This window comes from Doryrhamphus excisus, linkage group LG12 (genome assembly GCF_037039965.1).
Source record: "Doryrhamphus excisus strain RoL-2023G ecotype Guam linkage group LG12, RoL_Dexc_Guam_v1.1, whole genome shotgun sequence".
NCBI classification, from domain to species: domain Eukaryota; kingdom Metazoa; phylum Chordata; class Actinopteri; order Syngnathiformes; family Syngnathidae; genus Doryrhamphus; species Doryrhamphus excisus.
Genome location: NC_136368.1, coordinates 17,416,093 through 17,526,581, shown reverse-complemented (window position 1 = coordinate 17,526,581; position 110,489 = coordinate 17,416,093). Strand labels below are relative to the sequence as shown.

Below are 110,489 nucleotides of genomic sequence, written 5' to 3'. Positions count from 1 at the left end.
CCCGGGAGAATAAGTCTTTCTTTCTTCTTCTAAAAACAAACTTCATGCATTTGTTTGATGTTCTTTATACTAAGAAAAGTAGTAGAACGATTTAAAGAAATAATAGAAATAAACTGATTTAAATATCCTTCTGCAAGGTTGCGAGGGTTATACTTACTTTGCCAGAGGACTTGAACTTTTGGTTTGAGTTGGAATTTTTAGTGCATAATTACAGCGCTGGGGTTGTGAACATACAAGCCTGCCCACAGCAGCTGTTCATATAGCAACATAAGCCTGTGGCCTGCACTACCAAGCATGTCTTAGCCATGGACATCCGTAGGCGGAGCTATTATAGGCTCTGGTCTCTTATTGGTGAATCTGTGGCGTGTTTCATAGCTCTGATCGCTTATATTTGGAGCGTAACCTGCGTCCGAGAAGGTTAGCCCCACTGTATAAGTTGCTGGTGGCCAGCCAATCACAGGGCACATGTAGGCAAACAACCATTCACACTCACACTCACATCCAACTTCAAACTCCCAAACAATATATTCATTCATTTATTCATTTTCTACCGCTTTTCCTCATGAGGGCCACGGGGGTGCTGGAGCCTATCCCAGCTGTCTTCGGGCGAGAGGCGGGGTACACCCTGGACTGGTTTTTGGAATGTGGGAGTAAACCGGAGTACCCGGAGAAAACCCGCGCATGCACGGAAAGAATATTGATGTCCGAGGGTGGAATTGAACCCTGGTCTCCTAGCTGTGAGGTCTGCATGCTAACCACTAGACCACCGTGCCGCCCCAAACAATACATATATTCATTAATTTATTCATTTTCGACTGCTAGTGGGGATGCTAGAGCCTATCCCAGCTGTCTTTGGGCGAGAGGCGAAGTACACTCTGGACTGGTGGCCAGCCAATCACAGGGCACATATAGACAAACAACCATTCACACTCACATTCATACCTATGGACAATTTGGAGTCGCTAATTAACCTAGCATGTTTTTGGAATGTGGGAGGAAACCGGAGTACCCGGAGAAAACCCACACATGCACACGGAGAACATGCAAACTCCACACAGAGATGACCGAGGGTGGAATTGAACCCTGGTCAACCACTAGACCGCCGTGCCGCCCCAAACAATATATTAATTCATTTATTCATTTTCTACCGCTTTTTCCCACGAGGGTAGCGCTCATGCTGGAGCCTATCCCAGCTGTCTTTGGGGCGAGAGGCGGGGTACACCCTGGACTGGTGGCCAGCCAATCACAAGGCACATACAGACAAACAACCATTCACACTCACATCCAACTTTAAACTCAATACAAACAATATATATTTTTAAAAATTCTTCATTGATTGCAGCCGTGAAATTCAAACCGTGAAATGGCGAGGGACTGTATTTCACTACCTTTATAATAATACCTTGTAAGAACCCGTGCTGTGGCTGGAACAGGATCAGTCAGTGTACATTCTTTGTGCCAGTTCTCATAAAAAAACCCATAAAAATCCTAAAAGAGGAGCTGACCAAGAACTGAGACAAGGTCGTCCACTCCCAGAACTCCCGGTTTAACAAATAAGCTTTTAATGAAAAGATCACCCTGACTTCAAGCAAATGGCAGCATTCCTCAACAGCCCCCTCACGATGAGGCGCTCTGATCAGCTGACCTCCACTTGGATGGCAAGAGAGGATATAATATGCGAGGTCATGATCCATCCCGGTTTCGGACTGATTGTGGACTCTGCCTCGAGGAGGGCCACAATGCTGGCCTTCATGGTTGAAATTCCGCAGGCACTTTGCAAGATGCTCATAACTCTTTGTCTCGTTTTTGGGGGCCATTTTGTGCCTTTGGGCGGCAGAAAGACGGGCGAAAACCTCAAGGAGGGATAGGTAGTTCTAACACAGACATGGGTCACATCTCAGTCGGAAAAGCAGGAAGTCTTTGATGGAAAAATGAGCCTTGGGATTCACTTTATTGGAATGACATTCTCTTCAAGGTCAAAGGTCCCATTCTGCCAACACTTGTGAAAATAAGAAAATAAACTATTTTAGCGTGCATGTTTGTAAAGACTTGATAATTACTGATGATGTAAAATGTACATGACTTGGCTATTATAGATATAATATATTTTACATATGTATTTTATGTATGATTTCAGTAGTTTTTAAAGATTTGCATAAGTAAATTTCCACATTTCCTGATCAAATACAGAAACCAAAGATGAGGCGTCTCTAATAATACGGTATGTGTCCTGTCATGTTAATAACACAACCCACAATCAGCTCCGTCACCTGTCTATGATGTCATCAGAGGTTGACGCTGTAGTTCTTTACTAATAACGAAACCCTTTTATTCATTCATTCATTTTCTACCGCTTATATTCACTTAGGTCGCGGGTATGCTGGAGCCTATCCCAGCTGTCTTTGTGCAAGAGGCGGGGTACACCCTGGACTGGTTGCCAGCCAATCACAGGGCACATATAGACAAACAACCATTCACACTCACATTCATACCTATGGACAATTTGGAGTCGCTAATTAACCTAGCATGTTTTTGGAATGTGGGAGGAAACCGGAGTACCCGGAGAAAACCCACGCAAGCAAGGGGGGAACATGCAAACTCCACACAGAGATGGCCTAGGGTGGAATTGAACCCTGGTCTCCTAGCTGTGAGGTCAAGGCGCTAACCACTAGAGTGCCGTGCAGCCCGAAAACCTTTTATATTTAATATAAATAATAAATGAATATTTAGCTTCACTGAAGACGGACGGACACCATCTTTGTGTTATTTCATAAATTCAGTACATCCAATTCCCTTTTCCTGGGATTGTCACATAACGGTCACATGACAACCACTCCAAAATATCTCCAATATGCCACTTTATGACTTTATGGGTTCAAGTCAGGCACTGGATAGGACACATTTTAGGACATTTAAAACGTTGGTCACCACGGCTTCTTATGGGTTCATAGAGTTTAAACTGGTAGCTGGTAAGAAGGCTGCAGCAAAGGGATCAGTTTTATGCTCTGAATTGACCTTGAACCTTCCCCCAGTGGTTATTTGGCAGATATCATTAAAAATGCATAAATGCATATGCAAATCAGGGTCCACATCCTTTGAAAAGCCTCATAACTGTATAGGATGTTCCGACAGTAAGATTCTTTCTCACTGGTTAAAACGAAGTGGCAATGAGATGCCGCTGACACCTCAAGGTTTTTGTGCAAGTATGCATTCATATTTTGAATAGTACATTGGAGCCTTGAAGCTTGGATCTTGGTCAGATTTTGAATTAATTTCCCCTGAAACATGTACTGTAATAGATGCAGAAACATGAACACATATTTCTTTCCCTTTCCAGTGGGTTCTACTGAGAAAAGACATTTGTTAATATGAGCTAGCTAACAAGGCACGTCATGGGAGGTACATATTTTGCTAGGTCAACAACCCTAACAACAAAAACTTGAAAAACTTCCCCCGGTTATAATATGATATATACTAACCAATGTTATTTGAACTTACCAGAGACGACGATTGTTAATATGAGCTAGCTAACAAGGACGTCATGGGAGGTACATATTTTGCCTTAACAATCCTAACAACAAAAACTTGAAAAACTTCCCCCGGTTATAATATAATACATAATAACCAATGTTATTTTAACTTACCAGAGACGATGATTGTTAATATGAGCTAGCTAACAAGGCACGTCATGGGAGGTACATATTTTGCCCTAACAACAAAAACTTGAAAAACTTCCCCCGGTTATAATATAATATATAATAACCAATGTTATTTGAACTTACCTGAGAGATTAGTTAATATGAGCTAGCTAACAAGGCACGTCATGGGAGGTACATATTTTGCCCTAACAACCCTAACAACAAAATCTTGAAAAACTTCCCCCGGTTATAATATAATATATAATAACCAATGTTATTTGAACTTGCCTGAGACATTAGTTAATATGAGCTAGCTAACAAGGCACGTCATGGGAGGTACATATTTTGCTAGGTCAACAACCCTAACAACCTAAAAACTTCCCCCGATTATAATATATAATAACATATTTGAACTTACCAGAGACGACATTTGTTAATATGAGCTAGCTAACAAGGCACGTCATGGGATGTACATATTTAAACTTCCCCCGGGTTATAATATAATATATAATAACCATTGTTATTTGAACATACCAGAGAGCATTTAACATGACATCACTCAGTACTTTAAAACCAAAAAAAGGACATATTTTATTTGAAATGTACAAAAGTTATATACACTGTCACACAAACCCAAACACACTTTGTAAAAGTTTATAAGAACATACACAAACAAAAGACATAAAAAAAAGTAGGGGTGTAACGGTACATGTATTCCTAGTCTGATTTTTCGGTACAAAACATTCAGTTTGGTACGGAACCGTACCAATTCCCACACGGTCCACATTAAACGAGAGACAAAAAAACGGTAAAGAAATACAGTGCATCCCAGGCATTGGCTGGCAGGCGTCCTGGCAATGATGCCAAAGAGAATCCAGACCTTTTATAGAATATCGGAGAGTGTACTACTCGGAGTTTGCAGTTTTTCGAATCCTTAAAGCTGTTTGCACTGGTTTGCATTTTGTTCCCTTACTGTACCCAAAATAAACCGAACCACGACCTTAAAAAACCGAGGTTCGTACTAAAGCGTGATCATGGCGTACCGTTACACCCCGATACAAAAGCTACTTAGAAATACACAGCACGTAATTAAACCGAGGAATTTGCCAAAACTGGATTTTGAATATCAAAGTCTGTCCCTTCCTGAATTCTACAGTTCATCCAAATCCCGAGGGACGTATGGTTGCAGCAAAAAAAAAAAAATGTTGGGGGTGATGTTATGAATGTGTTAATTAGACTTGGCTCCCATTAAGAACACACAGAGGTACTTGTAAATTCTTTAAGAGAATGTTCCCCCATCACACACAGGGGTCCGTGCGCCTTCATAGACCAAGGCATACCCTTGTCATTTTCAATTATTTACCCTTGAGGTTTGACACCCGGGAAAGTTCATGCCTCTCTGATCCAGAGGGGCATCCTCAAGAGGTCACACCATGATCAAAAAGAAAGTCTGTACAAAATAATGCCGGGCGACCAGGCCTCTGAACATTCTGCAGATCATGTCCTGTATGTCAATTGGTTGTCAAAGAAACTGGTTAGCATTTAACTTTATGACACAACAAACACATTTGGTAGCCCTAGTTTAGAGATCAAAAGCCTATAGCTTAATTTAAAGCGAGTACCGTACAGTATCATCCAAAAAAACATAGCCTGCTGCTTTCCTGCTGCAGTAGCGATAATTAATGCTTAACCTTGTTCTCTGTAAGGCACTATGTGACGTGTTCAGTGCACCGTGAGCTACAGTACAGTGTACAGTATATATACTTTATATACAATGGAAAAAAATATGTATTTGATCCCCTGTTGAGTTTCCGTTACGTTACAAAAGGTATGAGTATGAACAGTCCATTTTTTGGAGCTTTATTTTAACAGAAAGAACAATCAATACGTATTTAATCGCAATACAAAACATTGCTTAGTACTTGATAGAGCCTATCGCAGCTGTCTTCAGGCGACACTGGTCGCCAGCCAATCACAGGGCGCATATAGACAAACAACCATTCACACTCACATTCATACCTATGGACAATTTGGAGTCGCTAATTAACCTAGCATGTTTTTGGAATTCCCGGAGAAAACCCACGCATGCACGGGGAGAATGTGCAGACTCCACACAGAGATGGCCGAGGGTGGTATTGAACTCGGGTCTCATAGCTGTGAGGCATGTGTACTAACCACTCGATTACCGTACAAATTTTCATATTAATAATAAAACTATCACTTGTTCGGTTTCAGATAATGAAGAAAAACTTTCAAATATATCAAATTTTGGTATATTTTCTGTTTACTGAAATTGCAATTGTAAAATTTTTTTGATAAATACTTGATTTGCACTTTGTAAAAGTAAATTAATGCGTTTTAGGTCAAAGGTTTTTAAAAAAATTTGTGTTTCTTTAGTCATTTCGGGAATCACACATCCTCTTTTAATGACTAAGACGTAATATTTTCCAGTATTCTAGAACCTACGTTCCCTAGGTGGGCTACTCTACCCCTGGGGGTACAATAATTGTCATGGGGGTAGTGAATAAAAATTAAAAACAGGTGACAAGTTAGTGCATAACACTGGCAGAACATGCAAACTCCACACAAAGATGGCCGAGGGTGGAATTGAACTCGGGTCTCCAAGCTGTGTGGCCTGTGTGCTAACCACTCGATCACCGTGCAGCCTGATCATATACTCACTCATTCATTCATTCATTTTCTACCGCTTTTCCTCATGAGGGTCGCAGGGGGTACTGGAGCCTATCCCAGCTGTCTTTGGGCGAGAGGCGGGGTACACCCTGGACTGGTGGCCAGCCAATCACAGGGCACATATAGACAAACAACCATTCACACTCACATTCATACCTATGGACAATTTGGAGTCGCAAATTAACCTAGCATGTTAACCCGGAGAAAACCCATGCATGCAAACTCCACACAGAAATGGCCGAGAGTGGAATTGAACCCTGGTTTCCTTGCTGTGAGGTCTGCGCGCTAACAACTCGACCACTGTGCAGCCCTTATCCCACTCAATTAAGTACAAATATATAACATTTGTTTCACGTATTATTGATTATCTTGATATTCTATCCCTGTTAAAATAAACCTAAATGGACTGTATATGTTTTATATTTATAATAGGGAGTAATCTTCATATGAGCAGGGGATCAGTCCTTAGAACTATGGAGTGATTCTTAAAGTATCCTATACACTTTTATGTCTGATGCAAATATCACAATCCATCTGACAATGACAACAAAACAAGAGAAAATGGCCACTCTGTTACTGTCCAATCAGTGCTTTTTCATGTCCATATATTCCCGATATATAAATGGTTGAGGGTAAAAAGCTCCTAAGATGTTCTTGCTCAACTCATCATGTTGAGGAACTTACTTTCTTCAGCCAATGCTGTCAGCATGGAGCTCATATCACCAATGGCCATGTTACCGATCCCCGCCGGTACAGATGCAAGGGTAACAGAGTTACGAGGTGTGGTGAGACGAGATGAATTCTGGGAAAGGCTCTGCAAAAGACCAGGACTCAAAGTGCCTGACATCAGACTGGAATGATCCCCATCATCTAACATGGAGTCAAAATCTATTTGGGTGTGTTCTGCACAACCGATTCCACCTGTGGAAGAATCGGCGGTACTGCTGGAGACCTGATTGACCCCTGGTGACGCCATGTTGCTTGGTGTTAGATTGTGATTGGCAGGAGCCTGGTTTACACTGGGGGACACTGGAGCGTCCAAACTGGGAGGAGTTTGATCAAACATTTGAATCTGTCTTGTGTGGAAGTTCGGATTCACCGCAGAGTTGTTTTGTTGCGTTCCTGACCCGCTGGGCCTTTTTGGACTTGCCTCTGAGGTGTCATTCCGCAGGCTGGGGGTCACATCAACTAACCTGGGTACTCGGTTCAACTGAGTCATTCCAGACCCGGTGTGTCTTATATTATGTTTGGGGTCTACCGGAGGTCTTGGTTGTAATATTCCCCTGCCACCATTATGGATATTGTCCTGTTGAGACCCAGCATGGTGCTGCTGCTGCTGCTGAGCTCCGTGGTTCACGTGGGGATACACACCAGGTTGTGTTCTTCCTCTGTAACTTTGCAGTTCTTGAGCCATTGCGGCATTCCGAGTGGGTCTCACGTTATTGGTCGCAGAAATGGAATTTTGGATTGAATCCTGACAGAATCCTGGTACGGTCATTTCTTCATTTAAGTTGGAATTGTTGCACTGTCTTTGTTGTGGCGGATTATTCAACCTCCTGCTGCTATGGTTTGCATAGCCCTGCATAAACATATTCTGGTTCATTGATAGTACCTGCTGGTTGCTGCCAAGATTCAAACCTTGTGACTGGAAAGAACCAAAATTGTGCCTCTGAGGAACAAGGGCGAGGTTTCCCCTGAGAGAGTGTTGCTGTTGTTTCGAGAGCCTGGTTACGGTGTCCACCGTCCCTGAACTCACTTCATTCCACTGAACCGGCATATTATTCTTATTCGGATGTGATGACGCCGAAAGCTGTTGGGAGCCACTGTGATCCATATCCTGACCTGACTGCGGCATTGAGGGCTCAGCCATTGCCATCCTTCTCTGGGAATAAACTGACGCCGGTGGGGCAAGTCCTGTCTGATAGCCCTGAGACTGGTTATTAAGTTTATAGTTCCCTTGCCCAAAGTTGTGACCTTGACTTCCAGGGTTTTGGGACCTCAGGTATTGCACCATGTCGTCCGGAAGAACTATATCGTCCTCTGTACCTTGTTCGCTCCCAGTCAAGATCCCATCTACTGCCATGTTTTCCATAACGACATTTTCAGAAATGCTTGGGGGTCTGGGCGCAAACGGGTAGCGTTGCAGGTTGCCATCCGAGCGAGTGTAACCCTGCATAGACAATGCTTGGTGGCGTTCCGAGGAACTGTTCATGCTGTTCATGCTGTTATACCGCTGCACCGCCGGAAAGGCAAGCGGGTCAACGGTGGGACGGCACACCGGGTCACTGGCTCGACGTGGAATGTTAGCAGGCACCTCATGAGGCATCATGCTGTGGTTGCCATATGCAATATCGCTGCATCGCCGAGGCACATTTCCAGAGGCGGGTTGGTGGTATTGGTGCAATGAGCATTCCTGAGCGTCACCATAGAGCGTCATGCGGGTCCTAAGACTCATTCGTTCCATATTAGGCAGAGGCGTCGGCGGAGCGCCGCCGATGGCAGCGGCGTATTTTGCTTTTAGCCGATAATGCTGAGCTGGCGTTAGACTGAGAAGGCTCGGGAGAGTTCCACCTCCTACTCCACCGCCGCCGCCGCCGCCACCTCCACACTGGCTAGCCTCACTGGAGCGGCGGGACAAATCAGTTGAAATTGGATCGTAGGAATCAGCTGAACTGATATTGTTATGACGGTTAGCCCCAAATTGTGACGCTTCGCTGGAACGCCGGCTGGAATAGCATGGTGAAATGCCGGAGGAACGCCGACTCATGGTGTATGCTGAGCTGATGGTGCTGGTTGTGCTGTTACGCCGATCGTTCAGTTGGTTCAGCAAAGTGACTTCACACAAAGACTGATCTCCGGAGCGTTGACCAAGGTGTGAGATGCCCAGATTCGGTGTCAGGTTGGAGTGCTCCATCAGGGAACCTGTAGATGAAGAAGGACGGAGAAGCAGGATTTATACTACAAAGTTCTCCAGAAGATAATTTGGGTGTATAAACACGGTATCAAGGTGACTAAGCATCCGGTTTTCTCAGGCCAGGTCCTGGTTTAACCATGTGACCTTGAGGCTACAAATGAGCTGCAGGATTCCAATCATTCCGGTACTTACCAACCGCAGGTATGGGGGGCAGCTTTGTGCTGTTGCAATGTCCCTGCGGCAGCTGTGGTGCCGAGTTGACCCACGGACAGGGGTCCCTCAATGTCTTCAGTCTTTCTTTCTTGATCGTCTCCATTTTGATTCCACTGTGACCCACCGCTTTCCTTAACTGGAGCCCCAACCCAGCCTGTTGGCCCCCGGCGGGAACAGTGGAGTCGACCATGGGGCACTCGTCCTGCGCACTGAGGTCTCCGAAGCTGCCCCCGCTGTGCATTGCCATCTCTACCCCACTGTCGTTGTTGTTGGTGCTGCTGAGAGGTGACGGCTGACTGCTACATGATGAGTGACCACCAGGACTGGACTGATACATCTAGTGGATGACAGCATGGGAGAAATGAATGTAAGCAAACTAGACATAGAACTTCCATAGAAATGGGAATGGACTTAGATATGACACAGATGACAATGACCAGTGCTGACAAACATGCACAGTTATGACGTCTGATGCTAGCAGTATATCTCTGTGTGGCGGTTGCATGTTCTCCCCGTGCATGCGTGGGTTTTCTCCGGGTACTCCAGTTTCTTTCCAACATTCCAAAAACATGCTAGGTTAATTGGTGACTCCAAATTGTCCATAGGTATGAATGTGAGTGTGAATGGTTGTTTGTCTATATGTGCCCTGTGATTGGTTGGCCACCAGTCTAGAGTGTGCCCTGCCTCTCGCCCGAAGACAGCTGGGACAGGCTCCAGCACCCCCCGTGACCCTCGTGAGGAAAAGCGGTAGAAAATGAATGAATGAGTGAGATAAGTATATGATCAGGCTGCAAGGTGATCGAGTGGTTAGCACACAGGCCACACAGCTTGGAGACCTCGTGAGGAAAAAGCGGTAGAAAATGAATGAATGAATGTAATATATGAATTAATGATGCTAATAAAATCCCAAAACAGTACTTAATTCTAATCCCACAATTTTGCTTTTTTAAAATTAATTTCATTTTATTATCACATTCAAATAGTTTTTTTTTATTGCAGTCCATTTTTTTTTAAATTATATCACTAATTAGCAACATTTTGATTTTGTCATTTTTTTTGTGAAATTATATCAATATATTAAATACATATATTTTATTAAATGATTAAGAACCACTGCTTTAAAGGGAGCCTCACAGTCTAACAGGCTAAAGGTTAGACCCTGACTCTGATTCCATCTTCTGTCATCTTTTGTCATCTGTACTGTTAAATATCTTCAGTGCCAACTTTACTGTACTTTCTTACGTACTTGTAATCTCACTTGGCTCGGTTTTATGTTATAGGTTCATTTTATATTGTTAAAATATGTTTATCTGAGATTTTTTCATAGTAGATTGTTATCTTTCTTGTATACTTTTATTGTGTTTTTGTATCTTTCTTCTGCTGTCGCATCTAAATTTCCCAGTTGTGGGATAAATAAAGTACAATCTAGATTAAAATCCCTTGAATAAATAATGTGAGACATAATCTGGATTATGCTTCTATACCTGTAGCTTGTTTCAGGGGAACAATGGCAATTAAAGAGAGATAAGGAGAGTTATTGGAGCTGAATCGAATGTGATCTGGTGTTACATCAGAGACATGAACCCCCTCAGGAAACAGATGGAATGCTCACCTCAAAGAAGACTGTCCATTTGGAAGGTTATAAGGGAAAGAGAAAGGCATAAAACTAAACATAGGAATTAGGAGGGATGGAGGTTTAGCCATGTTAGTAAAGTCAGTGAAAGTCTCTTCATGCTGTACACAAGTCATGCAATGACATTATATGTTATCATAATAAAATGTTATTTCAAGTTGAATATCAGGACTCACGATAGAATTTTCAGTCTTGATTGATTTGACTTTGAGGCAGTCTTCCATGCCTCTCGAGGTGCCTTTGGCGTCGCTCGTGTCATCCATACTTCCTGTGCCATTCTTGGAATGGAAATCGTTCTCTCCGTTGTCTTTAGGCGGCGGAAGTCTCGGAGGAGCATCACTTCGCTGTTTCTTGGTGATGTGAGCTTCAGGTCCATGAACAGTCTTAACGTGTTTCCTGAGAGAGCTGGGGTCTGTGTAGCGTTTGGTGCAACCCGGGATTTTACATACGTATGGTTTCTGTCAAAAAAGATTTGACACTTGGATTGAGTAAGACCCTCAAACAATGCTATCAGTTACTATGGTACCCATTTGGTATGTGACAATAAAAATAAAAATAAAAATAAAAATAAAAATAAAAATAAAAATAAAAATAAAAATAAAAATAAAAATAAAAATAAAAATAAAAATAAAAATAAAAAAAAATAAAAATAAAAATAAAAATAATTTAAACATAAAAATAAAAATAATTTAAACATAAAAACCAAAATATAAAAAATAAAATAAAAAAAAAAACTATATTAGGAAAGCAGGAAGTGAACAAATGTAACAGTTACTGATTGTAAAAGTACCAGATGGAGGGATAGGATTTAATAAGCTTTGCTTCTTCCTACTCCTTTTGGACATGTGGAACTGTGAACTGATTATGTGATGCATTCAATTGTAATCTGATGCATATTCAAGTGAAATAAAACCATTACCATTACACTTTTTTTTTAAATAAAAGAACTGCAATTCAGCAATACAAGGACGTATAGCATGTGTATGTTAATCAAAGCATCGTGTACATGTACACCATGAAAGACATTGCGTCAAATACTACATGGAAGCTTTCCCCTAAAGCAGTTGACATACCTCATTAGAATGTGTGCGGTTCTGGTGCTTGGCTCGGTCTGAAGCATTGGAGAAGGCCTTATTGCAGCCTTCATGTTCACACACGTAGGGCTTCTCGCCAGTGTGGGACCGGAGGTGGGTCTTGAGGTTCTCAAGACGGGAGTATGCTTTTGAACAGCCCTCAAACTGCAAATAGACACCAATAGAAAGTGACACAGCGGGAATGAGCTGTGGTATTTATTTGTCTTTTTCTTGTGTTTGTTATTACGCAATTCTGCCACAGATTCAAACAGTTTGTTCATGTGACATGCATTGAGACAAAAATTAGAACACACATTCTGTAAAATGCCCCACAGTTGTGGGGTCTGTTTTTGGTATTTCATGCAAATTAGTGCTCCCGCCCCCCCCCCCTCTACCGGGCTCTGACAGACATAGAATGAAAGCAGTTTGGTGCATGTCACATGGTTTCACACAGGAAAATACTTCCAAAAAAACAAAAAGAATGATTAGGGTTATATAGCATTCCTGTTAATAAATTATGATATGTTATGTTATAAATTAATATATAAAAAACTGTTTATGACTTTCTAAATACTTTTTTGTAACATTATTAGAACTCCTATTATTCTTTGTTTACAACACATTGCTCAACTATTATGCTGCAGAGACTCTAGCTAGCGAGTTAGCACACTAACAAGCAAAGCCAAAAATGTACCACTTCCACACGGAATGGGAGGAGGATTTTTTTTTACTCATGTCAGACCTCCAAGACTTCATGCAGTGTTAAGGTAATTTAATATAAGGTAATGTCTCAATGTGTCATTATTACCAACTACTAGTAACCATGATATATCACTTATATTTCAGTATGTTTTGACTAATAATAGACTAGTAGTCTATCACAAAACAGAGATCATGTGTTAATTAATACATTTGTGATTAAACACGATATAGCGAGGGAGCGATAATCGAACCGCTAAGGGTGTGGCGTTTAAAAATATGATATAGAAAGTGCAGTACATCTTATGGAAGTATGTTACATGTATGTTACATAATTGCATCATTGCTTCCTAAGTATATACAGTCCGACAGTCGGTCCGTCTCACTTGTTTTAAACTATGCACCCCAGCTTTCCTTTGTACGTACTGTGCATTTATGTGGTTTCTCGCCCGTGTGTCTCCTCATGTGGACCACCAGCATGTACTGGGCCTTGAAAGGCTTCTGCTCCCGTGTACACTCCTCCCAGCGACACACAAACTCCTTCTTCTCGCCGTGGATGTGGTCATTGTTGATGTGCTGAGGAGACGATGATACAACGTTACAAGGATACAGATGCACAGCTTCACCGCAAGGCGAGGGTCAGCAAATTCTTGTCTATTTCCCACCAGATTATTTTCCCGTGTTATCCTGTGAGCGCACGAACAATAATGACAAACACACATTGTGAAAGACGGTGCCATAAATAAACCCTGACACTTACTGTCGCTTCTGTCAACAGGAGACAAAAACTATAAAAACTGTTTGTCTGTTTGTTCAGGATGTCTGCAAGAAATTGGGACTTCCTCAGTCAATAAATCACTTGTGACCAGCTTGTAGTCTCGCTTTTCCATTAAATCTTACTTGATTGGGATGCTTCAGTACAACTTGCATTGTGGAAGCTGTAGAACACATGAGTGAATGAGCTATCAAACATATGCACACAGAAAGGAACCACTTCATTTCCTCCACTTATCACCACCGTCACTTTTTCAGCAGCAAAAAAAAAGCTCAGTGATGTCTATTTTGGGTGAAGGAAGAGGAATGGAAACCAGTGTGGAGCTGCTATTTTCAGGTTCCACGCCTTTACACGGGGGCTCTCGAAGCAGTCACAGGTGCGCGTGTAACCCTAAGGGCTTTGGGAGTTGTTGTCAGGGCGTTTGGTAGAGGTAATTCAAAATTGCACCCCAGGGTGTTTAAGGTTGAGAGAAATTGGAGATCCCGTGGTCCCGTCAGGATTCAGGAATCCACTGGCCAAACATTGTCCATCTACACCCTCAATCACACCACACATTCTTTCCTGGGTGACTGTCTAACCCTCCCTAACTCCCCTGTGTCCTGGGATTCGGAGGTGGGCCAAAGTGCATACTCACACTAGACCAATCATACCGTGCCTGGGCCCACTGGGCCGGGGCGTGAATTCATAATTTACAAAATAAAATAATACAGTGGTACCTTGGTTAAGGTCTGCCCTGGTTAGTGTATTTTTTGGTTAAAAACCAAAAAAAATTTGCTTGAATTTTGCGTTTAGCGTCCAAAATAGATACATAGATACGCAGCATCCCTTGTGTGTGCAACTCCATGGTGACACTGTGTTTCTGTCTCATTTTTCCTGTTTATACAACGTTAATATTTAGCTTGATATTTTTTTTAGCTTGATATTTTTGCAAATTGTGGTTGCAGTAGAATAATGTTATCACTTTGTGTTATTTTGGTAATTGATGGTTTCCCCCAATAAAACTACGTTAAATGTTCAGTTGTCTATTCACTTGCCATTTGTAACTATTTGGACATCATTTTCTGCATGTAAAACTATTGTCTACAAAATTTTGGGACGGATTAATTCAATTGACATTATTGTCTAGAAGAAAATTTGTTTTGGTTAGAGTCCATTTTGGTTTGTTAACCAAGGCATCACTGGATAATAAAAATACAGAGACACAAAATGATCCAAAATTCAAACCCATGGAACTCTCACCCCATTCATAACTATATTTATTTGTGTGTGTGATAAAAACGTGTTATCTCAATAATGCGATCGCTCCCCTTGCAAGTATTTAACGACTTAAAATTAGACAACAGCGTACTAGAAGAAGAAACATAGTAGCACAAATACTCAGCGTGAGTGCAGGCCAAGTGACTTTTGGTCCTGACGTGGATGCTTAAGTCCACTCCCCTTGACAATCAATGTGGTCAAAAAATAGGCCCCAAAAACTGCAACGCTGCTGGCATGATAACGGATTTATGAACGGCCCTCTTGGTTTCAGTGCGGAGAGGGTATTGCTGAGTGAGAGATACGGGTCAGGGGTTAAGGGTCAGGGGCTGGAGGCCGAGGGTGCACAGCTGCAAGGCTTGGGATAGATTTGGCGAGGGAAGCCTCATCAATGTTGGGCGTCTGGATCAGTGACCAATCCACATGACTTAGGTTGGTGTAAACACATCAAGCACACTGATAGTGCTGATGAAATTGGTATAAAAAAAAAGAGAATAAGTGTGCTATTAAATAAATAAACACATGTGTTTTTGATCCTCACATGGACAAGTTGGTCCTGGGTGTCATACTCCTTGCTACAACCCTCCCAGTGGCAGTTGGTCTCATATATGGCCTCAGGTTCCTGCTTGCACTCGTCTTTATCCAGATCTTCACTCAAGTCCAACATCCCTCCACTCTGGTCCTAAAAGAAAAAAAAATATCCATGTCATGTCACTACGGTAGCAGCTCTAAGGAGATGAGACTTGATACAAAGCAGAGTGGGGGTTTGAAATTGTATGAAATTATTCTATTGGATTAGTTTCTTTATTTTAGTCAATTATTTTCAGTTAGTACTGTGGACGTCTGGGGGGGGGTTCCTAGCCCCCACGACCCAAACTCGGATAAGCGGATGAAGATGGACTGCTTGCAATACTTCACGTGTATGTTAAGATCTTTTTGTCCAATCAGATTTCAGCTTCTGTGTGTCGCCATGTTCATCTAATATGGCCCAGGGCCTTCAGAATCAGGAGTGCTGGCCCGTGTCAAATACACACTGTTAGCAATGGGCTGTTTCCGTAACCGATTTCAGATTTGCCGGACCAAGGCCAGCTCTACAGTAACACCAGCACTGTTCTGTCCTCTGATTGGTTGATTAGAGCAAAAATGCTGAACAAGCCAAGTTAAACCCACAATGGCTGACTGAGGAGGATTGTAGGTATAATTTACTGAAAAGGTTTTATATTGTTGTCATTTTTTTGATAAATATTGAAGAATGAACTGCTCTGGATGATGTTGTAGTGTACTGCTTGTTATTATTTTAGCATATATAACATAACTCGGGGTGGAATTGGGAGGTCGGGAGGTCAAAAACCTCAAAAGAAATACTTTTCTGGAGCATATTTTTTACTGTGTCAACAGAGGAACAAAGTTAGTCCTAACTGTCTTCTAGGGTAGCTTACATTTTTGAAACTGCAGTTCTAGATTTCCAGGATTCTTCAGGATGGTCCACAAAAGTGAACGGTGTTAAATAATATCAACTCATTGTTAAATTGTAAAAAAAAAAAAATAATCGGAGAATCTGAAACTTTTATGCACAGTTTCGAGGTGAGTTCCTTACCTGAGAAGTTGGTGAGATGGGCAGTGGGCCTTCTGCCTCCATCTTAACCTTGGTCCTCTTGGAGTTCAGTTGGTTGACCGTGCTGCTCACGGCTGGATCTCCACTAGCGTTCTGATAGACAGATAATGACAGATTTGCATAATTAAACAGTGAACCATTTAATGAATCTTATAGTCACCCAAGCATCCCATCCCTTGGCTCTATACACTATATCTGCAATTGAATCTCTGATTGAATGATATGAGAAACGTAAGAATACCACCTTAATACCCTTGTAACTATAAATTGGTAGAGGTACCTAGGCTAATCATACATAAATATAGAGGTAATAATTATCATTATTATTGTTATTAATTATTACTTTACAAAAAAATAGTAATAACGGACAGCAAGACATCATTGCTTCAAAAATTGAGTTCGCAAAAGTTGGTTGTTGATGATAAAACAAAGAAAGGTGGTGAAAACATTATCTACATACATGAAAATACAACAACCATTACAATACAATACAATACAATAAAATACAATGCAAACAAACAACCCAGATTAGGCACAGCAAGTGAAGATGGGGCTGAAGCTGGTCATCGATTTGAGCACAGACCTAGACACAGACCACAAGACTAGACACACACAAACTAAAAAGCACGTCTAAAAACCTCAAAGTAGGGCTTAACAAGAAGAAACTGATGTTTGGGTTGGTCACCTGTTCAGATACAGTCTCAAGTTCTTGTTTTTTAATGCACAAGATTAGACACATGCAATCCAGAAAATGTCCTTGGTCTTCCCTAAGGCCTCCTTAGGTGGTTTGCAGATACCCAAACCATCTTATCTGGCTCCACTCAATGCAACGTTTCTCCTCAGCGTTCCTTCCAGATGCCAGTGCTACCATTACCATTACCATTACCATTACCATTACCACGAGTGGGCTCTGAATCCCACCCATACGCCAGCAAAAGCACCAGCACCTTTTTGCACGTGTACTACTGATGATATACAGTATGTACCAGAAAATGATTCACTGAGTGGGAAGTTTACATAAGCAGCGAGTCTGGTGTTAACAGTGGCCCCCATAAAGACACAGAAGAGATGGGAGGAGGGTGGATGGAACAGAAAGGGAGTGCTGTGCATATTTTTAACCTGAGACACAACTGACTTGGAGTTTTTGGAGAGTTCACCGGACAGTTTATCGCATGGGGGATTTGAGTCACATTTGTACACTTTCAATTTCAAGCATTTTTGACATACATACTTCAAGTTAAGTATGATTATAATCATCTGTATTATAAATTTCTATGAATATCCATATCATTCATTTTCTACCGCTTTTTCCTCACGAGGGTCGCGGGGGTGCTGGAGCCTATCCCAGCTGTCTTCGGGCGAGAGGCGGGGTACATACTGGACTGGTTGCCAGCCAATCACAGGGCACATATAGACAAACAACCATTCACACTCACATTCATACCTATGGACAATTTGGAGTCGCTAATTAACCTAGCATGTTTTTGGAATGTGGGAGGAAACCGGAGTACCCGGAGAAAACCCACACATGCACGGGGAGAACATGCAAACTCCACACAGAGATGACCGAGGGTGGATTTGAACCCTGGTCTCCTAGCTGTGAGGTCTGCGTGCTAACCACTCGACCGCTGTGCCGCCCATATCCATATCAGAAATTGTGATTTCAGTACATCTATGTTAACGTTAATATACTGTATTAATATACTGAATTAAAAATGACCCCATATTCGATAATTGTTAAGGCGGCACGGCATGATGATGCAGTCACGCTCCCTTTTCAAATGGTTTTGAAAATGCAGACTTCAAACCACATACAAGTGTTTACATGTAAAACCAGATCAATAATATTTGCCATAATTTCATCTTTTTATCATCACATTTGTTCACTGTCCTCTTCCAAATGAATTCCATGTAAGTAGAGTTTTGGAAGTTATTTGACAAAACTTCAGGTTCATCCGCCCAACACCGATCATCCCATCATTATTATTCCCACCTGGTTAGCTTCTGAGTTGGTGCTGTTGTGAGCGGCGGGCATCGGGGGCGTGGCCAGGGGATGTTGGCGGGCAGAGAAAGAGGACGGGGACGGCTGAATGAGCGGAGGAGTGTGGCCGAAGGCATTCAGACCCCGCTGCTGAGACAACAACTGCTGATACGCCACCGGATTAATGGGATGAGGGAAGCTGAATGAGGGGCTGGGATGAAAGGAGAAGTAGAAGCTTTTAGATCATGGGAACATTTGTTTGGAAGAAACCACAGTAAAATGATGGGGTGTATCCCAAACACGTGAATGATATTTTTACTAAAATACTATATAATATTCTGCATGTGATACCTGATCCCTCCAACCGACAGGTGCCCATAAGAGCTGCTGGCAGCCGAGCTGGATCTGGAGTTGTTGATGTAAGCGACCAGGGAGTTAGGTGAGGTGCGGATCATCGTCTGGAGGTCGATGCTCGCATCTGACAACGGAGAGATGGACAGCGCCCTCTTCCTGCTCAGTCGGGGTGTCAGCCGTGGACTGGAGAAGCGTGAAACTGGACACAAAGTATTACAAAGTGATCCACGTGCGAGCGAATTGTTTTTACTTACTACATTCCTATCTTCGACTAACAGATGCTAACGTTTACCTTGACCACAATAAATCCCTGAACACTCAAGTGGAGGTCACGTCCATGCTAGGCTGCGCTATCTCTTGCATCTCTGCCTTGCACAAACAGCTCCTCTGTTTAACATTTGCATCCTCTTATGCATAATGAATACCCACCAATCATTGCCAGTAATTACCATGATATCAATCTCTACTCAAGCAAGTTAAATGGAGGCAATTTAAACAAATTGATCTAAGAACATTATAAAAAAAAAACACGCCAGACTCACATCAGGCATGGAGGCAGCTGATAGATATTCCGGTACTTGTACTAGGGAGTAGAATATGGAACATACTACTTCCCCATGGAAGAAGCAATACTACTTTCAAAACTCATGACATCCTGAAATGATGTAACGAACCCAGGATATGTCTTCCCCAAAAATGTCATGTAAACTAGATTATTTTGGATCATTATAGCTCACTTTAAAGGCATTTTATAATTGCAATGCTTTTATATGGTGTCAAATATCATAATTATTGGGGTTTTAGCCTGAAAATTGCTGCGGAAAGCCTGATGTATTTGTCACAATATTTGTCACAGTTACTATGGTACCCATTATGTCAATGTATGGTCATACATTATTAAAAAAACAAAAAAACCCCCAAAAAACCTGTATTATGGAAAGCAGGAAGTCAACATAATGTGCTATACATATCACTATACTGACACTTGGTACGGTACGGGACAAAGAAAAAAAAATAATAAATTAATAAAAATATTTAAATAATAAAAATATAAAAATAAAAATAATTAAAATATAAAACTAAAACTTAAAAATAAAAAAACTATATTAGGAAAGCAGGAAGTGAACAAATCTAACAGTTACTGATTGTAAAAGTACCAGATGGAGGGGTAGGATTTAATAAGCTTTGCTTCTTCCTACTCCTTTTGGACATGTGGAACTGTGAACTGATTATGTGATGCATTCAATTGTAATCTGATGCATGTTCAAATGAAATAAAACCATTACCATTACAATAGCAAAAAAAATGCTGTTAAAAATACTCCACTCAATCACCTTTTTAGCGCTTTTAACTCGTTCCTGAAAGTCTGACCAAGCGGAAGTGTGCCAAAGAAAAGGAAAGTCATCACCATGTAAGTGAAAATGAACATAATAAAAATCAAAATATGTCCGTTGTTTTGGTCCCAACCGCTTGACTGTTGATGATAGAGGGGTCATGGATTTTGTGCGCTGTTACAAAGAGATCAATGACAAATGGAGGTCAGCCTAAATAAGGGGATGATTTGCAATGTGCGGGGACAGAAAGCAGAAGTCATTTGCGCCTGTGTTTTTACATGTTAATTAGGTTTTACAACAGACATTAAAGGGGGTGCGAGTAGCAGGAAACTCTTAATGGGCACATGGCAACTCACTTAATTACACGCAGCAACCGGAGAGCTCCTGTGCCTCACCTGCACTGCCGTCAATACGTAGCCGATCTCCACCCGTCAAGGCAAATGAATCCTGGCACCACAACCACTGCGCCAGAGCCATAAACCAGGCTCCTACTTCTAAAACTAACATTTTGGAGGTGGTTTGACTTAAAATAAAGACATATGCACTGAATCAAAAGGCCCGTGGAACACGACAGACGTTACGGCAACTGTTGCAAAGTAGCTGTAAACCTACGGGAAAACACCGCTCTTTGTTAAGTCAAAGTATACAGTAAGTATGTTAACTTTTTATGTATTTCATATGCACATACAGAACGGGACAAGCTGCATCTTATTAGGGATCAAACTTAAGGAGCTCTTTCTTGCGTGGTGCTTGAAAAAGGCCAGCTGTGATGATTTGCCGTTTCTGCAATGAGCCAAGCTTGTTGCAACGCCAAGAGTTTTAATGGCATTTATGCGTATTAATGATGGCCTTTATAAAGCAGGAAACAGAGCTCACAGTCTGGCAGACTGGTAACCTGGCGCCTACCTCGCCCCTTTGGGCGCTCTGCCAAAATGAAATATTCGAAAAAAAACACCTCTTCAATCTTTACACACAAGTCAGAAAGTGTGCTGCGCATAAATGTGTAAAAATATGGAAAACAAGCAAACAGTTCGACACCAACATACAGTACGTCATGAATAATTTCATAAAACAAAACACAAATGTAACACCTCACCATAGCTTAGTATCATTCTTCTACAACTAGAACTCACTCAATAAGCAGCTTCAGTCACTGCTATGAAGTAGCATAGATACTTCACGTACAAGTTCAAATTTACAGTACCCGCATCTTTACACTACTTCAATACCAAAATACAAAACGCTTTAGTTTCATCGAATCTGGTGATGTTTCAAACTTATTTTACATGACTTGAAATTGTCAGAGCTTGGTGGAGAATGTTTTTTTGGTGCCACCTATAATTGAAAGGGTGTGTGGGTTCCGGCAAGGAGTGAGAAAACAGATGTGCGGGCCTCACAAGCTTGAACTAATATTATATGATGTTATGTGTGTGAGTATGCGTGTGACAATGAGGGCTGGTTCACATTGTGGGACCCCCTTTTTTTATAACTCATAATTATAGGCCATGACACACATATATTAAAAAGCATGGTATGAAGGTGTGTACAAGATGTTTGCAAGAGCAGATAATAGAGTTGATGGAGTACACTTGAGAAAAATAAGAACATTTGCTTGTGCAAAAATATAATATGCAGAATTTTTGTAGTGATGATCATTTAGGAATATGCAAACTTTGCAAAAATGTCCCAAACTACATTTAATACTTTAACTGCGGCTTGCTAAGACCTGGAATGGGTATTTTAATTCAGCCCACCCCATTTTACAAATTATTTTAATAAACTCCTTTAACACATTTTGAAACTTTTGCACATTTGAAAAGAAAATAAATAAATAAATACTAATATATCAATTCATTTTCTACCACTTATCCTCACAAGAGGTGCTGGAGCCTATCCCAGCTGTCTTTGGGCGAGAGGCAGCGTACACCCTGGACTGGTGGCCAGCCAATCACAGAGCACATATAGACAAACAACCATTCACACTCACATTCATACCTATGGACAATTTGGAGTCGCCAAGAAAACCCAAGCATGCACGGGGAGAACATGCAAACTCCGCACAGAGATGGCCGAGGGTGGGATTGAACTCAGGTGAGGTCTGTGCGCTGACCACTTGAGCACCGTGCAACCCCAAATAATAATATATAATAATAATAAATCATCTGTTTTGTAAACTAGAGACTTTTGAGCATTTATTACCTTTATTTTTCGTGTTTTGCTTTGTTGCTGGTCACATTTTTGCTGTGTTTTTGTTTGATTGCAGACATGTCGACTTCTGGCCTTGAGGCTCGCCGCACTCAAGGCCTACACAGCTACAGCTAGCCAACGCCACGTGCTACCAGATGGGAAATGTATTTACCCTGGTAAATCTCACGAATACACTGTGATTTTTATTAGCAAAGGAACTTGCATTGAGTCCTATATGAGCCCCCGGTGTCCAAACCAAACGCTGCTGTTGTGATTAGCAGTCTGTTTATGCAGACACTCACACTCATGTGCCCGTGAACCAACATATAGTTAAATGTTTGTGTATAACGTCCAAGATCAACAGTGAAATCTCTCTTCAGGATGGTAGACATTTAATTTGACCTTACTTAATGCCAACTCCTTACAACTCCTGCAGGCTTTTGAATAGCTCCCAGTGTTAAATAGAGTACATTGCACTGTAACTTTATTCAACGCTATTGTCCATTGCTATGTCCACATAAACACGAATATTCTAAAAAACGCACATTTCCCCGAATACAGTGTGAAACAAATCTCCATGAACACAAGTGGATTTAAAAAAAAAAAAATTTGTTCACATAAAAAAGTAATTCACTGACTGCCATGTGTGTTTTGGCCAATCAGAAGAGTGAAAAATCAAAAACACTTGTGACTTGTTGTGCATTGTAACGTATCTGTTCATCAAAACAGTGAAATGTATATTATCTTTAAAATCAGCTCACACTTAGACGGAGCCTCAAATATGTCTCCTCTACATGGTTCGAATCCAACACATCAATCAAAACATCGGAAAATGTGGCACGCAGGACACTATTTTGAGGCCCCCGCCTTGATATGAAAGTTTAATGTTAGTGCGGCCCGCGCAAGTTTGATATGGATGCTGTATGGTATCATGTACCCAGAAAAAATGATTACGTTTGATTAATGTTCATGTTAAAGGTTAAATAACTGTTAATAGTTATCCTCCCTATCCGTGTGGAAGTGGTAAGTTTTTGGCTATTTAAGTTTAAAGGAAATAACTTGAAGGCTACCGTTTAGGTCGCTAGCTCTCTAGTTTGCGAGTTAGCATGTGTCTCAAGACCCTGCAGTTGCGCAATATGTTGTAAATAAAAAGAGTATAAATGTGACTATAGTCGTGTTTTGTCATGTCTACAGGGCTCTAATAATGCTTTGTTCATTTTAATCTGAAAAAAATAATTTGTCTACCCACCAACTATATGTGGTTTCTTAAGTTTTTATTATTTGCCGTTTTATTATTATTATATTTATTTATTACTAATTGATTTTCTTTATTCTTCATTTGTTTATTTTTCATCTTATTTTGTGCAGAAAAATAAAAATTAAGATATTTGAGAACAGTGGAATGTTTTATCAGAGCTTTTATTGTAGAAAATCGGAACCATATTTTTCTGTTTTTAATAAATGTTTTTTTTTTTTTTTTGGAAAACCTGATGCGGCCCAGCCTCGCCCAGACCCTAGCTCCAGTGGCCCCCAGGTAAATTGAGTTTGAGACCCCTGGTTCACAGTAATGATATGAAAGCCTTTCATTTCAGATTGATTGGAGAAATGGTTAGACTGATGGTCGTTTAGAAATGGATTACCCATCCTGTTGGCGGCGACAGTTTAGGCGTTAAAAGAGTTTCGATGAAACCATTTCGAAAAATGTGTTAGATTTGCAGTTATGGGACAAACAAATAAGCCAACGCACGAATGATCAGTGGGAGCAAAGCGAGGGAGAAGGACCTGCGCCCATGTCGAGCATGGTACGAATGGTCTACTGTGAGTATGTACCCACTTTCCCTTAAGTAAACCAGCGGTAAAAACCAGGGGTGTCTGATGAGCCACACTGAAGGCTCCTATTTCTTGCGGTGGGTCTGCTGAATATGAGTGTACAAACAGATTTTTTGCGATGGTTTGATCTGTACTACCATCCAAAACAAACACCAAAGGATGAAGCACATGTTGACCACCTCAGTCACTACTCATCTTCTCTTATTCTGGCACGAAATAAGGTATTTGATTCGGGTTGAGGCTGCCAGTGTAGACCATTAGCCGCTGGCTGCCTGGGTCAATATGGGCTATGTCTTCTCAAGGTCGAAATGGAATGCAGGCACAGTGCCAAACTTGACCACATCATCACGACTCGTGTTGGAACACCAAAAAAAAAGTCACTGGGATGGTGGCAGTCAGTGGGAACACAACATGGGGATAGATGTGGGGGCAATGGGCTATTAGGGTAAACATCATGTCCAAACAAGTGTGGGTTAGCTGCACAGTGGCGTCACAGAGGTGGTTGGAGGACGAGAAGAACATCTCCATCTTTAACTAGCTGTGTCATGATCAATTACTGACACATTACCATGAATGCATTTTTTTCCTACAGTGACTTTAGCTTAGATTGTCACTGCACTGACTTGGTGGTTGGACAAAAATGAATGAGTGAAGATGGAATCATGGCCAAGGAGAGCATCTGAATATTAAGCATTGGAAGGATTGACTTTCCGGGGCTGGATTCCACTCTGTGTGCTTTCTTTCTATTACCCCATTCATGAGGCCGGAAGATTTCTTGGATGCTTGGCTGGCGCTGGTTGTCACTGAGCTTCTGTCCAAAAGCCAAGTTGAATCCTGTCTTTCTGCTGACTTTATTTTATTTGAACAATTGGATATAATAAAATGTAAAAAAATTATGATGCAGTTATTATCCTTACATTATTGTAGTTACCCTAATTTATTCTATTTTATCCAATATAACATTCTGACTCATGGTGTCATTTTACAAAGAATGCTAACATCATCACACAGTAACTTAACACCCAAAATACAGCTAAGGAATATACAAGTTAAAACCCGCCAACTATTTTAACATTTTCGCATAGTGCATTTTATCCCTGGTAATCATTTCATTGGTTTTAGTTGCTAATGCTGCCTGTGTCAACCAGAGGGAGCCAGAGGAGCCCAGAAGGAAGCTGACATCATTGCAGCGCCCCGGCAGCCATAACAAATGAAAATGCATTTTGGACAAATGTTAAAATAGTTGTTAGCATTTTAAAATAGTATATTACTTGTATATTTCTTAGCCACCTTTTGAGTGTTAACTTGCTGTGTGATGAGTTAAGTATTGTCAGCATGAGTCAGACTGTTAATTTGTACAATGATTCCCTGCAATTTCCAATAGGCTGACTTTTATTATGATAATAATGAACAACAAATTAAAAGTCACAAAATCACAAAAAAAAATGAACGATTTCCATCGATCTTGAATAATTTCGGTATCAGTATTGGCACCAGCAATACTGAGCCTAGATTTACTTGGTATAACACAAAAAATTTGCAGTATAGCCCACTCCAAGCTGGAAGAAAACCCATTTCATACAGAATTCCCAAAGAGATAAGTAATTCAAATATACTGTAATTATGAGGTCATATTCTCACCATCCACAGGACTGATGTAATCTGGTAGGTGTGCTGCCGCCGCCGCCGCTGCTGCAGCTGCAGCCGCTGCACCTGCTGCACCACTCTGCATCAAAAGGTCGCCATACGGACTGCGCTGCCCGGCACTGGCCATCAGATGATAGTATTCTGTGGGGTTGGCCCCAGGTGGTGGTGGAGGGAGACTGAACAGGGATCGGTCTTTTAAGTGTTCGTGGGTGACTGCTGGAGAAATGAGAAGAAAAAATCCAAAATGAAAACAATTCAGGCCTACGTGTAGATAAACTTAAACTGTGGATCCATCCATAAATCAATGATTTGATTTGTCAGACGTTTCTTGTACTTGGTCACCAGGGTTGCGTTCATCTCAGGAGGCATTTTTGGTCAAAGAAACAGCCCAAAACCGAATGTTTCCACCACTATGTTATTGGTCTCATAGTCACCATTTCACTGCCTCTAAATACGTCCAATGCACTTGATGCTAAAGAGCTTAATTCCGGTCTCATGTGACCACATCATATTCTCCCCAGCCTTGTCTGAGTCATTCAGGTGTGTTGCCAAAAAGACAGGCCTCTACATGTGCGTTCTTGAGCAGGGGGGCTTGTGACCACTGCAGGAGATCAATCCATTACAGCAAACTAATGCTTTTCTTGGTGATGTGCAGCCAATTCTGGGCTGGTCCCCCATCTTCCAGTTTTGTGCAGGTCTACAGTCTTGTCCCTGAGGTTCTTTGACAGCTCATTTTGAGAGGTTCGAATGGAATAACCTGTTTCTGTGTCAAAAAGTTGATATTGGAGTATTTTCCTAATATGACAGGATTCATTTCTGTACTTTACGTACACATGACCTGTGTGTGGGGGTCATAATGCTTACAATGTAATACATTTATTACATGCTGCGTGTCTCTGTAACACATCTTTGAAGTGAATGAGTACATCACAATGTGTTCCTTTTGTGGTGCATCCCTCATCAAATGGCTTTGGCTTGTTGTGGTTAATAATTGCTTTCTGTCTTTGATAATAGTGAAAATTTATGTCAGCAATAACGCTTTAATGCAATATTTTGTGTCGTAGTATCCCGTAGGCGTGTGGTGAGTCTCACCTTCGGCAGGGCTCAGTCCTCGTGCTGCAGAGATCATGGAGAGGGTGGGGCTGCCATGCACCGAGCGTAGGTAGTGCTCCATGTGGGGGCTGACGTAGGGATGTGGAGGGCTGAACGGTGACTCACCCGGCCCAGTCGGTGCATGAGGTGATAGACGAATCAAGGAGATATCGGAGATAACTGGACTGCCTGTCAGTCCTGTAGCTCTGTTGTGAAAAAACAGAGACCATTTTAGATAAACTCCTGACAAGGGGAGCCAGAGTGTATTGTTGTAAAAGTGGGTAGTAATTTTTACGGGAATAAAAACTAAATATTAGGAGAATAAAGTCACGATAATAAGCCAAAAAATAGCATAAAGTTGAACTAAAAAGTTGAAATAAAGTAATATGAGAAAGAAAAAACGCAATTCCAGGAAAATTAGATAGTGTGTAGTTATAATTTTAAAGATTAAAGATACAATACAGTATCACAAAAACAGAATAAAGTTGAAGTATTTGTAAAAATTTCCCCCAAACAAGAAAAAAGATAAATAAATAAATAATAATATAATTAAAAAAAAATAACTTTATATAAATATCTTCCCTACAAAAATACATTACAAAAATAGCAAAGTTGAAATATTAAAGTCCAAATATTATGAGCAACAAACTTTCAAAATTTTCAAAATTAAATAATATTGCAATTCTAGGAAAATTAAGGAGGGTAGAAGTTAGAATATTATGATAAGAAAGTCAAAATATGAGATAAAAAATTTCCCCCAAACAAGGAAAAAGATAAATAAATAATATAATAATATATATATATATATAACTTTATATAAATATCTTCCCTACAAAAATACATTACAAAAATACAATACAAAAATAGCAAAGTTAAAATATTAAAGAATAAAATGTGCATTTTTTTAAGTCCAAATATTATGAGCAACAAACTTTTGAAAATTTCTAAATTAAATAATATTGCAATTCTAGGAAAATTAAGGAGGATAGAAGTTAGAATATTATGATAATAAAGTCAAAATATGAGATTAAATATGTAATGCTGTACTGCAAAACAAGGTACAAGAATAAAGTTGAAATATGTGTAAAAATGTACAAAAAAACCTAGCAAAATGTGTAATGCATAGAGAAAAGTTCATTTTAATGACAATTAAAATCGGCCATGATAACACAAAGCTATGTGACCCTGACCTACAGTATGTTTGCATGTGAAAAAATACAAAAAAAGAGCCATTTTAAAATAGCCATGTTCTTGTGGACATAGCCTAAATCTGCTTACATGGTTTCCCTTCTTCAGTTCCTCAGCTAATACATAATAATCTCTTTTGTTCACCTTCTCCTGTGAAGCCCCGGAGGTGCAGACAAGTCAGGACTAAAGCCTTTCATCTGTGTGGCAACAAGTTTTGTTTGGGTTGGCAAAACTACTGGGTCTCTCACAGGCATTACAATGTGAATGGTATAATCCTTCTGAAGTTGCCTACAGCCGCCTTCTCATCTGAACTTCTCAGACAGACTGCCAATCACATCAGGCTATACATTAAACGTGTCATGTCTGGAAAGTGAGCGGAAGCTCTGTTTGTTGAAAACGACATGAGCGTGGTATACGACTTAGATCAAGAGTGTCCAAAGTGTGGCCTGGGGCACACAGCTTTTTTTTTTATTGGCCCGTAGCACATTCTGAAAATGCATTTGAACAAGAAAAGTAGAGTACGTGAATTTTAATAAAATCTAAATGTCCTCTTTGGACAATGTGACATTGTTCATACATATGACTAGTGTCAGCGCACTCATCCGCACACAGGCACAGCACACGTTCCCTAAATGGCACGATTAGAAGAGGTGGTCCAAGGCCCAGCACCGTTCCATGCACACACGCACACACACAGCCAACTCATAAAACGACTGTACGGGCAGGTCTCTTGTTTCAACGTTTCTAGACTGCCCTAAATTATCAACACTGTACAAAAACATTAAAGAACCAGTTGAGAACATTGCTGCAGTTTTGTTCTTTTTAGTTACCGGTAATGTTTTCCTTTTTATGATATCTCCCAAGCATAACTTCAGATTTGCAGTGCATCAAAGAAAAGTGAAATGAAAGTGAAATTAGTCACTGTAAAAGTGGCAAAATGCCAATCAACATTGGCTGCATGCCTGAGCCACGCTGCTCAAACTTTGTGACCATCATGAATGGTACCTTTGAACATGAGAATCAATCTGCTCCTATGAAATGGTCAGTGATAAGTAAGCACTATAGTGGTCTCGTTATTGGAAAAAAAAAATTCTCTCCCTCCTTTGCAACGCCCCTTCCAGAACGCTCTCAGACTTTTTGTTGCATAACTGCGTTCACTTATCTTGATGTTCTCAATATTTTAAACATTGCTTCATTGCAATTAAGCACTAATAGACCACAGTAAATAAAAAAACAACAACAATAGATCAGTCAGAGAGGAATGTATGTGACCAATCCAGCTTGTAATTATGAACTACGACTGAAAAAAAAAATCTATGCCAGGCAATGCCCTCCCCACTTCAGGCTGCGCCATCCAACTTCGAGCCTTTGGCTCTTGTTCCATTTCCAGTAAGCGTCTGCAGACTGCTGGTCTTGTCTAAGAGCCAACTTTCTGCCATCGGGACCCACTCTCCTACAAACAACCATAAAGGTTCTTCTGTCTCGAATGAGAGGGCAGAAGTGAGGAGAAACATTTGCCACATACACAAAAAAACGCTTCCTTCGGTCCAAATCAAAGATTCATAAGGCACACTACCTCCTCACATTAATGCTTGGTTGTTCCAATGAAGGTCCTTGGTAAAGTAAAACTTTAAATTAGGGGTGTAACGGCACACCATAGTTCTGTACATACCTCACGGTGCAATTCTTTTTTTTAATGAAACACAGAAACTGCAAAACGGTTGCATGTAAGTATTCAATAGATAAAATTCTCAAACAAAAGTTTCTTTAATTATTATTAATATTGTGTTTTTATTCATTCACACATGCAAAATGGGTTAGTGCCGCATGGTAAAGACAATATCCGCATCATATTGTAACATTGTTGTCTCGAAGGTGTATCTATCAACATGTATTATTTGTTTCTTGGTTGATACCAAGCAGAAACCAATACAAACAAACCGGAGTAAATCACACGGAAGACAATAAGCGGTTCTGAGGTCTTCATATTAAGGTGAGATTTACAAGTGTTGCCTGTCAGGAGGCCGTAAATAACATCCTTGCCTGGCAGGAACCATTATTGAAGCCTTCTTGATCCACCCTTTCTCTGACAAGATGCTACTTGAGGTCCGTGTAAATTCCACAAACTTCACTCCCAAAGGTCGAACAGGAGGATTTTTTAAGCTTCTGGAGGGAAAAAAAAAGTCAATGAGCAGGTCCGTTTATACTAACAACTAATTTTTTTTGGCTCAGCAAAAAAATAAAAATGCAAGAGAAGAAGGTGTGTGCACCTCCAGTACAGTGATTGCTATTTGTCTCTTGACTTCTTTCATTGTTGAAACTCTGCTGTAAGCAAAAAGTTATTTGGACATGGTGCAGCATGTTGAGCATATAGGTAAGCTATGAGTAAGGGCATACCAGCGTGCATGTGCATGACATTGCTGGCGGGGAAAGACTGCATCATTATGTCACTTGTTGCTTTGGGAAAATTTCGATAAGTGATACCATCTTTTGAAAGGTTTTTTTTTTACAATAAACCTTTGAAGAGCGCCAGAGTCCAGTACAGAATGCAGTTTGGTTGCAGTGGGTTTCTCTGGTATTATAACTTAGTAACACTTTGCCCTTCCAACTGTGCAAATATCATTATGTTACGGCTAAAAGTGAGCTTTAATTACTCTCATCCAATAGGGAAGAAGAAAGAACACAAGGTCCATCGTCTTCCACATGTCTGGCTTGTGTATAAGACCCAAAAATATTAGGAGTATGTCAACTGGGAGTCATGCCAGTCGACATATGCAAATATTGGCTTTTCAGCAGCAATACACAACTGCTCACTTCTGATCATGTGACGACAAGAAGGTGGTGACATCATTGTTTTCAGAAAGTATCGGTCTGCTTCTTCAAACTTCAATCAGAATTTCCCACTCTGGACGCAACCGTGATTCAGAAATGATCATTTGCAGGTATGCTGGAGCCTATCCCAGCAGTCTACAGGGGTGGACTGGTGGCCAGCCAATCACAGGGCACATATAGACAAACAACCATTCACACTCACATTCATACCTATTCGACAATTTGGAGTCGCCAATTAACCTGGCATGTTTTTGGAATGTGGGAGGAAACCGGAGTATCCGGAGAAAACCCACAGAGATGCCCAAGTGTAGATTCGAACCTTCCGGATCTCCTGACTGTGTGGCCTCCATGCTAACCACTCATCCACCGACCTAGTTCTCTTCTATGTGAAAGATTAAATTGTTTCTGTTATGATCAATTAAATAAACATGACCTTATATCCGGGCTGGTTAGCGCGCAGACCTCAGAGCTAGGAGACCAGGGTTCAATTCCACCCTGGGCCATCTCTGTGTGGAGTTTGCATGTTCTCCTTGTGCATGCGTGGGTTTTCTCCAGGTACTCCGGTTTCCTCCCACATTCCAAAAACATGCTAGGTTAATTAGCGACTCCAAATTGTCCATAGGTATGAATGTGAGTGTGAATGGTTGTTTGTCTATATGTGCCCTGTGATTGGCTGGCCACCAGTCCAGGGTGTACCCCGCCTCTCGCCCGAAGACAGCTGGGATAGGCTCCCTCGTGAGGAAAAGCGGTAGAAAATGAATGAATGAATGACCTAATATCCAGTTCATCCATAAATTAGATTGGATTTAACGTGTTTAATAAAGTGCCAAGAATATCAAAGTGGCCTCCATATGCTTTAATATTTCCATCTGCAGCCCTGTGGGGGAAAAAAAAAAGTTTGGACACCCCTACTGTAAGCCGTTAGTCAGTTCTATCTCTGAATTATTTCTGAATTATTTCAACATGAGAGGGAATATTCCAGGCGACAATGGACGGGACCCGTTTCAGCACATTCCTGGCAACAAAACTCCAACATAAACCAGCGTCCACCATAACACGTCCTGTCTGTGTTACAATGTTCACCAACCCAAAACAATGAGGCGGGATAACACACAACCCAAAGGCTCATCTGTACGCTGTATTTAATTCCATGTTGTGGGACGACTAGCCATGGGCAAACGGACTGCCTGGTGAGAAGGACCACATATATTTGTTTACAGGGGCGGTGTAGGCCACAGCCCTGCCACACATAAACTTTGGACATATTTAAGTTGTTCAGTGCTGTCATTTGCCCCTTGAGCGCTTCCCAAAAAGTATAAATGTTGACTGTGGAATGAACGGGGCGTCTGTTTATCTCATCTACTGCAATACTGTGCAATACTGAGGTTTTGGGAAGAGACGGCTGGAGTTTGGATGATATCTAAGCAGTCAAACGTGGTAGCGGGGTGGCGAGCGATGCTGGCTTGTTGGTTTAAACTAAAGATGCCTTACAAATGAGCCAGGGGGCGAATGGCACATGAATACTGTCTCTTCGTCTTCACTGTACCATCGATACATGAGAAGAACTTGCTGATGTAGTCTAAAGGTCCTCTCCCTCGACTTTGAGTTACAGTAAAGTCTCGTTATATCGATATTCTCGGGAGTCGGAAAAAATACCGATATAACCGGACTATCCATATATCCGATCCTGCGCCAAACTGCATTAAAAGTGGGCAATAATGCACTCGACATTGTTCTATACTATAGAACAATGTCGAGCAGCTTAAATCAATCTTTGCTTAAGGATTTCAATACCAAAAAAGAACACGGCGAACGGCTGCTTCCAGTCAACTTTATTTTTCACACTTCCACCACCAGAGCACAGCACACACACCGGCCAGCTATGTGGGGCGGGTTGAGCATGACCTGTGAACCAGGAAGTGCGGGAATCGGTGTGTGTGCTGTGCTCTGGTGGTGGAAGTGTGAAAAATAAAGTTGACTGGAAGCAGCCGTTCGCCGTGTTCTTTTTTGGTATTGAAATCCTTAAGCAAAGATTGATTTAAGCTGCTTTTGTATCGATATAAGCAGACCAAATTGGTTGGCGGGAGATGAAAAGGGCATCGTAGTAACCGGATTATCATAATAACCGGGTATCGTACTAACGGAACTAATTATATCATAAAAGACTAGAAATTTGCCGGGAAATGAAAATAGTATCATAATAAGTAGTAATTCGTTATAACCGATATCGATATAACGAGACTTTACTGTACATTGTTAAATGAATTTAAATTATTCCATTATATAAAAGCTATAAAAGCTGCTTAAGCAATATTGTGACCATTTACATTAGGGTTGCACAATCTGGGGAAAAATTCTTATATATACACCACAGAAAGAAAACAAAGATTGTGTCTTATGGAGACTTTGGGACACCGACATGAAAGTTGCTGCATCAGCGGAGATGTTGCAATGGTTAATCCCTACATGATGTTGCCAATCTACATTGTTAGCCGAGCAGCAAGCGAGGTAACAAAACAGCAGGTACCTCCTTGATGGCAAAAACAATGGCCTGGAGACTTCATCGCATTACATGCAAATAAACTGTTTGATGTCAAATAGCAACTACAAGCCATTAACATCAAAACAGGCAGCAGCTGGTTCCAGGATGGCATGGCATATATGTCTGATTTGTAAAAAAAAAAAAAAAAAAAAGTGTGATGAATAAAGTGTCATGTTTAGCTAAATGTTTTAGTGGTTAATCTTTTTTTTATTGAGCTCTGGCACAATTAACCCAAAGAAAAACACAGACTACTTCTGCGGCCGTTAGCCATGCAAGCTAAAACTCAACTCTGAACACAAATAATATAGTTCATAAACAGTTTTTCCATGCTCTAACATTAAAAATATCCCATTTTCTACTTTGTGGAAATTCACAGTTGGGTCTGGAACCAATTAACTGGAATAAACGAGGGATTACTGTACAAGAAGTCCTCAGTCTATGTACCGATTTAAGTCAAGTTGACTTTGCTCATCAAAGTATCCCAATAAAAATTCTTAACTTATGTAGCATAAACATAGTTTTGTCTACTCCTTTGTGTAGAGAGGGGGATTGTGATATCAACATTTCATCAAAGTAGCATATTTGCCATCCACATGAAGACATCCTGAAAACAGAATAAAAAAAAAAAAGCTGGATTCGACCTCAGATCACGGTGGCGCTGTGTGTACTTTGAAAATTTGCAAAAAATTCATTTGTTTCACCAAAGCCTTAGAACACTTACCCATGAATGGGGTGTAGTGGGTGGGGCTCGTAATGGTACCGCCCTTCATGGTGTCTCACGTCGATTGGGATAGGTGTGTGAAATGTAGGGAATATATGATGGACACCTGTAAATAAACACAACAGAAAAGGTTACAATGACAAAGCAATATATAAAATGAATAACGTAACAGAAGCAAATGTTGAAACAAATGGGCTGTCCTCACAGGATTTTAGCATTTCATCCACATGGAAATGATGTTCTGGTCGCCCTGAAAATGTAGTTATGTGAAAATGGCTTTCTGTTGTACTTTCTGCATTATATTGTTTTTTAGTTTTTTTCAACCCAAAAGATGAGCATTCCCGTGCAGGTCCTGGCTTGTGACTCCACCACAGCATGAGATGTATTTGTATAAAATGCATTTTATTGTTCCTGTAACCAATCATTAATTAATACCTTCAAGACTGTCTGTGGCTTTTACCTGAAGAGCTGCAGTTAATTAATGGTTCTTTGGGTCACATTTTACACAACAATGAATGTGTTTTTATGTGTGAGACAAAGACTGCACGGACACTATTTCCTGCCATAAAAAAAAGTCTGTAAGTTTATGGGAAGCCTCATTAGAACAACGCACAGCTGATCTTCATCATTACAGCTGTGGAGAAGAAGATGCTATTGTTTACAGTCCAGTTGTAGGAGAAGTGTAGTTAAAAACCTGATAAATATAAATGTAATTTCACATCAGTGCCCTCTCATCTCAGCGCATGGCCAGCAAGCACACATTTTGACCAATAGACACGCCCGTATGCTTCGCCGCTCTCCAGGCATGCACCCTTCCAGCGCCAACCCTAAGCTCAAAACCCCAAACCTGCCCAGAGGTGCCAGCGCACGCCACACCGGCTCGACCCGTCCCATAAGTAGCAAGTGTGGCGTGACGTGCACCTTCCAAAATAATCTTCAAGCTGTGGTGACGCGGATAATTAGGGCTGACTGTTGTAACGTCAGCCCACGACAGTAGGCCATCAAACCCAACGTAGTCGAGTTGCTCACAGGGAAGACGCCAAGCTTACAAAAAGAGCCACAAAATAAATGAAACCCCATGTCCACTTTCGGTGGCTCATTTGTCACAGGCCTGAGGCACACTGCAGAAACAACATTTCAAAAAACACTACGGTATTTACGTATATGGTAAAAATAAACAACTGAAAAGCAGCAATAACAGAATAATAAGACAAAGCTTGTGTCTTCAAATATTTATCACTTTTTAAAAACCTTGACCAGGACCTTAAAAATGTGGTTCATGTTCGAAAACCCTCCAATGTGGCTGAATTATGACAATTCTGCAAATGAGTGGACCATAATTCTTCCATTCATTGCAAGTTATCGCAAACGCTTGATTGCAGTTGTTGCTCTTATGGGTGAACCCAAACAGTTATTCATTTAAAACACACAGGGCCATGTAGGTTTTGATTTTTTTTCCGTTATAAATAAAAATGGCGGTCGAGTGGTTAGCACGCAGACCTAACAGCTAGGAGACCTGGGTTCAATTCCACCCTTGGACATCTCTGTGTTCTCCACGTGTATGCGTGGGTTTTCTCCGGGTACTCCGGTTTCCTCCCACATTCCAAAAACATGCTAGGTTAATTAGGCAAATTGTCCATAGGTATGAATGTGAGTGTGAATGGTTGTTTGTCTATATGTGCCCTGTGATTGGCTGGCGACCAGTCCAGGGTGTACCCCGCCTCTCGCCCGAAGACAGCTGGGATAGGCTCCAGCACCCCTGCGACCCTCGTGAGGAAAAGCGGTAGAAAATGAATGAATGAATGTTCGAAAACCCTCCAATGTGGCTGAATTATGACAATTCTGCAAAGATGAGTGGACCATAATTCTTCTATTCATTGCAAGTTATCACAAACGCTTGATTGCAGTTGTTGCTCTTATGGGTGAACCCAAACAGTTATTCATTTAAAACACACAGGGCCATGTAGGTTTTGATTTTTTTCTCCCTTAAAAATAAAAACTTTAATTTAAAAACTGCATTTTGTGTTCAGTTGTCTTCTCATGGACTAATATTTACATTTGTCTGATGATCGGAAAAATATTCGGATCTGAAACAATACTGGGAATATTCTGATTAACATGTAAACATGCCTTAACGACAAAATCAACGTTATGCGTCATTTTCAACACAACATTTTTTAAATAATCTCCTATTTGAGACGTGATTCGGGTTTACTGACACGCTTGAGTCACCACTGTAAAAACAAAGTGTAACAGGACTCCTGTGCCTGAAGGCGAGGACATCATTGTGGATGTTGTTTTAGTTGGTGCCTGTTAGAAAGACAGACATTACCGCTACTTAACACAGATCGGCCCCTTTGTTGTTGTGACTTTAGCCATTATCACGACGTTGCACCATCTTGTTTTGTGCATTTAATCCTTGTGAGATTACACGGGACGGGAACGAAGGGAGGCTTTACTTTAAGACACGAGTGTCCAAACCTTTTCCCTTGAGGGGAAATGAAGGATCTGGAGGCCACTTTGGATTATTTACTTTTCTTTACTTTGTTTTTAATGAAATATGCTGAAAACCACTACAGTGTTTTTTTTCTCCAGATATGTTAAACTGTTAATAATTATTATTGTTCAAACATTCACTATTTCAATGCGGTCCGAATAGTCCATAATAATCATAATGGTTCATCTTTCATTTATTTTGTACTTTTGTACAAATTGTATGAATGAACAAAATTTTGTTATTTATATTTATTCACGTAATTATTATCTAGTGTTATTTAATTGTATTATAATTTTCATTTAATTATTTATATCATTTTTATAAGCCATCTTGTCAATTGTTACATATTAAAAATTTTTATTTCCTCTCCTGATAAGAAAATTGCTTCTTTTTAAATGCATCATCGGTTAATTGCTGAGATATGAAGGAAGACAGGGTAGGATTTAAAAAGCCTGGCTTCTTCCTTCTCCTTTTTAAACATGCTGAATTGTGCAAGAGTAAATGTTAGATGTTCCTTTGTGTAACTTGTTAAGCATGACCACTAAATTTGAAAAATAAATAATATAATACAATAGAAATTGGGCTGCACTTTGGACACCCCTGACTTAGTACATCATCTTTAAACATTTGAATAGTGTGGGATCTCCGGACATTCCTGATATACCGCCATTATCCCATTAGCATCACATGCAACATTCTCAATTGTGCTCCACTCGTCTTTGAGTTAGTTTCCCTTTGTTTCAGTCATGATCTTCGCCACTGGAACTCAGCCAGAGGCCTTGCATTGCTTTCGTATAAAAGAGACAACCAGCCAATGCCGAGTCAACATGTGTGTTGCAAAGCCAAGCCGAGACAAAAAAGGGGTGTGAGTTTGGTTTTTTTTACAAGTAGGGCCAGACGTTCTGTGAAATATGCTGCACACTTTGCACTGCCAGGCACATCTCCGATGAAGAAGCGGGAAGGGCCCGAGACAAAAAGTGACACCATCAGAGAGCTGCTTAATGTCAGAGCGTTATTCCTCAACAGAGAAACAAAGTTTTCTCATTGAAAAAAAGTCTCCAGACAATAACTCGGGATAATGGGGAAGACAAAAAATAAAGTGCCACATTTGTATGGACATTGAAGACAATGCCAGGTGTTCTACGTTAACATCGGCCCCATTTGAGTCTCATGACTCCATGGAAGCGAACGGAAAAGCAGCAGAACAGGACCATGCTGAAGTGGTGTTTGGAGTGGGCTCATGTCTTTCAGGAAGTACTCAACAACAACAACAAGAATAATAATAATGCCCTCAGAGGCCGGGGCAGCGACCATTGTGAAAAAAAAAAGCCTTTGTTGTGCTTTGAGTGGAAGAGGCAGTGAGAAAAAACAAGAGTCCAACTTCCCCAGTGAAAAAGAGACATGAAGAGCAGTACTAGAGGCAGGGGGGTCGTAGGGGGGTGGTTTGGGGGTGCTCAATTCAGACAGGAAATTCCAGCAGAAAAAGTTGGCAGGGTTCCTAACTACACAGCGCAGTACCAACAGCTACACACAAATCCTCATGTGCGTGTATGTGCATTCACACACATATGAATCCACACTCATAATTGCAGATATACATTTGTTGTCTTCGCAAGTTATTCAGGGAAACATTGCGTAACTTTGATATTGAATAAGCTGCCTTACGAAGAGTAGACTGAGGATGTCCTCACACGACACCATCCATCCATCTAATACAATTATACAAGTATATAAAATAATATAAAGTACACACTATATCAGCATTTGTATTTGAAATATACAATATAATTTTGTTAATTTTACTGTATCCATCATCTGCTTATCTGAGGTTGGGTCGCAGAAGCAGCAGCCTAAACATGGAAGTCCAGACATCCCTCACTACATCATCCAGTTGAGAGACACAGTCTCGCCAACGTGTCCCGGGTCTTCCCCCGAAACTTCCTACAGGTTCTCCAAAAGAGAAATGGGAGACATTCTGACCAGATGCCCGAACCACCTTATCTAGCTCCACCTTTAAGATCAGCTCCCACTTTACCAAAACAAACCGATGCAGACCAATCCGCCTGTCAATCTTCCGTTCCATTCTTCCCTCCCTTGTGAACTCCTCAGACTCCTCCATAATTGTTTAAGACAGGGGTCTCAAACACGCAGCCCGCAGCCAAATGTGGCCCACAGGACACGAGTTTGAGGCCCCCGCCTTGATATGAAAGTATATAGTGCGGCCCTTATGGTATCATGTACCCAGAAAAAAATATTACGTTTGATTAATGTTCATTTTAAAGGTTAAATAACTGTTAAGAGTTATCCTCCCTATCCGTGTGGAAGTGGTACGTTTTTGGCTATTTAAGTTTAAAGGAAATAACTTGAAGGCTACCGTTTAGGTCGCTAGCTCTCTAGTTTGCGAGTTAGCATGTGTCTCAAGACCCTGCAGTTGTGCAATATGTTGTAAATTTAAAAAAAAGTATAAATGTGACTATAGTTGTGTTTTGTCATGTCTACAGGGCTCTAATAATGCTTTGTTCATTTTAATCTGAAAAAAATAATTTGTCTACCCACCAACTATATGTGATTTCTCAAGTTTTTATTATTTATTATTATATTTACAGTGAAGAAAATAAGTATTTGAACACCCTGCTATTTTGCTATTTCTCCCACTTAGAAATCATGGAGGGGTCTGAAATTTTCATCGTAGGTGCATGTCCACTGTGAGAGAGATAAACTAAAAAGAAAAATCCAGAAATCACAATGCATGATTTTTTAACAATTTATTTGTGTGATACAGCTGCAAATAAGTATTTGAACACCTGAGAAAATGAATGTTAATATTTGGTACAGTAGCCTTTGTTTGCTATTACAGAGGTCAGACGTTTCCTGTAGTTTTTCACCAGGTTTGCACACACTGCAGGAGGGATCTTGGCCCACTCCTCCACACAGATCTTCTCTAGATCAGTCAGGTTTCTGGGCTGTCGCTGAGAAACACGGAGTTTGAGCTCCCTCCAAAGATTTTCGATTGGGTTCAGGTCTGGAGACTGGCTGGGCCATGCTAGAACCTTGATATGCTTCTTACGGAGCCACTCCTTGGTTTTCCTGGCTGTGTGCTTCGGGTCGTTGTCGTGTTGGAAGACCCAGCCACGACCAATCTTCAATGCTCTGACAGAGGGAAGGAGGTTGTTCCCCAAAATCTCACAATACACGGCCCCAGTCATCCTCTCTTTAATGCAGTGCACTCGTCCTGTCCCATGTGCAGAAAAACACCCCCAAAGCATGATGCTACCACCCCCATGCTTCACAGTAGGGATGGTGTTCTTCGGATTGTACTCTTCATTCTTCTTCCTCCAAACACGCTTATTGGAATTATGACCAAAAAGTTCTATTTTGGTCTCATCTGACCATAAAACTTTCTCCCATGACTCCTCTGTATCATCCAAATGGTCATATGCAAACTTAAGACGGGCCTTGACATGTGCTGGTTTAAGCAGGGGAACCTTTCGTGCCATGCATGATTTCACATCATGACGTCTTAGTGTATTACCTACAGTAACCTTGGAAACGGTGGTCCCAGCTCTTTTCAGGTCATTGACCAAGTCCTGTCGTGTAGTTCTGGGCTGATTCCTCACCTTTCTTAGAATCATTGAGACCCCACGAGGTGATATCTTGCATGGGGCTCCACTCCGATTGAGATTGACCGTCATGTTTAGCTTCTTCCATTTTCTAATGATAGCTCCAACAGTGGACCTTTTTTCACCAAGCTGCTTGGTAATTGCTCCGTAGCCCTTTCCAGCCTTGTGGAGGTGTACAATTTTGTCTCTGGTGTCTTTGGACAGCTCTTTGGTCTTCGCCATGTTACAAGTTAAAGTCTTACTGATTGTATGGGGTGGACAGGTGTCTTTATGCAGCTAACGACCTCAAACAGGTGCATCTGATTCAGGATGATACATGGAGTGCAGGTGGACTTCTAATGGGCAGACTAACAGGTCTTTCAGGGTCAGAATTCTAGATGATACACAGGTGTTCAAATACTTATTTGCAGCTGTATCACACAAATAAATTGTTAAAAAATCATGCATTGTGATTTCTGGATTTTTCTTTTTAGTTTATCTCTCTCACAGTGGACATGCACCTACGATGAAAATTTCAGACCCCTCCATGATTTCTAAGTGGGAGAAATAGGAAAATAGCAGGGTGTTCAAATACTTATTTTCTTCACTGTATGTATTACTGATTGATTGATTTTCTTTATTCTTGATTTGTTTATTTATTTTTCATCTTATTTTGTGCAGAAAAATAAAAATTAAGATATTTAAGAACAGTGGAACGTTTTATCAGAGCTTTTATTGTAGAAAATCGGAACCAAAGCACTGAAAAAGTTTGTATATTTTTCTGTTTTTAATAAATGCCTTTTCTTGTTTTTTTTTTTGGAAAACCTGATACGGCCCAGCCTTGCCCGGACCCTAGCTCCAGTGGCCCCCAGGTAAATTGAGTTTGAGACCCCTGGTTTAAGACTTATGGACATTTAAAAATGCAAACATCTCGTGTTCGTGGTAACAAAGATCAAGGGTTTTAATACAGTTATTTGGAAAAGTTGTGTGACTTTAATGGGTCGTATATGGCCCACAGGCGAGAGTTTCCCCGTGCTTGTTTACAGTTTATTGTTATGAAGTCCTCCATCTTTGATTCCAGGTGTGTTCTGTTGCACATTCACTTTGGAGTCTGTGCTCCCACACCTGCCAATAAATGTTTACAGATCCTACTACTCAGGCCCAGCTGGTCTCTATCTTCTGTGATCAGTCTCTGTCCAAGCTATACATTTGCCGAAGACTACGATCTAAGCATCCGCATCAGCTCTGCAAACACGCTGCAAGTGTGATCCATCACATGGACTTCAAGGTGCTAGGTCACCCCTTAATTGTCCTACTAAGAACTCCTCTCACCTGGGTTACTAAGAACCATTGAAGATATTTCGATTTTATATTTTGTCGAGTTCTATTTGTACATTTATTAAAACAGGAACAGAAGCAATACTGCCTGATATCGCCTGAGAGTTTTGTATCTTGGAGCAATTTAGATGTGTCCAGGTAAATTCGATAGTGGCCGGTTGGAAGTTTGTGTGAGCGTCCCTCTAATTGTGATGGGAATTGGGTGTTCCTGTAAAGAATGATGAGGTATACTACGGATGGAACAATCCACCGTAGTCATGATTCAGTACAAACCTCGTTTTTAAGGTCAACGTTCAGTTCATTTTGGGTACAGTAAAGGGACAGAATGCAATTCGTACCTTTGTACCTAAGGTTCTGTACCAAAAACCCAACTGCACATACATACACATACCTTTACATGCCTACATAGTGTTGAGTACAATCACACGACGCCAGTTGACTTCTATGAGTTGTCAAAGGATTATGTTCCTCACGTAACATAAAAAGCTGAGATTTTGCATTATTTGATTTTTGCATGATTTGTTCATCATTCTAAAAAAGCGGTCAACTGCCAATTTCAGTGAAAAACTCCAGTCAAGCCAACTTACTTAATCTCAATCTAGCCGTGACCCTTGCAACCCCTTCGACACAGCTGACTGCGAAACTGCCAGTCCACACAACCAATGTCCTCATTGCCTTATGACAGCATTCTTAGCGCAAGCTTGCCACGCCCCCTCGTAAACTGGACCATTTTTTAAGGAAATAGGGGGGAAAAAGCAGAGGAAATACCCAAAACAGAATACAATGTGTGTGTGAAAAGGAGGCAGTGCACATCAATCTAGAGCGTCTCAACTAGGGGTCACACTGGGGTGAGGTGCCTCTGGGGAAAACTGTTCTCCGGGCTTGAGTGGGAGGCTGGTAAATATCTCCTGGCCAAACCTGCCCTGGTCTTCATCAAGCGTTTGTTAGGCGGCAACAGTTTCAACAATCACAGGGCCGTTCATTTGGATGACAACTGCATTGTGGTGGCCTGAAACGAGCAGACGTGATCCCTTGCTTCCTCCGTGTTGACTTTCGGGATGTAGGACTTTATGATGTTAAGATGTTCCCATCCATGTAGATTGCGAGCCGTTGATTATGAGGGCCTGTGACATGTTCCTGGAAGAAGGCTGACATCATGTCCAGTACAGACCAGGCTGCTTAAAATGGTTGGTTCTATGCATGTCGGAAATGCAAAAAATAAGCCTAAATAAGTACGAAGGAAATGTATGGCATTGAGATGTAACACTTTTGTAATCATTGGTGCCCTATGATTTACGTGTTAATACAATTACGGTTGATACTAGTCGAAAGTTTGAAACTCATGGCTTATGAGACCATGTAACCAAGGCAACCAATCGTCCTCTACAATGTAGACCCTTTGTTATTTATTATATAATATAATAATTTCTATATTTTGTACTGTCATACTGTCTTGCACTGAAAATAGAGCTGCTGCAATTTCATTCTACTCTATGTAAAAAGACAATAAAGGGCATTCTGATTCTGATTATCTCGTAAATGGAAGCTAGCTTGGTAAGCTTAGTTTATCAGAGCATGCCAGTGCGAGTCAACCTTTGTGAGTGTGTTTACATCATGTTGTCTTGTACCACTTGTACCACCAGTGTTTTTTTCAAAGGCTGCTGATATTCTTGCTCCCAGCTCGTCATTACAAATATTTTATGTTACTGTTGGAATTGCATTGGAAATTACGTCTTGCTTCATGCACGGGCATTACAACTTGTGGATTTTGTTGAAATGTTTGCAAAGGCCAACACCCAATTTGAAAAGGTAGCGTAGCGACATCCGCTTCTGAATAATAAAAAAAAAATTAAACAGAAAAATTTGTGCCTTAAATGAAGAGTTGTTGAGTTGTTGGAGGCATTTCTGTTTAAAAATATTTAAAAAAAAGCACCCACCCCTCCTTGGAAGACACACTCACATTGTGGATGTGTTGCACACCAAATGTTACAACGGGAAACACTGCACAGGAAATTGACTTAACAGCTGCCTCTCACAAGATGACTTTTTAAGACCAGCTCAGCTGACTGCTAGTGGTGGTTGGAACACATGGCAGGACATCTTAAGTGCAGAGCCCTGCCCATGGGCTCATCAATTCTGATAAGATAAAATGTTAAGACTGAGTTGTTTATATACAAGCACACAAAAAGACACACACACAGAACAGCAGGATCTTACAAATTCCCTTCCCTCCTCTCTTTCTTTGGGGCAGACTTAAATTTGGGAATTTGTTTTAAGGTGCTAACAAGAAACAGCTGCGATACAGGTCAGAGGACCTCAGAACAACTGCAGGGCGTCCTTAAAATGTGTACACAAAGTGCCTATACTATACTATACAAATGCCTATATACTATATACATATACAGTTATAAATAATAATGTGTTTTTACTATACATATATATAAATATGTATACACTATACAATATATGTATATACACACACAGAAATAAATTATGAGAATAGAAATAAATATGGGGCCATACAGTGGCCAAGTGGTTAGCATGTTGACCTCCCAGCAATCCACGTGTGTGTGGTTTTTTTTTCTGGCGATTCTGGTTTCCTCCCACATTGCAAATATATACATGTGCAGTTATTATGTGCATAATTTAAATTATCCATAGGTGTGAATGTAGTGTGAATAATTATTTGTTGATATGTGCCCTGCCCGACTCCAAATTGTCCATAGGTATGAATGTGAGTGTGAATGGTTGTTTGTCTATATGTGCCCTGTGATTGGCTGGCCACCAGTCCAGGGTGTACCCCGCCTCTCGCCCGAAGACAGCTGGGATAGGCTCCAGCACCCCCGCCACCCTCGTGAGGAAAAGCGGTAGAAAATGAATGAATGAATGAATGAATGAATGAATGAATGAATGAGCCCTGCCATTGGCTGGTGAGAGAGGTTGGCCAGTCCAGAGTTTACCTGACCTCTCGGCCGAAGTCAGCTGGGATAGGCTCCACCCTCCACCTGTGACCTGAATGCAAGTGCAATAGAAAATGGATGGATTGATGGATGTACAAATACGATTCCTCTAGTGCTAAAATACGCTGAACAAGCAGTTTAATTTACCCTGTACACTTTGTCACCAACTTTTACTGGGTCTCCGGAGAAGTTCATCTCAGCAACATGGTCCATCGCCTTTCGATCGATCAGCTTAAGACTCAAAATTTGGGCGGACCCAATTTGAAGATGTTGCAGACTGGGAGATCTTCAAGCTAGAGGTACACCAGCCATTGAAACTTCTCTATTGTGATTTTGGCGTACAAAAGTGGTGGTTAATTATGGAGGAACAATCGCCATACAGTCTGCTAACCCTGACCGCAAAGCTGTAAACCTCAGAGAAACACTGAATAATGAATGAAAAATGAGTAGTAGAAAACATTGTTCCTATTGTTAATCTTAGCATAGCCAAAAAAACAATGACATTGTGAAGCAATTACATTGTAGAATGCTGCATGACTGCTCATCTTGATTTGATTAAAAAAACAAAGCAGCAAAGAAAAATATTGTGCTAGGATACGTTCAGACCTGATTTCCATTCCTTAAAGCAGTAGTATTACTTGATATATTAATTAGTATTATTAGATTACTAAAGTATCTGTCTACCTATCTCTGTAGTAAAATAAATGTATGTATTCAAAAGTGGTTTCTACTTATACACATGCAACAAAAACATAATTACATCCTGAGTTACCATATACTTTTTCACCAGTGAGTCAGTTTGGACTTCAACATAGACAAATGAACCAAATCCATCTGGCTTCAGTTGGAGAAGATTTTAAAGAGTTTAGGCGTTGTGGCTTATGTTATTGCAGGGCCTTGATTAGAAAGCATTTTCCATTTGCCCCCCCCCCTTCAAAGCTCTAATCTAAGAGCTCATTGAAGTTTTAGGAATTCCTGCCTGGCTTTTGATAATGATCCACATGTGTTCCAGTTGTTATCTTCATCTAACTCTTGTTGGCTCTGTGGGGACAGGGTGCCACATGCCGCCACTGAATTATTCCTTGTGCTCTTTAAATGTACCACATAAGGAGCACCATGCTGAGTCGCATCATGTGCTGCGATTTAGGGAGGAGGGATCTCTCGTTCTATATTGTACCAGATTTGACAATATATACCCTCAAAGGTGCCCATATTACAATTACAATAATAATATTTGTATGAGATGCAATGTCACTTCCTCTAAAATCAATAACATGAATATGAAAAAGCACAATGAGCTCCACAGCTATACATAAGATATGTCGCCGCTGTACCAGAGTTAACGGTTCCTATTTCAGAATTTCCACGTGCACACATGAAGGCGTGCAGCGGCGACTTCTATACTACAATCACTTCTCCAGACCGCAAAATTGTACCCAAAGTCAAAGTCAGGACGTGCAATTGCTTCTCCACACACTATACATGTTTTAAAAAAAAAAAACAACCACAAACAAAATGACTTCAATTCCTTTCCAGACACCTTGACTTCCAGTGTGGGGTGGAACAATGAATCACACATGCAGCTGCTATGCAATTAGTTGTGCATTTACACACAGCGGCTGTGGCAGGAAAAAGCCGGAGTGGACTTTGTTGACTTTTTTTGAAGAACTTTTTTTGAAGAGCTGTTTTCCTTTTCTCATTGAAGTATACATTTTGCGCATTTTTTGTCACAAGTATGTTTCTGATAATTCAATGCTGATGTTCAAACCAGGGCAACGATGACAGTGAATGAACATGTTGTCCTTGTCCAAGTAAAATGCCTGTTCTGCTTTTTGATTTCAGTTTAAACTAAAGTTCTGTTGCTGAAAACAATAACTTTTTCTACTTTTTCTTGACATTAATATATATGGGTCAAAATTGACCCGAACACCATAGATGTTTCTTTCATGATTAATACTAAAATGAGAAAATAAATAAAACTAAATTTAAGAGATATGTTCTATAGCCCTCAGTAATAGCCAGGTAACAAAAGAACCTTAAATTTATTGATATAATTCTTTTGAGGTTCATTTTACCATTTTTGGAAATTGAAATGGAGGGGTATAGTGACAAAAAAAGACCTACATGCCCACACCAAAAGTATTAAAACCAACATTTCCATGGATGAGGAAGCCTAAGAAGATAACCAATAGATGAGAAGAAAATTTGATGGTAACTTATTGTTTTTAGTGTGGGTCAAAACCGACCCGTAACATAAAAGATGATACCAGAAAGCTAACACAAGAGGAAAGTTAATTGTATTTTAGGATCCAAATAAATGAGGAACATACGTATATCTGTGACTTCCAGAGTCGGGACAATTTAAAAAGCACTTTTACAACAGGGATCAGTTTCTGTAGTGATAACTAGCTCGGGATATTTGATTCTCACCTGTCAAGACCGCAACTTGTCAGTTTCTACTATTAGTACAAGTGAGTGCTTCTACTTCCACGTGGTACCCATCAACCCAGACCACAAGGTAGCGGTCCTGTTTGGCTGCAACAGACTCTTGCCTACAGGGACATTTGGCTCACTCAGTACTGGGATTATGTCATCTTACATGTGTTGGGTAATGACAGCCTAATGGTGTTAGTAACGATGTGGCGGTAGAGTGTGGGAAGGGATAGAAAAGCCATGTTTATGGTACATTGGACATGGGAAATATTGTTTTTGCAAAGTAGTTGTGTGACAGGTATAATGTGTGGGAATTCCATATGTCAACCAAATATTGTGTACTGAAAAACTACTGAAACAAAACAAAGAAAGGCACACATGTACACAAAAAGGCTGGTACTCTATACTATACTGCACATCTGCAAAAACGTACATTATTTGAGGTTCCCTTGAGTTTCTCCCATTTCAGAAAATACCACAAGATTATACAGTCAATGGTAAATGCAGTGTTCATGTAAATGTTTTTATCACCGTTTGGCAACCAAACAAGGACAATGTCCACTGAATGGCTTGATTCAAATAACATGCCAGGTTTCTTGGAAACGTTCAATGTTGTGGTAAAGTGGGAAACATCAAGCAGTGATCTAAATTCCGGACTGGAATGGACTGATATAGTATATTCATAAATAAACTTTAAGTTTGAGGGAAAGTGTTGTTGTTTGTCAACTAAAACGTGCTAAAGGAGAGGAACTTGCTCTCACATGAGTCAAACATGTCTGACTTTGTATCAGCCTGTGGTTCATTGCTATTTGTCTTCCTGTTGATGTCAAACGTGGTCATTCCTTAAATGTTACTGTTAAGGAATAATGGCCAGGAATTACCGCCATCTGAAATGAAACTATGTGTATGACTATTCTTCCTAGCATGATAATGAACAGGCCAAATGTCCACATTAAACAATCGAGGATCAATTTAGACCAATTGGAGTGGAAAAAAAGAGAGGGTTCCAAGTCTTAATGAGTGTCTGTGAGTCCTTGTCCTCTGTTTAGGAAACTTCCTCGTCTGTAATTAGCGGTTATCCCATGCACAATAGAGAAATTAAATAGTAAGACCTTGTAATATAAATGAATGCTTCTGCTGGGAATTTGTGCTGGTTTCTTTCTCACCAAGCTTCACTTGTGAATGGTGGTGTAGTGGGTTTGAATGCAGGAGACCGTTTTTGTGGCAGGTGTCTTTTATCCACATAATGAGTTGAGATTAGTTTGAGACTAATTTGTGTGTTTCATTTGTGGGAATATCAGAATGTTTGCTTGTTGCTCTGGGATCAAATACTTATACTGAATCCAATGCAAATTAGTGCATATATAATTTATTTAATGATTTTGTATGAAGGTGTTCTCTTCAAAATCAGCATATAATCAAATATTATTCCTATATGTTTTACTATTTCGCCCCACTGAATGAGCATGAATCTACTTTTTTTTCAGGGTGTATTTTGTTTTGTTTCCTCCTAAATGACGCCCGAGCAACAGCAGACATGCAATTCTCATGCGATTGGGCTCCCGTGCTCAGCGCAGTATTGTGGTTATTTCTTTTCCCCAGCGATGTTTATACAATAGCGGACCACAGCTGTGTCTTCAAGCGGGGGAGGTGGGGTGTGGGTGGCAGGGGTGAAGAGGCTGACCACAGGCTGTCCATCTCTCGACCAGCTCAGCGCTGCAGAATAGGGTCGGTTTACACAAGCGCCTCCTGCCTGTGTTTACAGTTAGTACAGATTTTTGTTTTACCATGTCTAAACTCTTCCGACGTTTATTTTGTCTCTCTGGTACTGTGAGGTTTACGGCTGTCTAAGTAAATTAAATTATCCCAGAGCGAAGGTTACGCTGGGTCGGATTGGAGCTCATGTCATACAAATTCACATGCAATAACTTTCACAGTTTCCCATTCGGTTTACAGTTTTAGTTGGGTGGGGATTTGACTACTATTGACACAAACATGCGCTCACATGCTCGGCGTAGCAGACTGCAGCGCAATCGTTCCTCTGCAGGACAATTACGGTACATCTGTGGCGTGCACGTGCACAGCGACTGCATATTGTGTGTGAGTGGGCCGGGGGGGAATGATCTAACGGACACTGAGACAAACACACGCACACTCAAACTGAAGTACACTACCCCCCTCCCGCCGCTACATCTGGGGTCCGCACATGCATTATTTCAGGATTAATACGTATGTGTCATGTAAATATTGTGTTTTTGTCAGGACAAAAAGAATTTCTGTTATCAATAACCTCATTTCTTTCCCGTGGACCTTTGTAAATTAAGCAATTCAATTTATAATACAGGGCGGCACGGCGGTCGAGTGGTTACCGCGCAGACCTCACAGCTAGGAGACCAGGGTTCAAATCCACCCTCGGCCATCTCTGTGTGGAGTTTGCATGTTCTCCGGGTACTCCGGTTTCCTCCCACATTCCAAAAACATGCTAGGTTAATTGGCGACTCCAAATTGTCCATAGGTATGAATGTGAGTGTGAATGGTTGTTTGTCTATATGTGCCCTGTGATTGGCTGGCGACCAGTCCAGGGTGTACCCTGCCTCTCGCCCGAAGACAGCTGGGATAGGCTCCAGCACCCCCACGACCCTCGTGAGGAAAAGCGGTAGCAAATGAATGAATGAATGAATTTATAATACAGTTCAATTGATAAATAGATATTTATTTTATGTTATCATTAGTTATCATGAGCGCTTTATATCATGTTTCACACGAATGGTTGGACTTTTGTTTTGCTTTTTTTTAGTTTTTGAAAAAAAAACTTTACACTGAATGCAAATTACATATTGATAATCCAAAGGCTAAATGTGGAAATAATTCCACACATAATTCCATACTTAATATAAATATATCATCACTCGAGTGCCACTATCATCACTGGCATAAAAACAATACTAATACTACTGGATATCCCTATTATTGTTATTGTTTAATAAAATAATAACACATAGACCTGTTCTATACGAAAGGTATAATTAAATGTGTGTAATGCCATTAAGGGGGTTCTCCCTAATATAACATAATTTAAGGGAAACACTGTTCCATAACATGTGGAGTCTTCCCATCAAATAAATTGTTGGCCAACGGGACACCTTAGAAGAGGAGAAAAAACAGGCACCTTATTGCGCTTCAGTTTTACAAACAAAACAGGCAGGAAGCGTCTTAGAAGCAAAGACATGGATTATCCAACACATACTCTGAAATAACATGAAAAAAGGAAGTACACACTAAAGTGAATTGTGAGACTCAAGGAATGGGGGGGGGGAGAAAGCTGTCCTATTGGGTGCTGGCTAATCCCCTCAAGCATCCATATATTGCTTCCACCTTCTCTCCCATTGCTTGGAACATGTTGTCTGTGTACACACATCTGGTACACAGATTTATTTGCTAAATTGTGCAAACATTGTCCAGAGTTGGCTTTTTTTAATGTCAATACAAAGAGTTCTACTGAAACAGTGGTAATATGAACAATTGTCTCAGCAAGGGCAGGGACACATGTAAATATTATTGTATGTTTGTATTCACATCAAAGGTGTCCAAACCTTTTCCAATGACGGCCACATGCCTTTATTTTGACTTTGCGGACTAGTGATGGGAAGATGGGAAACTGATTCTTGGTACAACATTATAATAAATTTAGGTTAAACTGTACAAAATTAGCTGGCAGAGGCGATTAAATGATTGAATTATCTGACACAAGTACCCATGCATCCAATCATCTGTCCATTTTCTTTACCGCTTATCCTCACGAGGGTCACGCGCATGCTGGAGCCTATCCCAGCTGACCCTGGACTGGTCGCCAGCCAATCACAGGGCACATATAGACAAACAACCATTCACACTCACATTCATACCTATGGACAATTTGGAGTCGCTAATTAACCTAGCATGTTTTTGGAATGTGGGAGTACCCGGAGAAAACCCACACATGCACAAAGTGAACATGCAAACGCCACACTGAGATACCCGAGGGGGGAATCGAACTCCCGATCCAGTAAATATCTTGGAAAGGTATTTATTCATTCATTCATTCATTTTCTACCACTTTTTCCTCACAAGGGTCGCAGGGGTGCTGGAGCCTATCCCAGCTGTCTTCGAGCGAGAGGCGGGGTACACCCTGCACTGGTCGCCAGCCAATCACAGGGCACATATAGACAAACAACCATTCACACTCACATTCATACCTATGGACAATTTGGAGTCACCAATTAACCTAGCATGTTTTTGGAATGTGGGAGGAAACCGGAGTACCCGGAGAAAACCCACGCATGCACGGGGAGAACAAGCAAACTCCACACAGAAATGGCTGAGGGTGGAATTGAACCCTGGTCTCCTAGCTGTGAGGTCTGCGTGCTAACCACTAGACCGCCGTGGGAAATGTATTTACTCCATCTCTAATTTGGACTCATTTTGAATCTTTCTAATGCTTTTGATTGGGAAGGTTTATGAAATTTATGAATTTGTGGAGGAACAATTGCAATGCATTCGCTTCCTTCTATGTTTATGCATCCCCAAGCCACACGCACATACTGTATGCACCCCAAATTTAGGTCTGTCTAAAATGACCAAAGCATAAAAACCCTCATATGGACTTTGCAGAATGGCTTAAGTATTTGTATTTTGTCATTGAGTTCTTCAGGACAGGAATTTGATGATTATTTCAACTAAGTCGGAGGGCCAAGAAGTTAAACCCAAAGAGGGCAAAAGCATCTGGCATGCATGCGGTCATCTCTGCATAACTCTGACCTCCAATCCCCCCACCCCATTCCTCTACCTCTTACCCAGTCTGTGAAAACCAGAGTAGTATAAGAGCCTCATTTAGAGCATAGAAAGAAAGGCAGAAATCTCTTTCTCAGGAAGATTAGTGGCTGTCCCTTTGGAGTAGGCCTTTGGTTAGAGCAAGGAGAGGGGAGGAGGGCCTTTTTTTTTTTTTTTCTTGGCCATTTTTCTCTGCCAACGGGGCCGTGACCTGCTCCAGAGCGCCCTCCTCTGAGAAACACCCTTAAGACTTGAACTGCATCTGAAATGCAGCGATGATAGCCGTGATTAACACACTGCTCTTTATCTCAAAGCCACACTCGACTCTGTGCAGAAGTAATTATAAAAGATTTCTCTTCTTCATCCATCTGTGCTATACTTAACCTTCAATTAGAGGTGTATGCGATCAATACTCATGTTGTGGACGTTACAGCAAGATGGAGCCCTGAGTACGCGTTTTTTTAAGTTACCCAGTCCACAATTATCTGTAAGAACAGATAATTAATGTTTTCGCATGTGTTATTATTATTAGAATTATTGCTTTTTTGCCTTGTGGAGGGCTCACATGCACAAAAAAAGTCATAAAACTTAAAAATTACATATTTACAGATTGGCCATAGGGGTTCCAAACACAACCCCAATAAAATCACTCAAGTCAAGTTAGAAGAAAACATAATACAAACTGTTCTGATTGTCAGGAAATTGACATCGCAAAAGTCTATGCCTGACAAAAAAATGAAAGTAGGTATTTTGGGCAAATTCTACTGAGAATATATTGATGAACTCCAAGTAATTTTGCCTAAATGAGCCCAACTTTAAATCAGGGGTACTAGACGGATGGCCAATGACACATGACGAAGGATTTTAGCCTACACCACAGAATGGTGACAAACCTTAATGGCCAGTCTGACAATTTGCCACAAAAACAAAATATAATAAATCGGTCAACAATCATAATTGGTGTATATGAAGAAGATGAACAACCCAAAGTAATCACTTGGTCAGTTCGTGAATTAGTCACAGCGTTATCCAGTAGCGACCGGAAATGAAACACAGACCATTTCAGTCGTAGAACTCCTGCATGGGGCTTTTTAAGGTACGCCACATACAAAAGACGTGTTAAGTTGTGACTAGTTAAGTTGCAAACCATATGCATGTAAAACACTTGTACTGGGGTTGTCATGGCGACAAAAGTTCAGGCAACCATCACAAGTGTCACAGACATCTATAATATAGCTTTTGCGCTCAAGTACGGAAGACTGCGGCATGTTTTCAACGGCCTTTTGAAATGGTGAGACACCGTACCATCCTGGAAACCGGCACCTTATCTGAACACATGTTAGACTGACACAGCTAAAGCTCAGGTCAATGCAGACTTGTAAATCCTTCGGCCTTGGAGTCAGGTTGCAAGTGACAAGCCTGTGGAAGCAGGCCCTGTAAGCTGTGAGAAAGCTGTAGGCTGTCACACCAAATGCGGGTGCCCATTTAGAACCATTAACAAGGCTTTAAGAAAGCAGCCTGATTCTTATCTTATGATTGAAGCTAACCTGCACTTTTATACTTATACAGCTCCGAGCTGTCTCCTTCCTTGGCAAAATGGTGGCTCCTGACACACATTGTTATTCATGTCTAAACACGGTTCAAAGGAAACAAAGCATGTATTCTTCAGACAAAAGCGATGCGAGTACTCATAAAACAAGTTCAGAGATTTAACGATGAAAATTCCTTAGTGGTTTTCTTTTATTTTGAAGGTAGTGCACTTTAACCCCTTAAAATTCGGAGATTTGAGAGCTAAAAAGTTGTTCCCAATGTAAAGATGACCGTTTGGAGTAGAAGCATGACCTTGGGTTTTTGGAAGTCCTACTGGCACTGACAAACAGGATTTTGAATACACTTAAAAAGAAGGATTTGGTGGTCTGGAAAAGACAATGGGGTTCATATCTTTAGTCCTAAACTAAGCCATTTCAAATCTGACAATATTACAAAAAGTGAGTATTTTACACATTTTTTCGTAAGTTAAAGTAAGATGATGCATTGCAAATGTGATCCATTTATTTTTTTTACGCACAGACGTTTGGCTATTGTACCCCAGCAGACAGAGTTGGGTTGAGTGAGGTGTCAGTCTAAGGTTTAGACCAGTGGTCCCCAAACTAAGGCCCGGGAGCCGGACACGGCCCACTTCCACATTTGTCCCGGCCCCCTGAACAATAAAGCATGGTCATTTTTCTGTCATAGAACTGGAAATGGTAACCTATTGTGACGTGACTACAACCACACTTTGCCCCAGTCACTCTGACCCTGGCCCCCTTCAGAGGGAAGAAAAGTCATGTGGCCCTCACTAGAAAAAGTTTGGGGACCCCTGGTTTAGACTAACGTACCCGGTCATTAGTATAAAGCAAATGTGCAATATTTCCATCACTGCCTCTGTTACTACCTCAATAATATTTATTTATTTAACAACCTAATACAATACACTCATATGTGACTTAACTCATCTGTATACACCAGTCATTATTTGCACTATGATCCATTTATCATTGCACTAAAATTAATATATCTGCAATATGTCTGCTCCCGCATATGCTCCTGTGCAATACTAAGTGTATATTTTGGATATCTTGTATATATCTTGTTAAATTGTCTTTTTTACTCTACTTTTATATACTTTTTTTTTTTTTAACTTGACTACTGCACTGAAAGGAGAAGCTCTCCAATCTTGTTGTACATCTTGTATAATGACAATAAAGGCCATTCCATTCCATTAATAGTTGTGCTTAGCTCTTCTTGGCTGACTGAAGTTACGATCAATGATATGTGGACATTTTACTGGACCACGACCAAAGTAAAAGCTTTTTATCTGCTGTTGGAATACCGTGAGGAATTATCCATGTTCCTTTTGCCACTGTTCTAACAATAGTGTTTACCAAGCTTACAAATCAGTCCAATCTCAACAAATTGTCAATGACGCCTCAAACAGTTGTGAAAACAGAACAGCGGTCTCTGTGGTTTGAAGCAAATATTCCCTAACTAACCTAAATAAATAGTACCACTTTAAGAAGAATGTGTGTGTCATCTTAAAAAAGGACTTGATTTATTTAAATTAGTGACATATTTTTCTTTGTGCATGTATGCTAATTTACAAACCGGCTTGTATAAAGGATAAACAAATAGAAAACAAAAGAGTATCTAAGTATCTAAGGACAATCGTTCTAGTTTTAGAAGTCATCTTTGTGGTGGCAGGCCACCAGGCCCTTCATGAAAGAGTAATACAAAATGAATGATATGTTCCTGCAGTGGCCCTCAGATGATGCCTGTGTGTCTTTCTGATGGGTTTCAAAGTCTACTAGCTTGGTCCACCAACAGCATTTAGTAATTCATGACACAAGTACCTCAGAGGCACGAAGAAGGTCCCACAGCCTCGTTAATCCTACTTTTCGTCATGCGTTCGCTAATGAAAACAAGACCTCTCATCTTGTTATTATGAGTCTCTTATTTAGTAACTTTAAGCCAGCGTCCGCATTCTGTTACCTCGCATCCCAAACAGCTGTTGAAATGTGAGGATGACTTTTTTTTGTCAGTGGTACAAGGTAATGACATGTCAATTCCCGTAGAACAACACCACACACAATGGTCATAATAATGAATAATTCATCCCTGTGCTAGTTCAACGTTTTCTTTGCTGGCTTGAAAATTCTAGTCGACTCTTTGTGGAGGTGCCAAGGAGGGTGCACAGAAATGTCCTAGTTTAAACCCAGCATCCCTAAACAATTAATGCTTATGGCTCATCTCGTGGCAGGCCACCAAGCCCCATCATTAAGAAAAACTGCTAATACCACAATATCATAGGACCTCTTGTTTGCATTTCAAAGACCCTTCCCTCTTTTGCAGCCTTTATCAGAGAGGCCTCTGAAACACCATGCCGTCCACTGCTATGCCAGACTGTTTTAGTAATTCATGAAATGTACACTCGGGAGGTAGAAGAAGGTCTTTCAATCTCATTATAGCATTTTTTCATCATCCTCTCTCTGACATCTCCAAAAGACGCCGCCCGCATCTCTTTTCATGTGTCACCAAATTACGATCATGTTTTATATGACGCTCACTGCACAGTGGAGCATGATCCGACAACTTATTTATACAGAACTGAAGAAGGTGTCTCAAAAGTCAGAACATATTGTATAATATGCAAACACTATAGTTCAATTTAATTAATACATTAAAAATATTATTATTATAAAATATTAAATTATATATAATAAATATGAATAATAATAAATAAATACAAACAATAAATATGTATATTATATATAAAGAAATATAATATATATATAAATAATAAATAAATTATTATTGTATATATTATAAATTATTATTATTCTAAATATATTATTATTATTATTATAAGTATATATTATAAATATAAAATTATAAAAAACACAATTAAAATTAAACAATTAAAAATGTGAAATAATAGAATAAATGTCAATACAATTAAATAATAAAAAATATATATCTACATAGATGTATATACACAGTATATACAATATATATTTTTTCTCTAAGAACCCATGTTAGGTTTATTGGAGAGTCTAAATTGTAACTTGTTGGTACAAAAAAAAAAAAACTTTGCAGAGTTTACCTGTGAATGCATCGCCTTTGAACAACAATAACTTTTAGACAAAGGACCTCTTAAAAATGGAGCTTATGTAAGTACCTCTGGAGGTGGGTGACGGCTTCTTTGGGAGTTCTGAGAAGCTGCTTCCATCTATACCAGGACCCTTGGACTCCTTTTTCTCAGTGGCAGTCGCAGTTGAAGTTTCCATGCTGCTCATTTAATCTTCAACAGCTATTAGAGAAGGAGAAAAATATAAATATAAATGTAAGTCTTGAACATGAAGGGACAATTTATTTTCCTGTCTACAGCAATTACATTGTGGCACTGAATATAATTAAACTTCTTCAAAACCTTACCTGACAATGAATGTAAATAAATAAATCAAAGAATGTCAGTTAAAAGTTTTTTTTTAACATCGATGTAACATTTTGTATGAGCAAAAAACAACATTTTATTTATAATTTATTTTACAGGGTTTGTATTCTTGTTATTATACAACTGGGCATAAATGGCCAGAACCTCTGATGTAAATTGATGTTTTCATGGTTATTTCATTGTGGTTTATTCTCTCAGTGTAAATAATGTCAGGTCAACCCCTGAACACACACAGGTTTCTCAGTTTGATGTAATGAGTTCACAATGGCCTCTCTGTTCCAATTGAAAATGTGAGTGGCTTTAAGTGCTGAGGTTTTAGCCACACACACTATGTCAATACCTCCTCGTGTGTGTGAATGGACTGGTGACGTGGCAACGTGCCACTTGTTTGACTTGGTAGGATCATCTGCTGCTAAGAACAAACACAAATCGGTGTAGTCCTACGAGGGGAACCACACTATCCACATCCACACTAGTATGCTAGATGGTTCTCATCATTCCTCAATCTGCTTTGAGACGTAGAAGAAACTGTCTGCACGTGTTGACACCGAGTTGTAAAGAGAGAAGACTGGCTTTTCCTTCTGTGGGGTTGGCCAAAACTAAAGATGAGGGAATTTTTCATTCTTGGTGTGCAGGGTTAGAAACTCATAAAGCCATCTCTCCACAGACTGGAAAATACTGGACCAAAAGCTGAGACCCCACTGTCACAGAAATCTGGAGAATGAAAATCTGAATCAGAAACATTTTTATTGCCAAGAATGTAACATAAAGGGAATTTGTCCTGGTGCATTGATGCACAAAGGGAACAGACATTTGGAATGTGGATTCCGGGAAAATCAGGAATTTTCGGGATGTGGGGAATTAATAGGCTTGATGTTTTGACTTGGGTATTCTTCTTTCTATTTTGACTTTTCTCTTCAGGGGTCGCCACAGCAAATCCAACCCTGTCTACCGCATCTGTCTCTCTACATCCATAAACCTCCTCTTTGGCCTTCTTCTACACCTCCTACCCGGCAGCTCCTCTGGACATGTCCCAACCATCTCAGTGTGGCCTCTCTGACTTTATCTCCAAGGTCTCTAACATGTAATGTCCCTCTGATTAATTGTTCCTGATCCTATCCATCCTGGTCACTCCCAATGAGAACCTCAGCATCCTCATCTCTGCTACCTCCTGTTCTGCTTCTTGTCTTTTCCTCAGTGGCACTGACTCTAGACCAAACAACATGGCTGTTAATTTAGATAAATGTTCCTATTTACACAAAAAAATGGACTTACATGAACATCAGAGAAAGCAAACTCATACATACGTAGACTGAGGGGCTCCTCATCATAAAAGGCATAAAACGTCTCTGTAAGAAAATGAATTCAAGCTGCAGAATGCGTGAAGTGTTGAAGTGGATCCATGCGGCTATACCGGATGTCATCTTGTATATTGGCGTGCGTGTGTGTGGGCACTAGCAATCATGTCTGTGACCCTTCAGAGGTGCCAGTCGCCTGTCACAGAGCCAATGTAAGCCGATTAGAGGTGAACGACTAACAGGTTTACGCTGCATCTGTTTCTTTCTTTTCTGCTGCCAAAATATCCTGGAACCTGCCAGCAAGCCATCTTGTCTCAAGGAACTCTCACGTTACCCTGGTGCTATTGGCTTTTTTGGGAGTGAGTAGATGCTCTTTATGAAGTGTTCTAGCAGTCTGTCAATGAAATTACAAAGTTCTCCTTATTCATCCATTTTTGACAATAGTTTAAAATAAATATACATGAAATATATAAAACCTCAAAACACTCAGATTCCTGGAAATTGTGTTCAATGTCTACTAAAAGTAAATGCCCTTACACTTATTACAAACAGATTTTTATTTTATCTATATATAGAAATTTTTGCAATTAATTGGTTTATTTCCACAAAGTAGGATTCCTTATTTATAAATGCAATATTTTCGTAGTTAGACCATACAAAACCTGCTTATGACCTTCTAAATACTGCATATTTAACATTATTAGAGGCCTCTAGTCATGAAATAACACCCCTATAGTAACATATAAACTGATATTACCCGATATAGTAGACATAATGCAAGTATATTTACTAACCGTTTAAGACCAAATAAGACTTGTGCTCATGTGTGTTGCTGTAAACGTGTTCTGGTACGAGGAGAGTACAGTGGCTGGTGGACAGGAAGTGACTTGAGTTTTCGCTTGGCGTGGGTTACAGCCACAACAGTAGACTGTGTTTTTATTATGGATAATTTTGCCTGTTCTTAGATAATTTAATAATAAAAAATAAATATAAAAAATAAAAATAAATGAAATAAAAATTAATTAAAAAAGCTACTCTGGCAATCTAGTCTGGCCCTAGTGTTTCTCACTGAACATTACAGTAACTTTACTGACACCTAGCGACCAGTGTGGAATACTACATTTCAGTCAACGCATCTTGAATGCATCTTTTGAGTGCCTTGTATTGGTGCTTTATATTTTTCATTCATTTTACTATTTCTATGCTAGAAAATGCTTAATATAGGCAAAAATTAAACTGCACCATTTTTTACAAATAATTATAAATTATAAAGTGTCATTGACTTATTTCATCTTCTGTTGCTGTAATGGATCTCCTTGTTGGTGTAAGCATTCTCTTGTGAATGGAATGTTAATGTTGCACCATCAGTCTTCCATGGAGGACTGGTGCATGCATAGAAAGAAAGCTGATGATTGATCAATGAAAGTGCACGCATTCAAAAGGAATCTGGTTTACAATCAAATAGTGTGCTCAGCCAACCTTCAAAAAGACAAACGTCATCTAATTACGGTGTTTGCATTCGTTTTAAAAGGCTGCTTTCAACCCAATTCATACAGTAATTAGGTTTTTTTATTAGTGCATGCATGTTGTGTGTAGCAAGGACTACATGTTAGAAGTTTATCCTATTCAAACCGACCAGTCCAGGGTGTACCCTGCCCCTCGCTCAAAGACAGCTGGGATAGGCTCCAGCATGCCAATCGGCATAGAAAAAGAATGGTTGGATCCTATTCAAAAATATTAAAGTCTTTGAAGCTGTATGATTAGTCCCCACATTGCCTCCGTGTCTCCACAATGTCGTCCCATGGTACAACAAATGACAGGGAAGCCCGGCTCTGAGGGTCTGGTACAGGTGTCAGGAACCAGTCGGACAGATGGCAGGGGCCAAAGGCGAATAAACAACAAGGGGGCACTTTTCTCACCCTCTGATTGGCTGGGCAGCCCCGCAGTGGCACGAACAAGATAAGACACCCCCCTTTTTTCTGCCGTGTGACTGCGGGATGTTTGCAAACCAAGAGTACACACAACATATATGATAATACCAATTCATCACTACAAAAAGTGTGAGGAAACAGATTTCTTTCCAACGCTAAATTGTGTCTGCCGTTTTTGTGAGTAAGAAGTACTGACCGCACTGAGGATGTTTTGTTCTTGTTGCTTCCTGTAACACAGCCACAAACTTGACAAACATCTTTGAAAACAAATAACATGCAATACAGCTCTTGATCCCAATGAAAGTTTAGGTTTTAAATATCTAACAAATACAAGACAAAGCCCCAAATTATCTGGCGTAATACTCATTACTCATACTTGGTCATTCCAACTGTGATGTACCTGGGCTCAATTCCCTTGTCTCTCTCCTGGTTCCCACTGGCCTGTGTTCAAACGTCTCATTCATGCTCCGACCAGTACATTATACTGTCCCATCACTTCTATTCTGATGTTTTACTGCATGATAACTCCATGATGTCTTTGTAACACATTGTGCCTTTGAGTCTATTTTTGAGTGTGTATGGACTCAAATGAGAGGAAATTTGTCGTACATGGGCACAAATTAGTGCACTCACACAAGCCAAGTACCATGCTTTCGGTTTGGAGTGGACCCAGACACGATATGACTGGCCACTTAGAGGCTTGATTTGTACTGCAACTGCTACACGCAGCCACTAAAGCCACTAAAGTTGGAACTTTATAACTTGGAATTCATCGCAGTGAAAAAAAAATTCCATGCCTAAAAAGTCAGGCTGAAATGTCCTCACGCATGACATTTATCCAGATTTCAGCAAATCTTGCAAGTCCTTTTAAACAACAATGATAACGATTACCGAGGCAGAATAATCCAGAATGCTGAATTATTTGTTTATTCTTGGATATTCAGATATTAGATATTGACTTATATATAAGTCAGGGGTCTCAAACTCAATTTACTTGGGGGCCACTGGAGCTCGGGTCTGGGTGAGACTGGGCCGCATCAGGTTTTCCAAAAAAAAAAAAACAACAACAAAAAATTTATTTATTAAAAACAAAAAAATTAAAAAACTTCGCTTTGGTTGCAATTTTCTACAAGAAAAGTTCTGATAAAACATTCCACAAACGCATTTATTAAAAACAAAAAAATTAAAAAACTTCGCTTTGGTTGCAATTTTCTACAAGAAAAGTTCTGATAAAACATTCCACTGTTCTCAAATATCTTACTTTTTATTTTTCTACACAAAATTAAAATGAACAAAGCATTATTAGAGCCCTGTAGACATGACAAAACACGACTATAGTCACATTTATACTCTTTTTATTTACAACATATTGCGCAACTGCAGGGTCTTGAGACACATGCTAACTCGCAAACTAGAGAGCTAGCGACCTAAACGGTAGCCTTCAAGTTATTTCCTTTAAACTTAAATAGCCAAAAACTTACCACTTCCACACGGATAGGGAGGATAACTATTAACAGTTATTTAACCTTTAACATGAACATTAATTAAACGTAATAATTTTTTCTGGGTACATGATACCATACGGCATCCATATCAAACTTGCGCGGGCCGCACTAACATTAAACTTTCATATCAAGGCGGGGGCCTCAAAATAGTATCCTGCGGGCCACATTTGGCCCGCGGGCCGCCTGTTTGAGACCCCTGTTTTAAGTGCATTTTATTATGACTGCATTCTGAGTGCATTGGAAATATCGGGGTTCATCTTTTGAGGTTGAAAAATATTGAACGACATTCAATGCATACCATTTTTGGTCACGAATATAATGCCAAAATGTAACTTTTACTTTTAGTGTGCCGAGGGGGGCTTGAATGAATCAAATATTTTTAAAACACAGATCAGTGTTTTCAGTTTCTGGACAGCTTCTCCACTTTGTGGACTAATATGGAGCAGTTCTATTGCTTTCTGTTGAAAGTTTGTGAAATGAGTCCGTGGAGGAGCGATTTCTTGCGTACACTTGGTCGATTTAATTTATTTACAGCTATAAATAACAGTGCGGTGTATATAAGACAAGCCAGGGACAAATGAATTTACTGTTGCTCAACAAAGCTTTTGCTTATTTAAAGAGGACAGCCCGTACGTCAGTGCTTTTCTCTCAACTCCTTGTCTCCTCTTCACCTTCTACCCCATTCGCCTCAGACTTGCAGGACTTTTGTTGAGACCTGGCGTGTGTTGTTCTTAGCGCCTCGTTCAGTTTCAAGTGTTTCTCTCCTCCACTACCGTTCAACAGCTCCCCTTTCACCAACATTGAAAGGAATGAAAACATACATCAAAAGAGGCCCTCTCATTTTGAAGATATCCAGGCTTCTTACTTTCTTCCTTCCTATCTTCCAGTCAATGTGATCCTCTTGCTGGTAGATTCTCTTTCCTGGCAGCACACATATACACAAACACACTCGCACGCACTTGCAGACCGCTACAGCTACACACTCTACTCTGCTGGCAAACGGAACGGAGGTGGTGGATAGCAAAGATCTACCACCTGCAGACCTCCACACTCAGGTTTCTGAAGGTGACAACCATGCAGGTTATCATAACAACCTCCAAAAGCCAAAATATCACATTGTTTTACATACTTGGAGTCTTTATCATATTGGCTTAGACTCAAGTTGAAAGAACGCTTTGTTGCAAAACAGTAAGCTTATTATTATTTATTTGGAAAGTTTACTTTTTCCACACTTTTTTTTTAATTAAATGAATGATGCAATAAAAAACCAACACATTCACCCAATGATATTCAGATGGTTCACTATTTCCATGACTGTTTTCAATCCATAAAGAAGTACAAATCATGGCGGTGTCGTCAATGATAATAAAAAGCCGGTCATCCAGCACCGTCATTTCCATTATGATATCACATAACTCCGGTGTAACTAGTTCAGCTTTGTTGTGATGACCTTTGTCAGCTTTTAAAATATACCTTTGAAGAAAATTGACTCCATTTACAGATGAGGTTTAATTACTTGGTTAAAGAGAAATGTAGTCAGGCCTGATAGAAACCTGCGTTGGTTGGTGAAAACGACAAATAGCGATAGACAGCTTTGAAATGGTTGCAGTGCATGCACCCAACTGGACATCGGTTCTTAACCATTTTCAAGTTACACAGATATCTGAAAAATGCTAAAAATGACAGAATGCACGGAAAAGGAATGGCTTGACCTATGCATTTAATACACAGGTGGAAGCAAAAAAAAAAAAGGCAGCGTTGACGGGACGCCATGCAGGCTTCATTTTACACTGTGCTCAGTTGTAGCTTGTGTTTATCTGAATCCACAGTGTTCCTTGTATAATTCAGGCAAAATACAGCTGTTATGCCCTAAAATGGCCCGGCCATTTGACCACCATGGATGCCTTTGCTCTAGACCAGAGGTAGGGAACCTATGGCTCGGGAGCCAGGTAGGGCTCTTTTGATGACTGTATCTGGCTCTCAAGCATTTCTTACCACAATAAAAATGTATTTTTGCTAACATTTTAAAGTAAACCATCACAGAAATGACTGTTAAAAATAATATTCAAAATCAACAACTTTCTTATGCATTTTAATTCGTCCATCTATATTCTGCTGCAATACGGCCAACCATATCTATCTTTCCTGATGATATTTTCCAGGTCAAACACCAAAACTTGATTATTACTGGGTAATGCTGTAGTCTACCTCGGTCATTGAGATGTCAAAAAAACATGTAAATGTAAACTTTCCTCCTTTAGTCAAATAGCTAAAGCTGCAGAAGCAAGCCTTCTGACGAAGATGGCCAAAAGAATGAAATACGTCTACAGAGTACGGTGCAAAACTATGCAGCAGCAGAAGTTGTATTAATGGCAACAAGTATTTGATTTATTATTAGACACTGCGCTGCTCACGAAAGTGTGCTGGCCACACCCCATTGGCGTGGGGTAGTGTGCCTGGTCTATGTAATTAGAGCCCATTATCTAAAACTGTTGGTCTTACATAAAAATGCACACATTTTATTGCATTCAATGTTTAAAAAAATGTATATGGCTCTCACAGATACACGTTTTAAAATATCTGGCCTTCATGGCTCTCTTCACCAAAAAGGTTCCCGACCCCTGATGTAGAGTTTCATTCAAGCCCTTTAATTTACCTTAGCATTTGTTCTCTCATTCAACCAAATACTTTCTTCTTCAGCTTATTCTGACTCCTTGTTGATACAGTAAAAAGCAGGCAACTCATTTTTGAAACCTCTTTTCTTTTTGGTTTAGCACATTTTAAAACTTTTTCCAACTCCTCCCCATGAATGTCATACATCCATCCATCTGTCAGTCTGTCTCAGCTCATCCGTCCATCCGTTAGGACTACATTCCCAATCAGCTGGTCATAGAAAATGCAGAGTAATGAGCAGATAACAAGTGATATCATGTAAAAGGCTCACACAAATCCTGCCTACCAGTACAGGGAGGACAGTTTCATGACGTATAAAATGTCATAAAGCAGGCTTTGCTACACATCTTAAAATAAAGCTTTGTTTGTCAGTCGGCTCTTGACATAGCCACGATACGTTTGACCATGTGGTCACACGACTGACAATAACAGAACTAAATAGTAATGCAATCGCTCCTCTCGCAAGTAATTAATGATGACCTTCACCTTTCACAATATAATGATCAGAATGACTCAAATTAAGACTAGAAATAATCCACCAAACCAGAGGGCGATATAGTACAATATTGGAGAACAGAAGTAATGGGACAAGCAAATGGGTCATAGCACAAATGTTTAGTGTGAGTGCAGTCCAGCAGGGTCCAGGAAAGGGAGAAGGAATTGAAAAGTCCATCACGGCACCAATAGCCTAGTGTAAGTACACCCTAAAACAGCATTTAAAAAAAGCCCATTGGATGAGTTCTTACCCCACCCCCGAGTCTACCCTTTCTTGCGATGCAATATCCTGTAGCTGATCTCTTTGTCTCCAGATACCAACTCAAAACAGATGTGAAGCTTATGAAGTGCACTGACTCACAAACAGGATGGAATCTACAGAGACACACTACGTTTTTTGTATTACAGACATGCATGCAAGGGTCGATAACAGAATGTATTTAACCCACAAAAAAAAACAGGCGTTTAAAGTAATGATGGGGGATATATCATAGAAGACATTTGTGATGTTTTTTTTTTTTCAAGCACAAAACTGTACACGACACGTTTGGTGACATGTCACCAGGCCTTCTTATGGATTAAGGAATGGCAGACAACATTGCTAACGCCTGGGTATTTAATTGATTGTTCAATTGACTTTTGGTAATGAATTATTAAGCTCTATAAGAAAAATTCATTAATTCATTTTCTATTGCTTATCCTCACGAGGGTCACGAGGGTGCTGGAGCCTATCCCAGCTGTCTTCGGGCAAGAGGCAAGGTACACCCTGGACTGGTCGCCAGCCAATCACAGGGCACATATAGACAAACAACCATTCACACTCACATTCATACCTATGGACAATTTGGAGTCGCCAATTAACCTAGCATGTTTTTGGAATGTGGGAGGAAACCGGAGTACCTGGAGTACTCATTCATTCATTCATTCATTTTCTACTGCTTAACCTCACAAGGGTTGCGGGGGTGCTGGAGCCTATCCCAGCTGTCTTCGAGCGAGAGGCGGGGTACACCCTGGACAGGTGGCCAGCCAATCACAGGGCACATATAGACAAACAACCATTCACACTCACATTCATACATTCAATTTGTAGTCGCCAGTTTTTTTGGAATGTACCCGGAGAAAACCCACACATGGAACCCCACGGGGAGAACATGCAAACTCCACACAGAGATGCCCGAGAGTGGAATCGAACTCGGGTCTCCTGGCTGTGTGCCCTGCGCGCCACGCACCACTCTGTCCAAGTGTCCACAAATATTGTGGTAAACAATGTAACAGCTGAACTAACACTCAAGTAACGCTTTGCTCGTGTGTTAAAAGTTACATCTGTCACTGGACTGACGAGTCAAGCCCACTAAAACATTTGGCCTGGGTCAGTTATCCTCAATGTGTTGTTCACACTCTACCTCAAACCCACTGAGCTGTTAAAAACAACAGCAAAACCCTCTTTGTGTGTTTGCGTGTGAGTTTGAGTGTGTGTGTGTGTGTGTGTGTTCCCGATGCCAGAAAGTTACGTTTCATATTGCAGGACACCAAAACGTTTCCCACAGGTTTGGCTTTAGTGCATCCCCCTCCTTGTTGTTCCACTGGGTTGACCACTCTATTAGGAATACTTGTGTGAGTTGTGGCCCAGCTGTTTGTACTTCCACGTCACAGCTCGGCATTTGCTGACAAGAGGGAGACCCCTTAAAGTCGTAGCTGTATTTATGTCGACCTGTGACATCAGTAGCAACTGTGAAGACGCCAGGTGAGACGGTCATTTATTCAGACAATGTTGATGCTCAGCTGGCTCTTGAAGATGTTTGGCTACATTTTATGATACTAAGTCTGTTTATCCCCAGTGCAGGTCATGACATAGTATATGTCAAAATAAAAAAAGGCTTAAATGAAACATTTCTTTTCATTTTTTCCCCCAATATTTTTGCTAATGGTAATGGTTTTATTTCATTTGCACATGCATCAGATTACAATTGAATGCATCACATAATCAGTTCACAGTTCCACATGTCCAAAAGGAGTAGGAAGAAGCAAAGCTTATTAAATCCTACCCCTCCATCTGGTACTTTTACAATCAGTAACTGTTACATTTGTTCACTTCCTGCTTTCCTAATATAGTTTAATTTTTTATTTTTTATTTTTGTCACGTACCGAAGTACAAGGTGATATGACCATCCAATGACATAATGTTTCTTGAATTGGCTCATCGTTGTGCATTGTTTGAGGGTCTTACTCAATCCATTCCATAGTTTGATTCCACATACTGAAATGCTATGGCTTTTTAACGTAGTCCTAGCATATAAGTGTTTCAAATGTACTTCTTCCCTGAGATCATATTTCTCCTCTCTTGTAGAGAAGTATTGGATGACATTTTTAGGTAATTGGTTATTTTTAGCCTTATGCATTATTTTAGCTGTTTGAAGATGAACTATATCAGCAAGTTTAAGTATTTGTGATTTTAGAAATAAGGAGTTAGTATGTTCTCTGTAGGCGGCATTATGAATTATCCTTACTGACCTTTTTTGCAGTACATTTAGCAAGTGTTGAGATTGCTTTTATAGTTACTACCCCATATTTCCACAAAATAAGTGAGAACAAATTTTGCTTTGTTCAATATTGAAATATTTCTGTCCGCCTTATGTTGTATATTCCTAATATAATAACTTAACAATGTGAAAATAAAACAAAAGAATACATGTTTACAGCCCAAAGTCAGAATGCTCGCATTTTGTTGCCTTAGTGGTTTTGTGTCACAGTCACAGTGAAAAAAATGCCGAATTCACGCGCCCAAAATACTGGTGCCATGTAGCTGCAAGGTTGGAAAGCCCAAGTGACATGTCATGTGTGTCTCCTGCTGTCTTCATTAACGTTTATCCAGGAATGTCTTTTAAGGCCACCTGTTGGCACTTGTGAAGTCACTCAGCTTTATGCTGACAAACAGAAACTGGCAGGCTCAGTATGCAGTGTGACGGCAAGCAGGGATGAGGGAAAAGCAAATTCAGCAATTTTTACTTAAGAAAATGTTACAACGATTATATGTGAAACAACTGACATATTCCTGCATGTTACAACTGTGTTTTGGATCCCACTGCCCAACAAATATAACATCTGACTTTGGACTGCAGCCAGTGAGATCAATTCAACAGATTTTGAGAATTAAAGAGAAAGTTTGAGCGCTAAGGAGGCTAAAGACAACCACATGTCTCGAGCATATCCAAGCTGAAGTCTGACTCATGTCTCCAGCTTCTATCTGGGCGGAGTTTGTGGCCTGGCACTTCATCAGTGCAATTTAGAATATATTGTAGCCTAACCAATCATATAGATGCACTGGGGGGAAAAAAAAATATCTGCCCAGCCTTAAAGGCTTCATCTTCGCTGCCGCAATGAAAGACTGCAGTATAAATCATATCTGATCCATTCTCATCCGTATGGCTGCATTTTGTTGTCAACAGCTTCTGCAAAGGCTCCAGTGTCTTTCTCTGCATCAGATTAAGGACTGTGCCAAACGCTGCTGTCAATTTGCCATTGTTGAAAACTCAGTTTCAGGCTATCTGAAGGGAGAACAGTCATCAAAATGTTTGTGTTGGATTGGCAAGTGATGAAGATGACAAAACAAAAGACATTTGTGCACTTTTCGTATAACAAAAATTTCCAATCGTATACAGCCAGACTTCAATTTTCATACAAACCAGTTTTCATATGATCAAAGGTTTTCACTAAAACTGGTCTGTTTGCCCAAACAAAGCACCATACGCTGTGCTGCTAAATAACCCGCTACGGGGCCCAAAAAAAAAAGTTGCAAGTGCCAACAGTTTGATAAAGAAGGTGAGTAACAGGATGTACTGTCTGCATCAAGTTCCAGACATTTGTATATTATTATTATTATGTTTTTTTTGCATGTAAAACTATAGTTATACCCAATAAAAAATGTTGTTAATATGTGTGGATGTCCGGAAAGCTTTCATTGGATTTATTTTATTTACTGCAGGAAAAACTGCCTAATTTTCCTTACATTGCTGTTTTCGTCTGACCTTTTAGAACAGATTACGAACAAAAACCAATGTTCCACTGCACTGAATGAGTATTGAGTATCCGCTGTTTTAGGACTACAGATGTCCAGAATTTTGCTCTTTTTTTTAAATTGACCAGGATCGATAATCAGTCGGTCGCCCAGCCAATTGGGGTGGGCTGGGGTGGACTGTGCATCCACAATGAGGTACAAATAGGTGACTTTGGAACTCGGGTTTATTCCTGTAGTGTGGTGGAACACAATGAATAGACAAGTGCATGAGGTCCTCAGCATCTACAGGCCTATCACAAGAGTAATACACATTTAGCACACCTAACGGCATCATGCATTAGGATGCACTGGCTCACACACAAGACATAGTCACATTTAGATTCATTCTAAACAAAGACATGCCTTTAGTCTGAGTGGTTCAAGGACAGCTTTGCATTTGCTCAGGACCCTTTTCTTTGGCATTTTGCCGCAGCAAAAATCCCACAATTATTATTTTTTTAAAGTCCTTATTCCATATTGTGTACACTAAACGTACAAACCTCTGTTTAAAAATGCAACAGTCAACTGTGAACTCTGAGATCATGTACTGTCTGGAAAGTGTCCAGAGCACCAAACCGGGGTTATCCTATAATTCATCCTCTATGTGGTTGCCTAAGGACCCCAAATTACATGATTAACTTTCAACGCTGTCACTGAAGGACTAACATTAGCCGAGTGGAGCCACAGTGAATAACAAGACTGTCTCACCAATACACGCTAAAAAAAATGATGCAACTGTAGTGTGGAATACGATAATTATTTACATTTACTGAAACAGTGAACACTTTAAAAGACAAGAAAAAAAAAAGAATCTGACACTTTCCATTGTCCATTGTCCGGAGGGTGAGTTAATCTTGTGTTGAGATAATGAAATGTGTCCCACCATCCCCCTTTCACAAACTACCTCACCTCTCATGACCTGGGCAGGGTTTCCCCAAAAGACCTTGGAGCTGCAGCCATCATTGTTCCTTTGTAAGCCAATAGACAACGATGGTGTTGCTGATGAAACGCTTTCTTATAATTCAAGAAGAAAGTTATGGAGAATGTGAATGGTTTGGTTGGGATGTAAGGTTCCGACCCCCGTGGTTTACAAGTGAAAACAGATTCTTCACCGAACACAAGCATGTAAACACAACTGTAAAGCAATATTTTCTCTATAGTTAGGTTTGGTTACCATTGATATATTGTCCAATGTCGGTACCAAATCGGTCATTTTGAAATGATGCCTGTGCTGCAAAGGTGTCGGAACTGGTACTTTTAAAAAAGAAAACATACAGAGTTTGTCCAAACTTCCCGGTCCCCAACCACCTTTTCCAGTTCCACCAGGAGGACCCCAAAGCGTTCCCAGGCCAGCTTTGAGACAACCTTCTCCCGGTTGGGCATGCCTGAAACACCTCACCACGGAGGTGTCTGTGAGGCATCTGGACCTGATACCCAAGAAACCTCGACTGGTTCCTCTCAATGTGAAGGAGCAGTGGCTCTCCTCTGATGATCGAGCTCCTCCCTTATGACTCGTTTGGTCAAAATTAGGTAATAAATTTGCCAAGATGAAATAAATAAACAACAAACAGTTATAATTAAAACCAGCACCAATACACAGCACAGAGAATATACAAAAAGAAACTACTTGCTAATGTTCAAAATTCCACTGTTTGTGAATGCACCACAAACAGTTGTGATTGTGATTGGTCATATCAAGTGTTATGTTGCTGTTGTGGAGCGCAACAGCATAGAACTGAGTGGTGCCTTGGTTAGTGGCAATCTGTTCCAGAAGTTCAGACTCAAACCAAAACATGCCCGAACCAAGGTATGTTGCTAACCAAGCAGGTGTATGCAAACCAAGGCCAAATTAATTAATTGGGACGTTTATCGAGGTACTACTGTATTTTAAAAAGACTGTCAGTCAGTGGTGATAGACACAAATCTTTTTACATCGGCACTATGATAACAAATGTAACAGTTACTGATTATTGGGTGATGGAGGGGTAGGATTTAATAAGCTTTGCTTCTTCCTACTCTTTTTTGGACATGTGGAACTGTGAACTGATTATGTGATGCATTCAATTGTAATCTGATGCATGTTCAAATGAAATAAAACCATTACCATGATACAAATTTTCGGAACACATCCCTCTTTGTTACATTTGAACACAAGTATGAACACAGTGTGTGTGTGACAAATTTTGCAATCCTCCGTAGTATTGTTTTCATGGAAAGCCGTAGAAAGACTCCAAATTCGTTTACAAAGAAAAAACTAATATTCAATGAATGTGACATGCAGTTATGATAAATAACAATATAAAGAGTAGAATTGGTTCTTTTGTGAAATAAAATAAAATTAACTTGACCTTCTTCGGGGGCGGAAACACTGAGATGGTGTATAAAGTGCATGAGCTGCCACTCAGACACAATGTATTTTAAGAACTGTCATTGTTTTTCACTTCTTTTGTCGGGAACGGTACAATACTGGGTGACCTTAGTTTTCTTTTCTGGGATTGGAGGGCACTCTCATTGCTGCTCTAGTGTAAAGAAGGGGGAAGAAGGAGAGGCTTCCTCACCCCTCCTCCCTCCACCTAATTCTCCCCATCCTGGATATGATGGTGTCTACTTAACTTCACATACTTGAAGCAGAATGAGCAGGGCTTCTTGAGGGGAGTGAAACAGCAAGCGGTTAAAACAAGCGAGGTCTGTCAGCATGCCAAAAAGCAAAAGGGACAGGATTCAGTGAAGTGCTCCACAGATGAATGTAAACAAGAAACCAGCTACGACTACCATTTCCTCATTAGGGTCACAGGTGAGTTGAAGCCAATCGCAGCCGACTTTGGGTGAGAGATGGGGTACACTCGGGACTGGTCACCAGTCAATCATTCATTCGCATACAAATATTATTATTGGGATTTGGGAGGAAGCCAGAGAAACCAGGAGATGTTCCAACGACCCTTGTTTAGGCCGCATGGTGGCCAAGGGGTTAGCGTGTTGGCCACACAGTCAGAAGGTTTGAATCTCTGTGTGGAGTTTGCATGTTGTGGATTTTCTCCGGGTACTCCGGTTTCCTCCCACATTCCAAAAACATGCTAGGTTAATTGGCGACTCCAAATTGTCCATAGGTATGAATGTGAGTGTGAATGGTTGTTTGTCTATATGTGCCCTGTGATTGGCTGGCCACCAGTCCAGGGCGGACCCCACCTATTGCTTGAAGACAGCTGGGATAGGTTCCAGCACGCCCGAGACCCTCGTGAGGATAAGCGTTAGATAATGAATGAATGAAAGAATGAAAACGTTCAAAACAATTTTTGGCTTGACTTAACTGACTTAACTGACTGTTTGAGGGAGTTACTTTAGAGTCTGTTGAGTTAATTTGAGTGAGTTAGTTCAATTATTTTGACAAAGTAAATACATTTAGTTTGCTAATGTATTTGTTTAGTCTGACTGGGAGATTTACTTTACTTAGTATGAGACAGCTGGGATAGGCTCCAGCACGCCCGCGACCCTCATGAGGATAAGCGGTAGATAATGAATGAATGAAAACGTTCAAAACAATTTTAATCATGTTTCATCACAACAGGCTCTGCCTTGACCTAACTCCCCTGACTGTTTGAGGGAGTTACTTTAGTTAGAGTCTGTTGAGTTAATTTGAGTTAGTTCAATTATTTTGACAAAGTAAATACATTTAGTTTGTTAATGTATTTGTTTAGTTTGACGGGGGGATTTACTTTACTTAGTTTGAGTGAGTTAGTTTAGTTAATGTCAGTGAGATAGTTTAGTTTAGCTATTTTAACTGAGTGAGTTACTTACTTAGTTTGAGTCACACAGTCAGGAGGTTTGAATCTCTGCGTGGAGTTTGCATGTTGTGGAGTTTCTCCATAAGATAATTTTTTTCTTATGTCATGTTGGGGGGCAGCACGGTGGTCGAGTGCTTAGCGAGCAGACCTCACAGCGAGGAGACCAGGGTTCAATTCCACTGTCGGGCATGTCCCTGTGCATGTGTGGGTTTTCTCCCACATTTCAAAAACATATATGACCATAAATTGTCCATAGGTATGAATGTGAGTGTGAATGGTTGTTTGTCTATATGTGCCCTGTGATTGGCTGGCCACCAGTCCAGGGTGTACCCAAGTCAGCTGGTATAGGCTCCAGCAGAGTTAAGCAATTTTATGTTTTGCAATTTATATTACTGTACCAAAAATGAAGTGAACCATGACCTTAAAACCGACGTCCGTACTGAACCAGGATTCTAGGGTACCATTATACTTTAATTCTAATTAAACATTTTCCAAGAAAATGTGACTGTGACTGACATTGATGTCAACACGGCATAATTGAAACGAATGCAACGAACCAAGACTTCCGCCCTTCAACTACAACTTTTTCCAACTTATTTGCTGACTCTCACTCCAACTCAGTGGCTCAAAAAAAAAAAAAGATGCTCTGAGCATTTCTGTGCACTGAAACGCCACAGCAAATAATTTTCAACAAAACCACAGAGGCCTCAATAACACCCCCGCAAGCTGTATTTTCTTACGGCGGCCATGAAGCCTCTGAATGGCTTCCTTGGTACAGCAAAGCGCCTCGACTTGGTCAAATAAGTATTGGGGAGGCATGGGTTGGGTTCGAACGCTTTCTCCTTCCCCTCTACTTTTGAGGTCACTCAGCAGGAGTGGGTGGTTGTCGTGGAAGAGGGTGCTCCTCCCCCACTTTAGAGTCACATAGTATTCACCCGCTCCTCTAACCCTCCTCTCTGTCCCTGTACGCTAGACTTCATCGGTATTTGCTTTCAAAAAAAAAAGCTGTGCCCCCTCCTTCTTGGGCTATAACCCTACAACACACACACACATATGACTCCTTTCTCTGTTTAGTGCATTTTTAAGCAAAAAAAAGGGCAAAAAAGATGTAGATCAAGATCGAAATCAGGGCCTGTGTCAAGTGTGTGAAAATAACATTTAAAAAAATAGCAAAGTTTCATCACATCCACACACAGAGATGAAAGTGACATGACTACTATAGGTCTCTGAACGCTGTAGAGCGGAGCCCCCGATTGAGGCTGAATGAGTTGAATAGGCTCATCCATTCTTTGCCCCCTTTCACTCCCGGTAGGCTTTAACTGTTGGAACTCTTCATTCTTCACAATAGGCCAATGCACTAAAACGCTTTCTTTTCTCACTCATGCAAATCACCTTGGCCCTGACTGGGCTTGTCATCACGTGAAGTGGAAAACACACATTGTCTTCACTCAAAAATGTGCACATCAAATCATGTTGTTGTTTTTTTTTTTCTTTTTTTAAAAAATATGCTATATTTCTTGGAACATGCTCATCTTGAATTTAAGACTCAGTGTTTTGTTTCAGTGCCCGGTCTACAAAACAGTACACAACAAAGATACCTTTCATGGTGGGAATGTCAAACTTTATGAGAAAAGGACTAATTAATGTCACTGGAATTAATCAGTATAAAAAAGTTAGACACAGAAACCCGTGGATGAGTTAACCATTTAAAACTGCTGCACTCCTGTTGCTATAGTAACTACAACACAATTTATTGCTGTACACATACTACACTAAAAACGTCAGCTAAAAGTTAAATGTAACCAATTTAAGGGAAAGAAAAGAAAATTCAAACAGCACTGGAATAAGGAAAATCCCAACAAGGATGTCATGAATAATTTCATAAAACATTTTAAAGTTAACACAATATAACTTCTCTACCACCGAAACTCACTCAACATCTTCATTTCCTCTTCATGACCATCACTTAAATAAACTGTACATGCATACGACTTATTTATTTTGTCTCTTTCTTGCAAAAGGAACCAGGGTAAAAGAGTTTAAAGATCATTAACGGTGTTAGTCAAAGCCAACGGCAGCAAATGTAGCGGCGAAAAAGACCCCACAAAGGCGTCAAGTGTTTGTTGACCACTCAGACCAAAGAGCCAACAGTAAACTTCCAATCTTTCAACAATAAGTACACACATCCCACAGCTATGTGAGGCGGTACGTGTCCATGCCGCTACCGCACACTTTTCAGGCCTCGTGTTTATTTCTTGGCTTTGAAGCATTAAGAGATTAGGGACTGTGATTTTTATCATTATGTTCAACAGTTTTCCGTCTAAGCAAAAAGTGTATATACTGTATTCAAATATGAGCTAATACACGGGGTGTCCAAACTGTGGCCCCTGGGGCCCATTTCTTGCACAGTTCATTTTTTATGGGCCTGCAGCATATTTCAAAATTAAAATGTACTAATTAAACAAATTAAAAGTACAACGATAATGGTTCAAATGCATAAAAAAATGTAATGATCATCATGTGTACCACTTTTCTGACTTCCTGGTAACCGTACACTGGTGGTGGGTATTGGTTACAGTCCGGCGAGGGCGCCACTGTGCAGGGTGTGGTTAAAATATGTACATTTTTTTCCAGAATGTATGCCGCAGGATTCTTTTTTTATGAAGTATTTTGAAGGGAGGTTTAGTTCCCGAAACAATAACAATAAGACAAATAAAACATGATTGATAGATTGGATATAATCAAAAACATGCGTGCAAAAGCACTGAAAAGTGTCATGATGAAATAATTATAATAATTGAATGTAAAAACTAAAAATATAAGTCACTTAAAAGATGCAATGAGTGCCTGTTTAAAAGTCCAAAACCACTAAGCTGAGGTGTAGTTTTTTTCTGGGCATTTATTTCATATCTGATATATTAATGAATTACAATGTAAAGTATTTTTTGGTCATTTTGGAAAAGAATTGTTCACTATACTTTTTTGCCAAGTTCAACAGACATGGAAGTAGCATTACTGCAGTTTCTGATCACATCTCTTCTTATATGGATCAAGTTGCAAGTTGGAACATTTTTTGGATTCCAATGTCAGATAAGTTGAAAGTGCAAATGAGATGAGAAGCTCATCTGCCGCTGACACAAAAGCACCAAAAAATAAAAATGAGACTGCACCAATTGGTGAAAAGAGAAAGTTTGTGGTCCAAGGTGCTGCTGTCAGCATCACTACAAAGTTGTACTTACCTCCACCGCAGGATCTTTTCACCTCGACGCTGAAGACGTCCCACTCTCTCTTTCTGAGTCAACTTTTGGCCGGGATTCCTTCAGGATTGGGTCGGTGCCGCCACAGCAAGCGAACGAGCGTCTCTCTGCTTGACGCCGACCTCCATGTACAAAAGTTGGGGAAAAGTTTGGACGACAAGTTTGCGGCTATCCTTAATGCAGAGTAGAAAAAGTGGCGTCCAACTCGTTTTTATCGTCCATCTTCTTCCAACACAAAGCTGCCGATCTTTGCTTGCTTGTTTTGGCGCCTCTTTTCCGCTGCCAGTCAGGGAAGTTTGATCAAAGCTTTCAGGTTGAAGGTTGAAGGTTGAAGTTGACTTAAAAAAGAGCTTCTTGTGCAGACATGCGGCCGTGCTGCGATCATCAGGGCTGCTGATCTGTTTTCAATCCGACCCCCCTTCTCTCCTTCCTCCTCCTCCTCCTCCCTCCTCCTCCTCTTCCTCCCTGGTGAGTTGGGCCATTTGCTGCACCAGATGGGCGGACTAACTCACTCAAACTAACTAAAGTAACTCACTCAGTCCAAATAGCTAAACTAGACTATCTCACTGACATTAACTAAACTAACTCACTCAGACTGAGTAAAGTAACTCACTCAGTCAACATAGCTAAACTAGACTATGTCACTGACATTAACCAAACTAACTCACTCAAACTAACTAAAGTAACTCACTCAGTCCAAATAGCTAAACTAGACTATCCTATTGACATTAACTAAACTAACTCACTCAAACTAACTAAAGTAACTCACTCAGTCAAAATAGCTACACTAAACTATCTCACTGACATTAACTAAACTAACTCACTCAAACTAAGTAAAGTAACTCACTCAGTCCAAATAGCTAAACTAGACTATCTCACTGACATTAACTGAACTAACTCACTCAAACTAAATAAAGTAACTCACTCAGTCCAAATAGCTAAACTAGACTACCTCACTGACATTAACCAAACTAACTCACTCAAACTAACTAAAGTAACTCACTCAGTCAAAATAGTTACACTAAACTATCTCACTGACATTAACTAAACTAACTCACTCAAACTAACTAAAGTAACTCACTCGGTCAAAATAGCTACACTAAACTATCTCACTGACATTCACTAAACTAACTCACTCAAACTAAGTAAAGTAACTCACTCAGTCCAAACAGCTAAACTAGACTATCTCACTGACATTAACTAAACTAACTCACTCAAACTAACTAAAGTAACTCACTCAGTCAAAATAGCTACACTAAACTATCTCACTGACATTAACTAAACTAACTCGAGTAACTCACTCAGTAAAAATAGCTACACTAAACTATCTCACTGACATTCACTCAACTAACTCACTCAAACTAAGTAAATTAACTCCCCCGGTCAAACTAAAGAAATACATTAGCAAACTAAATGTATTCACTTTGTCAAAATAACTGAACTAACTCACTCAAATCACCAAACCAAATCACTTTCTCAAATCAAGTAAACTAAAACGTACTTAAAGAGGAAACACTGATTGACTAACTCACTCAAATTAACTGAACAGACTCTAGCTAAAGTAACTCACTCAAACGGTCAGGGGAGTGAGGTCAACGCAGAGCCTGTCATGATGAAACATGATTAAAATTGTTTTGAACGTTTTCATTCATTCATTAATTCATTATCTACCGCTTATCCTCACAAGGGTCGCAGAGGTGCTGGAGCCTATCCCAGCTGTCTTCAAGCGAGAGGTGGGGTCTGCCCTGGATTGGTCGCCAGCCAATCACAGGGCACATATAGACAAACAACCATTCACACTCACATTCATACCTATGGACAATTTGGAGTCGCCAATTAACCTAGCATGTTTTTGGGATGTGGGAGGAAAACGGAGTACCCGGAGAAAACCCACGCATGCACGGGGAGAACATGCAAACTCCACACAGAGATGGCCGAGGGTGGAATTGAACTCGGGTCTCCTAGCTGTGAGGTATTATCTGTATTATTTACTTTAATATACAGTATATATTGTATTATTTGATGTTGATTATTTAGCTTTTTCCGATGTGACTGGTGTCAGGACTTGAGGTGCTGCCACCTATTGTTTCTCTGTGTGGTTGCGTCACGCTCGAATGCACATCTTCAGAACAAGCCTCTGCGCATGAATGGCCTCCACCCCTCCATGTGTCTCTGTCGCTGTGTGTATGTCCTCAGAAGAGGTTGAATGGCCGTGTCAGACCCACTAGCCCTCTCAGCCACGAGAAGGAATTTTAATTTGGATTTTGTTTGTTGGAGCATTCTGATTGGGAAAAGGAGAACGTTTCTGTAATGAATGACCAGGAAAACATAAGATAAGTAATCACATTACAGCATGCATTCTTTGCCATAACAAGCTGTGATGGAGGAATACAATGGTGTCCAAAGTGCGGTCCAGGGGCCGTTTCATCAAAGTGGCTCAGTGCTAGACATGTGATAAGCAGGATTTTTTTGCTAATTTTTCGACCCTTTGTATTGAGTTGTGGACTCCTATAGAGCAGCTACACACAATAACCAGCACAGAAAACATTTCCCGCGAAAACGGTCTGTTTTAATGTATTCCACCCACGGCCCCGCCTCCAGACACGCACACTTTGCTGTGGTTGGTCACACAGAGTTGAGTAGTGCTTGTGGGAAGGCAGGGGAAACAGAGCTTGGCTCAGCAGAGAGTTTATATATAAGGAAGTCCACCCCTCTGTGATGTCACAGAGAGGCAGTTTTACCACGCCTTTTGAAACCGAGCATTTTGAGCCATCCCAAACTTCTTTCAGGGCTCAATTTCAAATGTGCAAACCTCATTATGTCCAATTTTGGCATTGTTTAACACGAGAATACTACATTCTAACTACATTTATAGGTCAGAAAATTGGAAAAAGCATAAAAGGTCTCATTTAAAAGTTTAACTTAAGTACTTTGGAAACAACTTGCAGGCCGGATTCAAACGTCAGCCCGGTTGTGGCACCCAGGCCATAGTTTGCCCACCCCTTTTCAATATTCAATATTAATCAAACAGATTAAAATAAAATAAAATAAAATAAAATAAAATAAAATAAAATAAAATAAAATAAAATAAAATAAAATAAAATAAAATAAAATAAAATAAAATAAAATAAAATAAAATAAAATAAAATAAAATAAAAATTAAAAAGATTAAGTATTTAAGTGCTGCCTTGTGTTTTTCATATATCTTTTAGTCTAAACACTCGTGCGTAGAGTTATTTATAATAAATGACAAATGATATCCATCAATGTAAAATAAAACTTTCCACAAATGCAATGATGGATGAAGCTCTATTGGCTTCCATTGCATATTTATTATTTTTTACATATGATTTCCTGGCACCACTTAAATGTATGTCGCCCTTTGGCCACGTCTGTGTATTGCAAATTGTGTATGCCAACTACAAAGGTGGTATAACAATGTGCACATTCTCACAGTGTGTTGTTGTAGGTGTTTGACATACTTTGCATGGAAAATACCGTACGCTATTTTTCGGCCCCGTTTTGTGTGTACGCAAGCTTTATAGGTGAGGCTGTAAGTGTTTAGAAGAAGATGAAGAGGCCACTGAAGTTGAACCAGAGATAGAGGAGGATGTCTCGGAAGTGGAGGAGAACGCTGATTTTGATCTCGACATTGAGGAGGCTGACCAGTAAACAGATGGAGAGGAGAGGCAACTGAAGAACAAAAGGCACCTGAGGAAACATTCCAAGAGTTGCTCTGGTCTTCATCCACCCCTCTAGGACGTAGGAGGTAGAGCAAGAGTAAAAAAAAAAATGCTGTCAGGCCAGCACTGTATGAAACATAATGTGAATGAAAAATTAGGATTAGGACATAAAGGCCAAAATGCAATTTTGTAAATTATTAAAGATTATGTAAATTATTAAACTGGACCACAAGTAATATTCAGTCCATTCTGAGTCAACCAGAAGAGCTGCAACATTGTTATTATAGTTGTTTCTCTCATCACAGTAAAAAGTTTGTATATGTATGTATGCATAGTTGTCTTTTTCTTTACTGATCAAGTGACCAAGTCATGCTTGTGCATAAGAAACAAATGTCACAGTTTTGTCTTATTCTGACAAGCACAACAGCTTTGTGTGAAACATTCAATCAATGTTAGAAAAACATGAAAAACTGAAAAGATGACACACCATGCTGCTGGGAAACTACATATATGATGATGTAATTTCCTGCAGGTGATTCACTGTTTGCATCTTCCATGAAAGGTATTGGGGTGCCCAAACTTTGGATGAAGCTGGTTACTTTCATATGATACATTTTGATGCTAAAGATGCTAAAGGCAATCCAATGTAGGTCAATATATGCTATCTAAAGAGACATCCAAGCTTAGCTTTGTGCCCCTTTTTTGTAGAAAAGGGCCTGTTTTATTTTGTCTTCATTGCTTCATTCACGTTGATGGAAACTTCACAGCACAACTATGCTGACTGCTGACTGAGGGGATGTCGCCCTCTGCTGGTGGAAGAATAGTATTGCTATTTCCCTGTCTGAATTGTGCACTGTCCCAAATTATACTCAACTTGTTTATAAACATGTAGATGACTCCAGTGTGATATAATAAAACATACATTTTAAAAACGAACAGAAACATTGTATGACGTATTCATAAATGAAGAATATAAATTAATACTGATTAATAATAATCAATCAGGTAAACATAATGCATTTTGTCCGTTTCAATGAGTATGGAATAAAATGGAGAATGCTGCCCTCTAGGCACTAGACGTTGTAATAACTATATTTTCTTAAGGAAATATAGTTATATAGTTTATATAGTTCAGCCAAAAAAACTGAAAAAATGAAGAATAAAGAGAAAATTTTAATTGAATAAAGCAAAAAAAATAAATAAAAAAAACCCATGCCATAAACATATGTTTCATGAATGAATATAGAGCCAGGTCCGTGTCAGGAAAGCTATGAATTTAAATATATTCTACTAATTCTACCATGAAGAGTGTTCAAAATATCCAGCCAGAAGTAAATTTGAATAATTTGAATAATATATTTAAATATTAGTGGTGGATGTATATTTTTAAACCTGTATGCATAATTTTAACCCTGTGTAAATTAGAAAAATAAATAAGTCAATATAAATTCAAATTTGTGCACCTAATTCTTTCCACCCCGCATAAAGAATGGTTAGAATAAATCTACCAGTGCCGTGAAATTGCTATGACACTGCAATTTCATCTTACCCGCGACACTAATGAGGACAAGCGGTATAGAAAATGGATGGAAATCGCTATGACATTCATTCCCATGATGAGTCTTTGCAAACTACACAAGTGTAGCTTGTAGGTTGACAATATATCAGCTAAACACATTCCTGTAGTGGCTAATCACACTGCAGAGTATGATGCAATTCAAGAATATACCAGGTTCAGGCCAAAAATGATCCCGGGGCCACACTTTGTACACCCTGTTTTAAAGGGAACAAGTCAATGATTGATAATTAAAATTCTGGTGACCTCGTAAAATGAACCCGTAAAAGTGAATTGGATTTAAAGTTCTTGTTGTTTTTTTCTGTGTCAAACTGGTTCTTAGCTCGTAAGAAGATTCTGTGTCTGGCTCAGCATTTGTTCTGGGAATCCTGCTTTCCAGCCTTCTCAAAGTTGCTTCCACAAAAGAGTGACCAGCCGGAGGTACGAAAGCTACAAAACAACCCTATAAAATGAATAGAAGCGCCTTAGTGGCCATTTCCTGGCCTGGGGTGATAAATCACAGAGTTTGTCACAGGGAGGTTTATGTTGTTTGTGCACAATCTGCCACCACTTCAAAGCCATGGGAGGGGACCACTGGAGCAGGAGGGAGGGAGATGTCCTCATTCAGTGACTCGTGGTCCACCACAAAGAACCCTGCTTCCAACATCCGCTTGAAGCATTTGGCAGAAGTCATTTGGAAATACTCATATTCTGGACCTTTGAGGATTCAACATGTGGGGACATCCATTTATTTTCAATAGTCATTGTCCAAATTAGAGACACCAGCCAGAGCACCTGAAGAACAACTCTGCACACAGAGATGTTCCAAAGGAGAGTCACACCCGGATCTCCTGATTGTGAGGGTGATGTACGAACCACTACACCAACGTGTCGCCTTGAACCCACAAGGAACCGCATTGACCCACGTGTCATCAACACCTAACAAAGATTAAAATATGTCCTATATACTGTATGTGTCCTAAAATGTGACATTTTGGAAATATTTTGGAGTGGTTGTCATGTGACAGTCCCAGGATATGGCTTTCCATTTTTTCCAAATCGTTATTTTTTTTTTGCCATTAATGTTCATGTACTGCAAAAAAGGTCAGTAAGGATAATTCATAATGCCGCCTACAGAGAACATACTAACTCCTTATTTTAAAAATCACAAATAGAGGTCATATCACCTCGTACTTCGGTATGTGACAAAAATTACAAAAAAAATAATTAAAGTATATTAGGAAAGCAGGAAGTGAACAAATGTAACAGTTACTGACTGTAAAAGTACCAGATGGAGCGGTAGGATTTAATAAGCTTTGCTTCTTCCTACTCCTTTTGGACATGTGGAACTGTGAACTGATTATGTGATGCATTCAATTGTAATCTGATGCATGTTCAAATGAAATAAAACCATTACCATTACCATTTTAAAGCCATTTACCACTTCTAGTTCTAATTCTAGTCCAGTTAAGGTTTTAGCATCTTTGTGTATTTTTGTGTTTATCTTTGTATCTCACCTTATGTCACTTTATTTAAATTTTTTGTAAAGCCACACATGTCGCATTCCAAAATATATTGTATATACAAATATATTGTCCGCATCATGAAAGATGAATATATATATAACATCTGTGAGCATCTAAAGTAAAAAGTTAGGTCTGTGTTGTGTGTGTCTTTGCGTCAGTTGGCCACCTGATGGCACTGTTGTCTCACCTTTCTCCCTATGCAACCAAATGGCTGTTTATGCTAATTTCTAATTGAGGACAAGCTTTTTTTTCCCCACCAACAGCCTACCTTCCAGTGCAGAAAGGGTTTCCAAATGAGAAATAACATGACAACACAATAAAAAAAAAATCATAGTGAACATTACTGATAATGCATCTGGGTTCACTTGACTGATTTTCACAATTAAAAAATATCAAAGTCATTTGAATGCAGCAGTTTTGTTATGAGTTGAAAGCATTTAGGACTTCATGCTTATGCCTGCATTTTCCAAATCAGCAAGGTTGTCAGCAAGGGTGTACCCCGCCCCTCGCCCAAAGACTGCTGGGATAGGTTCTGGCATACTTGACTTCTTTCCAAATAAGGAATATATTTACCGTGAACAATGTAACATAGAGTATGTAGCATCACTCATCTTTGACATGAACTAGTAGTATTTTAGAAAATACAACACAAATGTATTCAATGTGGGCTGCACGGCAGTCGAGTGGTTAGCACGCAGACCTCACAGCTAGGAGACCAGGGTTCAATTCCACCCTCGGCCATCTCTGTGTGGAGTTTGCATGTTCTCCCCGTGCATACGTGGGTTTTCTCCGGGTACTCCGGTTTCCTCCCACATTCCAAAAACATGCTAGGTTAATTGGCGACTCCAAATTGTCCATAGGTATGAATGTGAGTGTGAATGGTTGTTTGTCTATATGTGCCCTGTGATTGGCTGGCCACCAGTCCAGGGTGTATCCCACCTCTCAGGATAGGTTCCAGCACCCCACGCAACCCTCGTGAGGATAAGCGGTAGAAAATGAATGAATGGGTTCACATTCAAGTGTTACAATCCTGTTTGGGACCAACTACAAAGCTGTGTTTTATTGATATGACTTACTCGGGGACTTTCCTTTGAGGACCATGACGGCATCCACCCTGGCCTCACAAGGTCCAGACTCTTGACCGCACTTTGCTGCAGACGCTGCCTTTGTCAGACCAATCTTTATGACTGCTGAGTCAACAAACAGTAAGCTATAGGGGTGGCCGTATCAGAATGGTATCGATACTGTCATGAGAGCTAAAAGTACAGTATGTAATTAAAAGGAACACTTGTATTATTGTATTGATATTGTTACATTGTCTTTCATTGCTCTATTTATACAGTAGTCTCAAATTAAAAGCAAACTCACTCAACATAAAAAAGTATTACTCTCGGTATTTGTATCAGCCACCCCTGGCACTGTATTTACTTTGTATCAGATCAACATCCTTTGCAGTATCACCCAGCCTTAGTGTAGTCTTATGGTCTCTGCAGTGTGTGTGTTGGCTGAGCATCTGTGAGAACATCAGACACTGGACCATTCATCTCACGTTAACTCTCTCTCAAGGGAGGAGGCGTCTGTGATGATTCAGGAACAAAATACCCTACTCTTGTGTCACACGCACACGTACACGTACACACCTACACAAGTCAGAAAAACACACATAAGAAAATCCTTTATAGAAGGAGCCAGAGTTTATGCCTTACTTGGTATTTTATAGAGTTTGTCATCAATAGAGTCATTGGTGAGCTGGAGCCTATCCCAGTTGACTTTGGTGAGAAGCTGGGTACACACTTCACTGGCCAGCCAGATATAGTAGACACAGATATAACAGCCATTCACCGTCATATATAGATAATGAACCTACTATGCATATAAGTACATTCGGAAGTACTGGAGTACCCGGTGAAAACCCACACAAGGGTAAAGAAAACATGCAAACAACGCCTGCTCTCATGCATTTCCTTTCACTGACACTAGGAGGAATCAGTGATCTGTTTCTACAAGTTGTTGTGGAGCTCATCAACCTTTTATGAAATATTTCTACTGTACTGATTGTGATGGTCACATGATGATGGTCACTTTATCAATTTATCTTTGATCGACATGTTTACTTTTTAACACAAAGAATACGAAAGGGAAGTTCAACTTTAAGTCAAATGATGGTGGATATAGCACATAATTTTTTTTTCATAATTGATGTCAAAGATCCTAGACTGGTCGCCAGCCAATCACAGGGCACATATAGACAAGTTAGATAAGATAAGATAAGATATGCCTTTATTCAAACAACCATTCACACTCACATTCATACCTATGGACAATTTGGAGTCGCCAATTAACCTAGCATGTTTTTGGGATGTGGGAGGAAACCGGAGAACCCGGAGAAAAAAAAACACGCATGCACAGGGAGAACATGCAAACTCCATACAGAGATGCCTGAGGGTGGAATTGAACTCTGGTCTGCGCGCTAACCACTCGAACACCGTGCAGCCTACCAACATGACATAAGAAAACAATTTTCCTCCCATTCCGTTTGGAAGTGATGAGGTTTTGGGTGGGTGTCAAAGAATAACAGAAGTGTGAAGGTGACTGCAGGGGTGTTATTTCATATCTACAGAGCTCTAATAATGGAAAAAATCGTATTTACACAAGTTTTCTAAATATACAAATATTCCCTTTTTAATATTCAGTCTTATTTTGCGGCAAAAAGGTCTGGTGTGGGCTGCACGCCAGATGAGTGGTTAGCGCGTAGGCCTCCCAGCTAGGAGACCTGAGTTCAATTCCATCTCTGTATGGAGTTTGCATGTTCTCCCTGTGCATGCTTGGGGTTTCTCCGGGTAAAAACATGCTAGGTTAATTAGCGACTCCAAATTGTCCATAGGTATGAATGTGAGTGTGAATGGTTGTTTGTCTATATGTGCCCTGTGATTGGCTGGCCACCAGTCCAGGGTGTACCCCTCCTCTCGACTAAAGCTGGGATAGGCTCCAGCACCCCTGCAACCCTCATGAGGAAAAGTGGTAGAAAATGAATGAATGAAAGGTCTGTTCTGCAACAAATTAATTGTGATAAACGAGGGACAAAAGAGGCATGGGGAACTGTGAATTCCTCGTGTGTGTTACTAATGAATGAAGATCCTGATCCTGATTTCTGACAAATATCTTATCAGCAGTCAAAGATGCAACAAAATGCTTTGTCTTTGAAACTTCTGAGCAGTGATGCGAGGTATTGATAAGATGAAGGGGAAAAAGCAATACACATGCTCGCCTGAGGCACTTTCAGTTGCATATCGTCCATTTTGGGATTCTGCCATTTTGCCGATTTCGCAACAGAAATTCTTCTCCTACTTCTCCTCCATTCTTGTGTACCTTAACCAGGACAATCTGTTTGAAATTAGATCAACCACATTGCCACACTTAATCATCTTCTCATCTAAGTGACTCTCAAGAGTTAGCAATTAAGACTGGCCTGATTCATCGTGCTCTCAGGGGGTTTTTAACACAAGTCACAGTTTTCAGATGACCCCAGCACAATACTCCATGTTTTGCCATTATAGTTTGAGTAAATCACCAAGCGACTTACCAATGAAAGTCGGCAATGCCAATGAAATGACGGCAATGCGCTAAAGTTGCGTTCCCAGGTGCCGATGTTAAGATAAAGCTCAGCAACTGTTTGCGTCAGTCGCTTGTCATAGCACTTTGAATACTATCAGCTCGCTTTTAAGCTTGCCCAAACGCATTTTGAGGAACCCCTGGGAGGGATCATTTCAAACTATGCAGGCCCAATCGAGATACAGATCACTGGTCTAAGCCTCGGAGAATAAAAGGGCAGAAGATGAGGGGGAAAAGGGATAAACTCTTCCTGCTCTCTTGATCTTTCCCTCACGTTGCTCAGTAGTAGTCACTTATTTCACTTTATAAATTTACTTTGACATTTCTTATTCATGGGTGAGTGATTGCCGATTAAAGAGGGAAGAGTTGTAAGTTTAAAAAATGACTTACATATATAAGTGGAATATATTCAGATTGCAAAGTTAGGGCAATTTGACTCTTCCTGAAAATGTTCTGCCACACATCTAAAGACCTTAGCCATTGCCGATCCCAAGCAGAATGAGAAAGTGAGAAGGGTTGCGGCAGGGTTAGCAACTCTGCCCTTTAAAAACTTTTTTCGCTATGTAGCCAACCAAACGCTTGCTCCTGGCAATCCTTCAGCTAACTGTAATCCATTCTGTGTTCAGCTGCATGATAAGCTATTCCGCATTACCATTGTCCATGGCAGCATGATTAGGAATGATGTCACCAACAACAATGGTAACGACATGCTGAAGATCCTTGTCACCTCATTCCAGCATCCTGCTATCAACCAAATCACCTGGTACTGCAACACCAGTACTATACCATGCACCACAATCACTGGTCAGTGGGTGCTGGAGATTAGATGCATTTTTATCTCAGTGCTGAGCTGGAACCAACGAACCAACCACCGACTCCTTGCTCCTCACAACGAGAAACGCCACACCCCACAGTGTGCCCACCAGTACTCCATCGACGTCCTTCTTGACCACCCAAAGAGCTTGATCATCCCCACGCTCATTCTGGTTGTTTTCTGTCATCACAACAAGATGGACTCCAAGGACTTTGTTAATCATCATAAATCGTCATAAATCGTCATAAATCACTCCACACCCTTTATTGCTCTCTGGTTCTACCATATCTTACTTATTGTGTGGAAATATGGGGTAATAACTATAAAAGCAATCTTCACTCGCTAAATGTACTGCAAAAAAGGTCAGTAAGGATAATTCATCATGCCGCCTACAGAGGTGCATTATTAAAAAAATATATAAAAAAAAACTTAAACTGTATTATGGAAAGCAGGAAGTGAACAAATAACAGTTACTGTTACTTACTGATACAGTAACAAGTAACAGTTGCTGATTGTAAAAGTACCAGATGGAGGGGTAGGATTTAATAAGCTTTGCTTCTTCCTACTCCTTTTGAACATGTGGAACTGTGAACTGATTATATGATGCGTTCAATTGTAATCTGATGCATGTTCAAATGAAATAAAACCATTACCATTACCCTAAGTCCAGACTTGAGCGAAAAGGGGACTGCAAGTGAAGTTAGTTGGCTGGACCACATCGCCGACATGAACCTTTGGCCAGCTTACCGGCCCATCAAGGAGCTGTGCTAGGCCAGAACCCCCCTGCTAGCTCCAAATGGCACCAGTCTGATCATGGATCCGAGGACCAATGCAGGCAATGTAGTCCCATTGAAGTACATAAGTATTTTCAAGGGTCTGTACTCGAACACCAGGTACAGGGTGCACACTTTCTGAGAACCTCAGTCATTTAGTGATAAGATCATTTCACTGACTTTTTCACTTTATTCTACAATCTCAGACATGATCTAGCTGGGAAATATTTTATTGTGGCATTTTACCTGAGCTTCAGCAGATAGTAAATAAAAACATTTTGATGTAAATATGTATACTTACACAAGCTGACAAGGGACTGGATGGTGAAGTGCGGGTTGGATAATGATGATGTTAAGGTGACGCAACACCATATAATCTCTGTTATTCACCCACATGCTTTTGCTTTATGTCATCACCTATGTACATCTGTGCAATACTTTGTTTTTTTTACATTCAGTATAGTTACTCCAGACTCCACTCACTGTGCAATATCTCATCAACCTCCATGCATCCAACCTCACTAGCAAGATCTCAGTGTATAGACTGGTCATATATCTCATCTCGTTTCATATTATCTACATACTGTATTTGTATATAACTCTGGGAAAAACTGTGGATTTTGTTAATACTTGGGTTGTTTATATTGTTTATTTTTCTATATTGTGTATTTTTGTACTGCTTAACTGATTCTGTAAATCCCCACTGAGGGACGAATAAAGGCATATCTTCATCTTAATCTTAATCACTTATTGTCCACACTCACATGTAACCTTAAAATATCGAGAAACATCTTTAGTTATCACCAAAAATGATGCATGAGATTACAGCGAAAGAAACATTTTCTGTTGATAGTTGATACATACAGGGAAGCAAGAAGGAAAGCACAATATCACAGCCACGTATCACATTACCTAAGCCCACATTACGCTGTGTTGTGATTAGCCAGGTATTTTAAGGACAAAAGGCAAGAACAAAGGGTCTTTTATAAACCTGAGGCGGTTACTCTGTAGTGGAAAAGCGTATACATTAAACCAGGGGTCTCAAACTCAATTTACTTGGGGGCCACTGGAGCTCGGGTCTGGGTGAGACTGGGCCGCATCAAGTTTTCAAAAAAAAAACAAAAAAAAAACGCATGTATCAAAAACAAAAAAATTAAAAAAACTTTGCTTTGGTTCCAATTTTCTACAAGAAAAGCTCTGATAAAACATTCCACTGTTCTCAAATATCTTACTTTTTATTTTTCTACACAAAATAAGATGAAAAATAAATAAACAAATCAAGAATAAAGAAAATCAAACAATCAGTAATAAATAAATAAATATAATAATAATAATAAAACGGCAAATAATAAAAACTTAAGAAACCACATATAGTTGGTGGGTAGACAAATTATTTTTTTCTGATTAAAATGAACAAAGCATTATTAGAGCCCTGTAGACATGACAAAACACGACTATAGTCACATATATACTCTTTTTATTTACAACATATTGCGCAACTGCAGGGTCTTGAGACACATGCTAACTCGCAAACTAGACGGATAGCGACCTAAACGGTAGCCTTCAAGTTATTTCCTTTAAACTTAAATAGTCAAAAACTTACCACTTCCACACGGATAGGGAGGATAACTATTAACAGTTATTTAACCTTTAACATGAACATTAATCAAACGTAATAATTTTTTCTGGGTACATGATACCATACAGCATCCATATCAAACTTTCATATCAAGGCGGGGGCCTCAAACTAGTGTCCTGGGGGCCACATTTGGTGGGCTTGAGACCCCTGCATTAAACGCATGGTATCAGTGTAGGGAGAGTAACTGAAAAAGAAAGCACGTTCAGCACCAAAAAAAATGACATCTAGGCCAGATAGCGTATATCTTTAAGGTGAGCCAGTCTGGGCCACTGTCTGGAACTTGTTCCCCAAGTGTCCGTCTCAACGTTGTTTACCTCATCTCGACTCATTAAGCATGTAGATGGGAACTTGGATGCTCTCATTTACCAAATCTTAAGACCTGACCTTAGTTCACTCACCTACATGGCATGATGCCACTGCTGGCTCAAAGCGAGTAAAACATTGTGACATTGCAGAATTAAAAGATCTTAAAACATGTGGGCACAATTTCTACTCCATACCAATAATGCATGCATGTATAAAATCATATTGTAACCCATAAGAAGCCATATTGATACGTGTATTAGCAATACATGTGTATGCAATGCCAAGCATCCCAATGTGCTTCATACACTGAGGAGCTGTATATCTTGCTGTCTTGCCCATATTACAATTATAAGTACTGTATAATCGAGATAATCTGGTTGAATCCCATTATAAGACTACCAGAGTCTAGACAGCGTGATCTCTGCAGTGCACTCAATTGTAATTCTTAAATAACATCACTGAATTTTACATCTCTCTGCCACGCATACAAACAAGAGTGCAATAGGTTCACATACACACACACCTACCCATCCAGGCCCACACACACACACACACACACACACACACACACACAAGCACACGTGGCAACCGTCATCCAGTAATCCACCTAAATCAAACCACAGAACAACTATTAGACAGAGGGAGCGGGAGCAAAGGATTTACGATCTTTCTAAAAATACATCACAAGAGATGAATGACTAAAATCCCACTCGCTAATCTGTATTATAAATTTGTGCGTACCAACTCGGTAATGTTTAGTTTTCACCCTCTGTGCCCTATCACTGTGTCCTTAACAAAGTACGATGCTTTTGCTTTTACATTATGAGACGTGCTTTAGATCACCATCTGGATTAGAGAACGCAGGAACAAACTGTAACCTGAACACAGACAGACTAAAATGGATATCCTGTCCGAAGCTGAAGTTGAAATCGTCCCCTGTGAACTCAATCTTACAGTATATGTTTTCACTTATAATGCTTCTGCTTCAATGGAAGGGTAAAAAAAAAAAACAATGACACTGAAGTGTTTCCCGGCAGACGTTCAAATAAGATTCTCAATCCTTGTAATCCCACACCAAAGCAATGAAAAAAATTGCAGATTATTTTTGAAACCACAACAAAGTAAAACCATTTCCATTTTGCCTCTTTGAACCCACAAGAAGCCCCCGGTGACACTAAACCATTACCACTAAGTATGGAGAGAGTCTCTAAAAAACTATTGTAACGTGATGTCTGAGAGGCTATCATTGCAGGGTTTGTACTTGCTACCGGCAGTCTGGGGGCCTGTGGTGGCATCCCACACTTGGTGGTCCGCCACTGCTCGGTGGTAGGGAACTGTTGGTTGAGGAAGAGGCCATATTTCTTGGAACCAATGCTGCAGAAATATCTAAAAAAATGATGAAGATTAGGGGTGTGTATTGGCAACAATCTGGCAATACGATACGTATCATGATATATCACAATATTTTTATTCGATTAGAATAATATGTTATGCTGTATCACAAACTTTCATCAAACTTAAAGTGTAGCATTTGGATAAATAAAGCTTTAACATCCAGCATTAAATTTACAAAAAATTTACAAAAAAAAAAAAAAAAAAAAAAAAAAATTATGTATACAGTCCCTGACTTATCCACCATCAGAAGAGTATTTTTGTGGAACAAAATAACTAACATCAGTAAAAAGTCCTTTTAGGATGCTTGAAATAAGCATTATTTAACAAAATAGTGATATCAATTTGAAAAACAAAATACCTGCAATATCACAGTACTACTTTTGTAGTATACAAAAGGACCTTCGCATTGCTTGCAAGCGGCAGGTCCTCATGGTGTCTCGCTAAGTGGACTCGCAGATTTGTCGTGTTTCCCCGAAAACTTTATTCGGGCACGATACATTTTACAAACAACCTTGTTTGTAGATTGCAGCTAATTGGAATCCCTACAAATAAACAGATTGCACCTTGAAGAAAAAAGCTAAAAGAGTCAGATAATGAAATACTTAAATAACGTTCACCTAAATAAATGGTAGATTTAGGTAGGTAGGTTTTTGCAAACCTTCATTTGTAATGTCACAATTATGGAAACATTTGCCCGAAGAAGGTGGGATAGGCTCCAGCATGAATGAATGAATGTATATTTTTCCATTGAACTATATTTTAAATTCACGGCGGTCGAGTGGTTAGCGCGCAGACCTCACAGCTAGGAGACCAGGGTTTAATTCCACCCTCGGCCATCTCTGTGTCGAGTTTGCATATTCTCCCCGTGCATGCGTGGGTTTTCTCCGGGTACTCCGGTTTCCTCCCACATTCCAAAAACATGCTAGGTTAATTGGCGACTCCAAATTGTCCATAGGTATGAATGTGAGTGTGAATGGTTGTTTGTCTATATGTGCCCTGTGATTGGCTGGCCACCAGTCCAGGGTGTACCCCGCCTCTCGCCCAAAGACAGTTGGGATAGGCTCCAGCACCCCTGCAACCCTCGTGAGGAAAAGCGGTGACACAGAAAGCAAGATGAACTAGGAAAGTACTAAAATTTGAGTACTTTACATATATATATATATATATATATATATACGTATATTATTTTTTTTTATATTTATTGTCAAAAACTACAGAAGCACTCAGACCGCAGACCTCTGCTAAGTGCCATAGTTCCCTATAATCTTATTTTTTTTTAAACCAGTCTTTGAAATTTTGTAAATTTTTGAAAATGATCCTCTCTTCAAATCCTGGATCCAGATAATGATCCGGATGACCCTAAAAATATTTTTTCTCTCTTATAACAAGATCCAAACTTGCTTTTAAAATACATATTTCACCACACGGCTTGCAAGAAAAACCCATTAATACACAAACAACAAACGTGAAATACTACATGGAAAGGGGTTAGAGTACCATATCGTCCCCAAAGCACTCTGATCACTATCATCCCAATTAATGCGGCCGGAGTCCACCATAGCAGACACAGCCCAAGGGTTCAGACATATGCGTCTGCATTGGAAGTCCTCAAGTACCGATTGGACACGGCGTTGCCAAGGAAAGTCGCTATTGGCTGTCTTCAAAGTTGCTCATCATCCTCATTTAGTTCCATCTTCTCACTGAAGGTTGGAGGTCACGGTTCGCCGGTTGTGCCTGTTTTCGGTGGTTACTTTGCAATCTTGATAGCAATTATTGTTCTATGGGTTCCAGGTGACGTTCTCAGTCCGTTTGCATCTTCTATTTCATTTCCTGTTTCCCTTCTAGGAGGTGAGTTTGAAATTGGCTGTGTTTTATTGTGTGCATAATAAACATGGTTTTTGTTTCCATAGTGTAGATTAAAAGCTTTCTCTGTTGATTTGCCATTGTTTGTACTTCTTGGTTCTTGTTTTTCTGTTTCCAGGAAGTAAAAGTTGCCAAAAGTTGCTAAATGAAGTCATCGTCTAATTTAGAGGATCAGGATTTTGTTGCGTGTATACGACTCGTTCAGAATGCATTTATTCCACTTTTGGGAATGGCCTTCTCCTTTGATTTTGGATAAACATTTGCATTAAAATTGAATATTGTAACACATGGAGACTGCACGGCAGTCGAGTGGTTAACACGCAGACCTCACAGCTTGGAGACCCGAGTTCAATCCCACCCTCGATCATCTCTGTGTGGAGTTTGCATGTTCTCCACGTGCATGCGTGGGTTTTCTCCGGGTACTCCGGTTTCCTCCCACATTCCAAAAACATGCTAGGTTAATTGACAACTGTGAGTGTGAATGGTTGTTTGTCTATATGTGCCCTGTGATTGGCTGGCGACAAGTCCAGGGTGTACCCAGCCTGAAAACAGCTGGGATAGGCTCCAGCACCCCTCGCGACCCTCGTGAGGATAAGTGGTAGAAAATGAATGAACACATGGACTTGTTCCAGCTCCAAAACTCCATTGGCGTATACGATATTTGCGACAAACGGTGGGTTGTATCATGCCTAGTATAAGGACTGGCTGCGTTGCCATTTATGTTGTGCAGCATGTCATTAATTAATTCAAATCCATCATATTACATAGCAAACCTGGCATCATTTGCTCCTGGAACAATGGTAATGGTTTTATTTCATTTGAACATGCATCAGATTACAATTGAATGCATCACATAATCAGTACACAGTTCTGATTATGACCTACGACCGAAGTACTCCGACTGTTGTAGTGCATGTCAACGTACTAATGTCTGCCACTTAATACCGATTAAGTCGTCTCCTCTGCAAGTCGGTCAGTTGTTTCTCTCAACAGGCGCTCACATGCATAACTATGCACATGGTGTCACTCAACACAGACATAAAAATGCATCCTTTTGACTGAATGTCAAAATGACTTTTTGTGTTTTATTTGTTTTCTATTCAATGCCACAACTTTAGTTTTGATTCAGTAATTTAGCAGACGCCTAAAGCTGTGTAGGCAATTGAGAAAATGACATAACTTTATCATAGATACTGCATATAATTTCAAATTTGTTATTTTTGTGTATGTGGCACCAAATATGGCAATTAAATGAGCAAACAGCAACATCAATGTTACTTTCTGAAGAAATTACTCTACTAAGTGAATGATATTCAAATTTGCACACAGTGCAATCTTTGCACAGTCCAGGTGGTTCAAGAATAATCCCGCCTTGCGAGTAGCAAGTGCGAGCATTGCATGCCGTCTGGCCAGCATCCTTTCGTAATAGTGGCTCTGTATGTCTGTAAGTCCAGACAGACCAAGAGAGGGGATTTGGTCGTATGGGGCAAGAAACTGGGGCATACTGGGATCTGTGGTCCTCAAGTGGAATCCTGGGTTGTGTTCAAATCACCCAGTGATGGTGACTACAACATCCCATTGGTCTTGCTGTAAATGGCTCCATGCATATTGGCTATCAGCTGTTCTGGCAGCTGTCAGTCAGCACCTGCCTTGAGTTATCCTCCAAACTGGCTCTATGTTGGGACATTACAGCGGTTTCATATAAGAGTCAATGGCAAAGGAAGACTGGATATTACTTATTTTTAAATACTCATCTTTGTTGGATCTTGGTGTATGCCGTTCTTGCATGCACGCATGCAGTACATACCTGAGGTGAGTAAAATTCTTTTGACTTCAATTATCCCATCTCGGCAACGTGTTTGTTTGATATGCTGTAGTCAATGTTGTTTTTCATTCCAATGTTTTGCCGACAGACCCAAATAGCTGAATATAAATGTTTTGTGGTATGAGCATGGCAGAATGTCTTTTAAAGCCTAACAGTCTTACAGGCTAAAACCTGCCAGATGACAAATTTGATTGTGTTTGTGTTACTGCAGAAAAGAGACAGTGCAGACTTTATTTTGACAACTTGCATGTTTAAGAATTACACCTAATCACTATTTTGAGAGTCATACATATCGAAGCTATTGAAGCAATACATTTTTCATGAATTAGTTCTCATAAGTAGGTTTTTGGCTTGTGCCAATAACACGTTCTACTTCCAAATTTTAAGGTAAATACATGACCGGTACTGCAGGTACTAATAAAGATACTGGATTTGAAATGTTAAAAATCATGCAAACCTTATGTGCCTTGGGAATTTGTATTCTGAAATCAGAATAAAACAATAAAATATATTAATCCTTTGTTTAACATAGTGAATCGGTTGCAAATATGGTCGTCATAAGTCAGTTTCTTCCAAGTTGGATTCCTTAAAAGTAGTTAAAAGTAGATACATATAATAATCATAGAAAATAAGACATATATATTAACTCACACATGTTAACATTGTGAGAGTTCCTTGTTGTTGTTGTTTTTTTACTTGACGAGTTTCATACTTCCTGCCGTGGCTGTTGTAACATAATCAGTTTAAAACAATGTAACATTACTGACACCTAGTGGTTAGTGTAGATTATCCACATCTTTGAATATCTGATTTTGTATTTTACTTCATTTAGCCTTTTTTACGCTTGATAATGCATAATTTAGGCTAAAAAAAACAGTAACATTTGATTAAATGTGCACAGTTTTGACTAAAAACAACTATGAAACAATAGCCACGTTTACATGAGTTTTTCTCTTTCCGAATGACTTTTCCGAAAACAATGGTATACATGGAAAGGAATATTCCAATCTCTTGTCTACATGCACCGCTATAATCAAACAGAATAGTCAATGGGGCAGTAAAACGTAAACATCAACATCACGTGATACCGACTGATACCGAATTTTTCTTTCACTTGTTGGAATAACTCCGTATTGACAGTTTTTCGTTTGTCCAGTCTTGAAATAAGTTTGGATCAAAAACAAACTTTCTGCAACAGTCCAACGCCGATTGCTCGCCTCCATTTTTAAAACTGAAGATCTAAGATCTAATAATTACTTGGACTTGCTGGACTTGTGAATAGTGTATAGAAGCGTTTAGATTCTGTTCCACGGAAGGCGGTAATGCACAGGAAAGCTGCTTGCCAACCGCCAATAAACAACAGAAGAAGAAAAACACCACCAAGAAGAACGCACCCTGACAACTTTCCGATTGAGCGCGTACAAGATACCTCAATCGGATTGGGGAAAGGAATATTCCACCCCTGTGAATCCGATTATATATTCATTCGGATTGGCACTTTTCTTTCGGAATGAGGTTAGATTCTTTCCGTTTGAGCAAATAAACCGAATGCAATTAGAATATTTGGGTCCATGTATACGTGGCTAGTGATGATTTGTTAATATAATATATTATTTACTTTTTTACATACATGTTTGAACAAAAACAATAATAACGAGAGCTTTTCTCACACTAGTATCGCTCCGATACTAATACTACCCTTGGTATTAATACTACTAATGTTTGAATCAATCAGCCCACCTTACCTGACTAAGCACAGTAAGAACGTGCCACATTAATACTGTAAGAAAAATAGTGAAATAAAAGTTGAAATAATTGTGCTGTGACAGACATGTTTGACCCTACGGACACTGAAGTCGTGTCCCAAATTGTGGAAAGCGCAGCATGATACTTTTACTACAAAGAGAGTGTGTATGGCTGAATGCATACATGGCCTTTTAATAGGGGCAGCAATCAGGCAGCTGTTGCTGCTGAGCCCAAGGAAAACACGCTGGAAACATGCAGCATGTCAGAACCTCATTAACAAATGGAGCAGCGTTTATAACACTGCTGAGAGGAACAGTAAATCACTGTGCTCCCCCAGAGCGCTGAGTAGCAGAGTCTTGCCCTTTTCGATGCTCTGCTCACCATTCCCCACACACTGAATGTGTCTGTTTGTGCCCATTCACACAATGGCGGTGATAGTGTTTTTATTGGTTTTTTCCCTAATTCAACAGCCGCTAAATCTTTGCAGCAATTGTTTTTACTGTTATATATTTTTTATTTTATATTTATTTTTATTAAAAAAATTAAAATATTTTTTTTCTATGTGTTTGACGTACTATTATATCTTGCGCAGGTCCTGTTTGACCCTCGACCCACAACGTAGTTTGAGAAAATGCAGCAGTCTTGCAGTTAACAATGAGTCACACTGAACAAATATTGAACACAAATGGACACATAAAAGGGTATTTGGAATGGTAACGCCGCCTTCAAAACTCTGGTAGCTCCCTCGACAAGATGAAAATTATTTTTGAGTTGTCATCGGAGTACATCATGTTATGAATTCCACTTGATGGACTCAACTGGATAAACTGATGGAACACTGCAGGTATTTTGTTATGTATTGTCATTTATACATTGGCATGTGAGTGTCCCAAATAACGAGTGTTTATTGGACACGAGGCATCTCTCGGCTGAGAGATAAAATTTGGGTTATGGGCTCCTAGTTACTGGCAGGCATAGCCGAAGACAGCTATTTGGAGGGCTTGTGCACAGAGCTCAATGAGACTGCAGTAAATGGGTACAGTCCTAGTTCTGTAAACTACTGAACGTTCTTGAACGGATACCCTGTTTCCTTTTCACTTAGTTGGTGGGCGTTTTTGCAAACCATTTGTAATGTCACAATTATGGAGAAGGTGGGATAGGCTCCAGCATGAATGAATTAATGTATATATTTCCATTGAACTGTATTTTAAATTCACAGCGGTCGAGTGGTTAGCACCAGGGTTCAATTCCACCCTCGGCCATCTCTGTGTGGAGTTTGCATGTTCTCGGCGTACATGTGTGGGTTTTCTCCGGGTACTCCGGTTTCCTCCCACATTCCAAAAACATGCTAGGTTAATTGGCGACTCCAAAATTGTCCATAGGTATGAATGTGAGTGTGAATGGTTGTTTGTCTATATGTGCCTTGTGATTGGCTGGCGACCAGTCCATGGTGTACCCCGCCTCTCGCCCAAAGACAGCTGGGATAGGCTCCAGCACCATCGTGAGGAAAAGCGGTAGAAAATGAATGAATGTATTTTAAATGAATTTTCTATAATTCATAAATATAAATATAAATATAAATATAAATATAAATATAAATATAAATATAAATATAAATATAAATATAAATATAAATATAAATATAAATATAAATATAAATATAAATACATAATGTATTATTATGCTCTGCTTAATTGAATTTGAAAACAAAATTATAGGATTATAAATCCAATCTCACCAGAAGGTTATCAAACTTCTACCACTTTTACTTTTTTATAATTGTAATATGCTCTCTATGCATTCACACAATAAATATAGTACATGTATTTTCACTTGTGTTAACAGTTTGGCCATGAGCTACAGTAAATTAGATTATAAAGAACTAATCTTCACCGTTGATGAAAGCACTCCTCACATCGCATCATCACCCATCAGCCGCTTTTTCCATCTCATGAAACATTGCCAAAGGGAACACTTGCGTCCTGTCCAAATCCCACACAAGTGAACACATCGATTCTTCATGCATTAGCTTCTGATTAAGTCCTTCAATAAGATATCCATCACAACTGACACAAACCAAATGGACTCGCAGACACGCGGTCTGAGTGAATTGTGTCATTGTGAGGCTGATAATGGCTGCCTTCTTACACACATTACATGCGAGTCGGGTTGGGGGGGGGGGGTATGGGGGGGTCGCCTTGGCGGCCTGTTTTTGCATTAAGAAAAATGCCTCCCATTGAATAGGGCATAGGCAGAGCTGTTAAACATTTATGGAGGTTATTTAAACAGCCGTTAACTGCAGATTAAGTGAGATCTGCGCTTCTGGCTTTCGATGAATCTGCTGTACAAATCCTGCATATGCAAACACAAACACGCCTTTAGGGAACGCACTCAGATGGACAAAACTATTTAGGTAGTACATAAAATGAACAGACATACACGCCGGGCAGGCAGCCAATGTTGATTGGCCACTTTCAGAACCTTTTACGATGTCTAATATCACTTCATTTTTCACATTCACTTTCCTTTTCTTTGACACAGAAGAGTCTGTCCCATGCTTGGATGACATAATAGCAAAAGGGCAAAAAGTCTGTGAAAGTCAGTGTTGTGAGTATGTGTGACTACGGGAGTATGTAACGAGTTCTTTTTTTGTTAATAATATATCAACCATTAGAGCGCATATGTAACCACTAAATGTCATAACACAAGGACGGCATTTAGTTTTAAGTAGAACAGTCATTTGTTACTTGATGGGGTAATTTTTAATATGCTTTTACAGTAGCACCATTTGCTTTATTTTATTTGCTAGCTCGTTGTTCCTTCAGTGCGATTACTCTGGTCCTGAATGCGTGATTGAGTAATCATATATGCGTGTGGACGAAATTAAGTGAGCAGAGGTGGTCTCCATGCCAGCCCCCTATTTAGTTGAGGAAGGAAACTTATTATGTCTCGTTCGACCTCATTTAAAACTGGTCAAGCTGTTTCAGACTTCTTTTATATAAATATGCATCAATGTTTATACATCATTAGACGAGTTTGAAATGAAGGTTTGACATTAAACTTAAATAAAGCTGGGTTTGGATGGATCAGACAATAGTAATAATAGTTTTGGAGAGGAATTAACGTTATAAAAAATGCCATATTGAACGGTTAAGTATCTTGCAAATGATCTTGCTGAAACAAAATACATATGATAATTTGAATTTTAATGTTTTCCATTAAACTCGAAAAAAATGCAATGATGAGTAAAGGCTAAGTGTTTAATAAACCAAATAAGCATGTTGATCTTATTAACGTTGTACTGTACTGTACTACTGCCTTGAGGGGGAAAAAAACACATAGTCCAGAAAACTTTTTTTTTCTGAATTTATGAATTTATGGCAAATTCCAGCCTACTCTTCTTATTCTTCTTGGTAATTAGTGGTTTGCATCTTCTGGTGTAACCATTGTTGCTGATGTCATGTTATTGTAGGGTCTTTCTTTACAGATCTCACAATGATGATTTCTGAGGATTTACCTGTGGGGCATCTGTTGTTTTGTAGTGGGTGTTTTGGTTATGACCAACGTGCAATGGCTCTGATTAATTTTTCATCTTCTCTTATATCTGTTAGTTGCTTTTTTTTTTTTTTACACATAGATAACTTTCTGGATTTCATTTTGTTTCAAGACTTCAAGACTGTTTTCAAGACTCACAGGCAAAACCCGATTTGAAACTGAGCATAGATATTCAGTGCTATTTGTTGACAGAATATGCAATATATTCAAAAACACAGTCACATTTTGCAATACGGAAACAATCTGGAGTCTTTCTGCCAGAGCCGCATAGCGAATGAATCATGTGTGCTCAAACCTCCAAACATGGGCACAAAAGAGAGAAAGCGGAAAAGTGGCAGCAAGACTACACACAGGTAAGACCCCCTGTATTAATCTTGAGATGAATACATGGAGCCTATCTCAGCTGTCTTTGGGCGAGAGGCGGGGTACACCCTGGACTGGTGGCCAGCCAATCACAGGGCACATATAGACAAACAACCATTCACACTCACATTCATACCTATGGACAATTTGGAGTCGCTAATTAACCTAGCATGTTTTTGGAATGTGGGAGGAACCCGGAGTACCCGGAGAATGGGGAGATGCAATGGTGAATGCAATGATGGAATTACAATATGAAATATGAAATATAAACCATTTAACATCAACGACTATGTGAACTTTGGGTGAGCATTTCTCGTCTGAAAGAGTCCCTCTTTTTCCTGAAATCAATTCAGGCATTTGGTTCAAGGGGGAATTCCAAAAAGTTGTAAGCAAAGCTCTCCATTGCACTAACACTTCCCAGCAGATGTCCGCCAAGGAAAAGAAGTACATGGACATAACAATTGTGTTTACAATCACAGTAGAAGCGAGACTACTTCACAAGACTACTTCAGAATAAGTACTAAGTACCATACGTAAACAAACAAGTGACTAATGAAACAGATAATGTACAATTCCTTTCAGTAAAAGAAGCAGTGTTGTAGTTGATGTTGAAATGAAGTTTTATTGAAGTAGAAGTATTAAAACATTTCGCCCGAAGACAGCTGGGATAGGCTCCAGCACCCCTCGCGACCCTTGTCAGGATAAGCGTTAGAAAATGAATGAATGAAAGTATTAAAACAAAAGTACATTACTGGTCTAAACTCTAATATTTGAGCAGTAGTTTAAAACAAATCAGCAATGAAATTAGAGGAAAAAGTTCCCTTTTGAGTCTGGCTTTTGACTTGCCTGTTCCAGACTAATTTAGCCTTGAAAACACAGTCCGGCCCTATTGACCACTACAGGCTTGCCCACAGGAGGCAAGTGGTATTAAAAAATGAATGTCTGCAGGTAAGACCTTCCTTAAGGTGCCTGGGCGAGAGTGTTACTAGACCTTATTTACCTTTGCCAATGACACCATTTCCCAGGCAGACCTGACAGCTGTGACGTAAGGTTGAGGTTGTGGCAGGAGCTTGTTGTGGCATGCATGCCATGGGGAGTTAGTCTCCTTGAGCCGTTCTGTAATTAGCTGCAGAGGCAGGTTGTGAGGTCAACTGTACATGGAGAGGAAATGCCATTAGGTCATGAAGCTGGTCAGTGTTAGGATAAGAGACTTACAGTATGCTTGGGTGAATGAAGTATGTTTGGACTGCACAGATGAGTCAGCTGTTCCGGGATTTGGGTTCAGCACAGAATAAACAGACAACATTAAAACATTCACTGGAAATTCAGCCCAGGGCAGAAACTGGGGGCTGGTGGGTTGTGTCTGTGTTATGGTAATTTTGAGGAAATGTATTTTTTTAAATAATTTGTTAGGGCTGCATGGTGGTCGAGTGGTTAGCACAAAGACCTCACATCTAGGAGACCTGAGTTTAATCCCACCCTCGGCCATCTCTGTGTGGAGTTTGCATGTTCTCCCTCTTCAGGGACTCCGGTTTCCTCCCACATTCCAAAAACATGCTAGGTTAATTGGTGACTCCAAATTGTCCATAGGTATGAATGTGAGTGTGAATGGTTGTTTGTCTATATGTGCCCTGTGATTGGCTGGTCTCTCACCTGAAGACAGCTGGGATAGGCCTCAGCACCCCCTGCGACCCTCGTGAGTATAAGCGGTAGAAAATGAATGAATTGTTACAGTTACTTTCCCATTAAATATGAAATTACTCCTTAAATGTACTAGGTAGCAGGGAAAGTAATTGTTGGGTATGAAAAACAGCTACCCTTTAATATTACTCCCAACAATGGTCAATATCAATAAACATGTGTCCATGTAAATAGCACGGGAGTGCTAGCATGAGTGGTTAGCATGTTGGCCACACAGTCGGGAAATTGGGAATACCAGGGTTCCATTCTCTGCTTGGGCATCTTAGCTGGGATAGGCTCCAGCACCCCCGCACACTCGTGAGGATAAGCGGTAGAAAATGAATGAATGAATGAATTGTTAGTTACTTTCCCATTAAATATGAAATTACTCCTTAAATGTACTAGGTAGCAGGAAAGTAATTGGTGGGTACTTTTTTTTGGAAAATTCTTCAAATATGAAAAAAAAGTGCAGGTACCCTTTAATATTACTCCCAACAATGGTCAATATGAATAAACGTGTCCATGTAAATAGCATGGGAGTGCTAGCATGAGTGGTTAGCACACAGTCAGGACATGGGTTCGATTCTCTGCTTGGGTATCTCAGCTGGGATAGGCTCCAGCATACCCCCTGCAACCCTAGTGAGGATAAGTGTAATAGAAAATGGATGGAGAAGAAAATTCATTCCACAAATAAATAGCAAAACGAGCAATTTAATTAAACTTTTGAATAACTTTTGAATAACACTTTTCCAGGGTTTAAGAGTTTAAAGCATTCCAATTACAAAACAACTATTGTTATTCCGGACCATGACACGAGGGTTTTAAATCAATTTTGATTTGTATTGTCACATAGAGTACTGATGCTCTGTGTTTTCCTGTAGGATGGGTTATTGTGAGAAGGCTGCTCAGAGAAATGACTTGGCAGCATACACAGTTGGCTGCTTGTTGTTTTGGTGTGGGTTTGGGGCCACGGCGCCTGCCAAAGCACTGGTGTGGACAGCTGGCCCGTCTGATCCCTCTGGTCTGCTCTTAAATTGGTTTTAGCGGCAGTACTAATGAAGCTGATTATCCGTGATGCTCAAGGCCTCACTAACCCTGTGACACACCTCGCATCTGGTGAGGCCGGGAGCTCGAAAGCCGTATAACAACAAATAAAGAAAAAAAAGAATTACTTTAAATCTGAAGCTTTTTTTTTTCTACGACCTATAAGAAGCCGCTGTGATCGTACCAGCTATATTACCTACTGCTGGTCTACTGCTGATGATGTCAAATACGGTCAATGGAGCTGGGGGACAATGACTTCTGGATCCGGTTTCCGGTTCAGAGCATTCTAATGGGCTGCAAGTGTTTCTCTCGTTTTGCTTTATCTGACACTATAACTGTAGTGTTGTGTGTAGTTTGAATTATTTCATTCCTATTGTGTGTGAAGCTCATTGCAAGTTCTGATGCGTCTGTCTTGTTTTTTGTGCAATTCAAGTTTTATGAAGATGTCGCTTCAGTCGCTACTGTTTTCCGTTTTTTTTGTTGTTTTTTTTTTTAACTACTGGAAGCTTAATAGCTAGACATAGAAAAAGAAAGATTTGTGGTTGCTCCCTCTCAGGAAAACAATGCCCTGAGCGTTTTGGTGGAGAATCGCATGCCACCGACTGAAAAGCTATAAATGTCAGTAGGCCATGTTGTGGCTTTGCTGTTGCAAAATTAATCAACTCTGCTACTGCCAGATAAATTAAATAGGAAAATTGAGATATCATTTTCCACTGTGAAGGATGTTGCATAATAACTACAGTGGCCCATCATTTTCTCTTTATTTCATGGCCTTAAAGTATTTAAGTGTTGCCTCGTTACATTGCGGTTTACCTTTTGTGGACTTACTGTTTCGTGGAATTGTTTTTAGTGTTTCTGGCTGTAGGGCGGCATTATGGGAGGAGGAATGAAGGATGAAAATGCATAGACATATATGGGAAAATACAACAGGAGCAATATGTTTGAACAAGGATACAAAACCGCTACAGGATGACGAAGAGGCGTGATTGGTAGAGCCAAATACATCAGTCACTGGAAATTTTTTTGTGTCCCACCTCGGTTAAGTTAATCATTAAAATTCAAATGAAGGTTTGTATTTTTTGGGGGTGTTTAAACAGGAGAGAAATGTGAAATAATATTAATGCCTGCCTGAGAAAAGTGTATTTAAGTGTATGACGAGAGGTTTTACAGCCTTAAAACATACAGTATATATAATAATTGTAACAAAAAAAAGTTGTCAACTTTATGGATTTCACTTATTGTTCACAATTTTGGTAAGCTATCACTCACTATAAACGAGGGGAAACACATACACTGATATTTGACAATGGATATGCGGCGCTCTTTTTCATCCAACACCGCTGCCTCTCAGCGACAAACAAAGGGGAAAAGATTATCAACAGTATTCCTACAAACATCATTGTGCCGGCAAAACGCATTTGAAAAATCTCAATAGCAGCAAATCTGTGATCCTTGTGTCGTCTAACTTGTATTGGTTACACCCATGGGGACCGTGTTTTGCTCATGAATGGGTGTCTTGAGTAACGATCCTCACTCCCATGAGCATTGCCATTTCTCTACTTTCACAGGGGAGTGCAGTTTGTCAGAATTGGAAATCCGTTTTTTTTTTTAGGCTGGCTTGAAAAAAAAACAGGTATGCAAACATTGGTATGCAAAGGACACAACTAACATAAAACGTGGAATATACCACGGATCAAGTGGAAAACATAGAAGACATTTGTGATTTTTTTTCTAAAATACCACCAAATCATATCAAAGACGTGTGATATTACATGCATATGTAGTTAGGAGTAATATGTAGTATGTAGCATATGTAGTTGTGAGTAATGGCGGTAAAAATAACAGCATTACTGTTATCCACTGACAGGTAATCAAATTCATTACCGCATTAAAACGCCATTACTGAAATGTGGTGCATTTTTATGCGTTTATATCATGACAATGATGATGATGCTGTTGCTTCAGTTGCCATTGTTCACTAACACCCAGGGAACTAAATAGCTAGTCAAGAAGAGTTATGTTTGTAGACTCTCAGGAAAAAAAACACTGGCTCCTAGTGTTTTGGTAGCTAATTACAAGTCACAAGCTCAGCTCTTAGTCTTATCTCATCAAACATCCTTCAATGGCACACGTTTTTGGAGCAGCTGCAGGAAGGAAGGAAAGACCTGGGATATCACTCCTTCACACACAAAAGTAACACAATAATGTGTTGAGCTTTGTTTTGCTTATGATAGACTACCAGTTCAAGTCAAGCACAAAGCTGTACGGGTTAAAGCACATTTTTAAAATATATTTAAAGATTTACTGACTACATATGGGTTGTAATTGACTTTATATATAATTGCCGACTCTATACTGTCCATCGGTATGCATGTAATGTGAATGTTTGTCTATATGTGCCCTGCGATTGGCTGGTGACCAGTACTGGGTGTATGCCGCCTCTCGCCCAAAGTCAGCTGAGACTCCAGCATACCCCCACGACCCTAATGAGGATAAGTGGCATAGAAAATGGATGTAGTATTTTGTCTTTTAGGCATGTGTGCTGGTCGACATACAAACATAATCTGTTTGATGGTCACAGTATACAAGGTAAAGATAACAAGCCAGTGTGATCTATTACGTTGTACTACACTTGAAGCTGCATGAAAGTTGATCTAAACAACTTAAGTAGGAGATGACAATGATTTAGTTGTTTACCCATTAAGATTTTGATTCTAACATAACATTTCTGAATGAATAAGCTAACTGATCTGAATGGTACGTGGCAACAAAGGGGTACATTTTTGTGACAATCCCGGAAGAGATTACGACGTCTTCAGGATAACAGTCTATCAGGATATTCTGGACAATTAGGCGATCCCACGGCACGCCAATGAGAATAATGTTCCATCTGTCCTGGATGTTTTAAGATCCCCCAGGAAGAGCTGGTGGAGTTGGCTTGGGCTTGTGACATCTGGGATGTTTTACACTGCCTGCTGCCCATGCAGCCTTGACTTTTATCCTCATTATAAGTCACTGTCCCTTCCCGTGTGACTTACTTCAATGTGTGAAGTGTCTCTAAACATAATACATTTACACTGTATTGGAAAATATAGCTACACAATGGGGATATTTGACTGTATGATATTTTGTTTATTTATGTAGAAAAATATGAACAGTTCAGAATTTTTATGGTAGATTTATTTTAATTGAGAGAAACAGAGCTTTGTATTTGGTTGTGGACTCCGACAGAGCAGCTACACATGATAACCTGCACAGAAAGCTATCTAGAGCTTCCAGAATCAGCACCTATTCCAGCTGTATATGCTTGGATTTCCAAAATGGTCTATTTTAATTTACATAATACATTTACACTGCATTGGAAAATATAGCTACTCAATGGAGGGATTTGACTGTATGTTTTTTTTATTTATGTAGAAAAATATAAACAGTACAGAATTTTTATGGTACATTTATTTTAATTGAGAGAAACTGAGCTTCGTATTGGGTTATGGACTCCTACAGAGCAGCTACACATGATAACCTGCGCAGAAAGCTTTCTAGAGCTTCCAGAATCTGCACCTATTCCAGCTGTATATGCTTGGATTTTGGATTTCTAAAATGGTCTGTTTTAATTTATTCCACCCACTGCCCGCCTCCAGGTACGCCCACTTTGCTGTGATTGGTCACACTCACAACCTTTCCAGAAGACTTCCGGACTCCTCCCTGCTCCCAGACTAAGCCCACTTTCTTTTGTCAGTATAGGAGTAGATAATAAATGAATGACTCTTTGGAGAGCTACTTCAAAAGTAGTAGCCAGTTTGGGGGATAGCCTTGCTTTGTATATAACTTAGCTTTGCCCATAAAGCTTGTACCTTAGCATGACCATATAAGGAAGCCCAGCTAACTGTGATGTCAGAGTTAGCGGCTGAAGCAAAGCTAACATCACAAGCTCTCTGAAACGGAGCATTTGGAGCCATTCTTCTTTCAACCTCTTTCAGGGCTCACTTCCAAATGGTATGGTAATAAAGTAAAAAAAAAAAAAAAGGTCCCTTTTAAAGTGTTTGGTAATGCAGGACAACTGCCACATGTTCAAATAAGTAAGTAGCAGTTACATCATTATTATATGGAATGCTTTCATAACACTAGTCCCGACAACGTTATTTCATAACAGTTGTAAATGGGACAGTGTAAACAGGACAATTGTGTTACTGGGCTGTAGTGAGAGACAGCATCCAAGCTGTTTACATTGGACTCAGTCAGGCATAAACACACACACTCCCTCTCCCCACATTATGTGCTTTGTCTCTGCATCTCCTGGCCTGTGTGCTGCTCCCCTCTTTTCAAGAGCCCACTCTGTGCTATTTCGGAGCACACCTCTCAAAGGCAGGGCAGGGGTCAAAGGTTAAATGTCTGACCTTGTTTGTCAGGATCTGCCATGGGTCACTCATGACAAAACACATTTCTGCTTGATTTCTTGTATTTTTTTGTACTTGATTGTCATGTTCACTGCAATTAGTGTAGAGTAAGTAGGCGTATGTGGATGAATTAGCTTTACAATTATTTAAAAATAAATCTTTATCCAAGCGAACAAAGATTACTTGCATTTCTGAATTTTTTTTGCAGTTCTCAGAGTTTTGCATTTCACCTACAGTCCCGTGGGCAGGGACTGCTCCTCTGAGCGATTTTATTGGTCAGTCTTGAATGTTGGCCTGACATCTTCCGCCCTCAAGACATGAGTGCAAATACTTAATGCACTGCAGTCGATGTGAAACTACTCAACACTGGATACATTTCTATGGTTATTAATAACTTTTCCATCTTCGTATTAAAAAGACAGACATTGCTCTTCATAGAAATAGAGTTTCTTAAATATCTGTTATAAGAGTTGGGTCAGTGCACTGCTCGACCACAATTGCTGCAATCATTGATTGAACTGGTTAATGATGTCAAAGGCGTTGGCAGCACAGTCCCCAAAGCAAACAGTAAGACATTTTAAAATAATGGATTGAGATCCTACAATGTCCCTAAAGTACAGACGCTGAAATTTGACAGTCAACACCTGATGACTCACACGAGGATTGGGAGAATGTGATGTAGTCACATGAAACCATAAATGAGCGCTTTGGCATCAAGTGGACGGGATGTATTTGGAGGTAGAGAAATTGTGGATTTGAGCCCACCATCTTTGTTTCCAGGTGGATACATTCTGCTTTGGGGCTGTTTGTCTGACCAAATTAAATCATAAACTTTATTTATATTTATATATTTGATGTAACGATGCTAACTTGCTAATCAGGTAAAATGGTTACATTTCATGTATGTTCATGTTAAAGGTTAAATAACTGTTAATACTGTTAATTTGAATCGGAAAAAAACAATTTCTCTACCCATCAACTATATGTGGTTTGCTAAGTTTTTCTTATTTACAGTTTTATTATTATTTTATTTATTCATTACTGATTGATTGATTTATTTTCTTTATTTTGATTTATTTATTTTTTCATCTTATTTTGTGTAGTAAATAAAACTTAAGATATTTGAGAACAGTGGAATGTTTTATCAGAGCTTTTCTTGTGGAATACCGGAACCAAAGCACTGAAAAGTGTAGGGTATAACAGAAGCAAAAGCATTGAAGTATCGGCAAAAACGCATTATCCGTCAATTACATTATAAACGAGTATCCGGCTCATCCCTAGAAAAAAACCTAAGGTGAGGCTGCCACAACCGTCTCGTCTCAGTTTAGGATGCAAACCCTGCATTTAAAAAAAAACCCTTGTGTGAACATCATCTGAAAGAACAAAAACTAACCCCACATTTGCAAAGAAGTGTTGGCTCACGATAGACTTTGAACCCCAGCAATGCTCAGTGGCTAGCCTTGACCTTGACAATCAAGCAGGCTGCCGTCACACCTCATTAACATTAACAACATTCTGCATGGTGTGAACTCTTGGCTGTGGGAACCTTTGGGATTTTTATGGCTCCAATTGGCTGCCAGGTTCTAACATGTGGAAAAAGGAAGTTGTATTGTCTTCATTGCAAAGCTAATGATGGGCAGCGTTCATCAAAATGTTTCACAATGTGCAGTGGATAACAACCCCCTCTGAATGCAGTAAATACTAAGACAATGGTTGTTATTTAATACCTTTATGACGATCAGTATTATCCAATGAGCTCAGTGTGACAACAGTATTGCCAATTGCCATGATCAATTATGTGATTCATACACATTTCATTTTTTCCCAGACAATAAGAGTTCTCAACATAAGATTGGTAACCTACTGTAATAAAAAAAAAAGAAATACAACCATTCTCAAAGCCACAGCAAAATACAGTGTTATGAAAAAGTTTGGGCATCCTTGATAATTTTCAAGATTTTCATTGATAAATCACTGGTTGTTCGGATCAACCATTTCAGTTAAATATATCATATAACAATCCTAGTTATATGGAGTGGCAGGCCAAGAAAAATCTCAGATAAGCAAAGGCGAAGGATGGTGGGAACAGACAAACTCAACCCCTACTCACTTGTATGGAAGAAGCCTTTTCTGTGCACATTTGAGGTATGCTAAAGCACATTTGGACAAGCCAGCTTCATTTCATAATAAGGTGCTGTGGATTTATGAAGCCAAAATGGAGTTATTTGGACAAATCAAGAGGCGGTATGCATGGCGGATGAACAAACACTTGCTAACCACAGTAACATTTGGTGGTGGTTGGATGCCAGACTGACTAAATTGAGAGCATTCGGGAAGTAGACCATGACAGTTCCTTGTAAAAAAGAATCATCTCGTGTGTTCATATCAATCTTATAACGAAACATGAAACCAGGAAATGGCAATAAACAATAGAGAAAACTTGACTAAGTGAGTCTACACAGAACAGTCATCACTTGAAACTGACCTGGCTGCTGAGGAAATATAAAAGTTTTACCAGTGTTTAAAAGAAAATGGGGTGAATGGGGGCCTATTGTAAGCAGGCTCAAAGGCTTTGAAATACAAGGGGCAGGATCAGCTTCCTCAGTAGTAAAAAAAAAAAACCATGAAGGCCAAAACAGTTTTTTATTCTGCCATAAAGAGGCCTCCTGCTTCACAGAACTGTTTACACAAAATAACCATAATGGCATTAAGAATATTCCAGAAATGTGATGTTTTCCCACTTCAAAGCAGAGGATAACATACAGACAGCGCTATACAGTCGTCCCTCGTTTATCGCTGCTAATTGATTCCAGACCTGACCGCAAGTGAATTTCTGTGAAATAGCATGCAATGAAATGTAATACATATGTAGTTAAAGC

General features: G+C 40.0%; 1 protein-coding gene across 1 annotated transcript; it reads right to left on the bottom strand.

The window, feature by feature from the left end:
• Positions 1-4,204: 4,204 nt before the first annotated feature.
• On the bottom strand, positions 4,205-76,239 carry gli2a (GLI family zinc finger 2a). Its single transcript, XM_058082358.2, has 14 exons — positions 75,817-76,239; positions 56,564-56,695; positions 34,214-34,319; positions 26,931-27,136; positions 25,833-26,054; positions 18,838-19,039; positions 18,499-18,697; positions 16,488-16,598; positions 15,432-15,572; positions 13,288-13,437; positions 12,163-12,327; positions 11,266-11,547; positions 9,436-9,793; positions 4,205-9,251 (listed from the first exon to the last, which is right to left on the bottom strand). Exons 2-14 carry the CDS (start codon positions 56,679-56,681, stop codon positions 6,988-6,990), a joined length of 4,524 nt encoding a protein of 1,507 aa, XP_057938341.2. The 5' UTR covers positions 56,682-56,695; positions 75,817-76,239; the 3' UTR covers positions 4,205-6,987.
• Positions 76,240-110,489: the final 34,250 nt, after the last annotated feature.

Coding starts and splice junctions, on each gene's coding strand:
- gli2a (XM_058082358.2), bottom strand. CDS start 56,681: ATGAGCAGCATGGAAACTTCAACTGCGACTGCCACTGAGAAAAAGGAG. Junction 11,548..12,162: donor ACCGCACACATTCTAATGAG/GTATGTCAACTG, acceptor CTTTTTTGACAG/AAACCATACGTATGTAAAAT. Junction 9,794..11,265: donor TCAAGACTGAAAATTCTATC/GTGAGTCCTGAT, acceptor GTCATCCACTAG/ATGTATCAGTCCAGTCCTGG.